Source organism: Macrotis lagotis, chromosome X (genome assembly GCF_037893015.1).
Source record: "Macrotis lagotis isolate mMagLag1 chromosome X, bilby.v1.9.chrom.fasta, whole genome shotgun sequence".
NCBI classification, from domain to species: Eukaryota; Metazoa; Chordata; class Mammalia; order Peramelemorphia; family Peramelidae; genus Macrotis; species Macrotis lagotis.
The window spans coordinates 237,084,694-237,228,872 of NC_133666.1; positions in this window are offsets into that span (position 1 = coordinate 237,084,694).

Genomic DNA, 144,179 nt, shown 5'->3' on the forward strand with positions numbered 1-144,179 from the left:
AAGACCAAGCAAGTACAGTACAATTAAGTTTAAGAGAATGATTGAACTCCATAGGGCCAACTAAAAAAGTGGCAGAAGCAGGACAACCTGAGGATTTGGCAAATGCAAAAGAAAACATTTTAAAGATTCCTTTTCCCTGTGCTCTTTAGCTTTCTGACAAGATGAGAAGAGTAAAGGATTATAAACTTGTAGATCTGGTAGATCTAGAGTCAAATCTCAACTGGTACTTATTTTTATCTGTAAAATGGAACTAATAACATATGATCAGTTTACCTCACATAGTTCTTACAAAAAAGAGATTTTGCAGTTGTAAATTATGATATGTAACACCAGAGCAAGTCATGAAATTCTTCCCTGAAGGACCCTCATCTTGTTCAGCTCAGTGACCATGAAGATCATAGTTAAGGTTTAGGAAGGCTTTTGTAGTTGAGTTGCAAAATAGGATTATTGGAGGTGAAAAATACTGCAAGGGGGCAATGAGACTCATGAAGAGGCTATTGAAAAAGGTCAGGAAAGTGGTAATGATGGTCAGAACTGAGATAGAGGAAAAATTAAGATGACTAGAAAAGGAAAGATATCACTATGGGGATTGGGATAAGACAGACAGGAAATGATGGTGATCAATTGCCCATGAATACTAATGGACAAGGAGGAATAAAAGGTGTCTGAGAGAGTGGAAGAATGGAGGGGTGCCATTAGTAGAAAAAAGAAGTTAAGAAATCAGGAGCAGGGTGGTTTGTGAGAGATGATGATGACTTCCAGTGTGGGAGATACAAAGTCTGAGATGCAATTCTTTCAGGTTGCAACATCTAGCAAGCATCTAGAAATATGAACCTAAAAATGAAAGAGACAGACAGACAGAGACACAGAGAATGACAGAAAGATAGAGAATATCATTTTCATAGAAGGAATGAGCAAAGCTATGGTAAACAAGGATAGAAAATGCCCAAAAAGAGGAATAAATAAAGAAGAAAATCTAATACAAAGAAAATCTAATACAAAGAACTTTATAATGACTACACAGTTTAGGAGATGGAAATAGGAGGAAACTGTGAAAATAACAGAGAAATAAGATCACAAAGAATTGTTAACAAAATCAATGCCCATCAAGTGAGAAATGGCTAGAAAAGTGATACTTTTATTATTATGGAAAATTACTGTCATTAGAAATTATGAATATGAAAAAATACAAATACCCATAGGAAGACATATAAAAAAATGAAGCAAGCAGAACAGGAAAATGATATATTCAATGACCAAAACAATGTAAATCAGAAAAATCAAAACAAATAAAGAAGAAACTGAATGCTATGTGGTTATAATAATGTTGGCTCCAAAGAAAAGAGGATAAAGTGCACCTCTCTTCCTTCTTTGCAGATGTGAGTAATCACAGGTATAACACTGCATATACTATGAGGCTTAGCAGATTTTTTGGCAAGTTTGCTAAACTTTAATTTTTATTCTTTGTGACAAAGGATGCCTCTCTACAGGAGGCGATGGGATACATTTGGAAATGAAGGTGATTCACAAAGATATTTTTTTAAAACAAAGTGTTAAGCAAAGATCAGAGTGGTTTAAAGATATTTAAAATAATATGTTACAGAAATCATGAGAAGAAAATGGATGCAGAAGGAGACAGTTTCTAACAATATCTAATTATATAAGGAAACCAAGGCAAATGAAGAGAGAGAGAGAAGGGTATTGAATTTGACTATTAGGAAGATAATAGTAATTTTTGAGACAGGAAATTCAGTAGATTGATGAGGATAAATGCTGCGTTGCAAATGTAAAATAGATAAGAAATTTGGTGGGGAAAAAGGAGAGAAGATCCAAGGATCAGAAGATCAGGGGGAAAAAAACCACAGTATTTTAAGGGATTTGGGAGCCTGAGAAATCTTTTGTTATCATGGTTGTTTTTGTTAGAGTAAAGGAGATGAGTTTTCCTTGATCTTTCCTGTATTCAGCATATTCACATAGTCTTTTAAGGAGAAAAAAAAAATAAACAGAAAAATGAGAGGAATGTCAGCCCATGTGGGTCAGAATGTAAGAGAAATCCCTAAGATGGCATAAGGAAGCTAAAGTGTTTGGGCTAGGGTAGGTTTGAAAAAGAAGAAAAATGAATTGACTGACCTAAGTGTTGACAAGTAAAACAGGTGTTGACAATGAGAAGTTTGGAGATAGGTGGGAGAGAAGTTGAGGAAGCTCACATCAGATAAGTTCAAAGACTGCCTCAGATTTTAATTAGCTCCATGGCCCTGGTCAAGTCACTTATCTTTTGCCTCAATTTCCTCACCTATAAAATTGGAATAAAAATAGTAGATAAAACAAAATAATATTTAAAAAGTCCTTTAAAAATCATATACATATATATGTATATACTAACCATTATTATTGTTAGTAAAATAAACGTATTATCTAGAAATGAATACAATAGAATTGAATTTAGCTTGAGATGAGTAGAAAAGGGTAGAACAGCTGCTCTGAGGGATCTCAAAACTATGAGGATTAGCATAATTTTAAACAATCACTAATGGCAGAAACTTAACTCAAATGGACATCATGAAACCCACAAATGGCAAAAATATGCCATACTTAGACATGAGGCAAAATTCAGACACCACCTCAAATTTTTTCATAAAGAGATAAGTAAATAACTGAAAAAAGAGTCCCATAGGCGACAGCAGGTAAATGGCCCAAGAGACAGGCGAATAGGAAATTAATCTTTAAAAGGAAACCTCTTTCTCTAAAAGGATAAATACAAAGAAGATATATAGTTCTAATTACAACCCAAACTCTCACACCACCTCTCCATAGCTTCAAAATCTTTGACTGGAAACTAGGATAATATTCTTTTATGTGTTTGTTTTCTTTTTAAAGCTCATTTCTGACTATTTTGTTTCCTTTCTTCACATTCTCCAAACCCTTCCCTAAAACAATTCTAGGGATTTTCCATTGTTTTTTGTTTGTTTTTCATCCCATCCCTTATTAAAACCCTTAACCAGTTTGACTATGGGCATATCCTATTTCAGACTGTCATTCTGCTCCCAGGCTGACAATTAGCAGAGCTAGTGTCAAATCCTCAGAAATCACTCTTTGAAGAGCTGGGTCTTTTATCAGCTTCTGTGGCCCCAAGAAGTCTTTTGGATTACCTGCAATTAACAGCGGGGTTTTTGAAGAGGTTGGCCACTTACAAGGCTTTTAAGTCCAGGAAGTATTGAGTCCTTGGGACTTGTCATTCTATAATCTTTCTTTAAAACAGAACTAACTTGGTCCCTAAAGTCTGTTTGAGTATTTTTTTGGCCTTGTTGCCTTTTTTCTTTTTTCAGTTTTCAGCTTTTCTATGGCCACACCCTTTGCAATTCCACATGTATTAGGAAGACCACAAGTTTGGGAACTAGAAAGTACTTTAGTTACCTAAAACAACTTCCTCATTGTACATATGAAGAAAGTGAGGTCCAGAGAAGGGAAATAATGAGAAAGCAGCAAAAACAGGACCCCAAGGTAGGGCCTTTGATTCTAAATCCCGTGCCTTATTCAAAATAGCAAATGCCATTCTGTTGTATTCTTTTCCATTGTGTCTAACTCTTCAATATATCAGGTTTTTAAATTTCATTTATTTTTAATTTATGAGATAAACCAAGATTTCCATAACATAGTATAATTTTTAAAAAAGACAATTACACATGAAACCACAGTTGGAGAGGTTTGTCATTTCCTTTTCCAACTCATTTTTAAATGAGGAAACTGAGGCAAACAGTGTTAAGTGACTTGCCCAGGGTCCACCCAGCTAGTAAATATCTGAGGTCAAATTTAGATTCAGGCCTTCTGGACTCCAGGCCCCATGGTCTCTTCATTTAGTCACCTAGCTGCCCCACCAAATATACTGAGCTACTAAAGTAAAATTTAGTCATTAAACTTGTGAAGCACACATGTTCCACAAGAAATCTATTAATTCCCAGAACAATAAGACAGTATCCTAAACATTATGAAAGTTTTTTCTAAGGATCTTAAAGCATTTTGAAAATATTTCATATTCAACATTTCCAAACAGTTAAACTTTTTTTCTTAGAGCTACCCCTTTTGTACCTTGTTCTTAAGCATAAAATCAATTAAATTCTATCTTTTTGAGGGAAAAATTCAATATAGGTAAACATTATATAGCATATTATATACGATGTAGGCACATTCAATCAGTCAAATGTATAGGTATAGCCTATAAATACCAGTATAGGTGAAAAGGAAAGATTGTTCCATAGGAACAATAATAAACATTTTTGTGAGTAGATAGCAATGAATATTCATCCAGAGAGTCAAGAAGACCTCCATTCAAACCGTAATGTTGATATATATTGGCCAGTTATGTGATTTGTTTGGAGTTCTTTGGTCCATATATATCATTTAACATTTGTAATAGAAAGAAGTATGGTGGGTTATGGCCTGGAAGGAAAGATCTATAAGGCAATTCCACAGAAACTAAGAAGAAACTCAGGATACCTTACAAGTGTTAATTTGAAGAGGAATGCAGTCTAAAGAAGAAATAAATAATTATGAGACATTAATCAAAGCATAGAATAGACTGAAAGGAAAGAGAAATGGTGCAAAAATGAGGGAAAGAAATGTTTTAGAAAAGATGCAAAAAAAGAAAGTAGGGGAAGCAGCTAGGTAGCGCAGTGGCTAGAGCAAAGCTCTGGAGCCAGGAGGACCTGAATTCAAATTTGACCTCAGACACTTAATAATCATCTAGTTGTGTGACCTTGGGCAAGTCACTTACCCCCACTGCCTTGCAAAAGTCAAAAAAAAAATGATGCAGAACTCACTTGGCTTTGGTCAGGCTGTATTCAATGGAGCAAAGAAATGTAGGAGCTAATAAGGATTACCAATGAGGCTTATGAACTAGCCCCTTACCTGACCATAATCATTCCATGCTGCTTATTACTTTACATTCCCTTCTTGGATAAGAATAAAACTGCCTATTTCATGTCTGATCTAGGTATATACTTCGGTTAGCTTTTGACAGCAGTTCTTGTGGGGGAGGCAGGAGTTTCCTACCTCCCCCACAAGGATGGCTTAGGCAAAAGTGGAATTATTCTACAGAAGTCTGAGGTATAGATGAAGTGGAAGGACCTCATTTCTCTTTGATGTAACAGTTAACTCTAGAACAACGAAACTAGGGCAAACTTAGGGTGCAGGTAAAGGACAAGATTTAGCAAAGATTTCCTGCCTCCCCCTGTCCTCCATCTAACATGCCTGGCTAGCTAGGAGGACTGGATGTATATGTAACCAGCAACACACGTACCAGACTTCAAGTCATCCTGTATTTGTAGAACAAGGGGGATTTATCCTTAAGGCCTGTTCCTCTAAAGTTGTATGATTTTAATTGAATGCACACCAACCAACCTTCTGGTGTTGATTTTGTTTTCCAAGCAGATTTTCTTACTGGGAGGAGAATAGACTGTTCAGCCAGTACCAGTATTCCTTTCTACTTTATAATTGTATTTCTCAGTATAATTTAATAAAATGTTGCTTTGACTACACATCAGTCCCTTGGTAGTTTGGGTGACTAGGAATCCATCTGACTGTAGAGGCCTGAGAACCACCCCACCCCCACCCCAGCCAGGTTAAACTGGAAAAATCAAATTTCTGACCCTGAGAAACTAAGAGTCAATCTATGGACTTCAAGTGATTTCATCGATAAACTTCTTGGGTAAGGCTACTTTTTATGAGCTCAGGAAACTATTTTGAGGAATGAAACAATCAAGGAAATGTTGGAACCTGACAGACACTTTCTCTGTCTGTGTCTGTGTGTGTGTGTGTGTGTGTGTGTGTGTGTGTGTGTACGCACACACGCGTGCCTGTCTGTCTCTCTCTCTCTCTCTCTCTCTCTTTTGACCATCTTGATTCTAACATTCATAGCTGTTAAAAGTCCTGGAGAAGGGGAAGGGCCTCAGTTGCCGATATAAAAAAGGTTTCATTGTTTTATCTTAAAAATAAATTCTAGATTTTGTTGTTTGTTCATTTTTCAGTTGTGTCTAACTCTTTCTGATCCCATTTGGGCTTTTCTTGGGAGATATACTGGAGTATTTTGCCATTTACTTCTCTAGATCATTTTACAAATAAGGAAATGGAGAAAAACAGGGTTAATAGACTTGTCCAAGGACACACAGATAGTAAGTGTACTAGGCCAAATTTGAGTCTTCCTGACTCTAAGACCAGCACTCCATCTACTATGTCACCTAACTGCCTGCCCCATTACTATGGTAGCTTAAATTAAACAAAAACAAAAACTATAAAATGTTTTTTAAAAAATGTCCAAGTTTGGAAAGAGGTTAAGAAAAGAATATCTTCTATGGAGGATAAAAAATAGAATCTGAATTTTGTTCCTGAGAGTATTTTTCCAGGAAAATGTTGAACAACCATTAAAAAAGGCATTTAAAAAGGTCACAGAAGGAACTCAGTCTACATACACACACAGTTTTATTGTTTCAGAAAAAATGGAATAGAAGTACTTTCTTGGACTAATTGAATAACTGAACAATGCCTAGAAGAATGTCTCTGCCTTATCAGTTTTGAGGAATTGACTGCCAAATACTGATTAAAGCACATGCAAAAATTGAAACACTGTTCAGGGATAATTTATATCATAGGAAAATTTGACATAATGACATTGTCTCTTTCTTAATGGGTCATTGTGGTTTATGTAAATTAGCTCCACAATACTTCATAAGAAGAAAAGCATTGCCCATCATCTATTTCTGGAATGAGCTACTAAATCGCCAAAGCATCCTCCATGCAGTGATAAGTCATTCACAAAGCTGGGTGGTCAGAAAATCCAATGAATTTATAATTACCATCTCTGCTTGTGGAGGAATGAATAAGTCCTATAGAACTGGACGTCAGAATGCGAGTGGCTCTTTCTTAGCACTAGCACTGGTTTATATTCTTCACAGTATTCCTCAGCCCACAGACTTTCTACTGAGGTGTGAAAGCCAGACCTTCCCATCAACCACCTTTGTTGGTTGGTGTGCCAATTCAGAGAAAGTATGCTGACAAATATGTAAGGAAACAGAGATTTATACCTGGAAGCAGCCTTCAAAGATACCTAACCCCACTTTTTCATTTCCTAATGAGGAGATTCAGAGGATCATATAGGTAGCAAGTGGCACAACCTAAATTTTAATTTAAGTCCTATGATTCCAAATCTAGTCCTGTCCTGCTCTGACTAAAACATACTCAAGACATATAAGAGATATCAAGAAACAGTTTTGTTTCTATAGTCATGAAATGAACTATTTTGTTGTTGATCCATTCGGTGTTGTGGCTCCATTTGGCAAAGGTACTGGAGTGGTTTTCTATATATTTCTCCAGCTCATTTTACAGTTGAGAAAACTGAGACAAACAAGGTCAAGTGACTTGGCTAGAGTCACACCACTAATAAGTGTTTGAGGTGGGATTTAACCTCAGGAAGATGAGTCTTTCTAGTGATCTATCCACTGTGCCATTTAGTTCCTCGGCAAACATGTAGGAACACAAATTTAGTTCTGAAGACCAAACATAGAATACTGAATTCCTTGTCATTGTCAAATGATACCATTTCAATTTCAGCTGATTGCAACTTCCAAAACAAAATGCAGAATATTGTATTCTTCTAAGACATGAATACATTAAGCTACAAAGAAGAGGAAAAGACAGCTTTCATCAACTACATTAATTCCTTTAAACTGCACGCCAAGGAACCTCCTTCTCTTTTCTCCCCACACAAAAGACTGCAGTGAATTGGATCCAGGTTTTGGTGATAATCATTCAAGGTCTCATAACAATAAGACCACTCCCATCTGTTTAAGTGAGTCTTGGAGAAAGAAAGAAAGAAAGAATCTCAAAATAATGGCAGACAAAAGTTAGAGAGAAATAGAGCAGCAGAGTATGTCTTAAAAACAAATGAAACGTTGATCTGTCAAAATCAATTTAGAAATTTCCCTTAAGGTTGTTGGGTTATGTGGGTATATGAACACATGTGTATACCTGTAATATGCATACATAATTACATGGACACATTTATACAGGGCAACTTGGTGGCACAGTGGATACGGCACCAGGCCTAGAATCAGGAAGATTTGAATTCAAATTTAGACTCGGATATTTACCATCTGTGTGATCCTGTATAATTCACTTAAACCCTATTTGCCTCAGCTTCCTCATCTATAAAATGAGCTGGAGAAGTAAATGGCAAATCATTGTTGTATCTTTGCCAAGAAAACTTCAAATAGAATCACGAAAAGTCAGACATACTGAAAACTAATGAACAACAAAAACACATACATACATACATACATACATACACACACACGCGTGGTCCTAAGATTAAAAAATGAGAAATTACACTTTATCTGAATTAAGAAATTTTCAAAGAAAATTCTTAGCTATTCAAAAAATTGATGAAATTATAGAAAATAAAATAAAATTATTCAGTTATATAACACATTTAAAAGGAAAGGAACAGACTATAATAAATATTTAATTTCATTTTTGCTAATGGTATATATATATATATATATATATATATATATATATATATATATATGCATTTTTCCACATCATAGTTCTCCCACTCCAGCAAAGAAGAGAGAGAGAGCATTTTCTCAACTCTTCCTTAGTGCAAAGCTTTTTTATTATAATACAAGAATAGGATACATTGTTTTTTTATGTACATCATTCTAGCCTTTGTATGTATTATTTCTGATTCTTCTTGCTTCATATACTTATCAGTTAATTTATAATTTTCTACATTCTTCATATCCATTTTTTCCTAAAGGATAGTAATATTCCATTACATTCATTTCACACTATTTAATCATTCCCTATGCAATAAAAATTGCTATCTGTCCAGGTCTTTACTACAATAAAAAAGAGCTGTTTTAAATATTTTCATTTATATAGGACCTGTCCTTTTGTCTTCAATATCCTCTAGTTACATGCCTACCAAGTGGGATATCTGGGGCAAAGTCATTTTAGACAACTTTTAAATAAAATTATAAATTATTTTCCAGGATGGAAAAATCACTTTACAGCTCAACCAATCTGTTAATGTGCCTGACTTTCTGCAACTTCTGTACTGTTAAGCATTCCTGTTTTTTTCTTTGCCAAGTTGCTGAGCATGGGATAAAACCACAGGATTATTTTGATTTTCAATTCTTTTATTATTAGTATATTGGAGCAATCTTGCATATGGTTGTTAAAAGTTTGTAATTCTCATGCTCTAAAAATTCACTTGAGAATGTCTCTTAGAGATATAAATAGATGATATTATATATCATATATAATATATGTATGCAAATATGTATTTTCTGTTGTGGTTGCTGCTGCTGCTGCTGCTGCTGCTGCTGCTGCTGCTGCTGCTGCTGCTGCTGCTGCTGCTGCTGCTGCTGCTACTGTTGAGTCATGGCCAAATCCATGGCCACATGGACCATGCTTTCCATGGGGTTTTCTGAGCAGATACTGGAGTGTTTTGCCACTTCCTTCTCCATAATAAATGGGGACAGCTAGGTGGCACAGGAGATAAGAGTGCCAGATCTGGAGTTAGGAGGACTCCTCTTCATGTGTTCAAAATCCCACTTCAGATACTTACTAGCTGTGTGATCCTGAAGAAGTTACTTAACCCTATTTGCCTCAGTTTCCTTATAAGTAAAATGAGAAATAGCAAACAACTCCAGTATCTTTGTCAAAAAAAGTCCCAATTAGTGTCATAAAGTAATGGACACAACTGAAAAATGAGTAAACAACAACAAAAACAGAAACATATATGTATATACATGAAAGATGTATATGTCTTATAAAATATATGCACACACATATACATACATTCAGGTATTTCCCCAATTGGATACAAATATATATATATATATATATATATATATATATATATATATATATATATATGCTAACATTTACATGTCACTAACATTATTTCTTTTTTTTTTAGGTTTTTGCAAGGCAAAGGAGGTTAAGTGGCTTGCCCAAGGCCACACAGCTAGGTAATTATCAAGTGTCTGAGACCGGATTTGAACCCAGGTACTCCTGACTCCAGGGCCGGTGCTCTATCCACTAAACCACCTAGCTGCCCCTAACATTGTTGTTCATATACTATGTGGCAGGCACTGTAAAAACATCACTGCATAATTATTATCCCATTTAGTCCTCACAACATCCTGGAAGGTAGGTGCTTGTATTATCCCCATTTTACAGATGGGGAAACTGAGGCAAACAGGTTAAATCACTTGCTCGGGTTCACATATCTAGAAAGTGTCTGAGGCTGGATTTGAATCTAGATCTTTCTGACTCCAGGTCTAGCATTCTATTCACTGTGTCACCTAGATACATCTTTATGAGTACATCTGTATGTATATACAGATACATGTACAAATGCATGTCCATATACATGTATAACTATCTTTATAGATGTGCATGGATACATGTGTGTATATACTGAATATTAAACTCTTTTCAAAGTTGCTTAACACAAAGCTTTTTTATCCTGCAATTAGCCATTTCCTTTCATATTCTAGCTGTTCTGATTTTGTTCATAAAAGTTTTCTTTTATTTTGTATAAAGTTATCTAATTTATCTTTTGAGGTCTCTTCTCTCCTTTCCTGGTTAATAGTTCTGCTTCTCTTCATAATTGTAAAAGATATTTCCATACATCTTCTTTTAATTCTTAAATTTTTTAGTCAAGTAAGCATCTAGAAATTATTATATGCTACATAATATGTGCTACGATATTGTGATACTAACTGATTAATACTTATTTGGGGGGCAAATTGTTATCTAATGTTCTAAAATAATTCCTTTTATATTGGGAGTTTTTCCTCCAAAAATGGTTCATTTACTCAGTTTATTGAATAAATGTTATTTAGTTTACTTATTTTTTATTGTTCCTTATTGAATCTATCCCACTGGCTTACTTTTCTATTTTAATCAGTATCAATTTTTTTTAATTTAATTTTATTTTTAAGTTTAAATTTTTTTTTTAATTCTGAACACTGAGATAAAGAACATGGTCTTTTACAAACAAGAATAGAAAAAGAGCATTATATGTGAAAGTATGAATCTTTAATACATGCAGCTTCACAAAAATTTTTGTGCAATTGTTTGTGTTTCAACCTTAGGGTGGTAAGCAGGTCAGGGCTGGGTAAAGCAGACAATTTTTAGGGCATCTTTTCTAGTCCCTTCCTCACACCAGGGGATGAACAGTTAGCTCCTTCAAAAGGGTTGCTCAGTTCCCAGGGAACTGCCAAATCCCCCTGGTGCTTCAATCCAGGGAGAAGGTGACCCTATGGCTCAGGTTACCTATGTGACTATAGCTTCCAGTTATCCATACCTGCTGTTTTATCCACTTACCTATTGCCACAGAACTCTGAGGTAAGTCAAAATGGTAAAATGATAAGAGTGACTTCTTTTGAGCTGTGCTGTAAATTGGATTTAAGTGAGGCAGAATTGCATAAAGTTGTCAGACTCACTTTTCCAGAACCATAAAAGTCCAGGAGCAAAACAGAAGTTGTGATGACTGTTGATGACTTAGAATACAATGGATAACACTGGTGTCTCCGAAGTCTATCTAAGCTCTGCCGTCTTCAAGACCATTGAAATAAAGGTTCCCATCCACCCTTTCCACCAAGGGAAGTCTTCACAATTTTGGGGTAGATACCCCACAACTCACCAACAAATTTGAGACCTCTTGATTACCATCAATGTGGTTAAGCATGTCTGCCAAAACAGTTTATCAGAGTGTGATCCCTGTGCATGTTTTTTGATACCACAAGTCAGAGTTGTTTAAAATCAGGTAGACATCAAAGGTAGAGCAGCCCTGAAGATGGCTCAACAATCTTCATGCCAGAGGTACTAGTGAATACTGAATAATCCTGTATCTACCACACCATATTGACTTTCCAAAAAAAGAAAGAATCTTGGGTTAAAATCGACTGAGTGGTATCCATTTGCTCTAGCTTCCCCTGGGTTTTAGAACTCTCTTCAACAGAAAAGACATTTACAACTAAAGTTAATCTGTTAACATTCATCTAGGAATGTCTAGATATTTTCCAAAATTTCCTCTTGGAAATTTCCTCTTGGCAAATTTTAAATATCCCAGACAACTTTGGACTTACTCAGACTTGGGTTCTAATCAATTGGACTTTTTGAATGGTAATTTTTCCAAATGTTTCATTTATTCACCCAGTTGGAAAACCAGGAATATCTGAAGTTAGATCTAGTCATTCATTTCCTCCCCACTTACAAACACAGATAACAGCATTGAAATTGTAAGTATCCTAAGTAGGACCAAATCAAGACTTTTTTAAAAAATCTAATCTCCCTTGCCCTTTTAGGGCACTCAGATGCTTCAATTCAAAGCAAGGGTTCAATTAGATTAAAGGAGATGTGGCAATTTTGCAAGGGGTAAAGGGGATTAAGAGAAGTTGGAGCAAATTCCAATATTCTATCTACCATACCACCTATTAGTCTGGTGTTTCTGCAATTAGCCTATTTTGCATATTCTGTAGAAGAATAAATAATTATAAACAGTTTTATCCATCCTCCTACAGAAGTAGGGGATAGGATTGTTATGTACAGATGAATCCTTAGGTGAAAAAAAAAAAACAGATTTTTAATCTTTTAAAAGACAATCAATGTAGGGCAGCATGGCTTAGAAGATGAAGAGCTAACATAAGAAACAAGAAGACCTGGGTTCAAATTTTCCCCAAATACAAATAGCCTATGTAAACCTGAACAAGACACTTACCTCTTGAAGTCTCAAGCAACTTTCTAAAATCTTAAGGAACAGAGCAGGTGTTGATCTTCATGGGTAAAGAGTTCCATTAATAGAAGTTACTTATGCAAATGAAATAATCCCTGTGGTCCAATAAAGGAGAGTTTTGGTCTATTTCAAGAACTTTCAATTCTTTATCACAAATAGATCTAAATTTTCAAATTGAACCTTTAAAAAGTTCCATTTTCAACCCTCTCCCTTACTCTTTTATTCCAGTCCCCCCCTTCAAGATTGCCATATCTCAAATAACTAAACCCTTGGTTCACCCAATTGAAGCATAGGAATGGTCAGAATGGCGCAGATAGGAAAAAAACTGTCTTGACTTGGTCCTTTTATAATTCAAAAGGAATCAGAATTCTCTCCAATTTCAAAATTATCAATCAACAATAACTTTTACTGAGCATCCACTATATTTGCAATGTTTGAGGGGGGGGATGAAAAGAGAGGAACTGTAAGATAAAATCTTTTCTTGATCTTATTCAGGGACCTTGAAAATTTTTTTGGAGAGATCTAAATGAGAAATAAAACAATAGTTAAAAATATAACAGAGTATATAATTAAGGGCTCAATTTTGCAATACAAACTGTAGGCCTTCTTAAAAATCTTGCACAATCTGAGGCAGCATTAACAAAAGTATGGCATTCAAATCAAGGATCATAATTTTCCAAATGTACTTTGCATTTGACCACACACATCTGGAGTCCTACTTCTGACTAAACTTTGTATTTCTAACTAGCATATTTTTCAAAAGGAAGGTTAATATGTTAGAGAACACTGAGAATAAAATCACCAAGTTAGTCTGGAAAACATGCCATATGGTTAAAAGTATATTTGGCCTAGAGGGGACAAAACTTCAGATATTATGGTAGAGGGAACAGACTTGTTCAGTAGTGTTCCCCAGAGCTAAAAGTAGAACAATGGGTGGGCATGACAAGAAAGTAACTTTGGTCTTAATGTAAGAATAGAACCTTCTAACAATTGGTCTTGTCCTTGGATGAAATGAATTATCTCTCAATGAGTCGGTGATCAGTAAAGCAGAGGCAGGTTGCTCCTCTTTCAGGGATATTGCAGAGGGGCAGGCAACATTTTAATTGGATAGTTAGTTGGATTACATGGCTCCTAAATTTCTATCATTCTAAGTGTTAAAGAAATTCATAGCCAAAGAAGATCAAGGAGAGGTCAGAAAGACATTCAAGGAGGAGATGAGAGTTTACCTGAATCTCATTCTGGATGAGGAGGTGCAACGTGTGTAAAAGCAGAGGAAAGGCATTTTCTATGTTGTAATTACTCTTTATTATATTCAATAAAAAATTAGATAATAGGGGAAAATTCTGTAGACAGCTTTATTAGAGCAATTGAACAGAAGTGGTAAATAGAATTGTATGAATAAGGTGGGACCAGGTTACTTAAAAAACAAATGGAGTTTAGGTGTGATGGCAATAGAAGATTTGAAGATTTTCCCTGAAAGGGAAAGGACATATTAAAATTGATCTCTTGATCTGGCAAGAATGTCCTAGATAGTTGATAGATGAAACAAATTGATGATATGGATTTGGGAGTATCAGTGTAACAACTGTAGTTGAGGCCATGAGAGTAGACAAGTCTTCCAAAAACAAGGGTTGAAGAGCATAGACGGGAGGAAGAAGGCAAGACCTGCTGAGAAGGTTAGGGAAAGAAGAAAAGTAGATTCCATGAGACAGCATATCCTTTTCCATCAGTCAATAAAGATAAAGCTATCCTGCATAGCAAAGTAAAAAAGAAAGATAGAGACAGAGATACAGAGAAACACAAAGACACATGTGTGTGTGTGTGTGTGTGAGAGAGACAGAGATTGAGAGAGAGAGAGAGAGACAGACAGACAGAGAGAGAGAGAGAGAGAGAGAGAGAGAGGGAGGAAGGAAGGAAGGAAGGAAGGAAGGAAGGAAGGAAGGAAGGAAGGAAGGAAGGAAGGAAGGAAGGAAGGAAGGAAGGAAAAGAAAGTAAACAATTTAGCAAAATTCACCAAAACATCCACTGAGAACATTCTCTCAAAGTTCCCCTCATCTATGAAAGAAGAATGGTTCTTTTCTTCCTCTCTTTTTCAGAGCCAGGTTTGATCATTGTAATTATACAGTTAGGTTTCATGGGATTTTTTGTGGCTGTTCTTTCCATTTACAATGTTATAGTTATTGTAAATATTGGTTTCCTAGTTCTATTGACTTTACTTCACATAAATTCATACTATGTTTTCCTATATCTCCCCATATTTATCGTATATGTCACTTCTTACAGCACAGCAGTATTCCATCATGTTCCTGTATTACAATTTGTTTGGCCATTTCCCTAAATAAATATTCACCTACTTTATTACTAGTTCTTTACTACCAGGAAAAAGTACTGCTATGCCTAGTCTGACATTTACGTTTTTTTTCTTTATATCTTTTACCTACTTGGGATATGCCTTTCATTGGGATCTCTGAGTCAAAGAAAATAGTCATTTTAATCACTTCCTAACATAATTCCACATCCCTTTTTTAGAATGGCTCTACTAATTCAAAGTTCTAATCAACAGAGTATAAATGTATCCCTCAAACACTGAATATTCCGATCTTTTGTGCTCTTTATTTTTGAATTTATATTCTTGGTGTTTAGAAGGGTGCCCCACACATGGAAGATATATAATAAAATGTCTTGATTGAACCATAAGATGAGAACATTTAAGTAGATGACCCCCTCAGATCCTTTCAAGCTCAGTCTTGAAACCTATAAACAAAAATATTAATCTCCAACTCTGTTCCACCCATTGGGTTAAGAGTAATATATACAGATATTGAACTACAATATTTGCTCAGGTCTTGATACCAACACTACATTCTTTCCAGTTCTGAGAAAGCATTATCTTTTGTGACAGCATTAGGTATTCAAAAAAATGATCTTCTTTAAGAAACAGCATATAATTTTAATATGTTAACTATGGATAAGATGATTTTGAACAATCAAATTATTTCTTAAAATTATATTTCTTTTCACATGATTTGGTCAAGACTTAACCACAGATGTACTTTCGTAATACTGTCAACCTTGAGATTTTTTACAAAGCAGATGGATGGATATTTTACCCTAGAGCTCTTTGGTTTAAATCCAAATCAACTCAGTCTGAAAGTAATTACCACCTGGCAATCTTTATGAAATTAGCTGGTTGGAAAGGGCTACTTTTCTAGCAAGAAAAATACACAGCCACAACGGGCACCATTACTGGTAGCCTCCATATAGGAACTTGGGGTACCTGATTGCTACTGGGCTATCCCATCCTTTCAATCCCTTAATAGAAACCTTTTCCTCTAACCTATATGGAAGGATATTACCTTCTCTAACATTTCTATTAAGATGTTGGAGTGGATGGGATACTGTACCTGTAGTCTGGCTTATTTAGATTTTAATCTTGCCTGACTAGGTTAACTAGTTAACTAGTTGAGTTAACCCTAGGCAAATCACTTAATTTTTTTTTTGGTTTCCTCATATATAAAATGTGGATAATATTAGTGATAGTGTTGTTTTCTAACTCATTGTGAATCCATTTGGAATTTTATTTTGTTTTATTTTCCAGGCAATCAGAGATAAGTGACTTGCCTGGGAAGATGAGTCTTTCTGACTCCAAGCCTGGCACTCTATATACAGTACTACTGTACTACCTAGCTTATATGCAGAGAATTGGGGGGGGGGGGGTTGCAAAGCAAGTGACTTGCCCAAGGTCATACAGTTAAGTAATTATTAAGTATTTGAGGTCAGATTTAAACTCAGATCCTCGTGACTTCACAGCCTGTGCTCTATCTGCTGCACTACCTAGCTGCCCCCTACTCAGAAGATTTTTATAAGAAACAAATGGGATAATATAGGTAACTTCACAGGTGATATAAATGTGACAGTTGTTGCTCATGCTTTGCTAGCTCTGATGAGGAACTCATCACACTCTCAAGTAGCCTATTCATTTTTAGACACCTCTAATTATTAACAAACTCTTTTCTCAGAGTGAACAAAAATACATCTCTTAAACTTCTTCCCACCATGCCTAGTTTATAGAATGATAGATTAAAGTTAGATGGGACCTCAGAGGTCAAGTTCAGCCTCTTCATTCTATGGATGAGGAAATGGAATCTCAGAGAAATGAAGGAATATGCCCAGTCTCATTCACCTAGTTAACTGGAAGATCAGAAACAATGTAGATATCAGGGCTCCTGACTCAGCCCCATCTTGCCACCATGCTCTAACACTTTCCTTTAAGAATGGACATTTGTGGGACAGATAGGTGGTACAATGAGGATAGTATGGGTCCTGGAGTCAGGAAGTCCTGAGTTCAAATTCAGCCTCAGACACTTACTTGATACTTACTGGTTGTGTGACCTTGGGCAAATCACTTAACTCTATTGTCTCACAAATACCAAAAAAAAAGATGAAGATTTATGGAAGTGAAAAGAATTTTCACAACCAAGAATTTAGGCTGGGAAATCATGTAAGAACAATGAATTCAACCCAGCAAATAACCAGAGATCAGTTAACTTAAAACATAAGATAAAAAAAATCAACTAAGGGGGATCAAGTTAACACTGTAATGTAATTTGGGAAAGTGGGGGAGAATGAAGAGCAAAGTCAAGAGCTTGCCCACCTTTACTTTAAAGAATTTTAATTGCTGTTATTACCTGAATAAAATATTAGAATTTAGCTATAATTTCCCTGGACAGCTTAGAATAACAGAAAGAACACTGAATTTGGTGTCAGATAGTATGAATTCAGTTCTGATTTGCCACTTGAAAGTCACTTCCCTCTAGTGGCAAAGAAATGGAAACTGAGGGGATGCCCATCATTTGGGTGAATGGCTAAACAAGTTGTGGTACATGAATACTATGGAATATTATTGTTCTATAAGAAACCATAAATGGTCAGACTCTAGAGAAGCATGGAATAATTTATGGGATCTGATGCTGAGCAAAGGGTGTAGAGCCAAGAGAACAATGTACATATCAAAAATATTACGAGATGAACAACCTTGATGGAAGCAACTCCTCTTGACAGTCCAGAAAGTGAGGACAGCTCTATTTGACTGGTTATGGATTATATTATCCCCAACCAGAGGAAGAAAAACAAAACAAAACAAAACACACAGGAGAAAAAAAAAACCAAGCCTTCCAAATCTGATGAACATTTGATAAAAATTATCTCTTATGTATCTCCCTCAATCCTAATTTTTCATGCCAAAAAATCATAATTTGTAGATATGTTTAACAAAATATGTATCTTAAAATGCTAACCTGACTATTCCCTGCTGAGGGGGAGGGGAGTGGGAAGGGAGGATGGGGGGAAATTTTGTAACTTGGAAATATGCATGTACAAATGAATGAAAATAAATAAATAAATTTTAAAAATTTTTTAAAAGTCACTTCCTTCTCAGAGTTTCAATTCCTTCCTCTGAAAAGTGAAGGATCAAAACAACCTTTAAGATTCCATCTTTTGTGGCCAAATGGAACACATATAATTGCTCTTCCACAAGACAGCTCTTCAAATACTTGAAGACAATTATCATTGCAGGCAACTCAGTGGTATAATGGATGTGTCAGACCTGAAGATCTTATATTCCTGAGTTCAAATCTGACCTCAGACATTTGCTAGCTATGTGATCATGGGCTTCATTCATTTTAGTCAGTCCAACTCTTTGTGATTCCATTTGAGGTTTTCTTGACAAAGATAATGGAGCCATTTGCCATTTTCTTCAATTTATATTACAGAAGAGGAACCTAAAGCAAACAGGGTTAAAGTTGCTTGCCTAGGGTCACATATCTAATAAGTATGAGGCAGGATTTAAACTCAGTTCCCTCTGAATCCAGGGAGCTCTCTATCCATTGTGGCTTTGTAACTCCTCATTATACCATTTGTATATTATACAACAAACTCATTTTTTGTATTTTCAAGATATCAAGAAAATATTTAAAATAACATATTTGTATGTGTATAAACTCATCTAAGCAAGAGTTGTGATACTATTTTTCAACCATATGTACACAATCACAGTTTCCTTTATAGGAAGTTTTGTTGTTGTTTTTATTTGGGCTTGCTACAGTGAATCCTGAAATCTAAACATAGGAAGGGACCTTATAGAACCTCAAACCCAGAAATTCTTAACTTGGGATTTTTTAAATAGTTTTACCTATGAATTTAAGCATAATTTATTTCCCCTTTTAATCACATTTGTTTTATCATTTATACATTTAAACTAATGTGTTTCATTTTGTGCATTTACTATCACTTTTGAGAGTTGGGGGTCCTAAAATCATTATTGTGAGTTGGGGTCCATAGACTTCCACAGACTGATAGAAAATGCACGACAAAAAAAGATTAATAAACCCCTAGCCAAATTCAACTTCCTTCCCAGACATTGCTGACAAGTACTGGTTGTTTTTTAAGTGCCCTCTCTTTCAGCCTTCAACGAAAAATTTTAAACACCTTGCTCTCGTCATAATAGGGAATAAAACTTCTTTGAAATGGTGCTATAGGTAGATCTGAAGTATTAAAAAAGGTTGAGTATTTGTAGATTTTTTACAGAAGCCTCAGTGGAATCTCAATTCCCCATTTCACTAGTCATCTAACTTTTCATAGTGCCTTGCTTGCAACATTGTCATTTATAACTCATCTCTATGACTATTTTCTTTGGAGATGAGATAGTTCAGACACAATATGGGTTCCTAAGTTGTTTTTTTCTACATACTTTTGTGATTCTGAATTCTTTCTCCCCTAAATACACTGGATTTGTATCTCCAGTGCTAAAGCAACTAGACAATTCAATCAAAAATGAGACAAAACAATGAACTGGTTGACTGAATTTTTTACTTTCCATGAGTTGTCTTAGTAATGTGGGGTGAAACACAATTTTTGCATAGCAGTCCCTGAGAGTAGGTACTCTGATTTAGAATCATAGGAGGTAATTAGAAGGAGGTAAGAAGCAGAACAATTATTTCTGGAGGACATCAGATATAAAAATTTCTTCAACTGATACATACTGAGAGAATTGTGAGAATCGTGTGAACCACACTGTCTTCATCTTATAAAACTGACTCCATTTTAAGGCTAAAATTTCATCTTTCTGTAAATTCTTTCTGCTTGCTAATCATGGGAACTAAATGACATCCTGTTTCACATCCCAGAAAGTCCACCTGCTTGGTCTCCTCCGCCCCAACTTACAAAATTCACTCATCACCCTCCCAGCTCTGAAAGTTCCCAATCTTTCCTCCAATTAGAAACCATATTAAATCTAATTTTGTAGCCTGGTTAATGTCATGGTCATTGTTTGCTTTTAATGCATAAATATCAGTTTCTTTCTGTATTCAGGGACTAGTGCCAAGCTGAGGAAGCCTGTTCTCAATTTGTTATGCAATTGGCATGTAGTGCTTAATAAATTGATATATTTAGATGCTCAAACCTTTGTTTCCTCAATTATTTCAGATTTCACCTATCAGAGCTTTTGGCAAAGTCAACCAGGTTAAGAAAGGACTCTGATGGTCAGGACATCTTACAACAACTCCTTAGAGCTCCAAAGGACTTCTAGGAAGACTGCCTCAAAGATTTGGATCCCCTCAATTTCAAATTTTTCTGAACTAAGGTCAGTTCTGACATTGTTGGAGAAGGCAAGCCTCTATACTTCGGGGGAAGCAAACAGCCCATTAGGGCTTAAGTTAGGGAAAGCCTCTTCACTGCGTTCCCTTTGGGAAATAGGGTAAGCCTTCACATTGTTAGGGGAAGTTTCATTGGGGAAATGTGACTCAGGAATAGCATCACAATGGTGACCCATCCTGGAAAAAAATTATTTTATTCTGGTACTGAAGGAAGACTATGCTAGCTAAAACTGATATTAAAGAAATTCAAATTGGTGTAAAACATATAAAAATTCAAATTAGTACCAAATTTAACCTGGAAAAGGGACTTTCAATTATTGCAAATTAAAGACTTTGAGATTAGACTTTCAATAAACAATAAGGAGGCTAGCAAATAAATAAATATGTGTTTATCTTATCATTTGTGTGTTTTTATTTCTTTCTAAAATAATCAGAGAAATCTTTGTGCTGTCTGGCATTGTTTGTAAAAACCACTATCTTTTTTATAAAGAAAGATTTTATTTGTTTTGAGTTTTACAATTTTCCCCTATTGTGCTTCCCTCTCCCTACCCCCCACAGAAGGCAATCTGTTAGTCTTTACATAGTACGCATTGATCTAAGTTGAATGTGATGAGAGAGAAATCATATCCTTAAGGAAGAAAAATAAAGTATAAGAGATAGCAAAATTACATAATAAGATAACATGTTTCTTTTTCCTAAATTGAAGGTAATAATAGCCTTTGGTCTTGGTTCAAACTCCACGATTCTTTCTCTGGATACAGATGGCATTTTCCATCGCAGATACCCCAAAATGGTCCCTGATTATTGCACTGATGGAATGAGTAAGTCCATCAAGGTTGATCATCACCCCCATGTTGTTGTTAGGGTATACAATGTTTTTCTGGTTCTGTTCATCTCGCTCAGCATAAATCCTACTATCTTGAAATATTTCTAAGGGGGAAATGAAGCCAACCTTACAGACCTCTGTTAAAAATTTGAGTCAAAGAGTTTGGAATGCTGGGGAAGGGTAAAGAAATTTCAGTTTCATACTTGAAATAGGCTTCTCAGTTTTCTATATTCTGATGTCATGCTCTCTAACTAACTCCCAATTGAAGCTTTTAGAGAGATTAGGTTAAAAAGAATTCCAGTAATATAGTTTCTGTCATTTCAGCCCTAGCCAGCTTGGAATAACAGAGAAAAAGCCAAATAATCAAAGAAAGGAAAACTTTTTCCTGGTTTATACAAATGTGTGACATAAATTAATAAGAGATTGAATTTGTAATTGAAATGTAATGTATTTACTATAGATTTCCAAATTATGATAAAAATCCTATTAGTTGATTTTGGGGGTTTGTAGATTAATGTTTCTAGAGGGAATGAACTGGAGTTAGAAAAGAGTTCTGAGAAATGATTCCATTGAGATAAGCAAAGTTGAGGCAAGTGCTAAATAAGAACTTACCCCCCTTTTCTTTGTCTTATCTGATAAGACATTTAGCAGTTTTACAAATGTTGAAATATTGAAGTACTACTCTGAGAAATTTGTTTTAAGGAAAAATAGGTATAATACTGAGAGTGAAAGTTACAAGGACTTATTACCCATTTTTGTAGAGATTGATGGAGCTATTGATTTTACAGTGTTTTCACTCATTAAAAAAAATTAGGAATTGCCTCTTATTAACTCTTTCTTAACCATGAGAAGAGAAAGGCATATTTAAATCAGGGAGCAACTTAAAAAAATAAGTAATATTTAATTTCAGTATAGAAAAGGAGATTTATAATGACCACAAAACCACATTCCCAGCCATGTGGTCAGTCTACTCTATCCCTGCATTGCCTGGACCCAGTCCCTGTTCTAAATGATGGGAATGAATATTCACAAAAACAGTAAATTGGTAGGGAGGTAACCAAGAACTGAAAGAAGGGAAAGCTGAAGTTCTGAATGTCAGAATTAATTTTTTTAAATAAACTAGAAACAAGGTCCACCAAAGCAAATTAGAAAGAAGTCATGACTCTATAAACTCTTATTAACTCAAAAGAGTAACTGTAGTATAATTGATTAGGGTTGTATAAAATTTTGCAATAAATAAGAAAAGAAAAAGTCTATGGAATAAAAATTAGTTATTTAGATAGTTTGAGATATGATTAAAAAATATAGTACTCTGCCACTGAAAAACTATTGCTAGGGTATATTCCCTAGACTATAGATTTGCATGAGTTCCAAAGCAAGGGGATGGGAATTAGAAGCTGCACTTGGAATTTCTCCCTATCTTTTGCCTAGGATTAAAACTGAAAAAGCCTCAAGGAAAGAAAGGGTCGAGATAGAATATGAATGCAAAACGAATTAATTTAATTCTTTGGTGATTTTTTTTTAAAGAAAGAAAAAAGTTTACAGAAAACTGAAAAGGCCTAATATGCTTGGAAATTTGATATTTTGATTTTGTGGTTGTAAACAGTAAAGAAAATATTACCTCTATTACTCTCTATTTCCTAGTTTGTAAAGGGAATAGAATTAGCACTCATTTCCCAGGGTTGTTAAGATGATCAAAATGATGTACTGATTTTAATGTGCTCAACACATTCCTGGGCATTTAGTAAATATCATATAGATGTTAACTATTAGTGTTATTCTCATTATTTCTTTCACTGTATTTAATTGTTCCATACTGTATAACTTTAAAGATTTTAAATGTGATTAGTATAAAAACACTGAAAGTTCTAAAATGATATTTTCTGTATAAAATGATTTGGAACTACATTTGACTGAATTGATGTTAACTGGTATTTTATTGTTCTTTTTAAAGTTTTTGTTAAAAATTTTTAGACCACTATTACTTTTCTTACCAAAAATGCTCCTAGAAAGTTAGCCTCCTTGGTCTAGATTCTGATGGACTATGAATTGAGCTGTTAAAAGAATGTGATTATGGGGTGGCTAGGTGGCGTAGTGGATAAAGCACTGGCCCTGGAGTCAGGCATACCTGGGTTCAAATCTGGTCTCAGACACTTAATAATTACCTAGCTGTGTGGCCTTGGGCAAGCCACTTAACCCCGTTTGCCTTGCAAAAACCTAAAAAAAAAAAAAAAGAATGTGATTAAAATAGCTATTTGAAAACTTTTCAACATATAATGAGGCATATTTTGTTTTGAGGCATATTTTGTTTTAAAAACTAGGTAATAATCCTGGTCAAGATGATGGAGAGAAACTAGGATCAGTGATCAACTCTCCTGGGATTCTGTCAGGGATTCCCATATTAATCAAATCTCTTAACAGATTTTGGAGTGACAGAAAGCACCAAAGATCAGACTGAAACATCATCCAGGGTACGCCCAGGACAGAGAGCAGAGAGATCCAGAGCACCTGAAGCAGGGTGAGGGACTAATCTAAGATCCTCAACTGTGGGAGCTGAAGCTTTGCAGTTAGGACTTAGCTGTGCAGTGGGAAGCTCCAATGTAGTTGGATCCCAGGATCCCATTCAGTCAAGCAACCACTGGTCTGCACAGTCAGAGAAGACAGGAAGTCCCTGACATTCCCATCCCAGAGCTTCTAGTGGGGGCTCCCAAAGGAAGCCTGGTGTTTCTGCACAGAGCTCAGACACAGTCCCAGGAATTTCCAACTCCCCAAATGAGGCAGTGAGTGACTGACTACCCCTATGCTGATAGTCCAAAGAGAGTTTCTGCCATCTCCAGTCCAGACAGTCTAGCCCAATGATGGGTTGCCTGGTGGACAGCCCAAAGACCAGGCATCCCTTGCACTCCCAAGGGTCCAGGATTGGGTAATGAACATCCTCAGCACAGCCAATCCAAAGAAAGAGCCCCTGGTGTTCCTTACCAGTCTGCCCACTGAACAACTCCTTGGGGTTCCTAAAATCGATAGCTCCAGACAAGTCAAAAACAAATTTCTAGGGTTCTCAACACCAAAGGTCTGCAAGCAAGCCTCTCCCCCAGCACAAGAACCTTGGAATAGTTACAAAATTCAAAATGCATAAGGAAGGTCAGAAAAAAGCAGGGCCTGCTGAAAGTTGCCTTGGAAATAAGGCTGGACAAAACACAAGGAAAAGGAGAGCAGAAAGTGTGCTACATGTGAAGATTGGGAGGAGAATATGAACTGGTCTCCAGCCCAGAAAGACTTCTTAGAAGAACTCAGAAAGAACTTTAAAAATTAAATGGAAAAATTGGGGAAAGAAATGTAAGAGAAAATTTACATCTTGCAACAAAAAATGATAGAAGAAAACAAATCCTTTAAAAATTCAATTGGGGGGCAGCTAGTTGGCTGGGACAGCTAGGTGGCCCAGTGGATAGAGCACCGGCCCTGACTGAATTCAAATCAAACCTCAGACATTTAATAATTACCTAGCTGTGTGGCCTTGGGCAAGCCACTTAAACCCATTTGCCTTGCAAAAATCTAAAAAAAAAAAAAATTCAATTGGTTAATTGGAAAAAGGAAATAGCTCTTTTAAGAATAGAATTGATCAAATGAAAAAAGAGATATAAAAGCTAACTGAGGAAAATAACTTCTCCAGAAATAGGATTGAACTATTAAAAGCTTAATGATTTCATAAGAAACCAAGAATCTCTTAAACAAAATTTAAAAAATAAAAAACAACAGAAGAAAATGTAAAATATCTCATTTGTAATGTCCAGGAGAAATAATTTAAGAATAGTTGGATTACCTGAAAACCATGACCAAAAAAGAGCCTGAATGCCATTCTGAAGGAAATCATAAAGGAGAATTGCCCTGACAACTTGGAACCAGAGGGCAATATAGTCATCAAGAGAATTCACTGATCACCTCCTGAAAGGGTTCCCAAGATAAAAATGCCAAGCAATGTTGTAGTGAATCTCCAGAACTATCAGATCAAGGAGAAAATCCTGCAAGCAGACAGAAAGTAGTAATTCAAATTCCAAGGAACCACAGTCAGGATTACACAGGACTTGACTGCATCAACATGAAAGAATCAAAGGGCCTTTAATATAATAATCTGGAGGGCAAGGAAGTTTGGATTACAACCAAAAATTGACTACTCAGAAAAACTAAATGCACTCTTTCCAGGAAAAAAGATGGCTATTTAGTGAAATAGGTGACTTCCAAACTTGATAAAAAAAAAAGACCAGAGCTGAACAGAAAATTTGATCTTCAAAGAGTAGACTCAAGAGATACATGAAAAGGTATCTAGGGATAAAGAAAAAGATGGCTATTTAATAAGATTAAACTGGTTGCATCCCTAACGGGGAGGAAGATTCTCATAACTCTATTTAGAGTATACTTAGGCTGAAGGTATGCACAAAAGTTGATTCTGACAGAATGATTTTTAAAAATTAAGAAATTATAAAGGCGGGGGAAGTACATTGAGACAGGAGGAAGGGGGTGACAGAATGGGGTAAATTACATTACATGAAGAGGTATTTCATTCTATGAAAGGAAAAAAAGAAGAGATATAGTTATGGTTTATGACAGATCACTCTGTACCTTTGAGGGAATAGTCTTGACATTGGTATAACTATATCTCTTCTTTTTTTTTTTCCTTTCATAGAAAATTTCAAAAAACAGTTATGAGCCAGGGGCAGCTAGGTGGTACAGTGGGGTGGCTAGGTGGCACAGTGGATAGAGCACCAACCCTGGAGTCAGGAGTACCTGAGTTCAAATCCAGCCTCAGACACTTAATAATTACCTAGCTGTGTGGCCTTGGGCAAGCCACTTAACTCCATTTGCCTTGCAAAAAAAAACAGTTATGAGCTGTAGGAATATTTATCATTGTGGTACTGAATCTATTAATTACACAAATTAATATTATAATTATACACATATATAATTAATATTATAATTAATTATATACATATATAATTAATAATAAATTAATAACATTTGAGTTCAAATTATAATGTAGGAATGATATCCACCTAAGGGGAGAATTAGATGAAATAATAAAACAAAGATATAATGTTAAAAGTTTTCTAATTAAATGGAACAGTAAATTTTTAGAAAGCAACAGAAATGCACTATTTTTTCATAAGAATTGGGCTATATATAAATGTACATATTTTACTTCTAAATATTTCTAATGAGAAATTCAGACTTTGATTCCAAAAAATTGCATTGATAGGGGTGGCTAGGTGGCGCAGTGGATAGAGCACCAGTCCTGGAGTCATGAGTTTCTGAGTTAAAATCTGGCCTCATGAACTTAATAATTACCTAGCTGTGTGGCCTTAGGCACACCACTTAACCCCATTGCCTTGCAAAAAAAAAATTGCATTGATAATTGCAAAGAAAGTGTATTTTCCTATTTCAAAGTATATGCTTTAAGAAATAGGCTCATTTTCTAAATCTGGCCCTAATGAATGTTTTTTTTAATTCTTCCTTCAGCCTGTTGATAATATTGTCCATAAGAGTTTCATGGTTTAGGTAAAGAAACATCAAGAGCTTATAAAACCTGAAAATTTCTAAAGTTTCAAGTCAATTATGGATTCCTAACTCGATGTTCTTAAAAATCTGATCAGAACCATAAGGTTTTGAGTTGGTTTTCACATTAGCTAGCTTTTTGGAAAACCAAGTCTAAGAGATTGTGCTAAATTGTATTAAATCTTGTCACTGGCAGATTTTAGCCAAATTACTCAGAAATTGCTCCAAGTGATTTGGAACTGGAGAAGCAGATGTCCCTTGAGAACTGTCCCAATAATGAAGCCTATTCTAGAATGTCCAAGAGAAGATATTTCCAGAGACAAGATGGGATATCTGTCTCAAGACAAAATGTGCTGATTAAATGGGTAATGGGAGTAGGTCACTAGGATACAAGAAGATTTGATGTTATTTAATATCGAAAATCATCATTGCATTGACCTTTTGTTTCCTGGTGTTTATGTGACATGAAATCTCCCCCTTGCAAAACTGGTCTATTGTGAACCTTCCTGGTACTTTAACCTGTAGTCTGATTTAGTTGAACTATGGAGTCTATTGACAAGTTTTGTCTCCTTAGGGGATATCAACATTATTGTTCTTAGGTTTTGTATTACTTGTGGTACTAAACTTTGCAAGAGGAGTGGTCATTTCTTGGTTGATAGTGAGCATAAATACATTAAAAGCCTTATAAATTTGCACTATCCCCCCCATGGATTAAAGGGGAAAATTGAGTGAATAGCATTAATTCTTTATAAAATTGACTCCACCTTGAGACAAAAGTTTCATATTCCTGTAAATTACAACTATTTGCTAGTTGTAGGAATTAAGTGACATTTTCTGTCACATATGAGAAAGTCCACCTGCTCATTCTTCCCTTTCCCAGTTCCTAAAACTTGCTCATCCCCATCCCAATTCAGAAAGTCTCTAATATTTCTTCCACTTAGAATTAAGATTGCATAATCTTTAACACAGTTTCTATTCAGTTCATGGTTTTCTTTTAATGCATAAAAAAGTCTGTCTCCCCCTATGTTAGTGTCAAACTGAAGAGACCTGGTTCCAAATTGTATGCAATTGTATATATTGATAAACTTAGAAGCTTGAATTTTTGTTTCCTCAATTATTTCAAATTTTAATGGTCATAATATTGGGAGAGAGGGAGAAAGGGAAGGAGAGAATAAGTACTTATTATGTCATCTACTAAGTATCAAGCACTGTACTAAATGTTTAGCAAATAATATCTCTTTTGACCTTTACCATATTACTATGAGGACTCAGAGCTATTATGCTCTCCATTTACAAATGACAAAATTGAGCCACACAGAGCTTAAGTGACCCAACCTGGTCACAACATTAATAAGTGCCCAAGACAGATTTCAACTCGAGTCTTCCAGAGCCCAGGTCCAATGCTTTATCCATTGTACAACTTAACTCTATCTTGGCTACATATCTATAATTTAAAGTTTTCCCAAAACACTGAGAGATGACTTGTTCATGGTCAAACTTATGTGGCTCCATGATCAGTCTACTCTACTATGTCATCCTTCCTGAGAAATTGATTTTTACAGAAAACAATCTGAGGTTCAGAAAAAGTAAAGGAATTACCCAAGACATAAAGCTAGTTAATACTTCCTATTCAGCTACACATTACCTCGAACTCAAAGGTTCTGTGATTCTAAGATTGATTTGTCCAAAATTACCCAACTTAAGTATTTAGCTCAGATCTGGGCATAACAGCTGTTAAGTACCAAGCAATAGTCCATATATTTTTTGTTAAGAGTGAGACTATAAAATCATTGACTTGAAGAAAATTTACATATATTTTTATACTATTCAACACAGATTTCAGTTGGAATGGTTAATACAGGGAAGAATAGTCTCTTCCTTAAAAGGAAGTTTTTGTTTAAATTTCCATTTTCTGTGGAAGAATAAAGTTAAAAATCTCCATCAATACACTGCCAAGAATGTTCTTTCTTCTTAATATAACACAGATGGACAATATGACACATAAGCAGTCCAGGAAAGCAGCATTGCAACATTAAAAAGGTCACCTCAGAGTTGTCATTTTCACTAAAATGAAACCAAATGAGCTGTTTAGTAACTGGTAGTCTTTCCCTCCTTTTATTCCCCACTCCCTTCTTCTTCACTTTCTCCCCTCTTCATCCCTCTCTTTTCTCTCCTCTTTCTGTCTCATTTTTTCTGTCTTTCTTTCTCTCTCAACCCTTTTTTAATAATATTTGTCCTTCATTTTTGAAGAAGACCATGAAATCAGGGAGGTGATGCCATGACAAGCACATGAATTGGTTTTGAGTGAGGGGTGCTGTGCTAAGTTACCAGTCTCACTTTCTCCTCCAGAGTCATCTGGATCCATTGACCAAATATGAATCGGTCAACTGGAGATGGTCCTGAATGCAAGGCAATCAGGATTAAGTAACTTGTCCAAGGTCACACAGCTGATAAGTATCAGAGGTTGGATTCAAACTCTCATCCTCCTGATTCCAAGGCCAGTGTTCATCCACTGCACCATCTAACTGCCCTTTCAATAATATTCATGGATATATGTACTGAACTACCTACCACAAGCTCCCTTCTTAAGAGAGAACCATGATATCTATTATTGCACAAATGAATTCATCACTAATTACAATCAAACGAAGGTTCTTTACTTCAGATTCCCAAATTTGTTGAGCTTATTTTTAATCCAGTGTAAGAAAAGGATCAGGGTGCCATATGTTTTCTAAGCCATAATTATCAATTAAGCCTCTTTCTTTGGTCTATACTGAATGAGTTAAGTGCATTTCTTCAGGAAAAACTGCATTCATTACTATTAAGATAAAAATGTAACCATTGTCAAAATGGTTAGATCCAAGATCTTTTCTACCTGCAATGTATGTCTGGAGGTGATGCTGCTGACCATAAGAAGCTATGATTGACTTACCTGGAGTCATGCTTAAACATTAGGAATATGTTACTCACAGCATTCCAATTTCCACTAATAACCACTGTAGTACTTTCACCAATAAATTTCTAGATTTATTGGGAAATCGTAACTTTAACTTCTTCTACCTCTTGAGTAATGAGTTCCATAAGTTTATTTTGGTTCTTTCTAATAAAAAGGAATGATTTCTGGGATAGAAATGATGTGAGAAGTAACTATTCTCTACTAGAGTATGTGACAGGAAAGTAAAGTAAATTCCATGTTATAGGGGGGAAAATGTATATTGTATCCTTTTTTAATGTTTCAATGTTACTTTTCTGAAGTGCTTATATCAACCAAGTAAAGCTCATGCTATACCAGCAATTCTGTACATTGTTTTCAATTGCAAACTGCCAACCCTCAGGCAGTTATTTGATTAGTTAACAAATTAATTCTCTCATATCTGGTTTAAGGGAAATCTAAAGCCATGCTACTATTTCCTCATAAATGCTCACAAGCATAGAAACTATCTAAATTAATTAATAAACCTCTCCTTTAGTTTACAAAATGCAGAAACGTTTTTCTCCATAAGTCTTCCCCCACCCCCCTTCTCAGTCCTAAATTTTAATCAAATAGGCTTAGGTAAACATAACTATCACCAACTATGTATTTTAATAGAAATAGAAGATATAAATATATTATTGTCCATGTGTGTGTGACAAAGTGAGAGAGTAAGAGAGAGAGAGAGAGAGGACTTAAAATATTATCAGCTATGATAAAGACCATAACTAGAGTTACCTTTCATCTTAGGTCTCAAATGTCTTTTCTTCTAAAACATAGTACCATGATTCATAGTAAGCAATTAATTTCTCTAGGGATGCCAAAGTCCCTTTTCACTGTGACTAAAACAGAGATCATTTTCTTTGACCAAAAATCACCCCTCTTCCAAACTTTTTCTGTCCAAAGCAACAAAATTCCAGTGTTTTTAAATCTACATTGTTAAACTTAATTCCCCACCCTCCCTCACCACACAAAATATCCAATCTGTTGCCAAATCTTGATATTTCTTCATCTACATCTCTCTCTACTCACACATCTACTTCCTTTGTTTCAGACTTCATCATTTCCTGCATATTTTTCATGGGAAAGTGAAGAGAGACTGGTGGAGTTTAGTATGCAGTTTTTTATCTTTCAACTGAAGAGTCTCAGACAGTCTAAGTTTTTTGGGACATCTTGGGGGAGGTGGAGTAGGCAGCATCAGATGGAGGTCTTCTTTAAGAGGGGAATAACAATTTGCTGGAAAATAATAGACATTTAAGGAAATGTTTTTGACTAGCCTCAGAAGACACCAATTGTTAGAATATCAATGGTGAGGATGAAGTATGGAGTAAGGTTCTCCTAAAAACACCAAAATGAATTCAAACCTTTGAAAGTTATTTTATATCACAAAGGAGATGGTGAGGATTTTCAGACAAGGACTAAGATATACTCTCTATTACTATTTCACAAGGAGGTCTACTCCCAACATAGCTTGTGAACACCATAGTCCAGATGGTAGGAAACATCAAAGAACAGGACGTGTAATATAAAGCTTAGAATGGTGCTAAAGACAATAAATGAAGTAAAGCCCATGAATTTAGGGACTACTTAGCAGGGATAGACATCACAGAACAGGACAACCAGGGAAACCACTTGTATGGGATTTTAACATGGACCTTCCAGAATGAGAATCTACCCTGGTATAAGAGAGTAACACAATGTTGAGATCCTGTTCAATCCAAAATTCCTCTGGCTTCTTCAAGGGAATATTTCTTTTGTTATGCTTTTGTTATGCTGGCTATGAAATCCCTTAGCAAGGAAACTGGAAAGGTCCAAAAAGACTCTGTTTAATCGCTATCTCCAAACATATTACTGCCAGACCTATATATTCACCCCTATCTCTCTCCTCAGCTCTAGTTCCATATCATCAATTAACATTTCAAAATGAATATCCTGTAGGTACCTCAAACTAAATATATACATCAAAAAATTGTATTATCTTTCCCACCAAATCTTCTCCTATTCCAAACTTCCCAGTCTCAGAACCATTTTAAACTCTTTTTTTTTCATTTTTTCATATATCCAAACAGTTGATTGACTAGGACCAAATATTATTTCAACTTAATATCACCACTTGTCAATTTCTATTTTGGTGTAAAGTTTACAATGTACAGAATTGTTAGTATATTATGGTGATATAATATATAAAAAACGCACAGATATTAGAGATGCGTGCTCATTTTTTTTCTGATAGAGATGTGAAATTGGAAAAGCTCGAAAACCATTAGTAAAGGGAGTAGCTATTAAGGAAAGTCTCTATCCATGTAGATTAGGAACTTATAACAATTAGAAAGCTTCTTCAGAGCTACTGAAAGAGTAAATGACTTTCAAAGGGTCAAATAACCCTTATATGCCAGGAGTGGTATTTGAATTTATGTCTTCCTAAGTTCAAAGTTATTCCTCTATCCATTTACACCACCCGGCCTCTCTTACAGATTTTCCAGGTCACATTAATGAGCAAAATGTCTCCAATTCCCCCATTTAGGCATCTATCCAATCTATTATCTGTCCATATGCAATCTCACTACTCCCTAAATGCAAACAAGTGTGAAGAACACTTGCATAGCAATTAGAAAATGTTTTCTATATGGGTCATAGTTTTTGGAATATACTAAATTGCTCTGGCTACTTAGAGCGGGCATAGTCATTTTTAAAAGACTTCTCATTTGGGGATGAAGCAGTAAACCCTGAGTGATACCTTGTCTCTCACACCACAACGGCTAAAGATGTGGGGAGACTATGATAAAGCTGAGTCAGAGAGGACTGGTCCCTAAACCAAGAAGAGTGACCCAATGCTTCTGCCCTCTCTCTTTTCTCCCTTTGACTCTCCTATGTAACAAGTATCTCTCTCTCACTTGTCCTTGCCCCACCCCCGCCAGAGGGCTAAAGGATGTATAACAACTTTTCCTTTCTTTGAGCATAGGTGATTGACCAGTAATTACAAAATGGACAGTTTAATCCTGGGAGGAAACTGTGGGGATATGGAAGGGCAAGAGAAAATGTTAACTCTCTTTCTAAACTAATATACTCCCCTTCCAGATATTCAGGATCACTCAATACACTTTATTTGATTGCTTTCTAAACAAAATGGAAATTTGTACCTACTGCACCTGCTTCATTAATTTCTGTGACAATTAAGGCATTTAATAATGCTACTTGATTATTTGAGAATTCTTTGTAACTGTAAAATACTGTATGAATATATAGATTTTATTTTTGTACATTTACCATACCCAAACCTCTTCCTTTCTTCACCCTTGGCTCCCTCTTTTGTAGCCCTACATGTTTGGCAAAGGTAAACTGAACACTACTAATTATCCAGGACCTCTTGTGATGACCTCCTCTCTTCCCTGCCTTTTATGGCCCATCTCTGCATCCTTTGTCAGGAGTATGTTAAACATTGCTAATTATCTGAGTAGTCATCTATTCTGAACTGCACAGCCTTCGTGTACACCTTTCCCAAAGCTCTTAATTCATCTTAAAGGCAAGAGACATTGAATTGAAGCAATAACCATTGTAAGTACTAAAATTAATGGTTAGGAACTTAAGAACCAATTGCTGAATGAAAGATTTTTTTTCCAGTCCAACACTAATTATGCTATGGGAAGTAATTCTTGAGCTTTATCACCAAAAAGGAACCTAGAGGATATTGCAGGTCATTCCAGGTACTGTTATTAAGCACAGGCATTGTAAAGAAGTAAAGGGGCAGCTTGGGGGGGGATCAAAAAAGAGAATGGAGATGAATATGTTTCAACAACATTGGGTTTTAAGAGCTAACTGGAATTTACCACCTGTGAGTTTAGGAATGAGACACAGCAGGAATGATCTTTCAGGACTCCATATGATTCTGGAAGGAAAGGTAGAGACTGCTGCCAATCAGCTGTGGGAAATATTAGATAATTAGAAAGCAAGATGTAGTGACTTATAGTTAAAAATGGGGAAAGCCAATGAGTAACCCTGGCAGAAATGCTTTCCAAAAGATAGCAGCTACAAAATTACCATGGTCATCAAAGCCCAGAAGAGAAAAACAAAAACTTGAATGGATCAGGACTTTAGGAAGCCTCATAGTGGGACAGAGGCCATAAGTGGATTTGTCAGGTGAAGGTGATGAAATTAGGTTTGATTTTATTTAATTTTATTTTATTTGGTTCTCAGGCTTTTAGGAATCAGGTTTGATTGTGTTTTCCTGGCTTTCAGTTACTTCTGTGTTCCCAAGTTCCCATTTAGAAATCACACATCTTTATGAATTTTCCATATGGAACATCCAAGGCATGTTATGTTTTCCAAGACAAATCCAAGAGGTCAAAAGAGTGCCAAATTACCTTACCCAAATAAATAAGCCTAATCAAAGAAGTAAAGGCTTTTAGGGGGGAAGCATGCAATGGCCTAATAGTCTAATAGTTGAGGTAGAGGGTCCAGTCAATAAAGATGACTTTGGGGAGACAGGGTAAAAAATCAAGTGGATTTGAGGTATTTAAATGTTACAGTGCTCCCAACAGACTTCTTGTTAAAATATGATTCAAAACTGCTGCTCACAAAGCTCATTTTTGGATCTTCTCACTTCATATCTCAACTCCAAAGAATTCAGTGGAAGAAAATTAAAACACAGGCAAAATTCCAAAATGAATGAAGACCCTCTTGAGAACTCTCTTCTTTATCCAGGTCACTGGTTTATACAATCAGACCCTGGCTTTTTTTTCCAGGAGGCACCAATTCCAGTCCTCAGGTTCAATCCTGAATAAGAAAGACTGCAATGCAGACCCACAGAGTCTTTTAATATGGAGTAAATAGAGCTTTGCCAAAAAACAACCAACCACCCTCCTGCCAACCACAGGGCTCACTCTCTTGTGTAGGTAATCTCCCAAAATCCTCAAAGGGATGAGAGCTAGACTCCCTCTGAGAAACATGCTATACCATTCTAGAATGAGTATACATAGTTCTTTGAGCTCCTCCACCACTAGATAGTGCCATGGCTACTTACTGTTCTCTAGGAAGAGTCTCTTTCATTGCTTTTCTAAACACCAAACTTCTCTGACCTGAGTGTCCCTCAATCAGGACCCTGCTTTCTTGGGGCTAAGCAGCTAAGTTAATCTTTATTCTTGTACTACTGAAAGTTAGTCCCCACCCCCACCCCACCTCCAACTCCAACCCTCTTACCTCCAGGAAACATTCAAAATGCCCATCTAGAGAATTCCATTTATCCCACTTCTTACTATCTATGTCATTTTGCCCAAGTCTCAGACTTCCTTACACCTTAATAGCCTAACTGTAAAATGAGGTTTTGGACTAAATAGCTTATGAAGTCTCCTCCAACTGTATTCTTATGATCACCATAGCTTCCATTTTCTTGTTTGTTAAATGAGAGTTTTCTCATCTGTAAAATGGGAGCAGTTGGGTGTCCCAATGCATAGAGTGCTAGGTTTGACCTGAATTCAAATCTGACCTCAAACAATTCCAAGCTGTGTGACCTAGGTGAGTCACTTAGTTCTGTTTGTCCCAATTTCCTTATTTGTCAAAATGAGCTAAAGAAAGAAATGACAAACTATTTGAGTATCTCTATTGAGGGAACTCCAAATGGGGTGATGAAGGTTTGGGTACGACTGAAAAACAACTAGTCAACAACATCAAAATGAATGATTTCTGTGGTCTCTTTCTGTTGTAGATCATGAGAATATAATGCTATGTTGATTAACTCAAAGAATATAAATAATCCATACATGGGTATAGTGCCTCATAACTCTTAAAATCACAGTGACAAGATATCTCCTTTAATTTTCAGGTACATCTCTGTGAATTCCACAGGGTCTTTCCCATTTTTAGGGGCAGAATTAAGACCCAGAGTCTTAGATTCTAAATTGATTTGCCTAGAGTTTTATAATGGGGGGGGCAGTTAGGTGGTGCAGTGGATAGAGCACTGGCCTTGGAGTCAGGAGTACCTGAGTTCAAATCTGCCTCAGATAATAATTACTTAGCCGTGTGGCCTTGGGCAAACCACTTAACCTCATTGCCTTGAAAAATCTAAAAAATAAAAAAAAAAGAAGTTTTATAATGGAACTGAACCCAAGGCCTTTTAACTACAAAATGCCACACTTGATTAAATAATAGGAATTTCAAGTGAGATAGGGTAAGAAAGTATTATAGTAGGTAGTGACAGAAGTATTTTAAAGCAGATTCCATGAAACACTCAAAATCTACCAATGTACTAACTCCAACATGGGGAAACTAAGTTTGGGATTTTTTTATATGCCTGTAATCCAATCGATTCAATCAATGTAAGAGTAGACAGGAATTGCAAATGGATCTGGGGAGAGTGGGGAGAAAAGGGGCAGAAGCATCCAGTTTCACAGCCATCTTCTAGAGGATAAAGGAGAATGATAACGAACTCTGTCTCTTGCTTCAGCTAAGACTCTTCCTTGTTCTCTAGCCAGTCCTGCTGTTCAAACAAAATCTGCCAACCTCTGGAAAGAATGAAGACATGAGTCTCAGCTTCTTCTAAGACTCCTTATGGTTCTATCATTGTCTCTTATTTTCTCCCTCGAGTCATGCCATAAAGCCCAAAATGGCCGTTCCTGCATCAGGAAAGACCTTAATCATCCCCAAGGAACCATCCTCAGTCCTTGTTAACTTGACTTCTTTTAGTGGTCAATGATGGGGCAGCTAGGTGGCACAGTGGACAGAGTACCAGGTCCAGAGTCAGACAGACTCATCTTCATGAATTCAAAACTTATCTCAGATGCTTACTGGCTGTGTAACCCTGAGCAAGTCACTTCGTGTTTACCTCTGTTTCCTGACCTATAAAATGAGCTGGAAAAGGAAATGGCAAACTATTCCAGCATCTTTGCCCAAGGAAACCTCAAATGAGAGTCCAACAAGCCTGAAAAATGACTGAGCAACAACAAAAGTGAGTAATGATGGAGTTTAGGGAATGATTTTGTGTTTCCTGCATCAAATTGGAGTGAATTCCTTGGTGTACAGGAAATTTCCCTGTCCCATTGATATGAAGATGATATTTTAGAAACCTTCCAGTAATAGGGTCCAAAAGTCAGAGCAAGTTAATCAAGTAAGAATGTTTTACTTGACATGTAAATTCCCTGAACATTTTTTCCAAACCAGCACTCTTGCCAGGTACCCTGAAAGTTGAGAGCTATAACTATTCCAATCAGCTGGGCAGTGTTTAGGATCACTGGCTGGCTGAAACAAATGTGAACTATCCAGTTCCAAAGGCTGTGGCATCATGGGGCAAAGGACAGTAAATTAGGTTAGCTTTTGGAACTAACGCAAATGCAATCAGATCTTCACTCTGCAGTTCCTTTCCTAAAGACAGTCAAGATCATTTGTCTCCTTAGCATCAGTTACTGGATCTAAATCACTGTGCCAAGCCCTTTGGAAGTTGGGGGTCGGGTCATTATCCAAATAATTCTGATAAAAAAAGTTTCTATCTAAAATATCCAAAATGAGGCAAAGGGGAAGGAGCTGGTTGGTAGTCAAAACATCTAGATAATTCTTTTCAGAATCTATATGCAAAAAAATTGACGTGGTAATCTGATACTTATTCAAATATTTCAATCTAGGTAGATGGTTAAAACTTAGGAATACAGACTATATAGATGATGTTGAGTAATAATCTGGCAAATTGGACTTGGACAGAGAGAAAATCTAAATAATTCATGACATCATCAAAAACTCTCTTCCCCAGAAAGTTAGGGGAAATTATCTCATATAATCAACGTACAAGTATACCTCTATATAAACAAAGAGGAAGGCTTAGGAGAGGAATGATTGACAGTAAAAAGACACTCACTTTTGTTTACAGAATGGTATTTCACTCAACAGGGAAATAGGAATGAAAGAGGAGAAGGGGGCAGTGAGGAGGAATTAGAGGGAAAATAGATTAAGAGAAAAAATAGTCTGAAGCAAAACAAACCCTAAGGATATACAAAGATATTTAGTTCATTTTGAGGTGGTAAAGAATGGAAATTTTATGGAGTATTCATAAATTATGGAATGGTTAATTAAGTTATGGTCTATAAATATGAAACTATTTTACTGAAACTTTATCAGTATTTTGACCAACTAGGATTCTAATAATGAAACATTCTACTCACTTTTTGGTAGAGGGGAAGTACTCAGAATGCAGAATGAGACCATTTTTTTTAATATGGTCTAGGGGGAAATTTGTTTTGATTGGTTATACATGCTGGTAACGGGTTTTATTTTCCTTGTGTTTTTATTTGGAAGCAAAATAGTTGGAATGGGAGGATAAGAAAGTAGATCTTGACTGATTAAAACAAACAAAATATATGATTTTTAAAACTTTCCAATTGAATCCAATAGTTATATTAATTTAAATATTTAAATATATGTAATTTGTTTAGGTTCTTTGTCCTAGTTTGGTGAAATAATTATCTCTATTCATCACTTTATTTTTGATTTGCCAAACTATGCAAGCAAAAAAAAAAAAAAACCACCAAACTACATAGAGAATCTATAGCACTTCCCCCTAGTGGAAATTTTGGATGACTGGAATTCTGTGGCTGACCTGGGTTCCCTGAGGGGTTATGGAGAGTTAACCACCAAAGACTACCACAAAATCCTACTCTGATGCCTCACTGTGGCAAAGAAATGATCCTGGGTTTTCAAAGCTTATGAGAACAGAGCAGAAACTCTAACAGGTACTACCATATTGGACAGGATTTGTGAAAGGTCTCAGCAACTTGCTACAGCCTCTGATCAAAGACTAATCTGCCTTGGCCAGATCGTCGTGATGAATTCTTTAGCCATAGCAACCAACAAAATAAAATACCAAATGAACCTCAGTCCTGAGGGACCTCTTTCCTCTTCTACCTTATTTCCTTTAAAGGGACCTTTTTTGGTTTCTAGTGTCAAAATGGTGGAAAAGGGAGCAGAGGATGCCAAGAATCACAGTAAAAAAAAAAAAATAGTAACTTAATTATAGAAAGACCAGTATCAAAAGAGTGAACATACTAGTGGACATAATAATTGTGATCAAATCAATACTATCCTTAACTCTGTAAGAGACATATCAATTAAGGATCTTTTGATTACTCCCTATCCTCATGACTTCCCTTCTCTGGTGATATATAATGGAGTTTTAACTCTACTATATGGTTTTTGTTCCTACTACTAAAATATATGTTGATGAAGGAACAGTTTCACTTCTGAAAATGTTTCTCTAGCACTTAGAAAAATAACTGGTATATAATATGTCCTTAAAATACTTTTTAATTAATTTCATTCTTCATTCATCCTGGAGGAAATGAATGATATCCAGATTGACATTCTCATTTTAAAGGAAACAAAAATGTATGAAAAAGAGGATGGACTGGTCATTGTAAGTGTTAACTGATGGATAGCTAAGATTCTTCTCTGGAATTCATTCCATAAATAGATAGATATCTTTTGTTGTGGGGGGGGGGGAGGTTTTAGAAAAGCTTTATCTATTTTGATTTGTGATATTTTCTTTTTCTTCCCTGGTGACCTCTCCAGGCAATTTTTAAAAAATATTTTTATTTATCTTTCCAACTATATACAAAGATAGTTTTCAACAATCATTTCTTTTGCAAGGTTTTGAGTTTCAGTTTTTCTCCTTTCCCCTTTCCCCGATAGAAAGCAATCTAATAAAGGTTATACATGTTTAACTGGGTTAAATGTAAATCTATATTAACCATGTTGTAAAGAAGAATCAAATCAAAATGGGAAAAAACATTAGAGAGAAGGGAAAAAAAACATAATACATAAGACAATTTTTAAAAATTGAAGATAATAAGTTTTGGTCTGCATTTAAACTCCTTAGTTCCTTCTCTGGATACAGATGGTATTTTCCATCACAAGTCTTTTAGAATTATCTTTGATTATTGTGCTGCTGAAATAAACAAATATCTCATTGCTGATCATCACCCAATGTTGCTGTTAGTGTATATAATGTTCTTCTGGGCTAGATGGTTATGTTAACAAATCATATTAAGTAGAATTTTATGGAAGACATGGGAGAATATGAACAAGAGTTATAAAGGATGAGAATTAACTGTGCTTTGTTTTTTGAAGGAACTATGCAAATCAAAGAGACCACAGATTCATCAAAGAATGCACAGGTGAGAAATGGGTTATTGGGGATATTTTTCATTGACTGTCCTTAGCTTTCTCAGTCCCTCTTGACCAAGGCTATAATAGACAACTGCCTACACTGATGCTTGCTAGGGATAGTGAGCTGTGATCCAGGAAGACTTAAATTTAAACCATATCTTAGACTCATACTGACTATTACCCTGGTCATGTCACTTCAGCTGCTTTGGTTTCCCTATCTGTAAACTAACTCCCAGAGTTGTTTTGAGGATCAAATTAAATAAAATCTGTAAAATTCCTTGCAAAACTTCCATAGCTTTATAAATTCTAGCCACCATTATCAAGGAGGACTTCTGACAGGGTGATCAGGGAAGGCTATGTGAGGGAGATGACCTTGGTTTTGAACCTGGAGAAATAATAGAATTTCAGCAGGAACACAAAAAAGAATTATCTCCTCTTTAAACAAGCTTAATGCCATTCTTAATTTTAGCCCCACACATTTAACAAGACTAGTGGCATCTTCTCCAGATGCCAGGGGCAAACATGGTGTCATTCTTTCTACTGACTGTTCACCCAGTACATTTATTTTCCTATGAACAGCAAGTAATCTGGAAATCTGTCTCAAGCTGTCTGTCGGCCTGGCACAGCTCTCTCTTCCCTCCCTAAGGCAAGAATCCAACAGTCTCCTACAGTTTAATATAGTTCTGGCATTCAATACCGTTGAGCAATATTAGGCTCATATAACACAAAATCATGTTCCCCAAAACCCCCTAGGTCTTTCTAGTTGACAGAAAAAAAATTAAGCAAATTAGCACACTGTGTACAGTGGTGTGGCCTCTTGGCTTAATATAAAAATCTAATGAGACACTTAGTCTGAACACAATGTCTGTGAGTGATCTTATACATAACATGAGTTTCTTTTGGGCTATTTTTTCAGCCTGCAGACTCATAAACCAATAGTATCATCAGGTTAGATAGTAAATTAGCACAATTATTTTTTTAAAAGAAAGCCCAGCCTTCAGAATTCACTCCAAGTTACCCCTGAAAAGATATACAATTATCAGCTTAAAACCATCACATTCTTTAACCATAGAGACATAAGGAAGGGACCAGAGAAATACATAAAATAAAAGTGACTGCCCTCTATGAGAGCATTGTCTGAGAGACTGTGAACCAGGAGGGTTCAAGTTACATTGGGAAATATAGGGCTTGTAGTAAATTAAGTACCCCCCCCATTGTATTTTCCTGGAGAGGGAAATAAATAGTAAAATTGATGTCAATTGCTTGCATTTGTATCACAGAAAAATGCTTTATATGCACTTCATAAACATCAAAGTGATTTACACAGAGACCCCCAACTCTCTTCCAAGTGATCTATACAACAACTCTCTGAGGAAATTTGTACCAATATCATTTCCCTCATTTCATAGATGAGAAAACTGGGTCTCAAAGAAGTTGTGACCTACATAGTGACCCAACTAGAAATTATTTTTGAACTTAAGTCTTACTGACTTCAAATATATCATTTACTTTAAGGGCCCTCCTATCTTAATGACTTTATCAGTCTGCTTTGTGAAATTAGCCTAACCCATATAGTACCTTCAAAAGAGGGCATATTTTATCCTTAAAATAAATTTGGAAGAATAGATTAAGAGACTTTCAGGCAACAGGGAGTGGAAGCTCTGAGGGGCAGTATCATTTCCAACCCAGCCTAAAGAACATTATTGTTTTTGAAAAGAATTGATTGCAGTATTTGGTGCTGACCAAGAAATTAGAAATCACCCTTCCACAAATCATAGTACCTTTCAAGCATCCAACATTTCCAAATCCCCAGAAATAGCTCTGGAAACAGCAATACAAAAAAAGCCTGATGGTTGAAAAAATGCCCCCTCCTCCCCTTACTGGGAACAGAACCCAACATAAACATAAGGTTCTAAATCAAGAAACAGAGTAGAAAAATGAACAAAAAGAAGGGGGAAAAAAGAACTTGATCATAAAATGGTGATTAAAAAAAGTGATGGCAGGGAAGATCAAGACACAAACTCAGAAGAAGATAATGGAGTCAAAATAATTACAAGCAAAGCCACAAAAGAAAAATAATAATTGGACACAATTCAAAAAAGAATTCTTGAAAGAGCTAAAAAAATTTTCAAGATTAAATAAAAGTGGTAGAGAAAACATTAGATAAAGAAATGAAAGCAAAAGAAAGAAATTATGAAAAGACAAGCAATAACTTGATAAAAGAGGAACAAAAAAATACTGAAGAAAATAACACATTAAAAAAGAAATGGAATTTGGCCAGATAGAAAGGAGGTACAAAAATTCACTGATGAAAATAACTCCTAAAAACAAGCAGAATTAGCCAAAAGGAAAAAGAGGTACAAAACCTCACTGACAAAAAAAATTCCTTCAAAATTGGAATTGGGCAACTAAAAATAATGACTCCATAAAACATCAAGAAACAACCAAACAAGTCTAAAAGAATAAAAAAGGAAAAGAAAATGTGAAATATCTCAAAGGAAAAATAATTGGCCTGGAAAATAAATGGAAAAGAGCTAATCTAAAAATTACTATAATACCTAAAAATCACAATCAAAGAATGAGTCTAGACATCATATTTCAAGAAATTATCCAGGAAAATTACCCCAATAGTCTAGAACCAGAGGATAAAATAGAAATTGAAAGCATCCATCAATCATCACCTAAAGGAGATTCCAAAATGAAAACTCTCAGGGCTATTATAGCCAAATTCCAAAACTCCCAGGTCAAAAAGAATATATAACAAGCAGTAAGAAACAACCACTCAGATCACCAAGCCAATGATGATGAAAATGTTTCAGAAAGAGCCTCCAGAGAGAGAACTAATGAACCCTATATGCAGATTGAACATATTTTTTTTTAGGTTTTTGCAAGTCAAGGGGGTAGTTAAGTGGCTTGCCCAAGGCCACACAGCTAGGTAATTATTAAGTGTCTGAGGTCACATTTGAACTCAGGTCCTCCTGACTCCAGGACTGGTGTTCTATCCACTGCACCACCTAGCCACTCTAGATTGAACATACTTTTAAAAATTTAATCTTTATTATTTCATTTTATATTTTCTTTGAAACATGACTAGATTCATGGAGGGCTTAGTGATCTAATGCTATGCACTTTACACATGAGGAAATTATGTCCCAGAGAAGGAAGATGACTTTTACAGGGTGACTTAGGTCATTTGTGGCAAAACCAGAACTCGGTCTCAAGTTTCCCACCTCTCACTTTGGTGACTCTTATTGCCTCCTCTCACTTCTTAAGTCTAATTGTTTATATTGGGTCTTTTATCCTTCTAAAGACTATTACTCCTTTTGCCAATCATAATTTTTTTAATACCCACCCCCACCCCCACAAAAGCAAACAGAATACCAGGTAGTATTGAATTGCTATAAATTATTTAGAGGGAGGGGTTTTTAATTGAAGGTCTATGAACTTTTAAATAATTTATACTATGTATACTTATATAATATAAACTTTTTCAATATAGCTTGTTTCCTTTGCAGTCTCAATGACTTTATTTTATATATTTAAAATACAACAGTCTAAGTAGGAATCTATAGATTTCACCAGACTACTAAAGGAATCCAACACAAAAAATAATTTAAAAATCACTACTTGCTTTAAAGAAATTCACTTCAGGGAAAAAGGAGGGAAACTAAGACATATTTTCATCAATAATTTTTCCATTGCTGAATAAGATCAGTGTTACCCAAAGGCTAATAATCCTGATGATCTACTGCAAAGATTTCTGGGAAGCTTAACCATCCAGAAACAGAATTCCAGAAATATTCCATCTATAATGTATACCCCTCCACAACAGAAATTCAATGGCTGAGTAGCTCTTGGGAGGTCATATGAAATCAGAGTTTGGCAGTGTTTAATAGAATATACTCTTAACTCTGAAGGTAATTTTTCTCTTCTCAAAGGTTAGACTGAAATAAGTGGTTCCTGAGGCTTTCCACCTGTTTGATAAATCAGTAGACATCAGTTTCTTTGCTAAGGAAGCTATACCCTTCTACATGACTTCATGTGTGTACATGCATACACACAGACACACACACACACATAGACACACACACACACACACACACACACACACACACACACACACACTCTGCAGTTTCCTGATACTCTTAGAAAGCATTAGAAGTAAATATCACGACTACTGTATAAGGGTCTTTCACCTGCACAGCATTTATATCAACCAATTTTTAACTGTTTCCAATGGGTTGCTACATTTGTCCACTTTCTAAACATCTAAATGCTAAAATGAGGAACTCCACTCTATTTAATAAAATCAAACTAAATATTAAGCTGAAATGCATTTCCTAATTCACAGCTCATTTAGATTTAGAAAGATGAGAAATCTTGTATTCCTTTTGGTTTTAAAATTGGGATCATAAATCTAGAGTTGGAAGGTGCCTCAGAGACTCTCTAGTCCAATTCTTGAATTTTGCCATTAAATCTGAGCTCCAAGATGTTTGAGTGACCTAATGAAGGTCACACAGGTGTCAGAGATTGGATTTGAACCCAGGTTTTCTGACTCCAGGGCAGAGATCTTTCTACTGTAGTTTGCATCATGACCTACTTATTCAATCGGAATCCACAGTGTTGGCAATTGTTCATAGCAAATTCATCAGTCACCAGTTTTGTGCTCTCAGGTTCTCTAAAACAGGGAAACCTGATGTCTTTTCTCAAACATAAAAGGATACACAGAGACATATACTTGCAATTTCATGGACACTGACCAACACATACATGGATTAATTATCCCAGTATCACATAACATAGAAATTAGATGAATCTTTCCACTTTATCTAGCCCAACTCCCTTTACTTTATGAATGAAGAAACCAAGACACAAACAGTTGATATGATTTGATCCCATCCTTCTGTTTTAAGACCCTTTATTAGGTTACAGCCACTCTAAATAATAGCTATTTGAAATCATATCACCCTCTCCTCCTTTCTACTGGATTGTACCTCTCCTAACTCTATTCCTTCCCTCATACCTTCTTGAGAAGTAGCTAGAGTATTGTAATGGTTAGAGAACTAGAAAGAAAGTCTTGTATTCAAATGTCCTATATCAGCTCAAGTCCTGAGTTCAAATTTGATCTCAGAAACTTACTAAATATAACCCTGAGCAAATCACTTAATCACTCTCTCTGAATGTTTTCCCATCTTTAAAATTGGTATGATAATTGTATTTACCTGATAGAGTTGTAAAGAGGGTGAAATTAATTGATGTATGTAAAGTATTGAGCAAAGCAAATTATTATTATTATGGAAACATCAATGGATTGAAGTTCAGGAGACTTGACTTATATATAGTCCCTTTGGTCATGTCTGACTCTTCATAACCCCATTGGAATTTTCTTAGCAAAGATCCTAGAATGGTTTGCTATTTTCCTCTCCAGATCATTTTACTGCTGAGGAAATGGAGACAAATAGGGTTATGTGAGTTGCCCAGGGTCACAGGGCTGGTTAATGTCTGGGGTGGATTGGAATTCAGATCCTCCTAACTCCAGGATTGGAGCTCTGGGGGCAGCTGGTGGATAGAGCACCAGTCCTGGAGCCAGAGGACCTGAGATCAAAACCAGTCTCAGACACTTAATAATTACCTAGCTATGTGACCTTGGGCAAGTTACTTAACCCCATTTCCTTGTCACCCCCCAAAAAAATGTCCCTTATGTCACCTTAGTTGACCTTATTTGTAAAATCTTCTGCAAATATCAAAGAACTGAATGATCTCTAAATTTCCATCCAAGCCTAGAATTTTATTTCCCCCACACACACCTTTTTTCTCATCTCCAAGAACTTGAGAAGAGTTCTCAAACAATAAACCCCAACTAAACCATTGGAAGGCATCGTGAATATTAAAGCAGGTGAATAAGACAACTTTAGCCAAAAGGATGGTGGGCTGGAAGATTACCACTATGAAAACTGAATGTCAACTCTCATGAGAAATTGAATCAACATATACAGCAAGAGAAGTTTGAAACATTCCAGATTCAAAATTATTCTGGTTAAGCAATTATTTTAGTCATATGAGAATTAAATTCAGATATATCTACAATACTAAAAAACATATGTGGGTGGGTGCTCCACAACTTAACCTTTGCTGGCTAAAGAGTCACACTGCCAAATCTTTGGTGGCCTTGTGGTAAAGCAGAATTGGACTATGAGAAATGGGCTAAAAATTTAGTTACAATGGGCTCTATTCTCCCACAGCCTTAAGTCATTCTCTGGAGATGTTAGGCACCATCATGGTTCCTAAATTCTGTCAGTAAACATCACAAAACAATCCCCAGTACCAGAAGGTAATATGGACAGAAACTAGTTACATACACAGAATACAAAAAGACTATTAATTAAATTCGAATGAACAGTATTTATTAAGTGTCTAGTATATTTCAGACAATGTGCTAAGCAATGGAGACCCAGAGATAAATAAAGAATAGTACCCAAACAGCACCGTGGTATGAAAGAAAACCAGAAGAAGTTGCAAAGGGAAGGCATTTGCCTCTCTATTTGAGATACCATAAATAAGCCCCTCCCAAAGGTTCACATTTAAATGGTTACCCCTTCCCCAAAGGGGCAATTAATCACATATAAAGGAAAGGGGATCTACCTCTAGGAAAAACTCCATTGTGAATTTTCAGCAAACCTTTGAATTTTCTCATTCTTAATCTTGTCATACCCATTCTCATTTCAGAATACTTTAAAAATATTATTTATAATTTAATGACACTGTTGGTTAGAAAACAAATTATACCAGAAATGAAATTGTACCACAGACAGTCGTGTTCTTATAAACACCATTCTTTCTGAGTGAACTCAAAGGTGAAATGGTATCTTTAATTAAAGCAATCTATTAAAGTAGTCAGGCCATTTCAGTCTTGAACTACCTTGGCTTTCCTTTATTTTAATTTTCACTAAGACAAAAACATAAAAGAACTTTATTTGATTTCTTTCCTACTAGAAACTTCATCCTGAAGTTTATTTGGTATTCATCGTTCCTTGGGAGCCCTCTGAGCCTGCCAGTTGATCTTGACTTCACTTACTCTGGATTGTCCCATAAATCTGTTAACATGGCCCACCAGTTCAGTAAGCAGTTACTCGGAGGTGCTGCTATGAGAACATCTTTCCTGACGCTGCTGTGGTTTCTCAGATTTTAAACATCCAGACTAGGAATGGTTTGACTTTTTGCCCAACTGGCTGCTTTGCAGCTCGCTCTGTAGGGACTTTGTGGTGCTGAGCAGATGGAAAGATGGAGCAGGCTTACTTAGGAGAGAGCAAAGTTGCGCCTTCCCAACCCTTGCAAGCTCAAGCTGAAACAGAGCCCAAGTTCAAATCCAACAGTATCAGGACCAGATGGAAAGGAAAAAGAACAAGCCAAGGATTTTGCATGTCCATGTGTCTATAGGCATCACTGCAGTAAGAGATGAAGAGATGAGGAAATGAAGGTCACTTGACCTGTGCTTCATGTTTTGAGGGGGGGGTGTTTTTGTCAGTAACTTCATGGACCTAGAGAGCAATAAGTGCTAGAGCTTTTTTTATTCAGTTCTTGTGACTTCATTGACAGAAGGAACTCCTAGTGAGAAAACTCCATCTGCCAATGCAGACTGGCAATAGCTCTCAATTTATAGTCTGGTCCTTGCAGGTTAAATGATTTGCTCAAGGTCACACAAGTAGAAGGCATTTAGAAGAAGGCTCTTACCTCCTCTAACCATATCTTCTCATGGAGCACCAGGATTCACTCAACTCCACTCCTTTGCCACATCACGTTAGAAGCAAAGCTTGATGCCTGGTCTTCTTAATTCCATGACTGGATCTTTATTCACTCTACCATGTTGCCCCTTGAGTTCTATAAAAAATCATCCAAATAATGTGTCTCCTTCTTTCCTTTAAATATAGAGAATCACCACCAACATGAGATTTGCCTGGGCAGTTTGACATCTCTGTCCTCTATTGGTATCTGCAAAGATAGCAGACAAATTCCAAAGGGTTGTGGACATGCTCCTAGGGAAAAAACCTTCATTAAGTTTCTTTGGGGGGGGGGGTTTGCAAGGCAATGGGGCTAACTGACTTGTCCAAGATCACACAGCTAGGTAATTATTAAGTATCTGAGGTCATATTTGAACTCAAGTCCTCTTGACTTCAAGACTGCACCACTTAACTGCCCCCTCATTAAGCTTCTTTATTGCAACTTCATTAAATAATTAATGCTGCTGCCTCAACTAGAGGCCTACTGGGAGAGCTCAAGCTGAAAAATCATGGAGAAACCCATCTCCAAATTCTTGTTTCACTAGTAGAAAGGTGGGGAACAGAAGTATGGTGCACCCATGGACACCTTCTCTTCTGGGTGCCCTCCTCACTTGCCCACAGAAAAATCATGAAATAGTCAAATCTTGTGGAATCTAAATCCAAGGAATGCCAAATCATATGGAATCATGATAACTACTTTTTCCCAAATTAAATAACAATTCAACATCTAGGTAGAAATTTAAAATAGTTGTTTTTAAGTTGTTCCTCATTATGATTCTATCAACATCAACATAATGTTAAATAGCATCAGTAATCACTGGATAATAGATTTAGAACTAGAAAAGAACTTAGAAGTCATTTTTATGGAAGGAAAAAACTGAAGCCAAGAGAGGTTGGCATGGCCAAGATTACAAACATAGGAAGGGGCAGTCAGGTTTCAAACAAACTCAGGTCTCCTAACTCTCAGAATAACACTCTTTCTCTTTTTTTTTTGTTAAAAGTTATATCATAATAATTTTTGATAGAAATAAAATTTTAATTTTATAAAAATAAAAATTTAACTGTCATAAAACCTTAATAAATTTATCTTTCCTGTAACTTATTCTGTTCCCATTTTCCCAGGAATTTAAAAGTAGTTTCCCCTCTAAATTCTTAATTCAACCATTGGACAATACCTAATAATAGGGTTGGAAAAAAAATGGGGTTATAGGCTAAAATCAAAAGCATTGAGAACAGAACAGAACTGATTATTAAGCTTCTTTGGGGATTTTTTTTCAGTATTATATCTATTTTATTTGTTGAGAACATCACAATTGTAATAATATGATTTCAAATATATTTATTATTAGATTATGAAATACTTCACACACATTATATCTTAGCCAAAATTTAAAAAGCATCCACTACACAAACATAGACACTGTGGTAAGTGTTATATAAATATTATTTCATTTGATCCTCCCAACAACCCCGGGAGGCAGTAATTATAATTATCCCCACTTTTCAGTTGAAGAAACTGATGCAGGCAAAGGGTAAGTGATTTACCCAGTCACAAAGAAAGTATCTGAGACTGGATTTGAACGCAGGACTTCCTGACTCCAGACCCAGCCACTATCCACTGCATCACCTACCTGCTTCATAATAGCCCTGAAAGATAGATGCTACATTACTCCTTTTATAGAAAAAGGAACCTAAAGCTAATGGATAGACCCAGTGTCTTAAAGCTGCTAAGGAACTCCAGACCAGTTTCCAAAGCTTGAGCCCTCACTATGAGGCAGCACAACTGTCATAAATCCTTAATAATTTTATATTTCCTATAACTTACTCTGTTCTCATTTTCCCAAGAATTTAAAAATAGCTTCCCCTCTAAGTCTTACTTCAACTATTGGACAATACCTTATACATAATAGGGTTGGAATTAAAATGGGGTTATAGGGTGAATCAAGATTTTTAAGAATGGAGCAGAACTGATGAGAGTCTAAGGTTACTTTGACATCCTTAGTTTAACTTCAGTGTCAAAGGTTTGATGATGTGCTGGATAAGATTTCAATTAGCATTAATTTCAAGTTAGAATAATTTCACTAGATTCATTGTTATGCTCTTGGAGCATGCCCCAAAGGGACAGAAGAGGACTATTGTTCGGGTTACACAATCCATATGTATTATTGCTGTTTTTGTTGATGCCACTGCTATTGTTGTATTATGTCTGATTCTTCATGACCCCATTTGGGGTTTTCTTGACAAAGATACTATAATGGTTTACCATTTCCTTTTCCAGCTAATTTTACAGATAAGGAAATTGAGACAAATAGATTTAAGTGATTTGCCCAGGGTCAGATTGTATTTGATCTCAGATCAGCACCTTACCCACAGAGACACCTAGCTGCCCTAACTTATTTTGCAAAGCACTTTATGTCCCCAGAGAGGATTTTTGTAAACTAGTATATGAGTATTACATCTTCTTACTGGTACCCTTTTTCCATTGATGTGACCACCATCTTTCCAGTTGCTTAGTTTCATAGCAAACAAGTAGCCACCTTCAACTCTTCACTCTCTCTTCCTAGGTATGTAATCAGTTGGAAAATTTTGAAATTTCTACTTTTACAAAATATCTGACCTCCATTTCTTTCTCTCTACTATTCTCTTCACCTCTTACCTGGATTATTAGAAGACTTCCTAGTTGGTTTCATTGCCTAAAATCTTTCACCTCTCCAAGTGACCATTCACACAATTGCTATAATGATATCCCTAAAGCAGAAGTCTAACCAGGCCACTCCCCTCAGCTGTCATCACACAAAAATTTCCCTGCTTGACTTCGAATTCCTTGACAATTTGACTCCAGTCTATCTTTCCAGACTTATTGTTCTTCTTCACACATTCTTTTTTATCATTGATGATTTTTCTTCTGATATATAATAGTTTATTTTCCCTAGTTACATGCACATATTCTAATATCAAGTCAAATTTACATATATGTAGCATGAAATGAAGCCCAGAGAAGTCTCTGGACTCACATGAACTGGACCCAATACTAGGGAATCTAACCCCAAAGGAAATAAAACAAGTCTTTCTCACATGTTATGACTTATTACATTCTCCTCTACTCCCCAGAGTAGAACTTTGGTAGAACTCTCTTATCAAAGCTAAGGTTCACCTCATGTCTAGGGTCTCTCCAAAAAGAGCAATAGGATTTCTTCTAGAAAGGTACTAAATCCAGTGTATATAATAGCAAATAATTTCCACTATAATAAAAATAAATACTTAAAGCAAAGAAAGACTTGGAATTTGGCACTGGAAAATTCTTGAAACATGACTGAGTGACTCATCATTCCAATGATAGTGCCCAGAGGAAAGCCGCTCAGGAGGCTTTTAGGATTACTGGATATACACAATTTACTTTCATCTCTAATCTATATTATTTATCTATTTATCTATATTTCATCTTATCTATATATATTCATAAACCTAGATCTATAAGCATAATCCCTCATTTTCCCTTCTACTCTTGTAGTAAACCAGGGCATGGCTTTAATTTCCTTAATCCTTTCATCTGTAGTATTTTCTTTTTGGTGACTAAATTTCCCCCCCTTGGGAAGATCACCTCCAACTGGGCAATCAGCACCCAGATCCAGGGGCATCCAACTTGTTTCTAAGGCTAGGAATACATGAGTATACTCAGGAGTAGCATTCAGTCACCTGTGTTCATAATAATGTTTGTCCTTCATTTTTAAAGAAGATCATATCATCAGGGAGGTGATGCCATGACAAGTACATGATCTGGATTTGAGTGAGGTATTGTGTTAAGTCATCAGCCTCATTTTCTCCTTCAAAGCCATCTAGGTCCAGTGGCCAAAAATAAAGCAGGACAACTGGAGATGACCTTGGATGTGGGGCAATCAGAGTTAAGTGACTTGCCCAAGGTCACACAGATAGTAAGTGGCAAGTGTCTGAGGCTGGATGCGAATTCCTGTCTTCCTGAATCCAAGGCCAGTGCTCTATCCATTGAGCAACCTAGCTACCCTTACTCATGTTCATGGTAAGAAACCTAAAGAAGAGTCATCCAGGGATTTGAGATGCAGTCTTGGGATCCTCTAGTCGGGCATACTTTTGTTTCATATGGGTGCAGTCACTATTGATGCTAGGGAGAAAGTGTGACAGAGAGCGAGACAGAGACAGAGAGAGAGTGGCAGAGACAGAGAGAAAGAGACAAAGAGAGACAGAGACAGAGAGACACAGAGACAGAGACAGACAGAGACAGAAAGATTTCCCTTCTCATCTTCCATGGAAGTCTAAAGGAGAAGCTGTCTGACTCCCAAATGACAGGATCCAGAGAGAAAGACAAAGTGGAAATTCTTCCCCTTTTAAATCTTGGTAAAGTGGTTAGTCATATTTAGTGTGACATACAATCCATCCTCCTCTTCCCCACCACTCCTTCAAACTTCAGAAGGACCAAAGGAACAACCAAGAGTTTTTAGGTACAAATACCCTTTAGTAAGATTCCAAGGCTTTGTGTGGTCTGAAGTGAATATTCTGCCTCATCACCCATGCCATGCTAACACCATCTCTGGGATCTTTGCCTTTGTATAGACTGTTCTCATGTTGGTCCACTCCTAACTCACTTCTATCTCTTAGAATAGCTTTCTTCAAAGTTTAATTCAAATACCATAGGTAGTTAGATGGCACAGTGCACAGGGCTGTGGACCTGCTGTCAGGCAGACCTGAGTTCAGATCCAGCCTCTGACACTTTCTAGCTGTGTGACTCTAGGCTTCACTTTTCATAACCGTAAAATGGAGATGGTGAAAATAGCACCTACCTCCTAGGACTGTTGTGAGGATCAAAAGACATAACAATTACAAAGTACTGAACATGGTGCTTGATATCCAATGAGTGCTATATGAATGTTAGCTATTCTTCAGCATCACCTCCTATGTGAGAGTTTTCCTCATCCCCTCAGCTTCCAGACCTACCTCCAAAAGACCTTGTATTTGTATTGTTAAATTTAATTATATATGGGTCCATGCTTTTTCCTCTAACATAATATAGACTCCTTGGGGTCAAGGAGGTAAAGGGTTATATCTTTTTTATCTCCAAGCACAATAACTGAGCCATATAATAATAACAATAATCCTTTATTACAAAGCATTTTATAAATATGATTTCATTTTACCCTCACAATAACCCTGGGAGATAGGTATTATTTATTCTCCTCATTTCACTAAAATATGGAAACTGAGAAGAGGTTAAGTAACTCGATTAGGGTCACAGAGTTAATATACATTAGAGACTGGTATTGAACTCAGATCTAATACTCATTTCAGCTAGATGATGCAGTGGATAGAGCACTGGACTTGAAGTCAGGAGGATAGGAGTTCAAAACCAGCCTCAGACACTTGCCACTTACTAGTTGTGTGACCTTGAGCAAGTCACTTAACCATGATTGCCTTGTATCCAGGGCCATGTCCAATCGTTCTGATCCATATCTGGCCATTGGACCCAAATGGCTCAGAGAAAGTGAGTGACCTAGCACAGCACCCCCTCACTCAAATCTAATTCATGTGCTTGTCATGGCATCACCTCCCTGATGTCATGGTCTTCTTCAAGAATGAAGGACAAACATCAATACCATTATCACTGCCCCACCTAGCTGCTTCTAATACAGGTTCACTGATGGAAAATGGGATGCAAGGGAACACTGTCCAAATTGCAAACTCTATGTTAATCATACATTACTTATGCATTGGAACATAAGAAGTCTGACTCCAACTCTGAAAAATTTAGGGTAACTTTGAGCTTTGAAGTCATCTTGACTATTTTAAAATACACAGATTAAAAATAAAGGACATATGTAGAAAGACACTGTCTGCAACCAAAGAAAGAACTGATAAGCATTTATATGTCTTCAGAAAAGATATAATATATACATTAAAAATATACACTTATATATAAATATACATAAATATATAGAGAATAATTTTATATATGTATAATAGATATTTATATATCTATAAATATATGCATATATGCATATGTATAGATATATATGAATGTAGATACCTCTTTGTAGCCATCTCTAGAGCAAGATGAGAGATAGGGAGAGAAGAAAAAAGAAATTTACATAAATCAGAATGTTATATATCTTGAAACCTCTGTAGCTCGATGCTTCCTATATCTGTAGCAAAATACAGTAAGCACCCATATGAATGGGTTCCTTTGTGTGTTTTTGTAACTGTCTTTTTTCACTCCATGTCTCTAAATGATGTTTTAAATCTGTGGCTGTACTTTAACATTGTTTTAGTCTGATAATGAACCTCGTAAGCTTTTTGACTAATGATGAACAACAATAAATCTATATTGCTGGCAAAAAAACTTTATTGTATATGTAAAAGGAATAGCAAATTGTATGTAATAGATTTGAATTTTCATGTACATTCATCTTTTTTAATATACTGTTATGGAAATGCTCATTTTTCCATAAATTAAAAATTAAATGTTTAAAAAGAAAGAAAAAAATGCATCATTAGGCTCAGTTCTCTTTATTTCACAAGTCCTTCTCCCGAGGTAAGTTTTGAGTCAGCTATTCTGATTAGGAGGAGGTAGGTACCTTCTTGGGAACCAGGAGCCCCTAAGAACAGGAAAGAAAAGAAAACCAGTTGTTCTGAATCCCAGGTGGCAGCAGTAGTGGCCTGGAGGAAGAAGCAGGTGTGGACTGAATAAGGAAAGCAGCTCACCTTGGAGCAGCCAACTGCCAGGGATGGCCAAGAATCATTTCTCACTTTCCTCTCTAACCCTACTTTAGTGTTCTGCGCCAGCCCTCCCTCCATCACACACCTGCTTTGCCTCAGGGACAGATGGTTATTTCTTCAAATCAGCATCTTGGCATATAAGTGATCTAAACATCTGGGAGATCGCCTGGGGAAGGAAATCCCTGCTTCCCCCAGATAGTTATTCTACTTGTTTGGCTGAATAATTCCCACCCATCTTCTAAGTTTGAGTGAGGATACACAAGGATAGATGGCAAGATAGTTTAAGAAAGCCTTAAGAGGAAGAGCAAAAAGGAGGCAGTTAATAAGAGGACAGTAAGAGAGAAAATGATCATACAATGAGATAGCCAAGCAGTGATGTGGCGGAGGGGAAATTATAGAAGGTTAGAAGTGAAAAGAACTTAAAATACCATCTAGCCCAACCTTTATTTCAAAGAGGAGGAAATTCAGGCCTTACCCAAATCCCTACAGACAAATTGCTGATGGTGAGGCTGAGATAAAAACCCAAGCATCTGACACTAACTATAATGTTCTTTTGATTACACTAGACTGTCTCTCTTGAATCCTGGTACCCTTGAGAATGCATGTGCTAGACTGGAAAGAGAGCTCAACTGGGTTTGGGAAGATCCAGGTTTCAGTCCCAGCTCTAAGAATTCTTCATTGTTTTGAGACTGAAAAGGGGAATGCTACACCCTGCTGTAAAAAAAAAAATAGGTCTTTTCTTACTTAAGTTATAATAATTAGAGACAACTCAAAGCTTCACTTTCAGATATGACTTCTCTGGAACCAAGTTACAGGAGCAGCAAGTTCTCTTCATAATTTGGTTGTCTCATACCTACTTCAAGAGCACTTTTCTGGATCTCTCTTTGGTTATTGCTAACCCAATCACTCTCTATTTATGCTGTATACAGCTTTCATTTACTTAGGTCCTCCAAGTAGACTCTAATCTCTGTAAGAGCCAGAACTAACTTGTATCTCTCTATCCCCTGGTTCATATTGCTGCTAAATGAATGATTGTTGATTTAGCTAGATCCCTAGGCTTTGCCTCCTACCTGCTTTAGGTCCTCATTTAAAAAAAATAGTTGAGGAACTACTTTCTAGATTGTAGACTTAAAATGAACAGGCTCTTGAGCAATCAACTTAGATCTGTACAATGGGGTAATATTTTTTGCGTATGGGAGGTAGTACTTAGCCTCAGACAAGTATTCTTAAATACATTTCATTTAACTAAAAATAACATGAAAAAGTCAGTAACCAGGTCAGAGTAAAAGAACTCAGTTTCAGCTGGGATTTTTAGGCTCCTTGTTGCCCCCAAGGATGAGAAGCATCATTTGGTGATTCAATTTGATACAATTCAATTCCAATGAAAAAATATTTATTAAGGACCTACTATATGTAAGGCCACAGGAAGTAAGAAAGGAGAGAGGGGAGGGGAGGGGAGGAAAGGGGAGGAGAGGAGAGGATTTTTTTTAAAAAGATAAACAATTTTCTTTTTAAAAAAGATAAACAATTCATTTTGTTCTACAGGTGTTGTTTAGTCATTTTTCAATTTTGTCCAACTTTTTATTTGGGCTATTTTAGCAAAAATAATGGAGTGATTTGCCATTTCCTTCTCCAGCTCATTTTACAGATGAGAAAATTAAGGCAAACAGGATTAAATAACTTACTTGAGTCACACAGCAAGAGTCTGAAGCTGGATTTGAATTCAGCTCTTTCCAATTGAACCACCTACCCACCTACCCACCTACCCCTAACAGGCAAGAGAGAGCTACTAATAGAACAGAAAAATAATCAGATGATCAGATCTATACTTAAAGATCTATACTTTGGCAGCTTTGTGTAGGATTGAACTAGAATTATAAGAATCTGGCAGGAAACTTGAAATAATCTAAGAGCAGGATGATGAGGACCTAGCCTAAGATTGTAATCATATGAGTAATGAGAAAGGATGAGATAAGAGAGTTGTGCCATGGTAAAAATATCGAGTTGGCAATTGATTAACTATATGGGGTGAGGGAGAGTAAAAAGTTGAAGAGTCTGTGATAACACCAAAGATATAAACCTGTGAGACTGAAAGTATCTATCTAAATATCTTAGGCAGAAATGGACATGTTTAGAAGATGATTTGTAAAGGAAAGTCAATGAATTGTCCTTTGGATGCTATATGTCAAAATGATAATAGATTCTGCTCTATCCCCCTCAACTTTACTCTGTGTATGTGTCTTTCTGCTTGGAGTGTATTTCTTATAAACAACATATTGTAGGATTCTGGTTTTTGATCTCCTTTGCTGTCTACTTCTATTTTGTGGGAGAGTTCATCCCGTCCATATTCACAGTTATCATTAATACCTACCCTCCATCATGTTTCTATCAGAAATTTCTGATTGGAAGATGGTAACAGGAGGTTGAAATTCAGAGAAGAAACTGAATCTGGCTAAATTGATCTGGGAACCAACCAAATAGAAATAATAATTAAAGCCTTGGGGGGCGGAGTGGCTAATGAGGTTATCAAGAGAAAAAGCACAAAGGAGAAAGAAATAAGAGTCTAAAAGATACCCTTAGGGAATAAGTAGAATTAAAAAACATGATGCAAATGAAGAGTCAGCAAAGGAAACTGAATAGCATGAGATTGGCAGTAGGAACACTTGGACAGAGTAGGGTCATGAAAATGAAGACAGTGGAAGGAAAAAGGATATATTAAGTAACTAGTATGTCCCAAGCACTGTACTAAGTGCTTTGCAAATGTTATTACATTTAATCTTCATAAAAACTCTGTGGTGTGAGAAAAATTATTATTTCTCTCTTGTATTTAATAACTAATTATTAAATTAGGACCAAGGTTCCAATTCCTCATCTGGTGTGGGTAAATCTTGGACAAAGACTAGAAAACTAAGATCCTAATCAAAGACAGTAAAGAAATTCTAACCTTAAACAAATGGGTGCTTCCCTTTTTTTGTGTTTACTCAGACAGGCCTGAGAAAATATGGATTCTCCCTTTTGTAGATACCTTATATGGAAACTGATAAGTCTTTTTGACAAAGACTTGGGTACTCAGTATAATGTATCTCAAAACCCTCATTGGAGTATAACCCAGTCTGTCACTGTAATATTCATTCTTTCTCATTATTTTTTAACCAATCAGAGTTGATTGCCACCCAATTATGAGTTATCTTTGGCCCAAGAGATAGATGACCAAATGACCATTCCTTTTAATAATAAAATGTTAGCATTATTATTAAATGATTAATTATACAGAAACTATGTCTCTCGAACCTTTTAAATGTCATAGATAAATATGCTCCAGTCCTGTTTTCAAAGAAATAAATATACCTTAACTCTCAAAGACACAGAGATAGAAAAAAAAGAGAAAGCAATAGAAATGGGGAGGAGTTTTCACTTTATGCCCCTTCCAAGTGACCAGGTACTGTTTGAGAATAGGAAAGAAACATGAAAGCAAAAAACAACAAAAGAATAAAGATCAAATAGGGGAAAAGGAAAATTCAACCAAGACTAGAAAGAAAAATTCTTCAAAGTATTAGAATGTAGAATGGGTAATGAGATGGCATTATTGCTGACTTGATATCACTAGGGGAAGTCTTTCTTTTCATTCTTACAGTACTGTGGGATTGAATAGGGGGAAAAAATGCAGCACTAGGAATCTCCTAAATTTGTTTAAGTAATATTCTCTGATACTAGTTTTCTCTGTTGTCTTTGGCATAATCCTCAGCTACTGTACCTGGGAAGCTGTCAGAGAAAAAAGAGAAAAAAGATGACAGGGTATGGGAATGGAGGTTAGAAGACCTTGAACGTCATTTGAAAGTTGTAGGAATGGGAGTGGCTAGGTGGCGCAGTGGATAGAACACCAGCCCTGGAGTCAGGAGTACCTGAGTTCAAATCCGACTTCAGACACTTAATAATTACCTAGCTGTGTGGCCCTGGGCAAGCCACTTAACCCCATTTGCCTTGCAAAAACCTTAAAAAAAAAAGTTGTAGGACTGTCTGATTACATAAGTATGGATATTTCTTTTGTTCTTGTTTTTAACCTAAAAGATACTAACAATGTTTTTGTTGTTTTCCAATAATGGAATCTTTACAACATCCACTCAATCCTTGGAAAAAGCAGAGATTAGAAACTGCTTTTTAATTTAAAAAAAAAATCCTTAAAAAACAACCAGGAGGAAAAAATAAAACCTCACCCTGGAAAACTTAGCATCTGACATGAGAAAAAAATGATTCACTCTTTCAAAAAGTACTTAGAGGTTTGCTATGTACCTTGCCTCTGCTGAATATTTGTCAATAGGTAAAAAATGTTATGGTTCTGATTAAGATCAGCCCTGATAATTTCTCACTCACAGAGCTGCACTGTATACCATTGCACTTCAAACTAATCAAAAAGATGTCTTATCTTGAAATAAATATGGCAGCACTTTGAATTATTCAACCAATAGTAGTTTCCTCATTGTCTAAGAAATGCTTTCTATTCCCATTTTCCATTGGCCTTCATTAGCACCAAAGCATTTTCATGTTCAAGGGCTCCTACCTTTATCCTAAAACAAGAAAACACTTGAAATTCCTACTTGAGATTCAAAAGTCACAGCTCCTACCGCAGAAATCCATGTGAGAAGCAGTCCCCCTTCTTTATTTTCAATATTTCTAAGTCTCAAACTGTTCTTTACTTAGGAAGAAACCCACAACTTGATGTTCTGACATGCTTGCAATACAATATTTTCCTTTTGTCTCTTCCTTTGACTTCATTACTTAGGGGGATTTGGGTGAAGAAACTCCCTGCACTATAATGCAGATCAACACTTCTTTTGCAAGGAGTACTAGAACAGGGACACGAACCCATGAAAGTACTTGTCTTGGGTCACATAAAGTTAGTAGGAATCAGAGGTAAAACATGAACCCAGGTCTGCTCCCTATGTACCATCTGCAGGCTGCCTCTCACCTACAATAATAATATTAATATAACAGCCTAAAGTTTATAAAACACTTTGGACATATTATTTTATTATTAAGGTGGGAAGACTGTGGACACATAGTTGGTCTGAGAGACAGAAAGACCTGGGTTTGACACTAATTGTGTGACCCTAGACAAGTCATTAAAAAAAATACTCATTATTGCAAAAGCTATTTGTAGTTCACAGAGAAATGGTTCTTACCTTTGTCACCTATGCTCGATGATATAATCTGATATGTGTGGTAATAACCACTAGTTATTTCAGGTTCATCAGAAACTTATTTTTCAGGCTCTCTTTTTCATCACCCCCTCCAAAAATACCATCCCTTTCAAACAACAGCCAGAATGTACCTGTTTCTTTTTAATTAACTACAGGTATGTGAAATAAGATTCTATTAATGGCTTCAAACTATAACAATATTAAAAACGTGAAAACTTTGACTAGAACTAAAAGCCACAGAAGTTATAAATTGATATCATTTGCTAACATCGGCAAATGCAATTCCCAAAAAGTTGATATGACTTTTTTAGGCTGCTGATGGTGTGGGAAAGAGACTCCTGGGACTGGAGTCAGGAAGTTCTGAGTTCAAATTTGGTCTCAGATACTTACTAGCTATGTGACCCTGGGCAAGTCACTTAACCTCTGACTGCTTCAGTTTTCTCCAAAGGAAAATGGGAGTAATAATAATAACACCTACCTCCCTATGTTATTATTAGGATCTAATGAGATAAAATTTGTAAAGTGTTTAGCAAAATGTCTGACAAATTGTAGGTGCTTTATAAATACTAGTTGTAATAATCATTCATGCAAAGATCAAATGAAATCCTATTTATTAAGCACTAGTATAGTGTCTGACACATAGCAAGCACTTCATGACCCCATTTGAGGTTTTCTTGGCAAAGAAACCACTTGGAGTGGTTTGCCATTTCCTTCTCCAAAAAGGCGCTTCACAAATGTTTATTTCCTTCCTTCCTTCCTTCTTTCCTTTTGGGGAAATCTACTTTAAAAGAATGCAACAGAGGTGGCTAGGTTGCACAGTGGATAGAGCACCAGCCCTGGAGTCAGGAGGACCCGAGTTCAAAATCCAGCCTCAGACACTTAATAATTACCTAGCTGTGTGGCCTTGGGCAAGCCACTTAACCCCATTTGCCTTGCAAAAAAACCTTAAAAAAAAAAAAGAAAAGAATGCAACAAAATCCTCAAAATTGACCTCTTGGAGAACTTATGAGAACACTTAAATGGGAATCACTCAGAATGGACAAACACCAATGAGTTGTGATCAGAGGAAAACTACAAACTGATAATATTACCCTTTTTTTGAGTATTGAATATTTGACTGTTTTTCAAAGTTCATCATTCAGCTTCAAAGAAGAGATTTCATTTTTCAAAACCTTAAGGAAACTTCAAAGAAGAGATTTCATTTTTCAAAATCATTAAGCAGAGTTCCCATAAACAGGTCTGAATCATCAGATTGTGAATTCGGGGTTGCCTCGGCAGCTTCTTCTCTTTTCTGGTCTAGAATTTCTATCACTAATGTTACTAATGGGCTAAGGGAAGAGAAGCTGTTAAAATAGAGGTTATCTTACTTACACAGGGAGGGTTAATTGAACCCTGTTCTTCTTCTAGTTCATCTTATATAACAGAAAAATGTTGGTCCCTTAAAAAGAGCCTCAGAACAAGTAAGTTAAATATCCCAGGGATGGTCAATAGACGACAGCAGGCTCAAATGTGGCCTCAGATTTTTGTTGCCACTGATGGAACATGGAACAAATCCCTTAATGTCCCTAGGTCTCAGTTTCCTCAGTGATAAAATGAGGAACTTGAACTCAATGATCTCTGAGCTTCCTTCTAACTCTAGATCCATAATCTTATTATTTCAAGATTCCAATGTATAACCAGGGCAACAGGCCTAAATAAGATGCTCTAGGGGAAACTCTGGGGCTTGGATAGTTCAGAAGTATCATGAGGATCCTGGTCATGGTAGGCAGACCTTTGATGAGGTAATGATCAGGTTAGGTTTTGTTTTGTCTTTTATTCTCAAAGAAGACCATGATATCAGGAAGGTGATAAGCACATGAAATGGATTTGAGTGAGAGGGTGCTGTACGAAATCACCTCCCTCACTTTTTTCTCCAGAGTCATCTGGATCCAGTAGCTGGATATGAATCAGGACAACTGGAAATGGCCCTGAATGTGAGGTAATCAGGGTTAAGTGACTTTCCCAAGACCACACATCTAATAAGTGGCAAGTATCTGAGGCAACATTTGAACTCATCCTCTTGACTCCAATGCATGCAGTGCTCTATCCATTGCACTGCCTAGAGACCCATTAAGTTGTGTACCAAAGTGAAAAATGCCAAGAAAGTTTATACTAAATAGGGCACTGAAGACACACTGTCTCATTTCACAACTATTTGACAGGCTGTTCTTTGATATACCTGTAGAAGATCTTTCATTTGCCCCACAGTACTTGTGCCACCCCAAAGGCAAAAAAGGACAGGGTCCATTTTGTCAGAGCCCTCTACCTTCTTATACAGTCCTCAATATTTATTTGAATTGGAAGTTCTGGAATCCTCATGTGCAAAGCTGGGAGGAAAGTTGTCTGTTTACAAACTTCCTGAATCAGAATAGTCAATATAGTCACTGCTCCTCTGGGCAGAGACCTAAATCCAATCAGTACTTTTCTTCTATTCTAATTTTGATTCAGATTGACAAGGATAAGGAAAACAATCACTATAGAACTTCCTTTATTAGGCCCCTGGATGCCCAATCTTTACAAAAACAAGATAACATAAAAGCATCTCAAAATATCACAAAATTCAGTATTGAGTGATATCATGAAATGGAAATAAAGATTTTTGATCCAGAATTCACCCATTATTTTCATTTTGCATTATTCAGACAAATTTAGACTTTTTAAATAGTGGATTTCAAGGAAAACATTAGTTCACATGCTCTAATATTTTCAAAAGATCAATTAAGTTTGGTCCACAAATAGAAACACTCTTTAGGAAAAGAAAAGAAGTCTTCAATGCCATTTTCTCAGCCTTTTAGTAACATGTGAGCTATAGTGTGTGAGCACAGACCTGCACTGACCTAATAGACCTTAATTGTCCCAGAGGAAGAGCTATGGTCCATTAGAGTCAACGATCCATGAGCTAATATGGATTTACTCAAACAGACAATAACAGTTCCAAAGGGAATATCATAGACAACTGCATTATAACTTACCAATACAAATGCCCCCTCTTAGTATATAGCTAAAGAATCCAACACAAAGAAATGGAAGAGGCTTCCCAAACCTAAATACCTCACTCAAGAGTAAACAATTCCCTCCAGAGCTGGTCTTATTTTGTACATAAGGAGAAATTTATTTTTCCTTCCTCAAAATCTAGTCATAGATTGTCCTGTTCTTCTGAAAGAGATGAGAGGTCAAACATTAATATACCATACATGCATTGAATTTGAGCTTGGAAATTAGAAAGACCCTTTATACATCTTCTCTACATCCTTTTAAGACCTATATCTCAAACTAATGAACAGCAGCTAAACTCTAATGTTATGTGTTGAAATATTAATGCATTTCTTTTCAGGTGGAAATAACTGAGTTCTAATTCTGAAACTCAGAACTACTTGATTCCCTTAATTGGCTCAGAAGCATTATGAGGATCCTGGACCATAGCAGAAAGCTCATAAAAAAAAAAGTATTATCCCTTTCCCATAAAGGTTTGCATGACAGGAAAAAAATGCAAAGGATCAGGAATGGAGGCTGAAAAGAAAGGAAAATACAGTTGAACAATGAACATTCCTTGAAACGCAGGTCCTCAGAGGAACCAGTCAGAGGAAAGTAGTGTTATACTTCCAGAGCAAAAGATTCAAGGTAAAATGAATTTCTAACATAAGGAACCTTTTCGAGCACAACAGAGAAGGTCCAAAGAGTCAGAAATAGAGACTAGAGAAATATAAAAATCATATGTAGCCACTGACACTTTAAAGCATCAATTTAAAACATATCAAAAGATATGTTTACAGGGAAATAAAGCAAATTACATTGCTTGCTTTCAAATGTCTTTCTCCTATTAGATAGAAGCTTCATTGCAGACCTGGGATGAAGAAACCATCTGCTACACCAGAGAGATAGAATAGGAAAGGGGCCATCCTAACCCAGATATCATTTCAGAGAGGAAATCTTCTTTATGAAATGATATTTCAGACACACAGTTGTCAGGTAGAAATATGCCCCATTCTATAGAACATAATATTCCTAAAAGAAATAAAGTACTATAAACATATTGACTTTGGGATAAGAAAATTTGCTATTTGCATGACTGTAGGAATATGTTTTCCTGAGCTTTTATTTCTCATCTATAACAATAAAGTAATAATAGTACTTCTGTTACCATACCTCAAAGGGTCTTTGTGAGAATGGATTCCATAAACTTCAAAACACAATGCAGAAGGATGTCTGGGAGCCAAGATGACAGAGTAAGTTATGTAACTCTCTCATATTTACCTCCAAGGAACCATAAAAGAACACCCCCAAAGCAAATCCTGGAACATCAGAACCAGGAAAAAGATGAAATGAAACAACCTTTTGCCAAATAAACTTGGAAGAATCACAGAAAGGTGCATCTCACTCTGATGAAAGGGGAACAGGACACAAAGCATTCCAGCAAGACAACAGTAAGCTCCACCTTAGCAAACCAGCAAGTAGAGCAGGCAAACACCAACACCAGGACCCCACAAGTGCTGCAGCATAGTCATTGAAACTGGTACACTCCAGCTCCAAGAACCACCAAATGATTCAATAAAACACAAGGTAGACAGGCATATATCAGAGGCCATATCACTACGTACTTCAGTGAAGCTCCAGGAAAATGCAAAAACTTCCCACAATTTACCTCCAGGTAAATCACCAGACTCCTCTGGCCTCCAGAAGAACTGGCTACTCCTCAGATACAAGTGTCTCCCATGGGCCTCTGAACAATGTCATCACAGCATCAGGTAAATAGATGTCAGTGGCTGAGAAAGTTCTTCTTCTACCCTGGCAACAGAGCCCAAATTAGAAAAAAAAGATGAGTAAAAATCAACAAAAAGGAATATGATCATAATAAATTATTATGGTGACAGGGAAGAACAGTACACAAACTCAGAAGTTAATGTCACCTAGAGGTAAAACCCCAAAGAAAAATGAGAAGTGCACTTAAGTCCAGAAAGAATCCATGGAAGAGTTTAAGAAACTTAAGAATCATAGAAGAGTGGTAAGTTATAAATTGGGGGGTATGAGGGTGATGCATGAGAATCATGAAAAAAAAAGTCAACAGCTTGGAAAACTGCTTAAAAAGTAGAATTGGTCAATTAGAAAAGGAAATACAAAAATTCGTTGAGGAAAACAACACATTAAAAATTAGAATTAAGCAAGTGGAAGCTAATGACTCTATGAAACATCAAGAATTAATCAAACAAATTCAAAAGAATGAAAAAAATGAAGAAAATGTAAAATGCTTCATGGGAAAAACAAGTGACCTAGAAAATACATCCAAGAGAGATAATATCAGAATCACTGGATTACATGAAAACCATAATCAAAAGGAAACCTCACAGCAACCTTCAAAAAACTATCAAGGGAAAACTTCCCTGATACCATGGAATTATAGGGTTCCATGAAAAAATCCACTTCAGGAAAGAGATTCCCCCCAAAATTTCATGGAACATGATAATCAAATTTTAGAACTATCACATAAAAAAATACTACAAGTGACCAAAAAAATAATTGGGGAGCCACAGGATAACACAGGACATGGCAGCTGCAACATTAAAGGTTCTGAGGTCATGGAACATGATATTACAAGAGGAAAAGGAGGAAGTACTACAATCAAGAATCACTTCTAAAGTAAAATTAAGCATAATATATTAAGCAGGAAAATGATCATTTAATGAAATAGAAGAATTTCAAGATTTCATAAGAAGACCAAAATTAAACCAAAAATGTGATCTCCACTATCAAGACCCAAGTAAAGCCTTAACAGGTTAAAAGGGAAAGGAAAATAGAAGATATTTAACAGAACTTAAGTGTTTACATGAGAAGATGATGCTTATAAAATTCTTCAGAATTGTATCATTAATAGAATAACTAGGGGGAAAATACACAGACGGGGTTACAGGAATAAGGAAAATTTAAAGAAATGACATTTTTAAAAATTAATAGATGAAAAAGAGGAGTATGATGGATGCAGAAGGAAGGGAGAGGTAAAATGGGATTAAATTATTTCACATAAAGAGGCACAAAAGACCTATTACAGTAGAGGGGAAGATGGGAATGTGGGCATTAAATATCAATTGAGCCTTTCATCAGTATTGGCTCAGAGGGAGTAATATCAGTTGAATAGAGACATCTATCTAATGGGTGTCTTATAGACAACAATCAGTTGAATGTAGACATTTATCTTAGCTGATAGATAAGTAGGAATGAAGAAAATTATGTAAAGGGGTGAGTGGGAACTTACAGAAGAGAGGGCAGACCGAGGGGAGCACTAGACAGAAGCAAAATCCTGGTGAAGAGGAAAAGGGGTGAAAGGAAAGAGTACAAACAGGAGGAAGAATAGAATCAAAGGAAGTACATAGATGATAATAACTGTGAAAGTGAATGGGATGAACTCTCACATGAAACAGAATCAGATAGCAGAGTGTATTAAAAACTGGAATCCTACAATATGTTGTTTAAAAGAAACAAACTTGAAGCAAAGAGACAAACACACAGAGTAAAGGTAAGAGACTAGAGCAGAATCTATTATGTTTCAGCTAAAGTTAAAAAAAAAGGAAGACTAGTGATCATGATCTCAGACACAGTAAAAGAAAAATAGACCTAATTAAAAGAGATAAGAAAGGAAATTACATCTTGCTGAAAAGTAGTATAGACAATGATGAAAAATCAAAACTATACATATATGCACCAAATGGAATAACATGCAAATTCTTAAAGAAGTTAAGTAAAAAAAAGGCAATAAACTGGAAGAAATAGAAAACAAAACTACACTAGAGGGAGCTACCAAATGTCCCCTTTCAGAATAAACAAAAAAGAAACAAGAAAGAAACAAAAAGCAAAAATAGAATATTAGGAATATTAGAAATAAAAGACCTTTAGAGAAATTGAATGGAAACAGAAAGGTATTTTTTTCCCTCATCAGTACTTGGTACCTATACAAAAAAAATCATCATTTTATTAGGGCATAACAATCTCAAAATAAAATGCAAAAAATATCAAGTGTATTCTTTATGGAATAAGTTGTGACATATGAATGTAACAATATTATTGTGCATTAAGAAATGATGAACAGGCAGATTTCAGAAAAAAAAATGGAAATTTCCATTTGAGGCAAAGAATAATGAGCAATGAACCTTCTCAGTTAATAGAGCAGGTAGAAGGAGCTTTTATAGATGAAGCACAGGAGAAAGCTGAATTTGAAGATAAAATGTGGTGTAAAAATGGAGTCAATAGAAAAAAGGGAAATGTAATGGGAGAAAGAAAAAGGAGAGGGGGAATAGGCCAAGATATTTCATATAATAAGATTTTTCTTTATTACAATGAGCTATTGCAATGATATGGAAGGGGGGAAGGTGAGGGGGAATGAGGGAATCTTTGCTCTCATCAGAGGTGGCTTGGAGAGGAAACAGCATATATACTCAATGGGGAGACATCTGGAGTAAGAAGGATGGGGGGGGGACAGGGGGAAGGGGGGGATGTGAATGATGGAGGAGAGGATGGACCATGGTGGGAGAGTGGTCAGATATAACACATTTTCTTTTTTACTTCTTGCAAGGGGCTGGGATTGGATGGCCTATCCGGGACCATAGGGCCAGGTGGATGCTGTGCCTAAGAGGTGATATGGGGGCTCAGGGCCTCTTGGCCCCAGGGCCAGGGATCTGTCTGCTGCACCACTCAGCTACTCTACAGCAGAGTCAGAGTGAAAGGAGAGAGAAAATATAGTACATGGTAGTGGAGAAATACGAAAAGAGGGAGTTACGATCAGCAATGGCACCATTGGAAAAATATGGAAGTAACTTTTGCAATGGGCTTGCCATAAAGAATGTAATCCACCCACAACAGAGTTGGTGGTGTTGGAACACAGACTGAAGCACATTTTTTATTATTATTATTTTGGGGGGTGCAGGGCAAATGTGGCTGGGTGGCCTGCCTGGGGCCGCATAGCAGGGTGATCATTGGGTGTCTGAAGCCAGATTTGGACCCAGGTGCTCCGGGCTCAAGGGCCAATGCTCTGTCCGCCACCCAGCCGCCCCTACTATTATTACTATTTTATTTTATTTTAGGTCTTTTTTTTCTTTTTTCTTTTTTTGGTTTATGCAGGACGGTAGGGTTGGGGTGGCTTGCATGTCACATTGCTGGGTGATTGTTGGGTGTATGGGGCCAGATGTGGGCTCGGGTGCTCTTGGCTCCAGGGCTGGTGCTTTGTCCACTGTGCCACCTGGCCATACCTACAATTATTACTATTATTTTTTTATTTTAATTTTAATTTTTTTCTCTCCCCTTTACTTTATCACTCAAGTGAGTCTATATTTGGGGGGGAGGGGTATTTTGTTTACTCTTAAACAAGAATATTTTATTAATGTATAAAAAACATTATTTGTACAAAATGAGAATAAATAAATTTTTTAAAATTTTTAAAAAAGAATAATGAGCAGAGCCAAGAAAACAGTATACACTGTATCAACAACATCGTGTGATGATCAACTATGAATGACTCAGAAAATTTTATCCATATCCAGATAAAGAATTGATGGTCTCTTCTTCCACAATTGAGACTAATGTAAAAATGAATTTTACATGATAGTACATGTATAAGTTACATTAAAACTGCTTACCATTTTCAGAAGAGGAGAAGGAAAGGAGGAAAGGAAGGATAAAAAGTTGTAATCTGAAATCTTGTAAAATGAATGCTAAACATTTTCTTGACTTGTAATGGGGAAAATAAAATACTATTAAATAAAAAAAGAATTAATTATAAAAGATGCAGAATCAATTTAATTTCTTTAAATGGATAATTTTTATTGCATTAAAATAAAAATGTTTTGCACACACACACACACACACACACACACACACACACAAAACCATTATGTAAATATGACCTTGTTTTCTTAGCGCCAGGCAGTTAAATGGCACAGTGTAACACTTTGTCACCTTGCCCTAGTCTTTCTTTCTGGTCTTACCACAGCTTGCTCAGTCTTTTACATCCTACAATCCAGCTCAATTGTCCTCTTTTCTTAACTATCACATGTCAGTTCCCATCTCTTTACTTCTGCAAAGGCCTTCCATAATGCCAAGAATATATTCCATTTTTAATTCTCTCTTAGAGAACCCTTTTCTTCCTTTTAATGTAATTCAAGCACTACCTTCTAAAGAAAGTTATTCTGATTCCCTCAATTGATACCATCCATCCCTTCCAAACTACTTATATTTAATTTATCAACACCCCCTCTTCAGATGGTTTGATGATCCCTTGAAGGACAGACCTGTGATGTTGCATATGTGTAGGGAGATGTGGTTCCTAATTATGTGAAAAACTTATGAGAGAGAAGCAGAGGAAAGGTAGAAGTGGAGAAGAGGAGAGAAGGCATGGACTTTCAATAACAAGCAGGAAAAAAGCCACAGAAGTGGTGAAAAAATCCTAAAATATCACCTCATTCCCAAGACTTGCACCCACAGAGACTATTAGAGTAGACTCATTGGATGAGATCATTCCCAGGTGAGCTGAAGTTTCATTTTCCTCTATAGTTGTAGTGACCCCTCAATTTTATGTAATCTATCTCCTAAACTAATCTAAATGGCTTCCCTAATTAATATTTGACTAGCTTGCTTTGATAAATATGTTGACTTACTATCCATGATTGAATCTTGTGTAATAAGCATGAAATGAAAAAGCCAAGATTAAAGAAACTGTTCCCATCTGGGTCTGTAGCAGAACTACTTCCTCTAGGAGTGACCAAGGAAAGTGTTTTTTTTCCCTAGAACTTCAGAGGAATCATGCTCCTAAATTTTAAATATTAGATGTATAAAAACATAAATTTAATTCTAAGTCCAAGACCCTTCTTAAGAATAGAAGGAGGAAATGATTCCCCAGACCTAGGTATCCTTCTACTCTCCACAAATTCAGTTTAGATAATCAGATTTAAAAAAATAATTAATTGTTGACTTAATAGTCACAGTACTAAGTGGAAGATTGAAATATAACCTTTTGGAAATGTGGTCTGGGATATCTCCAATCTCTCTGTCTATATACCCACCCATCCATCTATATTTATCTATCTACTTAACTTGTCTATAAGCCCATCTACATACCTACCTATATATCCATGCTGCACATGGGCTGCTCCATATTTTTGTTATCAACAATTTTGTAAATATTTGCTTGTCAATTGACTTTTAGGCTAAAAAATACATATTTAATGTTCTTCCCACTATACCAAAATGTCATCTGTTCTAGGGGTCTCCTTCCTCTTGGAAAACTGGAGAAATTGCCTCGAGGAACAATATCAGATGGCCTGCTCTCAGCAGAAATTAGGAAAGGTAGTCATGTGTAACTTAGTTTGGCTGAAATTATGAACAAGACAAACTTTTGGGAAATTCAAAGTTAGTAATGGAAGTCCATCTCCTGGAAAAGATTTAGCAATTGTGTGTCAGCTGAAGAGGAAAGCCAGGAGTCCACCACACAGAACATAACATTTCTTCAGCAGAAAACAGTTCATTTAAAATACATTCCTACACATGGGTTCTGCAGCCATCTTATCAGAAGAAAATAACATAAAATAGTCCTGAAGGAGGCAAAAGCAATGTTTGCTCCATGCAGAAAGGAACAAAGCATCCATCAATCATGTAGGCTGTTCCAGAATTAACAGCTTTGGAACATTGGAGGTGAAAGAACATTTCTAACTCAAAAGGTCACTTTTCCATCTCAGCTGGTGGGGAGGGTAGTGGGGTTAGGGAGGGAGTTGGGGAGTTAAGAAACCCAGTGGAAAGTTTGCCTCAGGGAAGATGTTATTTTACTCCTGGGCATCGTTTGCCTGTGAAAATAGGTTGGTACTATTGAGTAATTAGTCTGGCAGCCAATGAGGGTCATGGTGCAGAAACGTTTCAGGAAAGCATCCCACATTTTACAGGGATGATGCTTCAGGGAGACATCTGGCTCTCACACCAAGTAGCCAAAGCAAATGAACCACTGTGGAACAGTGAAGAGAGGACTGGATTGAGAGTCAGGAAACAGTCTCCATCCCAGTCCTACCACTAATCAAGACATAGATTGTTCTAAAAGTTTTCCAAGATCCCTTCTTCCTCAAAATATCTTCAACCAGTATGATTCCATGTATAAACAAACAAGCAATAAACATTTGACCAAAGAGCATTTATTGCTCCATAGATTTCCTACTATCACATGAAGCTGGGTGTATGAGAGGAAGGCAATTTGAAAAAAAGACATTTTCTTCCCTCAAGTAATTTAAAATCATTTTTATTTAAATTTTTAATCAACATATATCTGTCTCTCCTCATTTTACCACTCCCAATTAAGAAAGAAAAATAAAAATCCTCATTACAAATATACATAGTCAAATAAAGCAAATTTCCATTCTAGCCATATCCAAAAAACTATGTCTCATTTTACAATATCTCAGGAGTTTGGCAATATATTTCATCATGAATTCTCTGAATTGTAAATTCAATTCTAATCTTAAACTTTCCTGTAAGTTTGACATTGCTAGGATTATGGATTTTAAGGGCAGCTATATGTTACAGTGGATAGAGCACTGAGTACCTTGGAATCTGGGGGATGGAAGTTTGAATCCAGCCTCAGACACTTGATACTTACCAACTGAATAATCTTGAGCAAGTCATTTAACACTCATTGTCTCACATCCATGAAGAGCTGACCATACTGGAAACAAGAAAAATGTTCTCATTTATCTAAAAATTTTAATTTAAAAAAAAATAAATTTAAATTTTCTTAAAATTAATGTACTCATTCATTAAAAGTCAAAGGGCATAAGACTAAAAAAAAATTAAAAATTCCAGTAATACTGAGTTGTAACATCCTTTTAGTAAGGGAAGTTTCTTATTTATGTAATGTGTTCTCATGACCCATTATCTTAGTTCCAAGCTTGATACTTCTTCCTCTCCAAGGTTCTCAGGTACCCTTAGGGGGGGAGTCAGATGTGTCTCTTTCTCCACTATTGGCTCCCACCCCTACCAGATGTGTTCATTGCAAGCCAAGTGACCAAGTACCACTGCTCAATTCAATCACTTAAAGGAGGAGAAGGAGGGGACAGAGAAGAGAGTTACAAACAGATGTCTACTTCAAAAATATAACAAGAGAAAATATATATACTTTTCTATCAACACCCTAGGGATGATTCCCCCTACATTACTCAGGGTGAAGAGGTAAGGGGAAATAGATTCATAATTTAGTTCTATTGCTTCATAGCACTAGTCCTGCCAAGTTCACATCCATAGGCAGCATCACTGAAGGTTTCTTCTGAAGTAGAATATGAAGGTCATTCCAGAGAATTCTGAACTTCTCAAGACCTCAGGGAACAATGGACTGCAGACCCCCTCCTCTATTCCTAAACTCCCTGATTCTTGTAGCTCCCACTTCCGGCCTTTGAATCTACTCCTTATGCCTAGAATGGAAAGAATAAATTAAAGGTCATGGACAATCTTTTCCTTAGATCATGTAGCCTTGGGGTAGGAGATTAAGGGAAGAAGGACTCATAATCTTCTTTCCCTTAGAGCATGATCTTACCAGGTAAGATGAGTGGATCATCACCCTCCCCAATGAAAGAAACAAAGAGAGAAGGTCAGAATGACTCAATCCTTTCAAAGATGCAGACAGTTCTGGGATACAGTCAATGGGGAAAAAACTCTTCCCAACTATGTGGAAGACCAGTCAAAAAGAATTAGAGAATATTTATGCATGCACATGTACTGTTCTTTTAGAAGGAGTTCCCTAGTGTCCTCCACACAGAGATGGCATTTTAGCAAGCTGATAGTGTCCATGCATGTGCAAAACCCCATTATAATATTTCAGTATGTAAATGCTCAAAAAAGATTTGTTGAATAAATTAATAAATGTGATTAGATGAATGAATGAATAATAACTAACAAAGTATTTGTCACTCACACATACATACACACACACACACAATACCTGGTTATAATTCTCCTTGGAATCTCACTAAAATTTGAGACTAGCACTGTATCAACTGTGTTCACATATTTCTAAGCTGAACTGTATTATTGCATACAAAACATTTTGTGATTATAGTATTTCTACAGTAGCAGTTCTGAGCCTTTTTTGGGTCTTGTGCCCCATAACCTCATGGACCCCTTCTCACAATGTTGTTTTTAAATGATAAAATAAAAAATATAGAATTGCAAAAGAAACCAATTATATTGAAATATAATCATCAGAATATTAAAACAAGTTCACAGACACCCAGGTTAAGCACCATTGAAATAGGAAGTTGAATAAAGTATCAAAGATAGAATAATCCAATTATAGTCATTCAGGAAGTTATTGTCTATGGAAAGTTTTTCTGGGTTTAGAGGATAATAGATTTTAAAGTTGAAATAACAATCTGTTTTATCATGTGTGTTTTACTGAAAGTTCTTTTTAATATAGTCAGCATGGTAGCAGGAATTGTTTCACTGTAGAACAATATAACCCTGAATAAATCATGTGCTCCCTGAGCCACATTGTTAAAACTGTGAAAAGTGGCTTTTTAAAAAGAAAAAAGTCTGGGAAGTCCCAAATACAATGTAGTTTCAGACATTCCTCTTATTCCAACATAAGAGGGAGGAGATAGGACAAGACAGAAAGTAGCAAAAGGAGAAGAAATTGACATATCTTTATCAATAAGAAAAAGGCATTATGGGGTGGAGTAGAAAGAACACTAGTCTACTCACAAGGAGACCTGTGACCTTGCTCAACTGTGCCTGCTACGTGACCTTTAACAAGTCAACCTACTTCTCCGGACCACATTTCCTTCTTATATAAAATAAGGGATTAGGATGAAATGATAATAAAAAGAAAAAGAAAAGAAACAAAGAAAGAAAGAAAGAAAGAAAGAAAGAAAGAAAGAAAGAAACAAAGAAACAAAGAAACAAAGAAACAAAGAAACAAAGAAAGAAAGAAGGAGGAGGGAGAAGGAAGGAAGGAAGGAAGGAAGGAAGGAAGGAAGGAAGGAAGGAAGGAAGGAAGGAAGGAAGGAAGGAAGGAAGGAAGGAAGGAAGGAAGGAAGGAAGGAAAGAAAGAAAATGCTAAAATAAATACAGATATAGATGTAGACCATTTGAACATAGATATTAATCAAGATCTAAATATTGATAAATATCTTGGTCACAAACTGAAAATGAACAGTGAGTTAGAGCCAAAAGTTAATAGAGGAAGGATTGAATCTGGGAAATTACAAAGCTCTTTTATTGAACTCAAGCTTCTCCCTCAAGCAAAGATCCATGAAATCTTTTTAATACTAATATTTTTCTAGTGTTATTGTATGACTGTTAGAAATGAACATCATTCAGAGGGCAATGGAGAAGCACAAAATGAATTGGATGAAGGCAAACTGCAAGACAACACAGACAAGGAATTAGGAAGGGAAAGTAGAGTAGAGGATGTGTATCACTAAAGATTCCTATAATCAAAACAGAAAGGCTATATGTTAAGTACCCTGGAATACAAATGGAATACAAAATACTAAAAGCACAGTAGGCTGGATGTACTTCACATAGGTGTAAGCATAACTACATATATCTCTGAGAGTATCACTGTATTGAACACTAAAACTGGTCCAGAGAGAGACATACATTGCCTTTTTTATGTGTATGTCCCATATAAAAATTTAACATGTCCTATGATTACCATTATTTTTTCAGGAAGAAAAGGAAATATATCATTCATTTTAGAAGATTTCCATCAAAAATAATCGAAATTTTAGAAGTATTGGTACTAAAAAGGATAAATTCAGTTAACTAGAAAATCCATTTATTTGAGACAATGTTTCCAGATTTTTAGCCTACAAATGAAACATTATAATCTCTTGTTTATATCTTTTCCCATGAAGGATTCGTCTTCCGCAACTCCAAAGTTCCTAAAAACATTATGGGAAAGGACATCTGGTTGCAGTCCCTGGCTGTGCTATTTCCTGGGACACTCTGTGAGTTTTACTCTATGTTCTCATTCAACAGCAACAACATGTTTAATTAGGTTGGCTAGAATAATCTAAATGCCTTGACTCATTGTTATCCCTCCATTGCTTTGAGCTCTTGCTTAGCCTACCACCCAGCAGGTTGTCCCAGCTTATCTCCTTCTGGTATGCTTTGTTATGGAAGAAGATGAGAGCCCTGACATGTTCAGGAAGCTATGATAAAGAAATAGATAATTCACAGAACTTGAGTAGTAATTAAAAGGACCTGGAATAGCTCTCTTCCGCCTGTGTCCTTGTCACAAATTTTTTTCACTTCTCATAAATGAATGTGGATGGTTGTATATGCACAACCTATATCAGATTACTTGCTGTCATGGCAAGGGGGTGGAAAGGGAAGGAGATAGAAAACTGTGGAATCCCAGAACTTACAAAAAGATGCATGTTGAAAACTATCTTTGCACGTGACTGAAAAAAATTAAAGTTTTTAAAAAAAAACGGATGTTGAAAGAATGACTGTAAGGAATTGGGATGAGGGGAGCCGATAAGGCAGAGGAAAGAAAAGGTAGAACTTCAAATTAATAAAGCTACTTTTTTTAATCACACTAGGATTTATTCATCTAAAAAGTTCTGGTCATCAAAATAGTCACCTGGGAAGATTATACATTTGTTCCAGTGACACTTTTATTACTCAGAATATTTTTGGAATATTTTTAGAACTGCTTTTAGAACCGTTTCCAAGGCATGAAAAAAAATTCAATCCTATTCCTTTACAGTGTCACTTAACTGTTAGTGTTTTACCAAGAATCATATTACCCAACTTGGTCATTCCTCCTCTGCTTCCCACTCTATTATTATGACTCCAAATCACTTCTTTCTATTCCAATAGTATGATATGATGAAGACTTGCACCAATGAAGGTATAAAGAATTTCCTGAAGATTCTGAAAGCAATTCAAAATGAAAATCTCCCCAAATGGTTTGAGCAATGACAGCCTCACTGGACTAACCAAATTTCTAACCTCCCAAAAGTAAAAGAGGCGACTCTGGAAAAGACATTAATTTGGCAATCAGAAAACGTGAACCCCGTCTTTCCCACAAACCAAGTGTTTAGCCATGGACAAGTCTCTGAATTCAAATTCTAAAACCTCATCTGTAAAATGGGGATATTTCTATTTTGCCTGAAATTTTCGTAAGGTTGTTGTAAAGATCAAATTAGATAATGTATGCAAAAGTTCTTTATAACCTAAGTGGTGTTCTTCAGAGAAAAAATATGATTTACATTTATATAATGCACAAAGATGCCATACTAAGTGATGAAAATACATCCCTCCATCCAAGGAGATGGTGAGATTTTAGTTGGAACTTGAAGGAAGCCAAGATGAAGAGTTGAGGAAGGAGAATATTCCAGGCATAGGGGTAGCCATAGGGAAAAAACCATAGTCAGGAGATGAAATGTTTTGTGTAAGAAACATAAAGTAAGCCAGAATCATTGTATCATAGAATATGAGGCATGAGTAAAGTGCAAAAAAAGAAAAACAGAAAGGCAGGGAAAGATCAGGTTTGAAAGGCTCTAAACACCACATAGAGGTTTTTCTATTTGATCCTGGAAGTGCTAGGGAGTCACTGGAAGGTTGAATGGCCAGACCTGCACTTTAGGAAAGTCACTTTAATGGAGAGTAAAGGATGAACCAGAGGAGAGTCTCATAGAAAGCAGACTCCTGCTCCAATTCAGCAATGAAGTAATAAGGAGCTTCCTCAGAGTGGGGTCTTGTCAAAGAAGTGAAAGAGGCATTTATAAAATATGTTAAGGAAGTAAAATAAGACTTGGCAACAGAATGGACATGGGGAGGTGAGAGAGACTGACCAGTGGAGAATAGCACTTAGGTTTAGATGTTCAATTTTGGATAAATTGATTAAAGATGTCTATGAGACTTCTGGATTGTTATGATTATAAGTAGTTGAATATTTGAGACTAGAGGTCAGGAAAGAGGTTGGGTCTAGATAGGTAGGGTTCAGAATCAACAGCATAGAGATGACAATTGAATCCATGGAAACTGAAGAGATCATCAAACAAAATACTATAGAAGGAGAAAAGAAGCAGGTGTGTGTCCAGAGGTTGGAGGAAACAAATACCATTAGCAAAGGTGACCTGGTTAAAGAGATTCAAAAGAAACAGTCAGATCGATAGGAAGAGAAGCAGGATAGAGTTGTGTCCTAAAATCCTCCAGGAAAAGAGGATAATCAACGTGTTAAAGGTTGAGGAGAGGTCAAGAAGAATGAGTAATGAAAAAAAAGGCATTAGATTTAGCAATGAAGAGATAACTAGTGATGTTTTTTTCCTACATTCTCAGACCACAACATCAGGGAGATGATACCATGAAAAGCACATGAACTGGGTTTGAGTGAGTGCTAAGTCACCAGCCTCACTTTCTCCTCCAGAGCCTTCTGAGTCCAGTGGCCAGATATGAATCAGATTAACTGGAGATGGCTCTGGATGTGAGGCATTCAACAGAAAGCAGTTTCAATTTATTGATGACTGTAGAAGCCTGTCTGTAGATGTTTAAGAAAGAAATCTAAGGGTAGACAAGGAAAAGAATTGTGAGGGTCTTCTCAACTAAATAGTCAAAGAAGGGAGGAGAAATATGGGGAAATAAGCTAGCATGGTGAATAGAACCAGTGAGAATTTTTTGTTGGATGGAGGAGAAAAGGCATTTTTTTGTATTTAGCAATAGAAGTCACCAATAGAGAGAGAATGAAGTAGCCCATATATAATGAAAAAATGGGGAAGATATAAAAATTGGGGTGTTGTCTTTAATCAGTTCAATAAATTCTTAAAAATCTCTTTTCTAATAGGTTTGATTGCCCTTTCTCAATCTTAACCCCTGAAATTATAAATTTATACAAAAACAATTACTAATGACTATGCAGCCTACTAGCATTTTCAAATAATATAGAGATACAATTGATAAATTTAAATAAGATATATTAGGTTGCAAGAAAAAGAAAGTTACTTTGAATTGTTCTTGTTAAAAACCACAACTGTCTATTGCTGTTCAACCTGGTTTCACTTCCACCATCCACTTCTCTTCTCTCTTTCAGTTTTGGTCCAGAGTTTCTTTGGTTAGTATCTTGCCTTTGCTTTTCTCTTTTCCTTGTCTGTCATCCAAAACCTTGGATGAAAGTGAAAGTCTGTTGAGTTGGATTTTTTTTACAAAAACCCTGAAACCACAACATAAACTGAGCTTTCAGACCTTGCCAACAGTAGGACCCCAGGAATTTTTCTCTCATGGAAAGTACTCTGAATATGATCCTGGAGCAGTGTCGAAAAATCTCTCTGATCCTAATGTTCAGAAACTGGGACAATATATAATTCCATTTGCAGTTGCCTTAAAAAATATGCAAGACCTTCTCCTTTTGGCTCCTAGCTTCTCCCTTATGGAGTAACTGATGGTGAGAAAGTAGACATTTTTTTTCCTATTTATTTATGGAAGATACTGATAGAAATGAAGAAAGACTATTCAGCCTGTATAGTATTCCCATTGATAGATAATAAGAGTACAAATGGCAATAGATACTTACAACTGTGCCCCAAAAGATGATAGATCTGATGGGGAGTCAGGTAAGGCACAATTTCATCTTACTCCAAGAAGCATACTTGCTCAATGGAGAGTTTATTTGGGCAGACACTCAGTTGCACCTCATTTGGCCTCCATGGTATGAACATGAGACCACTCTTAAAATTAAGCACTCTTTCTTGAATTTTATCTATAATCTGGAGACCACTTTTCAGACCTGTGTGAAGGACATTTTCCAAATGAAATCACTTGATGTTTACATGGGTGGTGAGTTTCATTTTCAGAAATTCCCCATTATAGATTGCTTTGACATCTTTAAGAAACTGATTCAGAATGAATATATATAATTTTCAGAAATAATAAGAGAACCCAGAATCTCTATACATGTTTACTAATTATCCCTCATGCCTGGAATTCTCTCTTTTCTCTTTACATTTCTCAATTTCCCTGGATTTCCCCTTCAAGTCTCTGCTAAAATCCCACCTTTTGCAAACTTTTCAATACCAGTACCCCCTTCCCTCTGTTAATTATCTTTAATCCATTTTATACATATAAATAGAGAGAGATATAGATACCCATACATATGTATTGTGTGTGTGTGTGTGTGTGTGTGTGTGTGTGTGTGTGTATACATTGCTTATTTATACTTAGTTGTTTGTATATCATCTTCCTCATTCAACTATGAACTTCTTCAGGGCAGGGACTATTTTCATCTTTCTTTATATTCTCAATATTTAGCAGAGTCTGGTACACAGTAGGTGTTTAATAAATTCTTGCTGAATTGACTTGCAATCACCATATTTAGGGGAAGTTACACGGCGTAGTTGTCAAGGTCAGACCTAAAGTTTGAAATACTGGTTTTACTGATTCCAAATCTGGTCTAGGCACTTATTAGTTGTGTGACCCTGGGCAAGTCACTTAATCCTATCTGCCTCAGTTCTTCATGTGTAAAATGATCTGGAGAAGAAAATGGAAAACCACTCCAGTATCTTTGCCAAGAAACTTCACAAAAATTCAGATAAGACTGAAAAATGGCTGAAAAAATAACAAAAAAAAACATAAATTAGAGAAGAGTAAAGAAAACTCCAAAGCTTTCTTGAAAAATAAGAGTTATTTCCTTTCTTTATCCAGAAAGGTTAAAGAGTTACCCCTTTCAAAACTCTGGACAATGAGCTTTGTTTTTGTTTTCACTTCTTTCTACTAGAGAGCTTATTCCTCTGTATTTGTTGCTATAAGCAACATATATCTTTTAATATATATATATCTTTTAAGTTTTCAAAAAAGATGCTAAAGAAGGTAAAACACATTTTTAGAATATCTTGGAATGCCTTTTAATTACTCAGAAGTAGAATTCAAGAACAACTTTCTTTTTTTATCTTTTTAGGATTTTTTGCAAGGCAATAGGGTTAAATGACTTACCCAAGGTCCCACAGCTAGTTAATTATTAAGTGTCTGAGATCAAATTTGAACTCAGGGCTTCCCAACTCCAGGGCCAGTGCTCTATTCACTGCTCTACCTATCTGCCCCAAGAAAAACTAAGAACAACCTTTTAGACTGATTCCACTTGTCCCATAAGGCAAAACTGAATAATATCAATGGACAAAATTTTCAATGTGGGAAATTTCATCTTTGTACTGATAAGAACTTTGTAAAAGTTATAACAGATCTAAAACAGAATGAATTCCCATCTCCAAGTAATGAGTTCCCTATCCATAATTGAACCTCTTCAAAGAGAGAGATTAAATAATATTTTGCCGGAAATGTTGTTAGGGTAATGATAAAGTCTAAGTTATTGCTAAGGCTCTTCCATCTCTGTAATTCTGTGATTTTGCCTCTTGCTTACCTACTTCTTGCTTTAGAACTACTGAGTTAGGTTAGTATGCTAAGATCAGAAGTCAAAGGAGAAATAAAGAGTAAAATTCTTATTTCCATCTAATGTTAACTTTGTAAAGGTTTCTAGGACATTTATCTCTTAAACCTGTCTGGCCTGACTGGGCTCAATAGAACCAAGCAAATAAGATAATTGACACTAAAGAAGCAATTCCAACCATAACCTCACTCAACCTTAAAAAATAGATCCCCTATGATTTGCTCATAGACTGGACTTAAGATATTCAGTAAGTATATTTGAAATCTCACAAATGTTGATTCCTAAAAAAGGTTAACACAAAAGAAATCCAATAAAAATATTACCACTGGGACAATGTATATGAGACTGACAAAAATAAGTGATAATATTACAAACCTAGTCACAGAACAGTAAGCAGGGATAGACATAGTGGTTTTAAAGGAACAACAACAAAAAAAATCAGAATAATAATGTTTTCCAAAAAAAAATCAAGAAAAGTGATAGGGACTATAAAAGCATTCTTGCCTGCTTCTCTACTTGTAGCTCAGAAATTATTAACCTTGGCAGTGAACAAGTGACTTATTGCAAATGAGATTCCAACCAACTATCAGCACATGAAAGCTTTCAATCAAATGTCTTTCCCAGTCAGACTAAATGAAATATTGAAGACATGGAATAATCATTTATCATCATGAAGCACTATTATTTGTTCCTTTAAAACAAATTTCCCTGGTGCTGAATTGATATCCTAGGAAGATAGAAATTTTTCTATTAATCCATAGCATGGAAGTTTGGCTAATAAATAGTTTTAGGCATATTGTACTTCTCAAAATTTTATATAATTTCATCTATAAAGATTGCAGTCACAATAAATAAGTTAGAGAATTGACATAAAAAGTACTTTTTTCCAAGTACTTTTTTCTACCAACTGGAACCTCTAAAAGTCATAGATTTAAAAAATAAAGTCATAGATTTAAAATTTGATGCTTTAGAAATCATCAAAATCTAAGACCCTCACTTTCTAGTTGAGGAAACTGAAGCCTAGAGAGTTGAAATTACTTGTCCAAGATTATACAGTCATTATCAAATTGAGTTTTTATTCAAGACCCACAAATTCCACAAATACATTGATCTCTACACTTCACCATACCACCAGTCAATTACCAAAACCTAACCATTCTTCCTTGGAAACACTATCATTTCCCATTCTGAGATAATACTAGCCTCTCTTCATTTCCAATTTATTCCATGAATCACTATAAAAGTCAATCTTACTTTTAAATATCAATTTCATCACATCACTCCTCAGCTCAAAAGCCTGTTAATTCCCTGTTACCATTCAAATATTTTAGCATAACATTAACTCAAGTCTCTCTACAATGTCTTCTCACCTTCCTTGCCAGCTTTGTCTTCCCCTTACTTTCAAAACTATATTTCCCAAATTACTTTGGGAAGAGCCTTGGTTTTCCAAGAAAAATGAAGAGGATTAAATTTTAAAATGCCAAAGCAAATAACTTTCTAAACTATTTCATGTGAAATGATTTGATTGAAAATACTTATTGCATACAGTAATTTGAGGTAGCCAAAAAAAGAGGACAATTTTACTACAAAATTTTTCTAATACATTTTTATCTCATGAGGTATTTCATAACCCCATCCCACATTCAGAGATTCCATGATTATATTTCCTGTCTCAGAATAACCTGCAACCAAATTACTTTGTAAAGAGTTGGCACCAAAATCTTCTTCTTGGCAGGCTTTTCAATTTTTCCTACACAAGCCCGTGTTCATTACTGCTTCCAAACCTCTGATCTTGTCACTCCCATCAGCAATACCTTTCCCCTCCATTAAAGCAAGACACATCTAAACCCATTCTTCAAAGTCTAACTCGGGTCCTAAATCTCTACAAGGTCTTCCATATTCACTTTAGCCCACTGGGGTGAGGCTTATCCTTTTCTATTCATCAGAGTATTTAATTATATCTTGCAGTTATACTTAACTGATTCATGTATTTTCCTCTCCAAACAGAGACATATAGACAGAGAGACAGAGTGAGACAGGGACAGGAAAACAAACAGAGAGACAGACAGATAGAGAAGGATGGGGAGAGAGATATATACAAAGATTGATTCTGAGCTTTCAGCTGATTACCATACCTAGGTAAAATTATGAATTAGGCAAAATTGATCTTAGGTTTGTCCTCCTTCCTGCATTCTATCTCCCTTCTCCTTCATTGCCCTTCCTAGATACCAGACCACCTAATATATAACATTGCATGGCCCTGGATAGATCTCTAGGCTAGTTGTCAAAATTTACAGTTTTGTATCCCATGGCTCTGCTACATGACACAATGATAAACAGGAAAGGCTATGTACAGTATTTCTGTGTATTATGGTTCGAGTTATAGTTATGGGGAACATGAGAAATTTAATTAACTAGAAAAGATTTCAAGCTGAGGCAGAGGATTCCCCCAAATCAGACAATATCCCAAGTTTGTGACCCTGACAATATATTTATTAAACAGGTAAAATAATCCTTGCTAATTTTAAGTATGTTAGTTATTATGTAATATTGTTATAATATAATTGCATTACCTTATAATATATTCTATTAATATGCTATATGACTGCCTATTAGAATAATAAATAATATAATAATATATACCTTATATCTCATAATATTATACAATATCTTATTGTGGAATAGTATATAATATATAAAGTTTTGTGACAATAAGTGATATTTTATCATATAATTTATTATAATATATGTAATAAAAACATATCTTATATAGCATAATACAATATTATGATTTAATATCATAGTGTAATACAATCACATGCTAATATTAATATATTCTGACAATATGTTATTATATTAGTTATGTTAGTTAACTAATAAATTATCTTTCCTAGACAATAATCGCATAGACTAGATCAAATCTACTCAAGAAACCTTAAAGAGTCATATATGGCACATAATACATTCTTAATAATTAGCATGTATCACATAATGGCACAAGGTAAAATTTTCATCTATTAGGTATAAGATGGTCAATATTCTACTCTATGTAATTTATGAATTGTAGTGATGCTATACAAAAAGAATGAATCATTATATAAAATAGTCTCATGTCTCACCTGGGATAGGGGAAGGAGATTGACTCTATTATGCCTAGGTGACCTGTCTAGTAAAATAGAGCACATTCAGAGTGGAGGGAGAGTTTTCCAGTAAATGGGCAATCAGAACTATTCTAATTGAGCAAATTCACACTGACTATGTCCCTTAGACTAATAAGATGGCTATCCAGAGAAAGGCAAAACTGGAGGAAAGAAGGTTGCTCTCTCTCTCTCTCTCTCTCTCTCTCTCTCTCTCTCTCTCTCTCTCTCTCTCTCTCTCTCTCCCATAGAGAACTTGGCAGTTGCTTTGCCATTGCCCAGCTTATGAGTTTGCCTGAGCTCCCAAAGGTTTCCCTAGCATAGCTCTTCTCCCCACCCATAGGTCTTTTTGTGCAATTCTGGCCTTCATAGAGGAGTTTCCTTAATTTTTTAAAAATCTCTTTATCACAGATGTCTTAGGGTCCTTTACCAATTGTTTGGGGTGGGGGGTATGTGAGGGAACTAGAATGCTCTAGGGTTTTCATATCACAACCTTTACCAGAGCATGAGGAAAGGTTTTTTAAGGATTAGGGAAATTTGACCATATTATGGATGCAGCTGAGAAGAGGTCAGCAGGAATAAAAAGCCTGAGGAAATGTGAGAGAAAGATGGCTAGTGGAACAAGGTCCTTAAGGAAATGCAAAGTAATGGAATTGAGGGCACAAGAGCAGAGTTGAACCTTGGCAAGAAGTAAGGCCATCTGTTTTTCTGAGACAAGAAGAAAAGAGAGGAACAGGTCAAGAAATTAAGATGCTTTAATTTAAGTATTCTTGCAAGCACCTTCTCAAACTGAAATAAATATTTTAAGCACCTAATATGTATAGAGCACTATAGGATGAGGCTAGAATTATGGTTGATTGGTTCTTGTCCTTCATTATTGACATCACCATGTTAGAGATGAGTTACAGTGTGTCTGACTGGCTAATCAAATCAATACAAGTTTAAAATGCTTGTGTTAATACAAATAGTCCATATGAACACCTGTGTGAGTTCTATAAACTTACCAATCTCACATTTACTTTAAGCTGCTTCAATTCTGCCTTGCTCATAGAACACAGCATCCTCTCTCATGGGGGCACAGCATGTTGGGTGGTCCTGTGCCAGTGTCTCCCGTGCTATACAGTCAGTTTAAAGTTCATCAATGAAACCTTCAGGGTGTCTCAGTACTGCTTCTTCTGTTCCCTTGTGAGTACTTGCCCTGTGTGAGTTCTCCATTAAATGGTTTTTTTTGGCAAGTATATGTCTGGCATTCTAACAACGTGTCCAGTCCATCATAGTTGCACTCTCTGTAGTAATGTTGGAATGGTAGGCAGTTTAACTTGAGAAAGGACCTCAGTTCTGGTGTCCTCTCCTGCCAGATGATCTTCAGAATCTTCCTGAGACATTTTAAATGGGAGTGATTCAGTTTCCTGACATGGCACTGGTAAACTGTCCAGGTTTCAGAGGTATATAGCAATAAGGTCAGCACAGTGCCTTTGTAGGCCTTCAGTTTGGTAGTCAAATACCTCTTCTCTCTCTCATACTTTCTTTTGGAGCCTCTCAAATACTGAGCTAGCTCTGGCAATACAAGTATCAACCTCATTATCAATGTGTAGGTCCTTGGAAAGGACACTGCCAAGGTAAGTGAATTTGTCCACATTCTTCAAAACTTCTCCATTTGCTGTAACCAATGGTTCCACATATGGATGGTGTGGTGCTGGCTGATAGAGCACCTGGGTTTCTTTGGTGTCTATTGTTAGATCAAAATTAGCACAAGCATAATTTGTTGCATCTCAGCTTCAGAGGCTGAAGAATGTACAGTCATCTGCAAAAAGAAGATCATGCACCAACACTCCCTTAACTTTGGTCTTGGTTTGCAGTCTTTTCAAGTTGAAGAATTTGCCATCAGTATGGTACCTGACCTTGAGGCCATGTTCATCCTCATTGAAAGCTTTTGCTAATGTATTTAAAAGTATACTAAAAAGTAAGGGAACAAGGACATATCTTTGCTTTCTCCATTGGTAAGTCTAGAATTATAAAGAAAAGGCAAATGCAAAAAGTTTCAGATCTTAGCAGAGGTATAACTGGGAATCCCAGCACCTAGGAGAAAGCCTTGGCACAATCACATCAAGAGAGAAAGAAAGAACTGACTCCCACCTCTCCTTCCTCCAATGTACACTGGTCAATGACTGTCCCTTCACCCTTTCCTAGTGCCATCTGCTTCCAACCAAAACCCTGAAGGAGGAAAAACTAGTGGATAGGCTAGTATAAGAGATTCCTTCCCCTTCAATCAATCAATCAATAAAAATTTATTAAGTACATTATTAAGCTAGGAGTTGGGAATACAAAAAGAAAAAGACAAAAAGCAATACCTGCTCTCAAGATTAAATTATAAACGAATGGAATTCCATAGCAACTCCAACCTCCAATTGCCATCAAACATACTTTCTTATCTTCTTCCAAAGTTCAAATTCTGAGATATTCCACCTTTGTCAGAATGCATATTGACAGAAGACTTCAAAACATAAGAGCTAGAAATATAAGACCCATAAAAATATAAGTAATTAAGGAAGATTTCAAGATGGAGTCCAGGAAGGAAGATTATTGCTCAGAATTTCGGGACTCTGGTGAAGCCCAGGACATGTAATTCTAATTATGTCTCTAGGACAAAAGAATTAGAGATAGAGGAAACCATAGAGAGAGATATCATACAGTTCAACCTCCCAATTTTACAAATGAAATAATTAACTAGTTAGAGTCACTCTTGGATAAACAAAAAATATACAGAAGATCAAGTAACTACCTTATTGGAGCTCAATGTGGTGCCTCAATGTAATGACTAAGGACATTCACTGGTAGTTCACACTTTTGATATAATGTATATTGTTAAAAATATAAGTGAATGTGATCCCCAAGGGAACTTGGCATTTTTTGGTTGTAATTTAGAAATTTTTTCTGTCTTGTAGAGTCTTGGTGACTCCGTGTAGTTTTTTTTGACCCAGACACTGGAGTGTTTTGTCATTTTTTTTCAGGTTTTGCCAAGGCAAATGGGGTTAAGTGGCTTGCCCAAGGCCACACAGCTAGGTAATTATTAAGTGTCTGAGACTGGATTTGAACCCAGGTACTCATGACTCCAGGGCAGGTGCTTTATCCACTGTGCCACATAACCACTCCCTAGCCACCTAGCTGCCCCCTTTGTGGTTTCTTTATTCAGTTCACTATACAGATGAGGAACTTAGGCAAATAGGGTTGGTGACTGGTCCAGGGTCACACAACTAGTAAGTGTCTGAGAATGACTTTGAACATGGTACTTAGATCTTTAAATTGCTACTCTTCTAGAATCTCATGTCATAAAAGGAAAGATGATGTGGAGTAATCCTTGCTTTAATCCAGAGGTTCTTAATTTTAGTCCTTAGTGTAACCCCCAGGTGTTCAATGGATAAATTTCAGAGGGTCTGTGAACTTGAATGGAAAAAAAATCTTCATTTTTACTTCCTTTTCATTCTATTTGTTTAATCTTGTGTATTTGAAAACAGTTTTCTGATAAGGGGTCCATAAACTTCACCAAGCTGCTGAAAGGAGTCCATGAGACAAAAAAGTTAAGAATCCCCACCTTTATACCTTCATCCATTTTTACCTTGTTCAAGATCAAGCTGTAAACTTGGTCTATAAGCTAGGAGCTTCAGGGTGATTTCATGCCATCTGGATGTTCTCTCCCATGATTCTATCTGTGGGAACCCTTGCCCCACCATTTGAAAACAGATGTTGAGGCCCAAGAGCAAAGCATGCATGAGACAGGACTTCTCAAATTTCCTAAAATCCATAGTTATTTAAATTAAATATGTCAGCGATGTATCATATAATTATAAAGTTTGGATGGGACCTCAAAGAGTATCAATAAAATTAAATTCACAATCAATGCATTAGGAAGGGCTTACACATGATGACAGACTGATAGAAGATATTAAATAGCAAATACAAAACTTTGTGACAATTCACATGAGGGATTTCAAAAAGACAAAATGCATTTCTGTAGCCAATTATGTTAGTTAGGGTGACTGAACCAGAGTCTTCTGTGGGGCCAGTTTCCTAGGGAAACTGCTATTGGAAAATAAGGAAGGGCAGAAGGATAGTCATTAACTCCACAAGCACAACTCAAAGAACCAAAGAATGTGAGCACTATAAGGGAACTGAAGGTCTTCTAGTCTAACTCAGAGACAAAGGATCTCTCCAATTAAACATACCCAAAATGGGATTGTTCATTTTCTGCTCAAAAATCTCCAAAGGCAACCAACCCCATCTCAGGGTGATCTGTTCTACTTTGAGATAACTCTGTTAGGAATTTTTTTTCCTGAATCAAGCCTAAGAGAGGAAGAGTGATTTCTCCTCTAGAGGACAAGCCTTCAAATACCTCAACATAGCTATCATCTTACTTCTAAGTCTTCCAGTCTCCAATGTACAAATATACTATTTGTGCCCAACCTATGGTACAACCTTTTGAATTCAGCCTTTCCAAGTTCATACTGGTCTGGACAGCTACATCAGATACATGATACCTTGCCTCCAACATAGGGGTTCCACTTTGGTCATCTTTCAGAACAAAGAATAACAACTCCCATCACTCTCTTCTCCAAACTAAATAATCACAGTTTCTTCAGTTAATCCTCTTAAAGGCTCCAACCATAAGTTGAGCAGTCTAACTGTTGTCCATTATACTTACGTTTCCTATGCACTATCGCTTTATATAATGTATGTATTGCCTCCTATAGCTATAACAGAATTCCAGAATCATGAAATTTAGACTTAGAAGGGATGAGTTTGGGTCACCTAATATCTATAGATGATCTAATAAATACTACCTGGGTCTCAATTTGACTCCTTAATGACCTGAGGACATTCATTAGCAGTTCACACCTTTAGCACAATTAGAGACATATAATCCAAGTCCTTTTGTTGTTGAATCATTTCAGTAGTGATTTTCTTGGCAAAGATATGGAGTTTTCCAGTTCCTCTTCATTTTCCTCTCCAATACATTTTTACAGATGAAGCACTGAGACACATAGAATTATGTGACTTGCCTAAGGTCACAGAGCTAGAAGCATTTGAGACATGATTTTAACTTAGGTCTTTCTGATTCCAATATCAGCACTCTCTATACACTGTGCTACCAAGCTCCTCCAAGTCCAAGCCACACTCAAAAAGAATTCCTATAAAATATTTGATAATTGGTCATTTTGTTTATATTTTATGACTTCCAAGAAGGAGATCCTGTCATCTGGAGGGTGAGCTAGGTGGCACAAGGAGATAGAAAGTCAGACCAGGAATCAGGAAGACTCATCTTCCTAAATTCAAATCTAGGTTCAGACACTTACAAGCTGTATGTACCTAAGCAAATCATTTAACCCAGTTTCCTCATCTGTCAAATGAGCTGGAGAAAGAAATTACAAATATTTTTGTCCAATGTCTTTGCCAAAAAAAATTACAAATGGGATCACAAAGAATCAGACATAACTGAAACAACTGAACAATTCCTAACATGGAAGCAACCATGTAGAAAATGTCAGGAACTTGCTTTTAGGAGGAAAAAATTCTGCATTTTGCCCATTTTGTAGGGAGAACAACCTCTTTCCATTTAATTGCATAGCCAGAATATAAACTTTGAAAACTTTAAAAAATTTTCTTTAAAACAATCGGACTGGAATACTTTCAACTCTTTTTCTTTCAGTGTCTGGGAAAGCCTAGTTCACCCTCAGCTTCGGCACCATGAACTGAACTGAGTAAGAAGAAAAGCTTCTTTCTGGCCATAAGAATCAGATTTGGGGTTTTATTCTTGGTTGTTTCACTTGACTTTTTCAGTTCCAGGTACAGGAAGTCTCTGAAACTTTACTCAAGCCCTGGGGATTCTGGAGGCAGGATTCCAATTTGGATGCTATAGACAGCCCCTCAAGGAAGCCCAAAAGAAGCTAGGGTAGCCAAAATTCAAGTCCAAAGGAGCCTTGAGATTTAGAAATTGGAGAGATTATGTTATATAGGAATCAAGCTGAATTGATCACCCTCTCCAGAGACTGAAGGGGTATGTAGGAGGGTTATATCACCATGTGTTCGAGGAGTGGATGATGTTTCTGTATTTATTCTTGATATATGCCTTTGAAATAAATATTCCATTTTAAAAACCAATCTGACTGCTAAATTATTAAATAGACCATGAGTATAAGGGACCTTTAAAAGTAAAAGAACATAACAGTTAGAGGTCCAAGACAAATAGGACATGTGAACAATTAGGGTGGATTCTATAACTTTGTGTATCTTATGGGGTTTTTTCCAGCTACTACAATTCTGCTTTACTTATAGACCATAGCACCCTCTCTGATGAGGGCTCACCACGCTTGGCAGTCTTGTATCAGTATCTCCCATGTAATACAATTAATTTCAAAGTTCTTTTTTACTTTTTGCTTTTTTGCAAGGCAATGGGGTTAAGTGACTTGCCCAATGTCACACAGCTAGGTAATTATTAAGTGTCTGAGGTCATATTTGAACCCAGGTCCTCCTGACTCCAGGTCCAGTGCTGTATCCACTGTGCCACCTAACTGCCCCAATTTCAAAGTTCTTAAGAGAAACAATGAGAGTGAGTTCTCCCTAAAATAGTCTTTTTAGCAAACATGCTATTGGCATTTGAACAAAGTGGTCAGTCCGTCAGAGTTGCACTCTGCAGTAGAGTTTGAGTCCTTATTGTCTGGTATCTTCTTCTGCCAGGTGATCTTCAGAATCTTCCTAAGCAATTCAGTTTCCAGGTATGGTGCTAGTAAACTGTTCAGGTTTCAAAGACATACAGCAATAGCTCAGTAGACCTTCAGTGTGGCAGTCTCTTCTTCCACACTTCCCTTCAGAACCTCTCAAACATCAAGCTAGCTCTGGCAATGCACATGTCAGCCTCATTATCACTGTGTACATCCTTGGAAAGTACATTGCCAAGGGAAGTGGACTTTCCACAGTATTCAAAACTTCTCCATTTGCTACAATTGACTGTTCCACATATGGGTGGTATAGGTTGGTTGATAGAGCACTGGTGTTTTCTTGATCTTGATTATTAAGGCAAAATCAGCACAAGCAGCGAGAATTCTTTGATACTCTGTTGCATCTCAGCTTCAGAGGCTACACTGAAATAAAGGATAGTGCTGGAGATGAGAAGATTGTGAGATGCATGCCTTCAATAGGAGGTGACCATTGCTGTTGCTGCTTCCAACTCCATTCCTCCCAAGGACTCCCTGCCATATCTGGTAGTCTGGGCTTTCTCTGGCATTAAAGTCACCCAAATTATAAGTTTGTTCTCTTTCACATAACAGTGAAGGTCTCCAGGTTTTTATAAATTTTTTCTTTGATCAGTATTCTTCCATGGTGGGAACATAGAAACTGATGTTGGTGGCATGGAGCTTTCCCCACAAGAAGAAATCTCATTGTCATGATCCTGTCTTTCACTCCTTTTGGTAGACATACGAGCTTGTGGACTAGATTCATTTTGATTGCAAAACCTTCCAAAGTTTTATGGTGTTCCCTTCATTGTGGCCACTCAAAAGTAATGTGTTTCCAAATCTGACTTCAGTAAGCTGGACTTCATTTGCTAGCCTAGCTGTAATCAGGGCTGCTATTTGGATATGATGCCTGCTGAGTTCTCTTGCAACAATAGTTGGCCATTTTTCAGGTCTACTGGATTTCGGGTTGTTTATGAGGGTATGCACATTCCATGTGCCAATGGTGAGTAGAACCATCCTAATATAAGTTTTGTACTGGATGCATTTCTCTAACTCTCTTAACATTGCATAGATATCAATGGAGCATGTTGAGTGTCCATTAGACTATATATCTATTAGTCTCACTAGGTCTGAGATTATTCAGAAAGATGAAAAGAAGCAATGAGGAGGAACAGACCCCACTGAATGAGGGTAGTAGAGAGTCATCCAACCTCAGTGACTGGAATGTAGATTCCACTGTTGACTCCCCACCAAAGCAAACAAAACTTACCATTACCCAAAAATGCACAGGAACAGGATATTCTGTTAAGCAAATGACTCATTGGAAGCTATAATAATTCCTAACATCCATTCTAATAAAAAAATTTTTTAAAGCTCTCTTCGTGTTTCACAAGAGCAGCATGATTTTTAGCAAGGCAACAGATAAAAAACCTCCTTATGAGGAAATATTCCCCAATTTTAAAAAGGAGCAAGTATTATGAACTAGGTACAAAGACACAAAGGACTTAGACTTCCAGGACAGAGCCAAAATGATGATGTGAAGCCAGCATGCTTCCAGAACTTTCCCCAACAGAACTTTAAATGAAAACCTTTATACAGTCTTTAAAACTACATATCCCAACAAGAAAAAAAAAAAAAGAATGAAACAAGTTCTCAACTCAAGATATCAAGGAGGATCTTCAGTACAGGTCTATGTTTTGGGGGATAAAAGGGAAGTATAACCCAGAGCAGGCAGGAGAATGGGAAAGCAGGCTCTTAGCCACAGCACAATTCAGATCCAGGCCCAGCAAACGAACAGGGAGAGTTCTAACCCCAGACAAAGTCCCGAGTCCTGAAAACACTGGGGCAACAGACAGGATTGGGTTGGGAATAAACCACTATGTAGGCAAAGCCTGGTCATAAAAGAGGGAATAAAACTCTGCATAGACAACACCTGGACTGCATAAGCAACACCTAGGCAAGAGATAAACCAGAAACGAGGTCCCAGTCCCAGCTCAAAAAAGCTTGGGATTATACTTCCTATATCCCAGGAACAGAGTTCAATTATCAAAATGAGCAAAACAAACAAACAAACAAACAAAAAGCTAACCCTAGAAAGCTACTATTTAGATAGGGATTCTAAAAATCATCTCAGAAGAATAAAGCAAGGGTGGCTAGGTGGCGCAGTCGGGGCGGCTAAGTGGTACAGTGGATAGAGCTCCGGCCTTGGAGTCAGGAGTACCTGGGTTCAAATCCGACCTCAGACACTTAATAATTACCTAGCCATGTGGCCTTGGGCAAGCCACTTAACCCCATTGCCTTGAAAAATCTAAAAAAAAAAAAGAAAGAAAGAATAAAGCATTGACAAATTGCCTACATATGAAGCCTCAAAAGGAAAGAATTGGTCTCAAATTCAAAACCTCATGGAAGAGTTCAAAAAGGAGTTTAAAAACCCAAGAAGAGAGAAAGAAGAAGAAAAAAGAAATGAGAGCCAAGCAGGAGAATCTGAAGAATTCAAACTGAAGAAATCAATTCTGTTAAAAGTAAAACTGACCAACTGGAAAAAAGAATTAACTCATCAAAAAAATAAAATTAACCACCTAGAAAAGGAATGCAATTCATTTAAAACTAAAATTAACCAATTGGAAAAGGAAACACAAAAGCTACCTGGAGAAAATAAAACCCTAAAAATTATAATTGAATAAATGGAAACTAATGTCTCTATGAAACAACAAGATTTCATCCAACAAAACAAAATAGAAGAAAATATAAAATATGTTTTAGTAAAAACAAAAAACCTGGAAAACAGATCCAGAAATCTATGCAGAGATGATTTACAAATTATTAATATACCTGAAAGCCTTAATCAAAAAAAAGAGCCTGGAAAATATCTTTCAAGAAATTATCATGAAAACTTCCCTATTATCAAGAATCCATAGATCACCTCCAGAAAGAGACCCCAGAATAGAAACTCCCAAGGAAAAATAATTGGTCCCTGTCCTCACAGTGCTTACATTCTATCTGGGGAAATAACATGTAAATATGTATAAAAAACACTAAGTAATTTGGGGGAAAAGGATATTAACAACAAGGGAACTAGAAAAGGCTTCACATGAAATTTGTATTTTGAAAGAAATAATTATTTCAAAGAGGCACAAATGAAAAAGAAATTAATTTCAGACATGAGGTCAACCTGTGCAAAAGAATGGGGTATGAAATCGAGTGTTTTGTGGGGAAAAGGAGGAGGGCAAAGACAAAGAAGAGAAAGAAATGAAAAAGAAAGAAGAGAAAGAAAAGGAGAAGGAAAAAGAGGAGAAAAGAGAGAAAGGCAAAGAGGATGAAGAGAAATAAGAAAGAAGGAAAAGGGGAAGAGGAGGAGAAGGAGAGGAGAAAGAGAAGCTATTCTGGCAAAACCAAAAAAAGGGGATTTTTTATCCAAATTGTGATTTATTTTTAATACTAAATTGAGGCTTTTACATGTGATCTCATACGCAATAGGAAGCCATTAGAGTTTACTGAATAAGGAAATAATATGTAAGAACTATATTTTAGGAAAACCACTCTGAAAACTACCTAAAGTATAGATTGGAAAGGTATGAACCTTGAAGTAGGCAGACTAATAATAAAACTATTACAATAGTCTAAGTGAGAGAAGATGAGGACAAATAAAGGATATGAGCTACGGGGGGGGGGAAGAAATAAATTAAATTATTTAAATTTCATGTGGATAGAAAAACTGGTTTCAGAGTCAAGGAATGTTGAATTCATGTCCCAATCTTGACACATCCTGGCCATATGACCACTTAGAAAGCACTCAATGTCTTAGTTCTTCAGAAAACTCTCTAAGACTAAAAGCCACAGAGCAGGTGGCTGACATGCATTGTTAGAAGGGATTTCATCACTGGTATTTCTCTATACCAATGAAATTAGGGGTCTGGTTAAAAAAATTTCATGAATACCAAAGATTTCCCCTAAAATATAAATTCAAAGAAGGAGAAAAGTTTTCAGCAAAAAACTTTCAAATAGATTTAAAGAATTTTCAGCCTATAAAACATTCTTCCATCCTATATTTCCTCTCACCTTCCCTGAGATCATTAAGTGTGCCACCCATGCAAGTGAGCATCAGACAGCTAAAGCACCTAGATCTGAGAGCCACATTTTAAGGGTTGACAAGGATTAATTAGAATTCATACTAAATCATAGCTAGGGCTTTTTTTCTTGCTGCAAGTTGAAGAGTAGGGTGTTAATTTAACTAACTGACTTAGTCTGTAACACCTAAGAATTTCACATGCTATCACCAAGCTTGGTTTCAATTCCCAGTTCTGAAAAAGGCAAATTCTACATAGAAACAGTGAAGCACACCATGTATAACTAACTGTTCCAAAAATTTATTATCATTTTAACAAGGAACTCAGTGATCCCAGGTGTATCTGCAGTGCCACAATAACATGTACACTTATAGTCCATAGAATTGAACTATTGAGTCCATCCCATGCTTTGGGAGATATATGTTCACCTCAGGTATTTCCTGTGTTGTGGAAAACATAAGAAAAAAGTACTTTCTATTTATTGTAAAGTTCTCTAGATTCATAGATTATCTTTCATTATTTGTAGCAAGGTCTGAATCATTCCAAAGCCTTCACAATGAAATTCACTGCATTGTGAAAGAAATTTGTTTAATATTCTACATTTGAAACACAAAGTGGATTAAAAAACAAACATTTAAAAAGAACATGACAGGTAATTAGAAAAAGGATCTGTGGAATTAATCACTAAGTATATTATTCATAATATATAAAATATTAATCACTAAATATAATTTTAACAAATCCTGAAACTAGAAGATGAATTTAGTGCATGTTTGAGCAAGAAAAAGAAACCTGACTATGTGGGGTTACAGAAACTGAATAGTGCTTTCAATGATCTTTAACAGCTCATTGCTATTGCCACAAAAACCCTTTCTCTAACCTCAGTGTTCTTTTGGTGATGCTATATGACAGAGAAGCAAAGAACACCATTATCTTGGAAAAATTAAAATATCAACTCACCCAAAGGGAAATAGAAGGATGTCTGGTGAGTTTAAGTGGGCTGAAGCCTATCACCAATAAGCTTCATATGAGAAGTGACATAGCACTAACAAAGAGCAGAAAAAGTAGTGGAATGGTTATGTAGCAACCATGAAAGATCACAATTGGACAGTCTGAGTGGTATATTAGTACCAGTCAAGAGATTCTAAAAGAGCAACAGGAAATCCCTAAATTAATAATCCACTATTGAAGGATTTATTTTTGCCAACCAAGAAGATGACACTTTGGTTTATATATAATTTTTAATATAATATTTTATATTAATATTTATTAATTAGTTGATATTTAATATAATATTTTATATTAAAATAATATTTTAATCAAAAGGGATTGCAAAATAAGCAACAAAAGAAAATTCTCTCCATGTTCACATGGACTTCCCAATTCCATAGGTTATCATGGCACCAGTAGAGAAGGGCACACACTCAGAGAATATGTGCTTTCTGGAAACAGCAGGGTGGTGAAGTAGATAGAGCCTGGATTGGCTTGTGATACAGGACAAGTCATTTAACCTTTGCTTACCTCAGTTTCCTCATCTGTAAAATGGGGATAACAATAACACCTGCTTTCCGGGGTTGTTGTAAAGATAAAATAAGATAATGACTACAAAGCATTTAGCACTGTGTTTATCACATAGGAAGTGATATATAAATGTTTGCTGGTGGTGGTGGTGGTATTATTATTATTATTATTATTATCTTTATTATTGACAGGGAACATTCATGAAGGACATACATGTGTAAAGTCACAACAATAAAGCCTTAGGACAAGAATACAAGGGACACATTATGGGACACACATAGACACATAGCCTGGTCAACTTAATTTCTGATATTATAGGGTTATTGTTGTCTGGTGGTATAATCATCATACATCATTTGCTCATCTCTTCTGGAAGATACATCTCTGTGTTTTGTTTTGTTTCCCCTAGAGCAGCTGTTATCCCACTTGTCATGGTTGCTTTGGGGTGTGTAGTTTGGTCCTGGCCACTCAAGGGCATCTCTGTTATTTGGTGGTCATTTAGTGCCTCTGCTAGCCTGATTCTGGGTTCCATATGTTTAGACCCACCTCTTTGCCAATCTCAGCTCAAAGCAGATAGAATACAGTGATTGAAAAGACCTTTCCTTGATAAAGACTTGACTGAAAGGTTTATTCTGCATCTCTTTTCTTATACCTGAAGATAATTATTATGCAAGTCCTTAACTATCAGTTTTCCAAAGTAAACAAGCAAAAATAATGTAGAAAACTAAACCCACACAGTTCAACCAATGACCACAATCAATATGGTTGATCCTTCCTTTACTTTTTTCTTTTCCCTATCAGGAAGTCACCAAAAGTCTTTTCCCCTAAATAGCCAGTCATCTAGGTCTCAATTATCCCCAAAGTGCCCCAGTTCATGATTTCAATTAACAAGAGCTTATTGTGTCTATTATGTGACAGGCATAGTGGACTTACTTTCCAAATGTTGTTACTTAAATGAGCTTGGTTCTTGTCCTTCGTTATGAACTTACATTGCTAAAGTATATATACCATTAGATTTACATGAACTATCAAGATCTCAAAAAATAGAAACAAGTCATGATGATGTCACATTAATTGAGCTTAATCTATGTGTCAGGACAGACCACAAGTTCAGAGAGGTCTCAGAGCTCATTGATTGCTAGTGTTGGATGGGATCTTGTGCTTTATTGCCGAATGATTCATCCCAGCATCTGCAGTTTTAAAACATGAATCTGTCACATTTTTTGCAAGATAATCATAGAATTTAAAAGTTCTTAAAATGCCAAATACGTCTTAGTATTTGGCTCCCCATATCCTATCCCTTAATTTTTAGCCTCATTAAATTGATTCTTCTTATAGCTTTCTTTTGGGATTACAGTTATTTTCATTAAAACCATCTGATTCTTCTATATTTTTTCTTCTTGGATAGCATGTATCTATTTATTTTTTTTATTCAATAAGAAGACATATTCTATTTACCTAAATATTTCTATTTTCTCAATAGCAATTCTAGTTTTGAGAGGTGCCCATTATTCAATCCAGAATTCCTAGTACCACCAAGATGAATGAAATCCCACCTTTACCAGTAGGAAAGAAAAAATAAAGGGCAGTGAGATGCAATGGAAAGAAGGATGGATTTGGAATCAGGGGACCTGAATTCAAATTTCAGCTTGTCATTCAACTTGTGTGATGAAGAAAAGTCATTAGATTTCCAATCATTTTAGTCATCTCTAGTAATCTCTAAATATTAGTTTTCTCATCAGTGAGAAATGAAGGTGTTGAACTTGACCAGAAATTCTTAAACTTTTGTGGCATGAACTCCTTTGACAGTGAAACCCATGGACAATTCAAAATATTTTTTTAATATATAGTATTACAAAAGAAAACATTTCTATTTAAATAGCTATAATGATGTTAAAAAACATTTTGGTGATACATTATTTTTACATCAAATAAGACAATTTTTAAATGAAGACAAGATAAAGTTAATTATTCTTTTACTGTTATGACAGTGTGAAAGCTGTTGTTGCTTAAACAGTCAACATTCATTTAGTAAGGACTCACTATTGAGCACATCCCCAGGCATCCTCTGTATTGGTCTGTCTATGGCTCAAGGGGTTGTCCCCATGCTATACATTAGAACATTAGATACAAATGCAAAGGAAAAATAATCTCTACCCTCAGGGAGCTTGAATTCTAACAGCTTGAATAAGAACAAGAAGGTGCAGTATGGTTTTTGACAAGGCAAGATGCACACCATGTTGAACATCCAATATGAATAAGTAGAGAAAAAGACTGTGATTATGTGAGAGCTAGACATGGCTCTACTGACTACAGTTAATGAATATAAATGGTATTTTGAGATTTCTGCAACAAATGCAATGTTTATATCAAAATACCTAGATTTCCATTAGTAACAAAATCATAGATATTATTAACATTACTATGACTTGTTTACATTCAGACTAAAGGAATGCTAAATTCAGTATGAGACCAAGGAAAATTAAGTTCATTAGAACCCTTTATCAAAATAATTTAATTCATCACAGGTGTGTCCAACCTGCAGTTCATGGGATGAAGGCAGCCCTCAAAGCCTATTCTGACAGCATTATTACATTTTATTATTATGATACTCATTTGTTCTTTGGATTACATTGTAGTCATAAATAAAGATCAAATTCCATATGCAGCCCTTGACAAGGTTTTCTTGGGCAATGTGGCCCAGAAGAGCTAAAAGGCTGGATACCTTTTAGTGCCAAATTTCAGTTTGAAGTTAGTGAAAATAAAGGTGATTTTTTTATCCAAATTCACAAATCCCCTGAAATCTTCCCTAGAATTCCAACTTAAGAATCCCTGAACTAGAGTTTCTGAAATTGTCAAATATTAGAAATCTCATTAGGTTGAAGAGCTGAAACTACTTATTACCTGACCTGCTTTTGTTTGTCTTTATTCTTGATGATTGTTGTTTTTTTTACCTTTTTTTCCCAAATGGCATCACAGTAGTGATGTCTTGACTTACCCATGAATTGGATTTAAATGAGACAAAGTTATAAAAAGTCATCAGCCTCACTGTCTCTTCCTGAATCATTAAAGTCCAATGACAAGACAAGTCAGGAAAGTTGAAGGCCCAGGATGTAGAAGATGACCTTGGCATCTTCAATGTCTGACCAATCTCTAAGCATTCTGCAATCCCTACTTTAGCTGACTTCATGGCTATTGGAACAAATCATTTTCATCCACCCACATGCTTGTGGTAGACACCTTCCTAATTCATCAACAGATTTGAGACCTGTCAGTCACACCTCAACTTGGTTTGGATTAGCTGTCGAGATCATTTACCCAAAGTGTGGCAGTTGACTATGCTATAGTTTCTTGGAGGATAGGTAAGAATTGAGGGAAACAGGTAGACACCAGAGGTGAATGAGCAAGCCCTAACAGAAAGCTCCGAGTCCTCCCTGAATGCCATGGTCAACCTTTCACTAATTCCATTCCACAAACCAGGGGTGCATGTTGTTGGGAATGCCTCTGCTAGCTACACCTGAAAAGTTTAGAGGACAACTCAGAGGGATTTAGGAAATGGCTCAAGGTAAATGCCTCCCCACAGAAGTATTTTATCTATTCTCTTTTCACCCTAGACCATGTTCAATAAATGATGGGAACAGGGGCAGTTAAGTGGTACAGTGGATAGAGCACTGGCCCAGGAGTTAGGAGGACCTGAATTCAAATCAGCCTCAGACATCTATTACTCAGTTGTGTGACCTTGGGCAAGTCACTTAACCCCATTACCTTGTAGAAACAAAAAAAAAAGAAAAAAGATATTAATAATGGTATTACATCACACTAAATCTCTGAATCTTGTGACTATGCTGAGTTGTAAACAAGAGAAGAAAACCTTCATGGGTTAGGGGACTCATGAACTAAAGAAATACAGTCAATTTTATATTTGGAGCAATATTTCATGGTATCATCTAATTTAATTTCTGAACCAGCCTGAGAGCATTAATTTAATTTTTTTAGCACTATCTACTCATGGTCAGCTTGGTGGTGGAAGGTTAGTAGCTTATACATGTGTAGAATGATTACTACCACCTGGTGACCAGCAAGGACACTGCAGCCACAGGCTACATTCTAATAGAACGCCACCTTGGCCATCAGTTCAGATACTGCCCTTCCTTTCCTTTGCTGGATAATTATTTCAAGGACTCCCAACTCTCTTCAACTCTGACATGGCCCTAAGGAAGACTTTCCTCAGATTGAAAACTTTGTCTCCACCTCGCAGCTCATGCAATAGTGTTCAATTTTTTTTTCTTTAACAATAAAAATAAAAAAGGAGAAGAGGATGGAATCATTGTATTTGCACCGTTCACAAGAGAAAGAAATGACAAGTTCTAACCACTCCTAGAATGAAACTTTTCCACACTACAGCTATGACACCACCCGATCAACAGATAATAAGAGGTTGAGACCCAGGGAAGCTATACTCCTAATGTCTAACACGACTGTGAACTCATGACTCAACATTTTGCTGTCAAAGATGGGGTTTTAATCATTTCACAAAGAGCATGAGAAAGTCAGAGAAGATTGTTTTGCAAGAAGTATTAATCACAATAATGTAATCTACAATCAATGCACTGCAGTAGTCCCTTAACTGGCAGATACCAACTGTCCTGGGCAGGCATCCTCTGTGTTGGTCTGTCTATGGCTCAAGGGGTTGTTCCCATCCTATACATTACAACATTAGAATGCCTGACCCTTACTGGGCTGTACATCATCAGACATGCTATAAGAACTTGATAAGTGGAAAATGTAAAAGATTAATAGTGTAGGGTAGAAAGAAGCAGGAATGAACCAAAAAGATACCCCCCAATTTCATAGCTGATAAGTGGGGGAGTTAATAATAAAATAACAGAGAAACTTGCAATCAAAATTAGACAACACCAACTGGGCTGAAGCACACCAGCTGGGAAGTCTCAGAGGTTAAGAGCTTTTAATTTTATGGTGCATTAAGGAGGGTGGGAGCAAAAAGATTCTCCAACAGGGAGGTGATCAGTACAGACCAGGCAGAAGGCATAAACTTTTAAGAAACAGTTGGGAGAGGAAAAGGAGGAAGCTCAAGTTATGGGGGGAGGGGGAATGGAAGGGGAAGAGGATGTGAGGGATGATGACACACATATGCACACTGAGGCATGAAAGAATAAAAATGCATTTATTAATTTCTTTCTTTTGTTCCAGATAGGCACAAGAAAATAGGAATGGAAATAAGTCCAAACCAGGAGAGAATGAAAGTACCGATGGGAACTAGACTAATGTAGAAGGTGACAAGGGGAATGAATCCCCATTTAATGGTTGAGGAGCAAGATAATTTTGGAAATGTGTAGATGGAAAAAGCACTTAAAGCAGGGAGGGGGAAATGTATTTCTTTTCATGGTCAATTGCATGCTTAAAAGGCAATCTTGGAAACTCTGGCCTTAAATAGATAAACCATGTATAATTTCCCAGTCAGCCACCAAATATAATCTGGTATCTGAAATGCAATTTAATATGTAATTCTCAGAATAAGTCATATCTACCTAGGTAGAAATTTCCATCCTTCCAGGAAAAAAATATTTTAAATAACCTACCAAAATGTTTTTGAGCATACTATATTTTCTTCTTCCCACACTGATCAGTGTCCATTGACACATCTGACAACACCAGACACAATCGCTCTTGGGCCTTTCATTCTATTGGTATTGTTTTTAAGTCTTTTTTACCACAGATTTTTCCTTTCTCACAGACAAGTTTCTTTTTTTCTCCTCTTCTCTTTTTTTTTGGGGGGGGGGAGGGTGGTTTACAAGGCAGTGGGGAATAAGTGACATGGCCAAGGTCACACAACTAGGTAATTATTAAGTGACTGGGGTCAAATTTGAACTCAGGTCCTCCTGGCTCCAGGGTCAGTGCTCTATCCACTGTACTTCCTAGCTGCCCCCCACAAGTTTCTTTAAGACCTGGACTACTTTGGAGAGATGAAGAGGCTGAACTAATGGATATGAATGCTATCCATAGCACCTGAAGAAAACCAAGTCCCATTCCCAGATAGACCAGAGAACAAGAACTCCTTTCTGTAAGGTGCTTAATCCACTGTAAGTACCCCTTCCACCAACTAGAAACATCCTGTCATCCTGTACTCATAATAATTTAATTTCTCTTTGGTCTACACTTTAAGGCTATTTGTGAAACCTAGCATTACCAAAAAAAAAAAAAAACCTTGCCACTTCAAAGACTAACAAATTACTTTAATGCTTTTTCAAAATTGGTATTTTCAATTCTGAAGCTTTTTTTCTCTCTTCATTTCTTGATAGGAAACCACTGTGGAGAAAAGAGCACCTTGTTTGCATTGCCATTACTATCTTTATGGGGAGTTATTCATTAACATCTGCCCTCACAGCTAGCAGCATCACTAATATCCACATTAAACACTGAATTAAGAATATCCGACTGCTTTCATGCCTTTCTGTTTGTCTGGGACACTGGAAGATTTTTTCCCCTAGTTTTACTGATAGTTCAACCCTCCCCAGGTCACTCCCAACTTTTCTGACCAACTCCCTAAAGGAACCCCTTTAGGAATAATTTTATTTGCTCTAATTCCTCAGCAAAAGATGAGTGGCAAAAAAACAAAAAAAGCAAATGGCTATTCATCACATCCCTTCGATAACCCTGACCCTGGTAAAGCACCACATCTGTCTTGTGTTTGAGGTGGCTCCCAGCCAATGCTGGGATCAGAAAACAACAGTTTCCCTGGTCAGATGTAAACCTTGCTCAGCATGTTGACTTTCTAAGCCACCCTGCAAGCTCAGTAAATTTAATTGGCAGATAGGGGTTCTCTTTATTTGGCTCCAGGCCCACTGATTAATGTTCCTGGAGTGAGTAACCCATATGATCAGACAGCTACTAACAGAGGTCTGTCTAGACAGGCATAAAAGTGTCCTTTCTCTTTTTCCAGAATTAAGTATAATCTGCTACTTGTGAATAGGACAGATGTCTGCAAAAATTCACACTGACAAAACCTGATCTCAGTTTTTTTCCCCAGCGGCATTTTAGGGGGAACCAGGTTGGATATAAGAGCTCTTATCCTAATGAATGTATTTACTGATTTCTTCTTCCTTCCTTGCTTCCTTCCTTCTTTCCTTCTTTATTACACATCTTCCTTCTCTTCCTTGCTTCCTTCATTCCTTTCTTCTTTCCTTCTTTCCTTCATTCCATCATTTCTCTTCCTTGATCCTTTCTTTGCTTCCTTCTTCGCTTCCTTGCATTCCTTTCTTTTTTTCTGCTTTCCCTCCTTCCCTTCCTCTCTGTCTCTCTCTGAGTCTGTCTCTGTTCTTCCTCCCTCTCTGTTCTCCTTCCTCAAGCTGTGCAAGGTACTAGAATAATATATCAAAACACTGAATTCTTGTAAGGGAAGGTCATCAGAGTAAGGAAATTGGCCATTGGTTAGATTTCATGGGTCACTGTTTAACTTTCCACTTGATTCTGTGCTTGTCTACACTGGAAAGTCAGTAGCAAGATCATAAATTTGAAGGCTCTGAAATTTCCACTCAGAAATTGTATATTGACTGACATTTGGTCTTAATTTATGATGATAAGTAGGTAGAGCTAGTCATAAAACCAGTGGTATATATTGACAGTATAATACACAAGAACTTCAGAGTAGCATTTTAAAAAGTCATTTGGAAATGATCTATAAGTAATGTTATTTTGATTTCTAAGCAGCTCACCTTAGTAAAGAGACTTTTTTAAAATAGTCAAATAAGAACTTGAAGCCTTGAAACATAAATGTTACATTAATAGCTCTCTGAAATCTGAGTGTGTATTATTATCTTCTTCAGGCATTATCCTCAACTACTATTTAGTCTGACTGACTTCTCCCATATATCCGCCATGATGATCTCCCCACCACCACCTCCAATGTGTGTGTTTCAAGAATGTAAACTCATTTCAGTATTAGCCAACACTAAACCTCATTATGAAGTTACTCCAGGTGAAAAGGTGGAGAAGTAATGAAATTCAAGGTCCAATGTAAATAATTTATTTCTAAGATATCTTTGTCTCTCCATCATGGTCTTCTCCTCTGGGCACAACTAGCCCGGTCCTATGGACTTGACAATCAGATACCATATTCTGAGCACAGGAATAGTGTGAGGGCACTAGAAAAGTATATGGTATGAACCCACCTTGCTCAAAAAGTTTAGAATCAACTGTTTCCTTAGTTTTTTTAAATTAATTTTCCAATTAAAAATTATTTGGCAATTACAAAAGATAGAATAAATAACTTTGATTACATAGAACTAAAAGGCAAATTTAATGCACCTAGGATAAAAAGGGAATTGGGGGATCATTAGATCAAAGTTTTCTGGTAAATCCTTGATATATAAGAATTTATTGGGCAGAAGGCCAGCTAAGTGGCACAGTGGATAGAGCAATGTCCCTGGAATCAGAAGGACCTGAGTTCAAATTTGATCTCAGATACTTGATATTTATTAGCTGTATGTTGCAATGGATAGAGATTTGGACCTGAAATCAAAAAGATGCCTTTTCCTGAGTTCAAATTTAACCTTTGACAAGAAGACTCCAGATGAGATCAGGAAGAGTAAATATGACTGAAATAACAACAAATATATAAATAATTAATGAATATAGATATATGACTAATGTAAGCCCTTCCTCAATAGAATAAGTAGTCAAAGAATACAAATAGTTTTCAAAGAAGAATTCAAAATCCACACCAAAAAAAGTTCCAAATTACCAATATAAAAGATGCTATCAAACATCTAAAGGACCTTTATTTGACTCAAAGCTCTGTCTATTCGAAAATAAGTGCCCTTACACTTTTCTCCCCAAAATCATACACTAATGCCATTCACCAGTCTTATTCCCTTTCATGGATGTCTAGCAAATTGATCTTATTTCTTTTCCTCGCATGAGATATTCCCTATTCCTAAAATCCCTTTTCTATGTCACTTCTTACAATCTTTGCTTTCTTTTAAAGCTCAGCTCAAGAGATACCCTCTAACTGCAACCTTTCCTGATCTCTACACTCCATTGTTAGTGTCTCTCCACAAGGTAAAAAATATTTTGTATTTATTTTTGCATGTATTTTGTATAAATGTACATATTTCATGTTGCTCCTTCTGATTGAATGAAAGCTCCTTAAAGGGAGGAGCTATTTAATTTTTGTACTTGTATGTACTTTGAGAAACTTGAATAGTGCCAGGCATCTAGTAGGCACAATAAATTCTTGTTGACTAAAATAATATATGGCAGCATAATTGAGACTCAGATGACTTGCTACTTAAGGGGAAAGATTTTTGTTGGCATCCTGGTAGGGGATGGGAAATGGACCAACCAGATGGATTGTGGCTGTTGGTTGGACTGTATGGGTTACTGTTTAACTTCCCACTTCATACTGTGTTGTTTACTTTAGAAAACTTAATGGTTAAGGATTTGCTTAATAATTGATTTCAAGTATTTAAAAAAAGGAGATGCAGATCAATTGCTCTCCACCCTCACAAAATGTCAAACTAGAGAAAAGTGTCATAGTCTTCAGCAAGAGATGTCAACTAAGTAGGACCCAAAAGGAATAGCTACCAAATATGAAGATGTAGTCTTTGACCCTGATCTTTCAAAACAGCATTTATAGTCATCTGTCTTCAGTAGCTTCACTCCCTAAGTCCAGGTCAGGGTTCTTGCACTTTTTGGTCCATGGACCACTTCAAGAGGTCAAAAGACCCCAAAGACCACCTACTCTGTTTACCAATGAACCCATCCATTCCTCTTCCCATGACAAATTGTTCTCCATTTCCATCCTCATGCTTTCACCCCTACCAGATCAAGTTCTTTCAGGCTGACATAAATACTAGACATGCACATGCATACACATACATGCATGTAAGCATGCATATACAATTATAAGTATATACACATATATATTAAAATACTTCAATTAAGTCCCTTCCCAACCCACTACGTCCTCATTGCAGACACCATTTGGACTTATTATTTTGAAGCATCTCAAGAACCAATTATGACTCAGATCCTTTTATTGTCCTAGGATCTGAACAATAGATAGACCCCATGAAAATTCCACTTTGAGGTGAAAAAAGCATCATAGAATTTTTATCTTTGGTATTGCCCAGTTGTCTCAGTTGTCTGACAATTCATGACCCCATCTGGGATTTTTCTGGCAAAGATACTACAGTGATTGGCCATTTCCTCCTCCAGTTCATTCAAACAATAAGAAAACAACAATCAACAGGGCTAAGTGACTTGCCCAGAGTCACACAGTTAGTATCCAAGAGTAGATTTGAACTCCACCTAATTTCCCTCACTCCAGGTCTGCCACTCTACATAGCATAGCTCCACCAGCTGTCCTATCTCAATCTTAGAAGTCATCTAAATTCAAGAAGCCAACATGAGAAGAGTGGTCAGTCTCCACTATCTCTAGCTCCAGAGACTTTGAGGTTGAGAGCTAGGACTTTCTCTCATGGTTTAGTTACTTCAATCCCAATGGAAGAACGCCTTCATTTTGTGTTCTCTGAAGTATTTATTCTCTTAGTTTTACTTTCTCTGACTTTTATTTTGCTGTCAAGTTAGATAAATTGGTTTCTTTACTTAAAAAAAAAAGTCATCCAGCTTTTTATAGATGAGAAAATTGAGGCTTAGAGAGATAAGACCCACTTCCCTGGGACTCAGTTCTCCCATGAGAAGGTTTAACAAAATATCTGAGATTCCTCCAACTTTAGAGATAACCATGATCCTAGTAACTACTGACCAAGGTTAGATTTATTTTCCTTTCACTTCTATATTTTCTACATTATAGGGTCATGTCTGACTTAGAATTTGATTTTTTCTTTCTTTTTTTTTTTCTTGAACAATTCAGAATCTCCGATCTAGAAAAGAACTCAGAGGTAGGTCATCTTATCTTGAATCTTCTTAACAATACCTCTAGTCTAGATGACATTGCTTTGAGGACCTTAAATTGACAGGGAACTCATTATTTTCCAAGGTAGCCAATAATACTTTGCGTCAGATCTTACTTGTTAAAGCTTTCATAGATTGTACCAATATCTGCCTCCCTGAAAACTCCACCCATTTCTCCTAGTACTTCCCTCTGAGGACAAGTCAAATAAATCATGCCCCTCTTCAACATGAAATGTTGAAATCTTAAATGCAGCTAATGTACCTCCCTCATAATCTTCTTGTATGAAAGCTAAACATCTTCCTACAACCAATTCTTTTGTGTGTCTTTTCCCACATCTTTACTTATAATGGTAGAGAAAAGAAGGGTCTTCTCACAAGGGTCCAATATGCACATTGGTGCTAGGTGGAAGTAAGGAACATTCACCACAGGAGAAAAGGAACAGGGCTTTCCGGAGACAGAAAATGGCAGCCAGATACTTCTGGTATGTGCCTCCTAATCTCCATGCAGAACACTTTGGCTTAGAGGTCATTTCTGGGGGTAGCTAGGTGGCACAGTGGATAGAGCACCAACCCTGTAGACAGGAAGACCTGAGTTCAAATCCAGTCTCAGATATTTATTTAATAATTACCTAGCTGTGTATCCTTGGACATGTCACTTAACACCATTGCCTTGGGGGAAAAAAAAACAAAAAAAAGTAAAAATAAAAATACCAAAACTCATTCCTCATTCCCTGGCTCCCTGCTCCTCTCATTCCCTTGGATTTTATATTCCTAAGAAACTTTGGTTCCTAATCTGGCCCAGGCTTTGGACACAGCCCTTTGATTCCCTAGAAGGAATTTGTCTTTCTCATAGCCTGAGTGATTGCCCTAATTAATTACCAGGACATGTCAGTCCCTGTTCTTGTAGATCTAACATTATGACAGGGCTTTGGGTCCCCTCCTCTTCCAGAATATGTTCCTTCTTCTGGACGTGTGCAAGTTTCTCAAGGTCTTTCCCACATGGTGGTGCAAAGACCTGACTGTAATGTTTCAGATTTGACCTGAGTCACAATCCCTCATTCTGGACACAATTTGAACCCTTCTGCAAGATGCAAACACAGATTCTGAAAATTTTCTTCCATTTCTATTATACAATCACATAAAACAAGAACTCCTCAGCACATGACCCTCAACCAGTTATATTGTTTTCTCAGCTGCTGTACTTTAACCTTAGGTCTCCTGAATTGGGGGGGTCTAGGGAGGGGGAGGGGGAGAAGAAGACAAATTATGAGCAGTGCTTGAGAATTTGAGACCTGGTAGTTTGTGAGTTTTACTCTGTCTGACATTTTATCCCTTGTTCAAGTGTGTTTCTTTGTAACTCCAACAAGAAAGGTAGTTAGTCTTCGGAGGAAAATCTGTTTAGAATTACCCTACTCCAAAGCAGACAGACCAACATTTTAAAGAAAGAGGTCACAAAAACTCATGAGGAACATCAGTGCCTTTCCAACTTCCAAGTGTTCTTCAACTCTATGCTGAGACTTGCATCTGCCCCCGAACTCAGAAGAGACCAGAAGAATAAAAAATAAACAGAAGGCTTTTCCAAACATTAGAGGAGATCCGAGACCATACATTTTTTTCTCACAGTTCCTTTGTGTTGCCTTGACCCTCAGCTGCTAACACAACATAAAAAAGGCTACAGACACAGTAGAATTTGGAATCTCCATTAATATTTACATAGTTTACCACCCAGTGTATCAACCACCCAGCTGTTTCAGAATGATAAATTTGTCTGTTTCCACTGAGTCTTGGGTATTCTTATTTCACTGGGGAATATGTGTAATTTCTGCCCTGCACGGGATAGGATCATCATGTCTGGTTTATTGCCTGCCTATCTGGAGATGCTATTTGAGGCTACAAATATATTTTTAAAACAAAACAAAATCCAGAAACTTCTGGGGTTTTGTAGCCTTTTAAAAGAGTGCTCTTATTTAGACTCATTTACCTAGTAGCTATTAAAATAACTAAAATGCAAGCTGGTTTAAGGATAATTTGGCATAAATCCAGATGGGAACAACAGGTAGTCATTCTAAAAATATAGTATAAAGTGTACAGGGTAGTTGTTTTTCTCAATGTGATGGCTATTCAACCATATTTTGACAAAGAAATCTATTTTTCCTGCTAATTCTCCATTCCAGCAGTAAGCTTAATGTCTTTTAGTCATGTCAACCTCAGTAGGAAAAAAAGCTCTTAATAATTTAATTTTTTTTAATATTCTTACTCAATAAACCTAGAGCTTTTCCCTACGTGCGTGTGTGTGTGTGTGTGTGCGTGTGTGTGTGTGTGTTTAGAAATAAAGGATAAACATAATGTCAACTGGGCATATCTCTATAATCCCGGATGCTAAGGAAGCTGAGATTCGTGGATCACTTGTATTCAGGTGTTTTGAGCTGCAGTTGGGTTACAGCCAATTAGAAGTCCACATTAGGTCTGGCACCAATTTAACGAGCCTCCCAGGAGTGGAGGAACACCAGGCTGCCTAAAAATGGACAAACTGGTCCAGGTCAGAACAAAAGAGCAAGTTAAAGTTTCCATGATAATCAGGATTGGAATTGAGTTTATGAGTGCTCACTGAATTTATAGCCTGGGAAAGATTGGGAGAGCTAGATTCAAAAAAAAATTCATAATGATTAGGTATCATCATATACACTAAGGAGCTTGATCTCGATCTCGAGATTTTCTCTCTCTCTCTCTCTCTCTCTCTCTCTCTCTCTCTCTCTCTCTCTCTCTCTCTCTCTCTCTCTCTCTCTCTCTCTCTCCCCACCCCCTCTTATTTTCTCTAATCCATCTGAGCTTTAGTTACCCATCAACCTTCAGGATCACCTAATATCCTGCCTTCTATCTAATGAAAGATGCTGTAAGGTCTAGTCTGCCTTTCATCTCTGTTAGCCACTTACCATGCACTTTGAAATGCTGGAATTAAGAAACCTCTCCCTGACAAGGGGGAACTTTATCTCTTTTCAGTCAGCTTCCTTATGCTCTTAGGCCTCAGCTTTAGTCTTCAACTGAGAAGCTAATTTCGGAGCAGTGAGCTGTTAATCAACTCATCAACTACCAGTATATGGTCTGGTTAGTTTCTTTCCGCCAATGGCTATGAACCACTTTCACTAAACCAGGCTGGCTATTCATGGAAGATAACAGAGAGCAAGTATATGTCTGCTCTTCGAATTATTTATTCTTCTATCATTTCCTTTGACAAAGAAATCTATTTTTCCTTGAGATCACAAAGAGTCAGACAAAATTCAAATTTCCTTCAACTTGCATTCCATTTATGATCAGAAACTCATTTTACTTCTGGCTATAATTTTATTTCCAGGAAGCTACCTCCTCAAGTGAAAACTGAGATGGATAAAAGTAGTGAAGAAACTAATTTTAACCTCCTTCCAATACTATCTCTACTCTATGCAAATTGTAAATACTAGGTATTAGAGAAGTCTGAACAGACTGGTGGCCTTTTTTTCAACCTCTTTCTAATACATATCAACACCTGAACTCACCATATCTCTCTATAACTTTGCAGTATGATGCATGAATTTTTGTATTATATTCAGGGTGCATTTCATAGTTCATCCATACTTTTTCACTCTATGTGATGCTTATTGATATGTTCCCATAACTCCTCCACAGGGGAATTTACTACACTCATATCCAATACACTAAATGATTTCCCCTAGCTGTCGCAACATTGTATGGATATTAAAGGAGCATGCTGACTCCATCTATTAGTCTCACTACAAAAAGCACATAGGTATTCAATGTAAATGCAAAGTAATTTCTGGAAAATGAAAACATTACCTGGAAGCATAAGAAAAAGTCTCATGAAGAATGTGAGTCTGCATTTTAAAGGAAGCTAGTATTACAGAACCTCTGGCTAATGAAAGCCTAGTCCTTAGAATATACTCCAATTGACACTTTCTGGTGGATTATACAGAGCAGGCACAATTTTCCTTGCCTAGTCCAATTCTGTTACATGAAGATTTGGGTAGCTTATTTGGGTAGAGTCTTCTGACAGGCCAAGAAGCTGGTACTGAAGATCTATACAAAAGGTTTGAATATACCATCATACCGTTTCTTCTGCTGCTGCTGCCAAATAGAGGACGAAATGTGTTCCTGAATGCATGGTGCAGCTGTTTCTTTTGTGTGTATATTCTTTACCAATTTTAGAAATAGGTGATAATCTTGTGAGCTTGGGAAAACCAGAACCATTACAGATTCCCTCAGCTGTCAGAATAGCAAAACCAGAAGCAGTGGCATCCAAGTTCAGGGAAGAGCCAACACAACAGCTGAATAAGCCAGTTTGGTCTAGATTTGCTCATCAGCAGAGATAAGCAACAGGCTGCTAAGTGGTACAGTGGATGGAGTGCCGGGCTTGGAATCAGGAAGACTCATCTTCTTGAGTTCAAATATGGCCTCAGATGTTAGTAGCTGTGTGACCCTGGGCAAGTCACTTAATTCTATATGCCTCAGTTTCCTCATCTATAAAATAAGCTGCAGAAGGAAAGGGCAAATCCCTTCAGTATCTTTGCCAACAAAAGCTCATATGAGATCACAAAGAGTCAGACAAAATTCAAACAACTGAGATCTCAGAGTCAGGATTTGAATCTGAGTTCTCTGATCACAAAATCTACTGCAGCATTCTGACTCTCTTCTGGATAGTAGTTTCTTCCTCATTGTTCTATTCTGGAAACTTCACATTAAGCCCAAGATAACTTTCCCAATTTTCCAGAATATGGGTCATTCCTAATTTCCAATATGTTATTCTATTCAGTTCTAATCTGTCATTTTGTGGATGAGAGAAAAGCACAGGTTCATCAAATATCATAATGTGTTAATTGATCTTTTGATTGCTATTTCCATCTCCATATAAGCAACTTGACCTAATTTGGTTCATCCTACCAATTCTTTGACCTCTCCTGGGATCAAGTTTCTGAGTCAGATAGTAGCCCATCTGTTGTCTGTCATCCTCACCACATGGCCCACCCAGCATCTCTTCCCATGATAAACCATTTCTAATCCATCTGTCACCCCGAGTTTGTGTGGAGCTATTCATTTGTCATACAATCAGTAGGGAGATTTTACACATAAGTCTCCATTTCACACTAGATAAAAAGCAATTCAAAACAACATTTATTAAGGAGGGGTCTTCTATATGCAATGCACTATTCTAGGTAATGGAGTTATGAAGATGAAACATGGATACCCCCAAAGAGTTCATGATCAAATAGACCTCAGGTTTCTGTCCTTTGCTCTTGTGGACCAAAATTGTAGGAGTCATTAATAGAAATGGTAGGAATCTTAAGAATCATCGAGTCTTTCCTGTTCTTGGATCATTGTGGGCACCTCTATGAAGTTCAGTATTTCTAATATTATCTTCATTAGATACCTTATCATCAGATTGTTTAATAAAAATTAGTGAATCACTGCAAGAATGAAAAGATGTTTATCAAGCATTTACTGTATAGAAGCCATTATGCTAAGTTCTAAGGTTATGGACACAAAAATGAGACAATTCTACCTTCAAAGAGCTTACATTCTCCTAAGGAAAGATGGTGATCTTCCCCAAATAAGGAGTGGTGGCCAGGGAGAAGAAAGTGATTGAAGAACAGGAGTAGACTCTCCAGTTTCAGGTAGAGGTAGAGTCCGGAGCATAGTCAATTTTCAGTATGACCTGGGAACTGAACAAGCTATATTGCATCTTCTACTCCATTATCTTCCCAAACCATTCTCCTGTTGAAGTCAATGTCTGAGGGAAACACATGTGATGTGGATACCTTCTCAAACTCAGAGTCATTTATTTAGGTGGTTCAAATCAGCAAGGAAAGCAGAGAATTAGAGGGATAATTTGGAGGGTATGGGAACTCTTGAGAGGCAGGTAGGTAGTACAATGGAGTAGTATTCAGGGTCATGAGTCAGAAAGACCTGAGTTCAAATCCAGCCTGACATTTACTAGCTGTGTAACACTAACTTCTGTATCCTCTACTGTAAAATAAGGATGATAACAATATCTCCTAACATGCTATGAAAATCAAATGAGATTGTATTTGTCAATCAACACAATGCTTGATATATAACATCTTTAATAAATATTCATTTTCTTAATTACCTATTTCTTTACCAATGCTGATACCCATGCAACTTTTAGTGTTCAAAAGATGCTGGGGGGGGGCAGCTAGGTTGTGCAGTAGATAGAGCACCAGCCCTGGAGTCAGGAGGACCTGAGTTCAAATCCAGATTCAGACACTTAATAATTGCCTTGCTGTGTGGCCTTGGGCAAGTCACTTAACCCCATGTACTTAAATAAATAAATAAAATTTAAAAAAGAAAACTGACTAGAGGCTTGTCTAAGGTCACAAGGCCAGCAAGGGCATTCATGACTCAGAGACTGGCTCTCCCTAAACACTATTCCAGAATGCCTACGTAAACATTTTCCAGGCACTCATCATATGCCAGACATTATTCTAGGTTTCAGAAAATATCAAATACATTAGAAAATGTAAAAGGATTTTTCTACATTCAACTTAATCTTCTGGATCTCATGTGCCTTAGACAGACTTTGGGTCCCTAACCCCAAATCCTGAAATGAGGAAAACATCAAATTTTAGGTAGTATCAGTAAACCAGAAGTGATAAATGCTACTCTTAAGCATACTAATCAAATGATATCTCCACTATCCTCATATTTCTGTATACCTAGCAGAAATAGTCAAGGGAAGTGTGTTGAATTATCTAATATTACCATGATTATTAAATCGTTATTCTGATTCATTGTTCACTCAAATGGTTATTCAGTCATTTTCAGTCATGCCCAACTCTTTCTCAATTGGGAAAACTCCATCTGGGGTTTTCTTGGCAAAAATATTAGAGTCGTTTGCCATTTCCTTCACCATCTGATTTTATAGATAAAGCAACTGAGGTAAACAGGGTCAAGTGACTTGCCTTGGGCCACACAACTAATGAGTGTGTGGTCAGATTTGAACTCAAGAAGATGAGTTTTCCTAATTCCTGACCTAGCATTTATCCACCACACCATCTAGCTCACTCACTTAAGTTATAGGGTTAGAAACTCCAAGATTTTAAGTCAATACCAGGACAATGAGCAACACTTCCTCTTCATCATATTTATGGTCTTATTCCTTAACTCTGGAGTCTGAGGAACTGAGTTCAAATCTTCTTCATGACATTGGGTAAGTCATGTAATTTCTGTGGATCTCAGTTATATCCATATAAGAAGGGAGTTGGACTAAATGATCTCTTGGATTCCTCTTCCATTCTCAGATCTGTGGTCCCATGATATTCTTAATTCCCGTAAGAGTCTATAGACTTGTTCTCAGTGACCTCTTGGGTCCCTTCTAAACTCAGATTTATAGTTCCATGATATCCCTAATTCTTGTAAGAACCTATGGATTGTTTCCTAAGTTCTCCTGTGGATGAGGCAGACATTGGTAACATATTTTCCTGAAGTCAGTAAAGTAGGGGGCAGATGCTCAGGTTTATCTGACCTAATTTTCCTGCTCTCATGTATGCCTTGCTGAGTAGATGGATGAGTTGGTGTGGGGAGTCCTGACAGATTTGGGTGATTAGCTTCACCTCCCAGAGGGAGTTCAGAGCTGAATCATGCCACCCTGGCAGGAGAGAACCTCGCATCACCTGCCAATTTTCTTTGACCTTTTGACCCAATACAATTTAAAATCAGCTGATGCTTATCCCATATGGCCAATGGGACCATGCCAAGACATTTAATGGAGTAGAAACAATAGGTTTTAAGCTATACCTTTAGCAGCTATAAGGGAACGGTGTATGCCTGAGAACTCATAGGAAACAACAATTTTTCCATCTTTCCCCTGAGACCAACATCCAAGTAACTCCATAGTCACAGTGAAACTTGGTCAGATACTGAAAAGAGAAACTTCTGTCCCAATCCCTTTGCTGAGAACCTCTCATGATGATGGATTCTCTCCTTGAGGAAATCTATCTAACTAGTCCCAGCTTTCCCTGCATTTCAGACAAATGACAGTACCAGCAAAGGTCTGCCTCGAGGATCTTGCTATTCTATTTCCTTGCTTGCCTACAAACCTTGGTGTTAAAATTAAACAATGATAGCTTGTCTTACTTTAAAAGGAAGGTGCAAATCTAGAGGCAATTGGTAAATTAACACCTACCACCCAGAAAAGTGTTTCTTTACTTTCATCCATTTAAAACCCTCAACAACTCAACCCCAACTTGTATTTTCAGGCTCATAATAACATTACTCTCCTTCAAATCTGCAATCCAATCAAACTGGCCTTTTCTCTGTCCTTCACACATTATACCCCATCTCCTAATCTTCATTCCTCTGCCCTGGATATCTCTCATGCCTGGAATGTTCTCCCTCTTTATCTCTGTCTCATAAGCTCTCTTTTTAAGATGCATCTCAAACATCATCATCTGCACAAAAACTTTACTGATATTCTCAATCACTAGTGGTGTTCCCCCAAAACCCCCTTATTTACTTTCTCCTTGTGAAATAAAAAGAGATTTATCTGGTATCTCCCTCATTAGAATGTAATCTCTTCTTAAGGAGGTATTTATTTTTATTCATTGTATCTATATTCTCAGTGGTTAGCACAATGCAGAGTTGGCATTTACTGACTGATCAGCTGAATGATCCTGAAAAAAGTTTTACTGTAGAGTGTTTTTTGGAGAGAGTGTTTGTTAGATTAATGAATTTTATAGCCAATCACCAGGTAAATTGCTCAATGTTTTTGTATTCAGTAATTTTTCAGTCGTGTACAATTCTTTGTGATCCCACTTGGGATCTTCTTGGCATTTCCTTCTCCAGCTCATTCTAAAAAATGAGGAAAGTGAGGCAAACAGAATTAAGTGACTTGCTCAGGGTCACAGAACTAGTAAATGTCTGACATCAGATTTGAACTCAGAAAGATGAGTCTTTCTGACCTCTGGCTGGGCATAGCATTGTTCAATAAACATTACTGAATGGTGGCAGTGTCCTACTTAGGGTTGGGGACCAATTAAGGCAAATGCTACAGATCCACAACTGATCTAGTGCCTTGCTGCACCCTCTGTTAATCCATTATTGATGAGTCAAGGTTTGTAACCCAATTAAAACTAGTATTTATTATGAATGTGCCAGGTTCTATACTCTCTGCTCAGAACATAAAAGCAAAAATAAGGGACCCAGCAAGAGCAGGAATGCTAGGGAGCCCTTCCTCTTTTCTGCCCCATCCCAGAAGAAATCACTGAATTCTTCCCAGATTCCAGAGGACCCATGGGAGCAAGAAAGCCTTGAGCTTATTGCCATTGTCTGGTATACAGTGGTTGTGGGGAAATTCTTTATTTTGGTAAGTATGTTTTCTTGAGAATAGTTTAAAGAAAGGGACTTGGATGGGAGTCAGGAGATCTGAGTTCTAGGTATGGTTCTATAACTAAGCATTCCTGTGATACTTGTCAAGTCATTTGCTTTTCTCTCTAGGCATTGGTTTCTTCATCCTGTAAACTAATTGAGGACAGGGGATTTTTTTCTTTTTATTTGTATCTCAGTGTTTAGCAAAATGCTTGCCACATTCTAATAATTATAAATTATATAATTATGTTATATAATACCATATTGATTTTTCTAATTTTTTTCATTTCTTTTTTAATATTTGTTCCCTGAGTAGGGAAGAGAGACACATTTGGAAGCAATTGTAAGATATAAAAAAGGCATCAACAGAAAATTAAATTAAAAAAAATTATTACCCCCATACCTCATTCACTAAGAGAAAAGTCACACTCACTAAAAATATCACCAAAATCATTAATGTTTTGTAAATACCTAATGAAGTGATTGTTTTAGGGAATGAGTGATGAATTCTAACACTAGTGTGTTTAAATCAAACATGACTAAGATGGATAACTATAAACCTACAATGACCTCACTCATGGAAGCCAATTAGTGATTCACCTGCAGCTAGCTGCTAATTAAAGAAGTAGGGGGTGATAGATGGCTACAGAATGGGGCAGGCACAGGTACTAACAGTCTAAGGAATCATCCATTCCTCCACAAAAGACAATCCAAGGAGAATACTTCAGAAAATGAGTTCCCTAAAGAGCCATCAAAGTGTTATATCTGCTCATTTAGGGGAAAAAAAAAATCAGTCGTGTGGGAAAATGTCATTCGGAAACAACTAGGAAATAGCAAGACAAATGGGCAGGGCAGTGTTGCCTCATTCAAAGGTCTACGTAACCATGCCGAGTAATTTTCCCATGAAATTTGGAACTGAAAAGAAAAAGAAGTTGGAAAAAAAGATTTGGAAGAGACTACATGTGATTCTTTCCCCCCTTCAATTACAATAAATTTCCATAGTTTTCGACTCAGCAAAATGCTTTCACTCAAGCTTGGCAAATAGAGTAGAATAATGTGAACAATAAAATTTTAAAGATTGGATCCAAGGCCTCTGACCAGAGTTAGGTCAAACTTATTCTAGTCCTATTTAAATGAAGTTCTGCAGTATTTCTTAAATACCTGACTCCCAGTTTCAGCTAAACCAACCAAATTAAGATTGCCACAAATTAAAAATGACCACTTGGACCCCAAACCAAAAGTGGCATTGCACACAGTTCTCCATTTTTTATGTATCAAGTGCTTAGAGATCTCTATTCTTTTCCATTTCCCTTGGCTCTCTAACAGAGATACAAAACTGTCAGACCCTTGTATTACCCTTTCTGCTCTGTGATCTCAAAAACCTCAAAGCCACATCTCTTTGTGATTTTCAATCTTAAAGCCTCAAGTCCACCCAAAGCATTGCCTCCTTGGAGTAAATGCCAGGTTTGTGGGGGGACCAAACCTCCATGTCAATGTGCCTTCCCATGAATAGTCTCATTTTTGTAAGCATTTCTCTCCATTATGCATTGGAATATCTGGAGAAGAAAAGAGATTTTGCTGAATTTATTTTTTCACAAAGCTTCTCACAGGAAGAGAGGACAAAATGAAGTGTCACCTACAAAAATATTTCATAATTAAATAACCTCAGCGAGACAACAGCTTGTGACCAACATCAGCACATTACTAAGCAGGAAAATCTAATGGATTATATTTAGATTTACCTCAGTAAATTGAACTTACTTGAAAAAAATTTTCCCCAAACAACTCTTAACTAGCATATTTTGGCATATTTTGACATATTAGATTTGTCATCCCCCTGTATGATTATGGGAACATTATTAAGAATAATTCCTGCATGATCAATGTCATTTTGAGTCCTATTTGTTAAACTTTTGAGTTGTCTTTGGTGTCTTTTGGGAGGATATCTGTTGAAAATACACCATTGTTTCCCAATATTCAAAATACAGTTACAGTCATTGTTACTCTGTTCTCTCCCTTCTCTTCTTTCACCACATTCTATTTACAAGTCTTCTCATATCTTTCAACCCTTTCTTCATATTGTTTCTCCTCTTTCCTTGTTTTGACTACCAGTCTAACCTTTCTTTGACCTAACCCCTCTTTCTTAGTGCTGCCACTCCTCTCTTCTGATTCCTTGCTCCTCCTTCCTCAACTAAGACCAATAATTCAACTCCAAAAAAATATAAAATCATGGTAACCTTGATGCAGAGGTCATTTGGTTGGGTCCAGTCATTTTATAGTGAAGGAAACTGAGGCTCAAGAAGGTGAAATGATTTGTCTAAGAGAAACATATAAGTGGAGGTGGGGCTAGAAGTGAGGTCTCCTTTTTCCCAATTCAGGACTTTCTTTACTGCATCATACTATGTTTTCATGAGAATCTCCTAGAGAAGAGGGTGAATCTAAGTGTACATCCCTCTTTTCTTCACTGAACGTGTCTTCCATCATGTCCACAGTTTTCACTTATCTATCGTTACTTCATCCTCCTTCCTATTGCCTATTCTCTGTTCCAGTCAAGCAAAACTTCTCCCTCTAGCTTCACACACTATCTTATTCCTGCTTTCATGACTTCAACATATTGTTCTCTTGCCTGGAATACTCTCATTTTTTTATAACATAATACTGACTAGCTTCAAAAATCCTAAGTGGTCTTTTTGTGGGGAGGAGGAAGAATCAAGTTTTTTTTTTTAAATTACACCTAACTACACTAATTTTCCCAATATGTTACCTCATGCATGAACATCGACTGCCCTCACTCCAATTCTATACATTGCCTCATTCAGTTCAATCTACCCAGCAGGTCTGAAGATCCCAAAGATGGACCATTATCATGTGACTACAACTCAAACTTTCACCCAAGTACCAGAATTATACTCCCATCCCTCCCATTATAGTTTCTGGGTCTCCATTTACACAAAATAAATTATCATGAAACCATTAACTTGTTTTTGTTTTAATAAATATTATGATAGCTTTTATTTTTATATTGCTTAAGTTTTTTCCAGCTACTCTTCCCCTCTCTGAGATTCATCTTATTTAACAAAGAATTTTTTTGAGAAAAAAAAAGAAGTCCCCAAAAAAGAAGAGGAGGAAAAATCAGTAAAATTGATCAACATATCAAAAAAGTCTGAAAATAAAAACAGCCTCCCATACCTATGAACCTCTACATCAGCAAAGGGGATGATGGAAGGTGCCTTCTCATATCTCTTCTGTGTGAACATGCTCATTCTTTAAAATTACAATGCATTCATTTTTTTTATTATTTTGTGGTTATTTTTCCATTTACATTATTTTAGTCATTGTGTATATTGTTTCCTTAGCCCTGTTTGCTTCACTCTACATCAGTCAAAGTATGTTTTCCCCATGCTTTTCTGTATTTGTCATATTTACTATTTCTTACAACACAATAATATACTATATATCATAATTTATTTATCCATTGTCCATTAGATAGGCATCAATTTTTTATCATTTGCTCTTATACATTTAATTTAACAATAAAACAAAAGTAAGAATAATTATTTTAGTTATGATATATAAATTGTTATATAAATATAATATTATAGTTATATAAATGCTACACAAATTAATATAAGATGAAAGACTAATCAACAAATCACAATCCACTCAGAATCCAGGTCACATTCTCAATATACAGAGTGTCCATAGATTAAACAATAGACATATACAGGGACATATACTTAAGAAAAACTAGAAGGGGACAGGTAGGTGGCACAGTGGATAGAGTACCGGCCCTGGAGTCAGGAGGATCTGAGTTCAAATCCAGACTCAGATACTCAATAATTGCCTAGCTGTGTGATCTTGAGCAAGTCACCTAACCCCATTGTCTTAAATAAATTTTTTTTAAAAAGAAAACCTAGCAAAGAAGCACACAAATGAAGAAAATCAAGGTACTTGAAGCAGTTCTGGACTTCATAACCTTCAGGTCTGATTCAGTTCTATCACTTTTTTTTAATTTTTTTTTTCAAAATTTCATTTAAACCTTCCTTCTCTGGATTCCAGAATTTCTGATACATTGTTATTCATCCACAAAAAGAGTAAATGCACTGCAAATTCTCTTCCCTCTAGTTTTCTTTGCAACCCTTAGTCCCTTCGGGATCTATCTACACACAGAACCGCTTTTCTACTAGCATCTCCCTTTCTGGTTCTCAGCACTACTATGCTCGACAAATCTGTTCTTCTTCAGTTCTTTAACTGGTGAAACAGTGTCAAGGACTTGAAACTCAAAATCACTCTTTGAAAAGGTCACTGAGATAGTGTTGTGCTATTTTTGTGAAATGCAGTGTTCTTGAAGTAGCAAACCACAGAACTCATTAAGCTAGCTCTCTGAATGTAGATGTGCCCTTACAATTCTCTATTCACAAGACTCTTCATTCTCCAATCAGCTCTTAGGCTATGATAATAGTAAAGCAGCTGCTAAATCTTTCCTTTCTGCTTTCACCCCTTGTACCAGAGGAGACAACTAAGAACTAAACATCTCTAAGAGTCTTCATCTATCTTTAACTCTAGGGATTGGAGAAGGTCAGTAGTTGAAATTGTAGAAGAGATCCCCTCTCCTCCAATTAACAAGTTTCCAAACTTCATCTTCAATCATTATTAGCAAAGTAATATTTGTAATCAGCAGGTTTCAAGTTCATAAACTGAAACCTTGGATAGCACAGTAGATAAGGAGCTGGGGATAGAATCAGTTCAAATAGGGATAATAATGGTACCTGCCTCACAGGGTTATTGTGAGGATCAAATAAGATAATATTTGTAAAAGCCCAATGTTTGTCACAGATTAGAAGCTATATAAATACTTATTCTCCTGTCCTGACATTGTCTTACCCTACTCTAATTTTTCTATACTCTTCCTTTTTCACTTCCAATGGCTCATTTCAGAGCCTCCTTCCCTTAAGAGGTAAAACTCCTGAAATCCAACTTTCTGTTAATTGTGAAATAAACAATCCTTATTCAATATTCTCATAATCTCCAAACAATTACATGATTTACCATTTTTAATATTAATCTCCCAAATGCTAAAAAACAAATCAGATGCAAATAAATGGGGAACCACAATACTTTGAAAACTGTTACTTTTCTGCCTCCAATAGGCCCTATCATTCTTCTATACAATTCTCCTAACAATATTTATTTGTCTTAACATATTGAAAGAAAAATTCTGTTTCTTTCTAGATATAAATTTTATCAATTTTTCATTTACCACATTTCTTTTTCTGCCCCATTCTGCAATCAAACTGTTCATATATAAGAGTCCACACTTTACCCTTATCTGAATTTCTATAATATTTAGAGTTAGATTATACAAACTGATATTTAATTATGTGCTCTAATAAACAAAGCATCTTCAATTTGGGGCAGAATGTAGAAATCCTGGTTTGAGAACTCCCTCCACTAATTCAGATTATCACTCACCTTGCTGATTATCTTGGAAATTTGTAAAGTTTATTGGAAGGTGAAGTAACTACCCCCTTGCCACATGATAAATAAGTATAAAAGGTACTCAGGTCTTCATAGCTCTAAAACAAAGTAAACAAGATAAGCTCAACTTAACGATAAGGCAAAAGCAAGAATAATTGTTATATATAAATTGTTATATAAGTATAATACATAATTATATAAATGTTACACAAATTAATATAAGATGAAAGACTAATCAATAAATCACAGTCCACTTAGAACCCAGGTCACATTCTCAATGATACACACAGTGCCCATAGAGGAATAATAGCCATATACATGGACATATACTTAAAATCCAGAAGGGGTCAGGTGAGGTGGAGCAAGTGGATAGAGAACTGGCCATGGAGTCATGAATATGCTTTATTTTTTTATTTAGCAAATATTTTTCTAATTTTATATTTTCAAATATACTGTCTTGGGAAAAATCTAGTTTTTATGCAACAACATATTTGATATGAATCCTAAAAGACTTTTGAAATTTTCTCTTCCCAAAGGTGAATAAAAATTATTTCCTTATCTACTAAATTTAAGTCCCCTTTGAATTTGAAATTCAAGTCAAATGGTACTACTTTTGCACACAGATACACATACCAGCACCAATAACCACACACCCTGGGGCTCTGAGTCATTCCTTCTCTTTGCCAATTCTTTTTCCAAACCTTCATTTCATCCTTTTTTCCTCAGTCCCAGAAAGAACTCCCAGAATATTGTTATTCCTCCACAAATAAATCAAATGCACTGAATGCTCTCTGCCCTCTAAAGAGCTTTCTTTACAAGACTCACCAATTGTATGTCCTTATTCTGCCAAGTAAATTGCATTGTTCTCAACACAAAGATGCCAACTCTGAGTTTTAAAATCCTGCTTTTGTCATACAGTCCCAAGAGTAGAATTTAACCATGCAGTTACTACTATCTATTTCCATTTGATTTTTTTTCTTGATGGATATTTAAAACAGTAGGAGTAGTAGGTTTGGGGAGAAGTGGAAAGAGAAGTAAGATTTAGAGAAAAATTAATTTTAAAGAATTTTTTTAAAAGTTAAACCAATGTCAGCTACACACTAGCACATTCGCAGATAAACATTCTATATTTTCCTCTGTTGAGAAGTTATGGTAATGTCTTCTGACCCCATTGATGTTAAGGTATCTCTTGAAATAATAGAGATATTAGGGGCGGGGCTAGGTGACGTAGTAGATAAAGCACTGGCCCTGAAGTCAGGAGTACCTGGGTTCAAATCCAGTCTCAGACACTTAATAATTACCTAGCTGTGTGGCCTTGGGCAAGCCATTTAACCCCGTTTGCTGTGCAAAAAAAAAAAAAGAAATAATAGAGATATGATGACAAGGAAACAGATTGAAGAATAGAGTTCAATAAAGTCATGAAACTCATCAAAAGAGTAGTATTGTTGTTGAGTTGAGTTGTGTGGATATTTTCTTGGCAAAGATGCTAAAGTAGGTTGCCATTTCCTTTTCCAGCTCATTTTACAAATGGGGAAAATGAGACAGAATTAAGTAACTTGCCCAGGATCACAGTGTCTGAGGTTGGATATGAACTCCTGAAAATGAGTCATTCTGATTCAGTGTACAGTGTTCTTGAAAGTGTGGTCCAAGGGGTGGCTAGGTGGCGCAGTGAATAGAGCACCGGTCCTGGAGTCAGGAGTACCTGGGTTCAAATCCGACCTCAGACGCTTAATAATTACCTAGCCATGAGGCCTTGAGCAAACCACTTAACCCCATTGCCTTGCAAAAAAAAAAAAAAAAGTGTGGTCCAATAACCAAAAACAGAAAATTCAAGTGGCATAAGGAAGGCTCTCAATTGATTCTATCCACTTAGATAGGGACAGACTGATATTTACTCCCATTTTTCAGACTTCCCTCCTCCTTAGGAAAGTCCATTTTCTTTTATTCTTTCTCTTGATCCAGAAAGACTAAGCTTTCCAACCTGATTGTCAAATAGCAATCTCTCTGACAATAAATCACACACATATGTGACCACTGATGAACTATAGTATTAAGATGGTTTTTCCTTTCAAAATGCAAATGGACAGGGGCTTTTGCTGTGGTTACAGTTAATACATTTGAAAACAACCAGAAATGAATCCATACAGAGAGGCATTTCAGTTAGACCATTCATTTTTTTTTGCTTTCAAATATCCCTTCTGAAATATTCTAATAAAGATAGATCTGGATTTTCAACTCCTTTGTCTGCCTACATCTACTGTTGGTTTGACCCAAAGAGCCTGTGCCCTCTCAGGGGACTGCCTAAAGTATAAAAAGATTAATAAGGGAACCAGCTCTTCTCTAACTTATTCAGTAATACTTAATCAGCTCATTAATTTTCAAACATTCTCATTTCAGTTCCATTTCTTTTTCTTTCATTTAAACACTAGCCCATCTTCCTTCAACCAGCAAAGATATTCATTACCTGGGAAATCAAGATCAGTTGATAAGGAAAAGGTATGCTTATAGGGTGGGAGTGACACCCCTACCTAGAGAAATTGATCAGAATATTATTTCTTTTTCCCAAATCCTGAAAAGCAGGGTCACAAAAAAGTGGGGGTGGGGAAAAATGTGGAGAAAGATCCTTATCAAATGACTAAGAACAAGTTTTTTCCTGTTATCAAAGAGAATGTAATTACTTTGCCAATAAGAGTCAAGGTTCTTATTCTTTCTAGGTGTAGCAATACTCCCCTTAGGTTGAAAGACTGTTTGTAGCTTGTTCTGGGTGCCTCTCAGGAGTGTTGTTCTAAAATAATTTAGACTAGACAATGGGAGGAGGGAAAGGAGAGAATAGTAAAGAAAGTGAGCTATTTTATAAAGAGCAAAACCTTGAAATTATTTCTTATGGTATGTCAAAATCAGTGGTGGAATAAATTATGTTATATAAATGTAATAGAACACTAGTGTGCTATAACAAATGATAAAAAGGTCTTTTTATTTTTAAACTTAAATATAAAATAAGAAAAGAAAAAACTTGCTATGTGTGCAGCAGAACATATGAGAGGATTCAAAATAAATTTCCAATTCAAGAGAGCCTATATAATAAATACTACACTAATATTGTGCTCAAAGAAAAAGGTTTCAAAGAGACCCTGGAAGACTATGCTAGGTGAAGTGAACCAGGAAAGCAATTTAAACTATAACACTAATATAAAAATTAACATTTTTGAAAGACGATTCTTACCAACTAAACAATCAGCCTTGATTCGAAAAACCAGATAAAAGAAGATGGCTGCCCTCTTTATAACAGTGAGACAATGAACAAATATTCAGAATAAGAAATTCATTTTGGGGAATGATCAGCATGGAAATGTGTTTTACTTGACTATGTTTATGTGACATTGGGTTTCTTCCTTTCCTTCTTTTTCCTCTTGTGTGCTTTCCTTTCTTCCTTCTCTCTTTCCCTTTTCTTTTTTCTTTCTATGGGTACATGCAGATTAGAAGAAACAAATGAATGTTTGCTCATTGGAAATGAATGAATGAATGAATGAAGAATAGAACAATGATCCAGAGCTATTGTTACTATTCTGTCACAATCTGGGTGTGCAATTCTCTCAAGCATAGGGTTCCCCAAATGTGGGTTTGAATCCTAAAAGCTCATCACATTTTTCATTTAGTAATTATACTCCTAAAATTTTCCCCTAAAGAGCAGCCATCCTCAAAGCATTTCTCAAAATGACAAGTCCTGCAAATTGCTGCAAATGTTTCAAAAATCTTTGTGATCTACTACATGCAGGACTAATCCTGTGATATGGGCCTGAAATTTGGTTCTGTTCCCTCTCCTCCCCCAGGTAGCCAGAGGGAAGACTGAGAATTCACTAAAAGTTTAGAGTGAGGCGATATAATGAATTACCCTTCCTAGGAACGTCTCATTCTTAATAGTTCACAAGCTCCCACAGTAAGGTTGGTAAAACATATCCCTCACAACAGATCTGTGATATAGGTAGCATAAGGAATTAATATGCCCATTTTACAAATGAAGAAACTGAGCCTTAGGCATGGAAAGGGATTTGCCCACCAACACACAGCTAGAATCAGACTGGAATATAAACCCAGCTCTTCCAGAACAAATGCATTTTTCACTGTAACTGGCCTCTGCAGTCACAGCACTCAAAGAAATGACTCTCTGATGGTGAAATTTCAAACATCAGGTCATCTATGGGGATTTGGTATTTTGTAGCAGTGAGGCTCCCAGGAACTTTCCTCTGAGGGTACCACAAAGGTAAACCTCTACCTGAGTCATTTCGAAAACCAACCCTCAGTTCTTAGTTTCAGGTTTAGCAAAATGCAATGTCCTTTTCTAACTTGTCGATTATTTTTCACTAGCCCAACAAGATCACAAACTTACTCCCACAAAACACTATTAAATAGCTTTTAGCTTTTCTCTTAGACAGCTGAGTACTCATGGCTTCAGAAAAAGGCGCTGGTCCCAATATAACAGTACAAAGAACTCAAAAATGTAACCAGTCAGTAGTATATGTACTGGTTCTAATATCCTAGGGTCGGGAAGTTGTTTATTTAGCAGGGTAGCGTCCAGAATCCAAGTGTTTCCATATGCAAGTTAGAAACTGCCCCTTCAGCCAAACCAATGAGCAAGTTGACTCTTGGCTGGTGTCTTTCCATTGTTATCCCTTTGAAAAAAAATGGGCTAAGGATGCCCTCTACTGACTCTCTGTTGTTTGTACAAGAGACAGAAGGTGAAGGGAAGAAAGGTGAGGTGAACTCCCAGAATGGGTATCTGATCAGGAAATCCAATTAAAAACACCACCATCCTAAATGATTGTGTCTTCTGCTGTCTTGAAAATAATTCCAAAGTCTCTTTGAATTATTCGATAATTGCTGAATTCATATTATGTTAATATAATGCAAAGAAACAATAACAATTCAGTGGCATAAAATCTGTAACACAACACCAATTTACAGTCCCAGGCTTCTTCGGTTCATTAAATCGCAAGGATCGTTTTTTCCCAAGAGGAGGTGGAAAATACAAGACGGCAATTCCACCCCTGCAGGCATCTGATCCCCAACCTCTCAGCCAGGAGTGCCTTTTCAAAGTTATTAATTTCCCTCCCTCCCATTACACTTAACTGAAAAATGATGACATTATTGCCCCTAAGCTCCATTCCTGCACTAGGTATCTCCAATTGAAAGACACACTAAGGGGGTGAGTAGCAAGAGAAGGAATAGAGATGCAGAGGCAATTAGTTTTCCCACTTAGTGGGGCAGGGAGTTGTCCTAGTTATCTTTTTCTTTCTCTAAATCTCTGTGGATATTTAGATAGTTCAACCAATTCAGTGTACTACAAAATGGAAGGTTTTTTTAAGGAATTCAGAAGAACAAAGAAGAAAAACATATATATATATATATATATATATATATATATATATATATATATATATATATATATAAATTAAAGTAGTACAGTCCCTACCATCTTGGAGGTTGCCATACAAAGTGTACACTACTAAGACATAGGCACCCAGAGAATATATATTTTCCCAAAACTCAAATATCTCGAACCCAAAATTAATCAGATTTACCCTAACACTGCATATGCCAAAGAAAGAGAAATCAAAAAAATTGTTTATGCTTTTAGAAATTTGTTTTAAAAAAACTGCCTAGGCAGGACACAAGCAGATCAAGAGCCTGTGCTTTCTACCAGTATGCCTGTAGTTCTAATAAGAGAAGTTGGGGGATGGAGGAGAGGAGGAAAGTATTGATTTAGGATTCAAAGACAATAAGGTTAAATCTAGATTCTGCCATTCACTGACCATGTGATAATAAACTTGGGCTTCAATTCTCTGTGCCTCAGCTTCCTCATCTATAACATAAAGAAGGTCAAATTCCAAAACCCTTTCAATTCATGACCCCTCAACTGACCCTTCAAGATTTTGATGATAACTATCTAGAATTTTATAATTTATAAAGTGCTTTAGGATGTGGGAAATCTGGGCCACTAATACTTTGTTGTGGAACTGTTAACTCATTCAACCTTTCTAGAGAGCAATTTGGAATTGTGCCCAAAGGACAATAAAAATGTGCATACTCTTTTATCCAGCAATACCACTACTGGGTCTATACCCTAAAGAGATCATGCAAAAGGGTAAAAACATCACTTGTACAAAAATATTCATAGCAGCTCTGTTTGTAGTGGCAAAGAATTGGAAATCAAGGGGATGTCCATCAATTAGGGAATGACTGAATAAATTGTGCTATATGTATTTTATGGAACACTATTGTTCTATTAGAAACCAAGAGGGATGGGCATTCAGAAAAGCCTGGAAAGACTTGCATGAAGTGATGTTGAACAAGATGAGCAGAACCAAAAGAACATTGTTGGGGGTGATGATCAATCTTAATGAACTTGCTCATTTCATCAATGCAGTAAAAAGGGACAATTTTAGGGTATTTATGATGGAGAATACCATCCGTATCCAAAGAAAGAAATATGGTATTTAAACAAAGACCAAAGTCTATTGACTTCAATGTTTTTTAAAAAGCATTTTATGTACAACATAATTTTGCTATCTCAAATATTTTATTTTCTCCTCAAGGGTATGATTCCTCTCTCAATGCATTCACTTTTGATCAATGCATAGCATGGAAACAATGTAAATATTATAAAACTGCCTCCTGTGGGGAGATGGGGAGAGGGAAGGGAGGGTGGGGGAAAAAACTGTAAAATTCAAAACCTTGGGGCAGCTAGGTGGTACAGTGAATAGAGCACCAACCCTGGAGTCAGGAGGACCTAAGTTCAAATCTGGACTCAGATGTTTAATAATTACCTAACTGTGTGACCTTGGGCAAGTCGGTTAAACCCCCCCAAAATTCAAAACCTTACAAAAAAAGAAACTATTATTGTATATAATTGGAAAACTAATAAAATGATTTTTAAAACCTCAATAAAAAAATAAAGTTCTTTACAAACATTTTCTTAGGTGATTTGCTTAAAGTCGCATAGCTCCTAAGAGTCTGAGTTCACATTTGAACACAGTTCTTCCTGACTCCTGGTCCAGCACTCTCTCCTGCCACCTTTGAGTCTAAAGCAGGAATGCACCAATAGCAATTCTAATTTTCTATGATTCTTTCTTAGAAAGTAACTCTCGGTCATTTGAAAATTAATGGAGCCACCTGGCAAAATTCAAAGATTCAGCCAAATTGATGCCAGAGATAGTTTAGACTGGAAGCATCCAGGAGACAGACTTAAAATGACACAAATTAAAAGATCATATGTTCAGTATTGCTGCTGCTATTAAAACTAAGCTGCTTTCTCCAAACTGGGGAGACCCTCTTTGGTCATAGTCATCAATCTGTTCACTATACACATTTACTTCCCAAGAGTTAAGCCATCTAATCAGTTATATGAATTAGGACTTATACTGGAATCAGTCCTATCACAAGTTTTCAGGCACCACACCATTTTTTGTCCAAAGAAAAAGAAAGATCTATCATCTTCCCTGTCATAAAAATGGTAACATCATCACTGGCCTCCATCTCACAAACTCTTAGGCAGACAAGGTACAAAGAACTGCAAAAACACATCTATCTGATTGGCTAACATGACAAGAAATGAAAATGATAAAAGTTGGAGAGGATGAGGAAAAATTGAGATACTAATGTACTGTTGGTGGAGTTGTGAACTGGCCTAACCATGCTAGAGAACAATTTGGAACTAAGCCCAAAGGACTATAAAAGTGTGCATACTCAGCAATACCACCGCTTAGTCTGTATCACAAAGATATCAAAAAAAAGGAAAATACCTATATGTGCAAAAATATTTATAGCAGTCCTTTTTGCAGGAATTGGAAATTGAGGGGATGTCCATCAATTGGGGAATGGCTGAACAAGTAGTGATATATGATTATATACTACAAATGATGAATAGGATGATTACAGAAAAATCTGGGAAAACATACAAACTGATGCAAAGTGAAGTGAGCAGAACCAGGAGAACACTGCACACAGTAACAGCAATATTGTTAAGGATGATCAACTGTGAATGATTTAGCTTTTCTCAGCAACACAATGATTCAAAATAATTCCAAAGGACTGATGATGAAAAAAATGTTATCTACCTCCAGAGTAAAAGCTGACAGCCTGAATACAGTTCAAAACATACCTTTCTTACTTTCTTATTTTTCATGAGATTTTTTCCAGTTTGTGTAATATGGCTAATATGGAAATATGTTGTGCAGGACTACACATGTATAATCTATATCAAATTTCTTGCTTTCTCAAGAAGGTAGAAGAGTGAGAAAGAGAATTTGGATTTTTGGATTTTTACATGCAATTGAGAAAAAATAAAATGAGAGGAAAAAGGTGTTTCAAAAAAGGGGTGAGGAAGAAGAGCAAGTCAAGAAGAGCAAGAAGACAGTTCTTATTGCCATCATATGACATTGAAAAGAGAAGTCACGTATTTTCCCAACAGTGACCTGTTTAATTGGAAGAAACCAAAAACCAGTCACTTTCAGTGCCTAAGTCAACCTTGCCAAACAGACTTAATTCAGGCTTTTAAGACTGGCTTGTCAGGCCCTGTCCATTGTGCAGAATGATTTTTCCAATTAAACATGACAAGCATTTCACTGAGGCCTCCTCTTCTGGCATAGAGGAGAGTCCTGAAGAATGAGATGTCACACAGGTGCTGACACTTCTTTTGTCATATTAGCATCTCTGGACAAACAGCTGGGAGGACAAGTCTAACAGAGCTTTCCACAGACATCAATCACTCCTGCTCTTTTTCCTTGCTCATGCCCTGGTGCTTCCTCCCCCTCCAGGCCTCTCTGATGAGGAACAAAAACCCTCAAATTAAAGTCTGTATAGGTACTGATGCATTCAAAGAGGTTTTAGAGTTTGGGTTTTGGTTTGATTTAGATTGTTTTTTAATGAATGACATTCATTTCCTGAAATCCTACTGCTAAGATAAATAAAAAATTTGCTTTTCAAGGTGAAGAGACTCCTCTAGGACCGTAAGAAAAGCATTAATGGAGAAAAGGCATGACTGTTAAGTGGCGCAATGTCTCCCAGACCTAGGTTCTGCAATTAACTCTCAGATGTATTTTATAATTTACTTATTATAGTTTGCTTATCATTTATAATATATTATTTATATGTAATATAACTTATAACTGATCAATTTTTTCCTCTTGGGAATAAATTCCCATTCATTCATTCCTTAGTAAAAATAAGTACCTACTTCCCAGGTGAGGATTAAATGAGAAAATAATTATAAAACCCTTAGTATATTGCCCGCCTAGAGAGTTAGTTATTATTGTTGTCATTGCTGTTGTTGTTCCCATCATCATTATCATATAAGATCAGATATTGCCAAAAAGAAACAATAGGCCAATGCAGGATTTTCACAGAACAAATAAACATCAAATGACTTTCCCAGCTTCCATATCTATGGGTGAGTTGGTGACTCAGTTTACTCATATTCCATATGATCTTACCCTTCTTTTTCTGGTCTTTTCAATTTCTGCTCTCATTCCCAAAAGACTTCATCCCTAAATGTTCAGAGGTCATGAATTTGGGATTCAGAAATATTTAGGAGCCTTTGCTTAGTGTCTAAATCAATGTATTACTATGTACCAGTCTTAAATAATTCAACAGGGAAGCTCTCCATCATCTGGCTAGGGTACCCTTAGGGAAGAAAAGCTTAAGATCATACATTTAGAATGATTACAGATTTGGATCTATAAGAGACTTTATAATTCATTTAATCCAACTTCATTTTATAAATGGAGAAACTGATGCAAGAAGTTAAGTGATTTGCCAAGGTCTCACAGGTCATATACCTGACAGAATCAGCATTAGGACCAACCTTCTCCCTCTCTGTGCCTTTTTGATGGTCATCTTACATCTGAGAAATACTCCCTTTTTGCCACCAGAGCCTATCACTTCTTGCACTAAAGTCTGCATGAAACCCTTCCTAATCCCACAACCACAAATGCCCTCCCTTAAAAATTTCTTCAAATCTAATTTGTGTATATTCACTTTTAATAACTTTATACTTATTTGAATATATTTTAATATATGGAAAGAGCACTCAACCAAGAGTCAGAAAAATCTGAGTTCAAACAAATCCTCAGATACTTATTAGTTGTATAACCCTGGACAAATCACTTAACTCTGCCTCAGTTTCCTTGGTAAAAGGGGATAATGATAGCACCTACCTCTCAGGGTTGTTATGAGGATAAGATGAGATAACTGTAAAATGCTTGACAAACATGAATAATAATTAAATTATGTATAAATATATATACCCTTATTAATCATTATTATTATGTACCTAATATATACTCCTCATTTAAAATGAGTAAGCTCCTGTTGATGGCAGCTAGGGGTGCAGTGGATAGAGTGACAGATCTGGAGTCAGAAAGGCTCATTTTTCTGAGTTCAAGTCTGATTCAGACACTTATTAGTTATATGACTCTGGCTAAGTCATTTAACTTTGCCTCAGGTTTCCTCATCTGTAAAATGAACTGGAGAAGGAAATGGTCAATCACTCTTTAATATCTTTGCCAAGAAAACCTCAAGTGACTGAAAACAATTGAACAATAATAAAAGCTCCTGTTGAATAGATATTGTTTCACACTTTATTCTGCATCCCTAGTCTATCACCATCCCTATAGTCACAAAGTATGAGCTCAATAAATACTTGATTTAAGGCACTGTACTAGAATGAAGATACAGAAATAACAATGCCCTTATGTAACTTGCATTCTCTGTGAGATATACAACATGAACATAAGGAATTATACTGTGAACTTGAAACAAACACTAGCCGTGTGAAGGGATCAAGTCCTGCTGAGGCTTGAGATCCAGAATGGAAGAAACCAGCTTACTTTGAGAAAACAGGACAACTTCAGAGCTATCTTCCATTGAGAAAGTCAGGAGAAGAGCAGGGTTGAAACCATGTGAGACTTCTTAGGGGCATTATTTCATTTGGTGATAAAAAAGGATGGAGGACTTCATAGTAGTAGATAAGACAAGTTTTTCAAAAAAAAAAATGAAGGTAATAGTCTTTGGTCTTTGTTTAAACTCCACAGTTCTTTCTCTGGATACAGATGGTATTTACCTTCACAGATACCCTAAAATTGTCCCTGATGAAATGAGCAAGTCCATTAAGGATGATCATCACCCCCATGTTGCTGTTATAGTGTACAATGTCCTTCTTTTTCCATTCATCTCACTTACCATCAGTTCATACAAGTCTTTCCAGGCTTCTCTGAATTATCATCCCTCCTTGTTTCTAATAGAACAATAATCCTCCATAGCATACATATAGTACAATTTGTTCAGTCATTCCCCAATTGAAGGACATTCATTCAATTTCCATTTCTTTGCTACCACAAACAGGGCTGCTATGAATATTTTTGTACAAGTGATGTTTTTATCCTTTTTCATGATCTCTTCAGGGTATAGACCTAGTAATGGTATTGCTGGATCAAAGGGTATGCACATTTTATTGCCTTTTGGGCATAATTCCAGATTGCTCTCCAGAAAGGTTAAATCAGTTCACAGCTCCACCAAAAATGTATTAGTGTCCCAAATTTCCCACATCCCTTCTCACATTGATCATTGTCCTTTCTACTCATATTGGCCAATCTGAGAGGTATGAGGTGGTACCTCAGAGATGCTTTAATTTGTATTTCTCTAATCATTAATAATTTAGAGCAATTTTTCATATGACTATGGATCGCTTTGATTTCCTCATCTGTAAATTGCCTTAGCATATCCTTTCCTTTGACCATTTGTCAATGGCTTGTTTTATAAATTTGACTCAGGTCTCTGTGTATTTTAGAAATGAGTTACCTGGGGCAACAACAGATTCACTCTCATTAGAAGAATTGAATCAAAGATTGGACAGACACAGGTTGGGGTTTTTGCAAAGAGGCTTTTGTTTAGCTAGAGGTTAAATTAGGTGGCCTCTGGGGTCTCTCCCAACTCTGAGATTCTGTGATGCTGGGATCAAGATTTTCCTTCTATCAACTTTAATCTGCTTCTCTTTGTCAGAAATACTAGTTGTAAAAATTGTTTCCCAATTCACTACATTTTTTTGAACTCAGTTATAGTGGTTTTGTTTGTGCAAAAGCTTTTTAATTTAATGTAATAAAAATGATCTAGTTTGTTTTTAAAGGATGTTTTCCATTTCTTCCTTGGTCATAAACTACTTCCCTTTCCATATATCTGACAGATAAACTATTCCTTGATCTCCAAGTTTGCTTATAATATTATAATATTGTCCTTTATGGCTAAATCCTGTGCCCATTTTGGTCTTATCTTGATATATATATATATATATATATATATATATATATATATATATATATATATATATATATACATACATACACAGAGTGTGCGATGTTGGTGTAATCCAAGTTTCTGCCATACAAACTTGCAATTTTCCCAACAGTTTTTTATCAAAGAGTTTTTATCCCAGAAGTTGGATTCTTTGGGTTTATAAAACAGCAGATTACTATAATCATTTCCTGCTGTCTCTTTTGCACCTAGTCTGTTCCACTGATCCACCACTCTATTTCCTAGCCAGTACCAGACAGTTTTGATGATTTATGTTTTATAATATAATTCTAAATCTGGTAAGGTTAAGCCACTTTTTTGCACTTTTTTCATTAACTCATTGGTCATTCTTGACTTTTTATGAATTTAGTTACAATTTTTTCTGGCTTATTAAGGTAATTTTTTGGAAATTTGATTGGTAAAGCATTAACTAAGTAGTTTAATTTAGGTATAATTGTCATTTTTATTATAGTAGCTCAGTCTATCCATGAGCAATTGTTATTTGCCTAGTTGTTTAAATCTGATTTTATTTGTAATAGAAGTGTTTTGTAGTTGTTTTCATAGAATTTCTGAGTCTGCCTTGGTAGGCATACTCCCAAGTATTTTATCTTGTCTTAAGTTACCTTAAATGGGATTTCTCTTTCTAGCTCTTGCTGCTGTGTCTTACTAGTAATATATAGAAATGCTGAGGATTTGAGGGTTTATTTTATATCCTGTGACTTTGAAACAAATCTTTTGCCCTTTTTTTCCCTTTTCCATGGAACCCTTTTCAAATCCATGGAATTCCAAATCTAAAAAGAAAAATTTCATAGAATTAGGAGAGAGAGAGAGAGAGAGAGAGAGAGAGAGAGAGAGAGAGAGAGAGAGATTAGGGCTGAACCTCATAAGACCCTCATCTGTCCAACTTTTCTCTCATTGTTTATTCCCTTTCCTTTAACCTACATTCTAATTCAACAAGATTACAATGCATCTGTGTTACACCCTCTACTTGTTTATATATTGCATTTCTCTCTCCTCCTTCTTCTCCATATGGAAAAATGTAAGCTTCTTAAGGATAGGAACTATTTCACTTAGATTTTTCTGTCCCCAGTGCTGTAATATATTTTATTGCTGTTGTTCAATAAGATTGAGATTAGTTGAGATTAGTTGAGATCTCAATAAGTTGAGATATGTCTGACCCTGTATGACTCCATTTGGAATTTTTTTGGCAGAGTTACTGGAGTGGTTTGCCATTTTCTGCTTCAGTTCATTATACAGATGAGGAAACTGAGGCAAACAGGATTAAATGATTCATCCAGGAAGATGAGTCTTTCTGACTCCAGGCCCAGCTCTTTATCCACTGTGCCACTTAGCTGCTCCCATTTTTAACATAGTTTGGGATTAATAATGCTTGTTGATGATAGATCATCACTTTAAGGCTTGGAATACCCACCTCAAAAAAATCAAAATCTCTATGAAGTATGTGGTACCATGGATAAAGGACCAGCCTTGAAATCAAGGATATCTGAGTTCAAATCCTACCACAGGCATTTCCTAATTAAGGCCCTTGCCGGGTAAGTCGTCTGTCAGTTTCCTCCAGCATAAAATGAAAATAATTACAGGGTTGTTATGAGGATAAAATGAGATAAATATTGTCAAGTTCTTAGAGCAGCCTCCTAGTTGACCCCAAATAATGCTAATTCCTTTTCCTTCCCATAGCTAGCAATGACCTCTACATACTCTTAACTACCATACTTAAATACTTCCATTACAAATGGGAAAAAAACAAAACCAAAGAGTAGAGAAGGTAGGGTTAATGGGAAAAGACAATAATTGACATTGTGGCTCTACTCTGATTGCCCCACTCTAAAGGGAGTCACAGTCTTCTTGAATGTGTCCTGTTTCTTTGCTGATACCATAAGTGTCATGATTTAGGGTACTCATGCTCTAATCAGAAACAGAGGGGTCCTTTGAGAATTAAGATTAGCTAGGAAAACCCAAAGGAAGACCTATTGGGGGAGGGGGTAGAAAGGCCCTTTTTAACCCACCACCCTCAATTTACCCTGTTTATTTTACATGCCTTTCATGTGTAGACCCAGTTTTTGAGTGCAAGAGAAGACCCAGAAATGGAGAGCTGCTGATCCCAAGCAACACCCCAAACCCAGCAAGTAGCAAAGGGTTCCAGAGTCAGGCGGGGTCCATCTTTGCTCAGCATCAGAACTTGGGTTGAGCTTTTGATCCCAGCATCACAGAATCTCAAAATTGGGAGAGACCCCAGAGGCCACCTGACTTAACCTCTGGCTAAACAAAAGCTTCTTTGCAAAAACCCCAACCTGTGTCTGTGCAATCTTTGATTCAAGACTTCTAATGAGAGTGAATTTGTTGTTGCCCCAGGTAACTCATTTCACTTGGAGACAGCTCTAATAGGTAGGAAGATTTTCCTTCTATCGACTTTAATCTACTTCTCAGACAATGTCTTTCTCCTCTAGCTCTGCCCTCTGGGACCAAATTAGCACTCTTCTACAGGCCCTGATTTCAAACACTTCATTAGCTATCCTGCCAAAGCAATCCCCTCTCCCCCAATATCCCCTTCCCCCAGCAGTCTCTTTTCCCCCAGAAGCATCTTTAGCTGCTTCAACCTTGAGACCCTTCACCATTCTAAATATTCTTTCTGGATATTCGTTTCATAATTTTTTTAAGGCACATCCAACTCTTGGTGACCCCATTTGGAGTTTTCTTGGCAAAAGTACTAGAATAATTTCATTGTTCATTTTGAAGATGAGAAAACCAAGGAAACCAAGTTTAAGTCAAATAGCTAATAAATGTCTGAGAACAAGTTTGAACTCAGGAAGATGAGTTTTCCCAGCTCCAGACTGGGAATTAAAAAATTATAAGTTTGTAAAACATAGGTCAGTGCTGGCTTTGTCATTTTTATGGCAGGGAAGATGATAGATCTTCATTTTTCTTGGGTCAAAAAAAAATTGGTTTAGTTCCTGAATACTTATGGAAATTTAGGATGAGCTATAATCTCTCTGAGTGCAATGTCTCTCACCTTAGCAACAGGTTCTGAGAGTATGATAGGACTGAGTCCAATTTGAGTCCTCATTCATATCACTGATTAGGTAGTCTGATTCTTGGGAGGCAAATTGGTATCCTGGACAGATTGATGGTTATTACCAGAGAGTATATCCAGTCTCCCAAAATAAAGATAACTCTAGGAATAATCCAATTCAAATTTTTTGTTGATGTTTTACCTCAAAAGATAATTTGTATGTTCATATTAGCCAAGAACTATCTCACTACTTCTAACTCTTCTTTGAATAGGTGTCCAATAATGTACATTCTGTCAAACATAGTGTATGTATTTTGGAAAGAAATAAAGAAGACATTAGTCATTTGTCTGTTTCCCCTGATTTTTCACTGTTGATTGGTTTTCTCCAGTTGCTTTTCTCCTCTTGAATCACTATTACAAGGGATAATTGAAATGGGAAGGATATATTTAGAAATGAAGATGATTTAAAAGCAAATGATATGAAAAAGATAACATTTTAAGATTATTGAATTATTGTAATTTTAAAAAAGAAATAAGAACTTGCAATAAATATGAATATGTTCTTATTGCCTTATCATCAGTTAAGGTCTTAAGTTAGTGAATTTAACCTTATTCCATCCAGTGTGGACCATTAGAGAAAGTCAGCAAGGGTTCTAGGACTCAAATTAGTGCACAGTGCATTAGGAGAAGATATATTTTCAATTAACTATGACACAAGAAACTAAAACCATGGGTTTGATACCTTTTCCTAATTTTCACATGATCACTTTGTTCCAAGATGTTGTTTAGTCATTTTGACACTATTTGGGGTTTTCTTGCCAAAGAGACTAAAATGTTTTGTTTTTTCCTTTTCTATATCATTTTATAGATGAGGAAATCCAGGCAACTTAAGTGCCCAGGGCCAGACAGCTAGTAGGTGTCTAAGGCTGGATTTGAACTCAGGTGTTTCTGATTCCAGGCCAAGGACTATTTCCTCTGTGATAAGATGATAATCTAGAAATCTGATGGCATTGCTTCTGCTGAGTAGCCTCAATGTCTGTAAAGCCAATTTTTCTAGGGAAGGAAAAAAGTACAATGAGTTATAACAAAGTATGTAAACTTCAGGCCTTGAGCCATACAAGTAATTATGCTTCCCAGGAATTAATCAGGAAATACTCTCGGCCACTGTGTGATTCCAAGGCAAATCAAAACATGCAGCTCAGGCAAAAAAAACAGAGAAAGTGTAAAAGACTGTTGCTGTGAAGTGAAACCCTAGTACTCTGAAAACAGTAAAAACAATGAATTTTCCAGTTACATTTGACCAACATTGAGGAGGTAAAGCTGTTCAAGTGTTTGAAACTACCTTTATTAGTCAGTTGTTTTGAGCCATTATTTATTCTCTCAGTTCTGGGGTCTACCCTCAAAATTCAGGATGGTAGAAAAATTGAAATGCAAACTACTGAAATACTAATTACTGGATATAATATATATAGGATATAATGTAGAGACCCAAAAAAATCCCTCCTCTTTGCTGCTGAGAGCAGGAGAATAGGGCATAACCCATCCACTTCAAAGTAGACTTACTTGTTCAGACTCCTCATCATTTCACTTAATGGAATTTTTTGACTGAGAGAATATATTGAGTCTCCATTTGCCATTGTCCCCAGGAGTGAGGTACATGTCCTAACACATGTATTCTTCAGTGTTTTCTAAAGTAATATAAAGCACATATTAGGAATCAGGTTTCTGCTTTTCCTTTTCATTTGTCAGTTAGATACTCATCTCCACATTTACTCAGTTATTCCTGGTTTCGTTCCCTACATTTAAAGTTTGACTTACTCTCACCCTCTTCCCCAATGCTGAATTGAGAAAGCATCATTTAACATCTTCTGTGGTTTAATTTACTCTGTGGTCTGGGTGATTTTTCAATGGTAAATTTTTTAAACAAAAAGGAGTTGGCAGGAAGTATTTCAGGGCTGACAAAATACAGCATGATGGATCTATTTAATTAAAAAACAAACCTTTGTTCTCATGTATAGGTCTGGCATCAAGGCTTCCCATCTACTTAAAATATCAAATGGCTTAATTATAAATATGCATGAATGTGTCTCTACCTCCAAACAGATACCTCCAGGATCATATATTTAAAAGGACCTTAAACACAATCAAATTTTATCTTCTTCATTTTACAGGTGGGGAAACTGAGAACCTAAGATATTAAGTGACTCATCCACAGTCAATGAGGTTTGATTTGATCAAGATTTGAACCCAGGTCTTCCTCTCTCCAAATGCTCTAGCATCATGCCACATTGCCTCCATGGCAGCATCTCATCATGATGTTAAGTCAGTAGAACAAAAAAAAAGGAGAGCAGGAGGAAGGGACAAGTGTTTATCAAGCACCTTTTTATGTAACAGCACTGTGCAAAACACTTTATAAATAGGATCTCATTTGATTCTTATAAGCCTGGGTGAGAAAGATTATTTTGATCCTCACTGAGTTGAAGACACAGAGTCAGACAGAGGTTAAGTGACTTACCTAGGGTCAATCATCTATAAGTGTCTTGGGTCAAATTTGAATTTAGATCTTCTTGACCCCCAGCCCAGAATTTTACCCATTACCCCATCTAATTGCCATGTGACTTCTGGAAGGTCCTCCTCAAAAGGAAAGGATTCAAGTATAGGCCTGAAGAGTCTGTCCAAGAATAAACCAACATAGTGAAGTTAGGAGAGGCTGATCTCCAAAACATTGCTGTTCAGTTGTTTTAGTTGTATCCAGTTTGTTGTGACTTCATTTTGGAGTTTTCTTGGCAAAAATTCCTGGAGATGTTTGTCATTTCCTTCTCCAGCTCATTTTACATATGAGGAAACTGAGGCAAACAGAATAAAGTGACTTGCCCAGGGTCACACAGCTATTCAGCACCTAAAGATGGATTTGAACATATATACTTGAGACTTACTGATTTCTAGCCCAGTGCTCTTGCACTATGGCGTCATCTAACTTCCCAACCAAAAGATGAGCCCAAAAATTCCTGGTAAACCATCTATTGAGGTTCATAAAGACTATGCTCTGCATTGACAAAGTGATGACAACCACAAACCTCCATGCTGGCAAAAGCACGTATAATTCAAAGAATCAATGTTAACATCTCTTTGTAAGACACATAATATGTAGACTAGAAACCCACAGACAAGACACAATGGGTTCTGTTAGTTCCTATCTCTGGAAAACTGGGTTCAAAGGCAGTATTGATCAGAAGTATTCATTTTCCTTAATTCCCAGTAGAACACCACAATGCCTTCAAACTCTACCCTCCCCACCCAAGGATTGACACAGATCTTTATTCTCTTATATTTTATAAGATATAGGGATGAGGCCTGTATTTATGAATTCACTGATAGAGAAAACTGTCTTGAGCAGTTACCTCAATCACTGAGAGTTTAAAGGACTCGGCCAAGATCATGCAACCAGGATTTCTCAAGAAACAGGACTGGAACCTAGGCCTTCTTGCCTCCAAGCCCAGCTCTCCATCTACTGTACCATAATTCCTCTCATATAAAGTTAGACTAATTCTAATTAATTAGAATTCATCATTCTCATATAAAGTTAGACTAACTCTAATTTATTGCAGAGAGTGTGGGGGGGGAAGGAAATGATAACAGAACATGAGTTTTTCTTGGTATGGGAGCCCCCAGTATATAACTTCCTCTATCCATGTAAATCAATCCCACCTCAAAATTTATATTCTTAAGAGTTACCTAATTAGCGACAGAACTATTCTCCCATCTGCTACCTTAGCTGTGAGTGAATTCAGTTTCCCCTTTTGGCAGACAACAAATTCCAAATCTCAATTTACTCTTCACAACTTCTGTTGGAAATAAGAGTAGTCAAGTATCAAATACTTTGCATATTTCCCTATATAATGATTAAAAGAGGAGGAAGAAAGGTAATTTTTAATAATATTAAAACATGTTACAATGATCCTCCTACACTCCTTTCTCCCAAGAAGAGGTTCCAGAGAGATAGAAAGCACTCATGACAGCCAGAACTGTCTCTCCAGAACTTCCTTTTTTTCTTCTAATTATTTAAGAAAGCTAAAACAGTGCTACAGATCATTGGGAAGAGACCTAATATAGCCAAGTGGAATAAAGACAGATTCTTTTTTAATATACTCTGAGTTCAAGCCCATAACTCAGAGGTCAACATCACAAACATCATCATGAAAGAAAATTGAAGATGTGCTACTGGGTTAAAAGTAAATAATCTCTGATGCCCCTTTGTGCAATAGAAGAAACCTACATCTTATGGTGGAATATGTGAAATTAGGCAAAAGTATTTTGCCTTGCACAGTGTTTTTGTCATCATATTAATATTCATAGACTAGCAGGCACCAGGAAATAGAATTAATAATGCTTATAATTAACATGAAATCTATGCTAAGTAGAATAATTGATAGAGTGACCTTGTAGTCAAGAAGACCTGAATTCAAATCTTGCATCAGACACTGATTAACTGTTTAGCCTTAGAAAGTCACTTAACTTCTCTCTGTCTCAATTTCCTAATCTATAAAATGAAGTTTAAAATAGCAACTACTTCACAAGACTACTACGAGTTAAATGAAATAACTTTTAAAGTTTTTTCAAACCTTAAAGTTCTATATAATGATTAATTCTTATTACTACTAATAATTTATTATTGTCATTAACAATTTGTTAGTGATAAGAATTTAAGATAATAATGATAGTCTAGAAAAAATAAGAGTAAAAATTTCCTAGATCCAGCTATGCAAAACATTGACACAGTACGTCATTGTTCCCCAAATTTCAACAGTCATTCATTATAAGTAATTATGCATCTATTGAGAATATTGGAGTGTTGAGATGTTTTCCTAGCAACAATGATGGTCTCAGGAATGCCGATCATTTTCTGAATAGGTACAATTCATGTTTTCAAAAAGAGAGTGACCCTGAGGCCCTCAGCTCTCAGATAATGTTCTTGAGGTGATTAGAACAGAAAGCAGAGAAAGTCTGGATGCTATAGATCTGCCTGGACCAAAGAAGGTCCTAATGGAAACACAAGGTACAGCTTTCCTATATACTACACAGATAAAACTTGGCAGAAATAAGGCTTTTTTCTGACCTTTTGTCACACTTCTAGATCTATAAAGAGGCAGCTTGGCAGAGTAGAAAGCACACTGACTTTGAGTCCAAGGACCAAGGTTCAAATCTTGACTGGTGTTTACTATCTTTGAGATTTGGGGTAAATCACATTACCATCCTGAGCATCAGTTTTCTCCCCAAGAAAATGAGAAAACCAAAAGATGGTTTCTAAGGTCCCATCAAGTTCCAGATTTTTCTTATGGTCCAAAGAAATTAGAACTGGAAGGGGCCTTAGAAATCATCAATCCAGTTCCCTTGATTAAAGGATGAGGAGAGTTTGTGGCAGAACTTCCTCACATACAATTCATTTCCTCCTCCCTCTCCTGACACTACACACACCTGGAATAGACTTTCCTGTTGACCTTCTTCCTTTCCTAGTCAAAGGATATAAACAGATAATTATTGAAGGAAACACAAATTGTTGAAAATCACTTGAAAAATCATTAAACTACTCTAAAATTTAGGAGTACAAATTAAAATAGATTCAAGCTACCATCTAAAGTCTATAAAATTGACAAAGATAGATAAAAGCATTAAAAATCAGCATCAAAGAGCTATTATCAGCATAATCACCATTATGCTATTGATAGTCTAGCGAATTAAAACAGCCTTTTTGTAGAGCAATCTGTCCTGTTCAAGAAGAGTTATAAAACTAAGAATATTCTTTAATTCCATTGATGTCATTACTAGTACTATAGCCTAAGGCTTTTGTTAAAGCATGGGGGAAAAAAGACCCATGTACACAAAATTATTCATAGCAACTTTACTTTCAGGAGTGAAATGAAAAGAACCAAGAGAATGTTGTACATAATAACAGCAATAATATTCAACAAATAACTATAAACAACTAAGATGAATACTATAAATATTCAAATCATCTGCAAAGGACCTTTGAAGGAAGATGCTATCTATATCTAGAGAAAAAAATGATAAATAGAAGAATACATAGCATATACCCATACACACATGTGTCTTTGAACATGTGTGTGTTGTGAAATGGTGGCCTCTAGTGTGGGGTGGGGAGGGAGAAAGTTCAGAACTTAAAATGTGACAAAAAATTAAAGAAAAAAAGAAAAATGGAAAAAAGTTAAATATCAGTAACAAACTATATAGTCAATGATTGGGAATTGACTATATAAATTAAACTGTATTCATGATTTTTTCCTTATTGTGTTCATTTATTCAACTTTTCATTTTTACATAGAATACTATTAAGTTTACAATGATTTTTTTTTCTTCACAGTTCAGGTCTGGCAATACTATCTCCATGAAAACTTCACTGATGTCCCCACCAAGAAATGATGATATCACCCACTTATACCACTTTGACTTTTCCCACACACTTCATTATATTACTAAATGTGTATGTCTTATACTCTCTACTAGAATGCAAGGTCATTGAGGTCTAGGACTAAGTTATTATTCCTCTCTGTATCTTTTGGTAGGATTAGCAGTGTCTTGTATATATGGCAGGGGTTTAATAAATGTTTAATGAATTGAGTGAGATATCTCACATTTGCTCCTTCCTTTCTATTTCCATCACTACTATCCTAGTTTGGAATCTTACCACCCTCCCTGGACAACCATCTTCCAATAGGTTTTCCTATCCATGCTTTTTTTTTTTAGGTTTTTGTGAGGCAATGGGGTTAAGTGGCTTGCCCAAGGCCACAAAACTAGGGAATTATTAAGTGTCTGAGGTCACATTTGAACTCAGGTACTCCTGGCTCCAGGGTCAGTGCTCTATCCACTGCGCCACCTAGCTGCCCCAACTCTCCTCCTTTCAATCTAGCTTTCTCCATTGTCAGATTCTACTTCTGCATACATAGATCTTTTCCTATCATGCTCCTCTGCTAAGCTCTATACTTTCTGCTGAATAAAGTTCAAATTCCTTTACCTAGCATTCTAAGCCCAATGTACTATGGGGCTATCCCACCTTTCTGGGAGAATGGGGAAAAGCAACTTATATTTATTAAATACCTACTATTTGCCAGACACTGTGCTATGTCCTTTACAGATACCCACTTATTTGATTCTCACAACAACCTTGAGAGGTAGGTACCATTTCTATAACCATTTTAGAGCTGGGGAAACTGAGACAGACAGTTTAAGGGACTTATTTGGGATTATATCGATAATAGCTGTCTAAGTTCTAATTTGAATTCAAGTCTTCCTGACTCCAGGTCCAGGGCCACCCAACTGTTCATACTGGGCTCCTCTAGCAACACTAAACCACAAATTCAATTCCCTACACATTTCCACCTCTATGACTTTTTTCATATTGTTCTCTGACCCTTGAATATATCCCTTCTTCCTAGTTCTCTACCTCTTGGA